Source organism: Athene noctua, unplaced genomic scaffold (assembly GCF_965140245.1).
Source record: "Athene noctua unplaced genomic scaffold, bAthNoc1.hap1.1 HAP1_HAP1_scaffold_36, whole genome shotgun sequence".
In the NCBI taxonomy this organism is placed as follows: domain Eukaryota; kingdom Metazoa; phylum Chordata; class Aves; order Strigiformes; family Strigidae; genus Athene; species Athene noctua.
Genome location: NW_027437538.1, coordinates 873,467 through 1,013,537, shown reverse-complemented (window position 1 = coordinate 1,013,537; position 140,071 = coordinate 873,467). Strand labels below are relative to the sequence as shown.

The 140,071-nt window shown below is 54.3% G+C and overlaps 6 protein-coding genes and 2 pseudogenes across 6 annotated transcripts; 3 read left to right on the top strand and 5 right to left on the bottom strand.

Moving 5' to 3' along the window:
• Positions 1-12,950: 12,950 nt before the first annotated feature.
• LOC141974224 (olfactory receptor 14A16-like) lies at positions 12,951-14,047 on the bottom strand (annotated as a pseudogene).
• A 28,771-nt stretch (positions 14,048-42,818) lies between these two features.
• Positions 42,819-43,775, top strand: LOC141974257 (olfactory receptor 14J1-like). Its single transcript, XM_074933586.1, has one exon. It carries the CDS (start codon positions 42,819-42,821, stop codon positions 43,773-43,775), a length of 957 nt encoding a protein of 318 aa, XP_074789687.1.
• A 7,709-nt stretch (positions 43,776-51,484) lies between these two features.
• On the bottom strand, positions 51,485-52,420 carry LOC141974223 (olfactory receptor 14J1-like). Its single transcript, XM_074933561.1, has one exon. It carries the CDS (start codon positions 52,418-52,420, stop codon positions 51,485-51,487), a length of 936 nt encoding a protein of 311 aa, XP_074789662.1.
• A 10,575-nt stretch (positions 52,421-62,995) lies between these two features.
• LOC141974222 (olfactory receptor 14A16-like) lies at positions 62,996-63,973 on the bottom strand. The gene has a single exon (XM_074933560.1). It carries the CDS (start codon positions 63,971-63,973, stop codon positions 62,996-62,998), a length of 978 nt encoding a protein of 325 aa, XP_074789661.1.
• Positions 63,974-66,729: 2,756 nt separating this feature from the next.
• LOC141974221 (olfactory receptor 14A16-like) lies at positions 66,730-67,778 on the top strand (annotated as a pseudogene).
• A 21,327-nt stretch (positions 67,779-89,105) lies between these two features.
• On the top strand, positions 89,106-89,717 carry LOC141974220 (olfactory receptor 14J1-like). Its single transcript, XM_074933559.1, has one exon. The coding sequence runs from the start codon at positions 89,106-89,108 to the stop codon at positions 89,715-89,717; it is 612 nt and encodes a 203-aa protein (XP_074789660.1).
• A 3,130-nt stretch (positions 89,718-92,847) lies between these two features.
• LOC141974188 (olfactory receptor 14A16-like) lies at positions 92,848-93,771 on the bottom strand. The gene has a single exon (XM_074933526.1). The coding sequence runs from the start codon at positions 93,769-93,771 to the stop codon at positions 92,848-92,850; it is 924 nt and encodes a 307-aa protein (XP_074789627.1).
• A 23,586-nt stretch (positions 93,772-117,357) lies between these two features.
• On the bottom strand, positions 117,358-121,476 carry LOC141974219 (olfactory receptor 14A16-like). The gene is made up of 3 exons (XM_074933558.1): positions 120,559-121,476; positions 117,589-117,641; positions 117,358-117,445 (listed from the first exon to the last, which is right to left on the bottom strand). Exons 1-3 carry the CDS (start codon positions 121,474-121,476, stop codon positions 117,358-117,360), a joined length of 1,059 nt encoding a protein of 352 aa, XP_074789659.1.
• Between the last annotated feature and the right edge of the window lie 18,595 nt (positions 121,477-140,071).

Below are 140,071 nucleotides of genomic sequence, written 5' to 3'. Positions count from 1 at the left end.
GCACTCTCTGACTGACATCGATGCAGAGCATCTCCTCGGGAGATCTCCTGGACAGTCCCTTGGGGTCCAACACAGTCCGGACAACCTTTGTCCTCACCCCCAGTCCCAGCATTTCTCTCCTCAGCCGCCTGGGACTCGCATCATCTCTCCTTACATCAGATTTCTCCTCTGATCTCTGCAGCGGGAGGTTACAGCTCCTTTGCACAATCTCCCCCCTGCTGTCCTTGGAGAAACGCCTGCACACGGGCGCAGAAGGATTTCTGCTGTTTGTAAGCAAGGAAAAGTCAAACATCATCAAGGTTCATACAAAATAAAATACATTTCTCTCCTATAAGTTAAGTATAATCTCCAATGAGGTTGCCTTTCTACAAGGGGTAATTTTATGAGAAATATTTTCGGTGTGCAGATAGAAAAATGTAGAGATTAACATACTGGAGGAGTTGGCCAAGGAGACAATTAGTCTGCGGAAAGAGAGGCAAGATTTTAACCACCTGAAGTTGAAAGCAGCAGCTCGCGAGCTGAGAGGAATCTGAATGAACAAAAGTCAGGGGAGGAGAAAACTAAAGAATAATAGAAAAGGCCCTTTTTCTGGAGAGTTTGCATCTGAAAGTTGGCTTCAGAAATGGTCATTCTATCGGGACAGGTGAAAATACACGAAAGATTAAAGAGATTTGATACACCTTGTAAGAGCAGAGAGGTGCAATGAAGTTACAGGAGAAGATCAGTATTTCTGTGGAATATCCCTCTGAAAAGGTCCCAGTACTGGGAGACATCTCTTGTGGGTGAGGACAAGCCAATGTTGCCCCCACCTTTGAAGGAGGCCAGAAGTGCCCCCCAGCACCCACTGGCTGCACAAGGTCACTGTGGTGAGGAGTGACCCTTGCAATGAGTCCTCTGGGGTGACATTCCCGGGCACCCAAAAGAGCAGATTGTGTCCAAACGCCGTCGGCATGGACCTCCCAAGGGGACATCATGGCTCCCCAGCCGGATTGCCTTCATGGGGAAGCGGCTGCGTTGGGACGTGAGGGGAGACAGTGGGTGTCATGTACCTCCAACTCAGCAAGACATTGGACACGGTCTCCCTCAATATTCTCGTACCCAAGTCAGGCCGTTACAGCCGGGCTGGGTCGGCAACGAGATGGGTAAAACACCCGTTGGAGGATCAGGCTCAGAGAGCTGTGGGGAAGGGGTCACCCCTACCTGGAGGTCAGTGGGAGATACCGGGGCGTTGTGGGGCAGCACAGGGGACACTTCTGGGACCTGGACAGTTTAACAACTGTGCCCATGACCCAGAGGAGGCAACTCTTCTCTCAGGAACACGATAAAGATGTCGTGAAGCTGTGCAGGGAGAACATGAGGAGAGGCAAAGCACAGCTAGAGCTCAACTTGGCCGCAGCTGTTAAGGATAACAAAAATGTTTCTATAAATTCGTTCACAGCAAAAGGAGGATGAGGGAAAATCTCCCTCCTTTGCTGGATGCAGAGGGAAACCTGGTAACTAAGGCTGAGGGAAAGGCTGAGGTGCTCAAGGCCTACTTGGCCTCAGCGTGTAGCAGTGGAAGTGGCTGTTCCCTGGACCCCCAGCCCCAGGAGCCGGGAGATGGGCAGGGGAAGCAGGCTGAGGGCAGCGCAGGGGAAGAGGAGGTGGTCAGAGACCTGCTGCACCGCTTGGATGCACACAAGGCTGTGGGAGCGGGTGGGTTACGCCCAAGGGTGCTGAGGGAGCTGGCAGATGTGCTCGCCAAGGCACTGTGCATGCTTTACCTGGAGTCATGGCTGACTGGGGAGGGCCCATTGGACTGGAGGGTGGCACATGGGACACCCATCTACAGGAGAGGCAGGAAGGAGGATCCAGGGAACTATAGACCTGTCCGTGTGACCTGGGTGCCAGGGAAGGTGATGGAGCAGGTCACCTCGGGTGCCATTACAAGTCATCTAATGGACAGGCAGGGGATCAGGCCCAGTCAGCGGGGTTATGAAAGGCAGGTCCTGCCTGACAGACCTGATCTCCTTCTATGACAGGGCGACCTGCTGATTGGATGAGGGACAGGCTGTGGGTGCTGTTTACCTTGACTTTAGCAAGGCCTTTGACACCGTTTCCCACAGCATTCTTGTCCTGGTTCAGCTGGGATAGAGTCAAGTTTTTCCCCAGCAGAGAGCAAGGGGGAAGGGATCTCCAGCCGGGTTATTCATAAAATATGAATAGTCAGGTCCAGGGGAGGAGACTATTTACTTTCTCTTCTGGTTTTGGATTTTGCCATACAGGCGGCGGGCTTGCTCCTTGACCATTTTGCGGTATTTCTCTGTATATCTTTTGTCTTGTTCACTGTTATTGCTGTTTCTTGTTGTTATCATTGCCACCGCTACTAATCAGATTGTTTGATCACACTGTTGTATGAAATTTTCTTCTTATTTTAGCCGGAGTCTGTGCTTAACTTTCCAGCCCGACCGGCAGAGGGTGGGGGAAGGGCAACAGCAACGTGCTCTCCGACCCCGGCAGGGGTTAAACCTTACACATTTACAATTGGCGCCAACGTGGGGCAGTCCCTGACCAGAGTGTGATAGAGCAATCTGTTGGGTGTCATCTTTCTGTTTGTATTCGTGTTTAGTTGATAAGAAAATGTTTGCAATGCTGGCCCACTTGCTTGCGTGGCGGGGCTGGATTAATCCTTCTATCCAGTGTATGATCCCAGTGGTGGCGTTTGTTATCGGTGGGAAATGTATCCAGGGTCTCATGTTGTTATAGGGGCTATCGAACACTTCTGCTGCCTTTGTATCGCTGTGTGTGGGGCGGGCCGGTACCTGTTTGCTGCCTGGGCTTTTGTTAGGGGTCTCACCCCCTCTATGGGTGAGCCAGGGGAAGAGATCCTCTCGGCTCTGGGGAGTTTCAGTTATCCTCGGAGCCTGCAGGCCAGAGTGATTGTGGCACAATGCCTTCTGAATGCCTGCCTGATTTCGGTTTTGGCCATGCGGCACTTCTCTAACAATAGCCGTGCCCGGAAACCTGCCCGAGGTCAGACAGCAGTGAGTGGCAAGGGGTGTGGGAGAAGATGGGCAAAGGCCTGAGTCGGTGGCACCCCCAATGCTTTGGAACTTCACTCCTGAGCAAATGCAGAGCCCTGAGAAGCTGATGGAGTGCTTAGAAAGGGTGTGTTACCAAGCGGGCAAAACCCAGGAGACACAACTCGCTGCAATGTGTTGGGGACTTGCCCATGCCCAACGTGTCCTCTTTAATACCACCCGCTGCCCTCAAGGGGAGGAAAAGGCCACACAAACAATATCTGAAGCGGGGGCACAGGCAGAGCCAGTCTCAGTCGCCTCCACCAGCACAGCGACTGAGCCAGAGAGCCAGCCAGTGCCGGGATCAGTCGCCCCGATACAGAAAACAAAATAGACCAGAAAGTCTGTTGGCAGAGTGAGGGATGAGGATGAGCCAGGCCCATCAGGGGAACAGGAGGATGGGCCAGAGGTGACTGTCCGATCTCTGTCCCCGACTGAGCTGCGAGATATGCAGAGAGATTTTGGCAGCCTGGGAGGCGAGCAGATTTGCACCTGGCTGCTCCGATGCTGGGACAATGGAGCCAGTGCTTTGGAGATGGAGGGGAGAGAGGCCAGGCAGCTGGGATCTTTGGCCAAGGACGCTGGCATTGATAGGGAAATAGGGAAACAGGCTCAAACCCTCAGCCTTTGGAGGCGACGCCTGCTCAGTGTAAGGGAGAGGCACCCCTACAAGGGTGATCTCCTATGTCAGCTAGGCAAACGGACCAGCATTGAGAAAGGCATCCAGAACCTCAGGGAGCTGGCTGTGTTTGAGATGATCTATGGTGATCTGAATGATGAGCAGGCACCCATGGACCCAGATCAGGCCCCTTGCACACACCTGATGTGGCGACAGTTCCTGAAGAGCGCACCAGAAGCGCACTCGAAAGCATTGGCAATAGTGTCCTGGTGGACAGACACCCAGACTCTGACAGTGGATGGAGTGGTTGGCCAGCTCCGGCAATATGAGGGAAATCTCCCTTCATCTCAGCATTCCCTGGTCTCAGCTGTGGAGGAACTGTCTCAGAGGGTCCAGAAAATGGAAGAGGACATGTCCTAAGTTCCACCTGCACGGGCTGATGTCTCAGCCATTAGAAGTAAATGTTTCCTCACCCAAGAGAAAAGCAGCAGAAGGTACACACCACGAGGCACCCTGTGGTTTTTCCTCCGCGACCATGGAGAAAACATGAGGAGGTGGGATGGACAGCCCACTGCTGCCCTGGCTGCACGAGTAGAGCAGCTGAAAGGGAAGACCATCACCAAAGGGGAGTCCTCCAAGAGGAGCGCAGCTCCAGTGTCCAGTCAGAAATCCCCCAGGCAGAACAGAATGGTGAACGTTATGTCTGACCCTCTTGAGGGGACCAGTGAATCATTCTTGCAAGAAGTGAGTGATGCTGAGCAGGATTAGAGGGGCCCTGCCTCCAGCCAGGTGGAGGAAAGGGATAATGGGATTTACTGGACAGTGTGGATCTGATGGCCTGGCACGTCAGACCCACAAGAGTATAAGGCTTTGGTGGGCACTGGCGCTCAGTGCACCCTGATGCCATCGAGCTACAGTGGGGTTGAATCCATCTGCATCTCCGGAGTGACAGGGGGATCCCAGCAGCTGACCCTACTGGAAGCTGCAGTGAGCCTGACTGGGAGGGACTGGCATAAGCACCCCACTGTGACTGGCCCAGACGCCCCGTGCATCCTGGGCATAGACTACCTCAGGAGAGGGCACTTCAGAGACCCAAAAGGGTACCGGTGGGCTTTTGGTGTGGCTGCCCTGGAGGAGGTGGAACAGTTGTCCACCTTACCCGGCCTCTCAGAGGATCCCTCAGTGGTGGGGCGGCTTAAGGGTGAGGAGCAGCGAGTGCCGATTGCTACCAGGACGGTGCACCGGCGGCAGTACCGCACCGACCGAGATTCCCTGGTCCCCATCCATCAGCTGATCCGCCAACTAGAAAGCCAGAAGGTGATCAGCAAAACTCACTCACCCTTCCACAGCCCTATATGGCCGGTGAGAAAGGCCAATGGCGAATGGAGGCTGACTGTGGACTACCGTGGCCTGAATGAAGTTACGCCAGCGATGAGTGCTGCAGTGCCGGACATGCTGGAGCTCCAGTATGAACTGGAGTCGAAGGCAGCCAAGTGGTACACCTGACCGTCTGAGGGTGGGGGAGGGGCAACGGCAACGTGGTCTCCGGACCTGGAAGGGCTTAAACCACAACATAAGCCCATCTCCTTTGTGGAAAGTGGCCTTGAGAACTGGTAAAATGGACTTAAAATGCAGCAGAGGAGTGTAGTTTATCTTTTATTGAATATTGTATTATATATTTATTCTGCTGATTTAGCTTTCTGGCAATTAAACATCCTTCTGTGTCTGCGTGCAGCTGTGTGCAAGTACCAAGTACAGCAGGTGGGAGTTGGTGGGAAAGGTCTGAAAGATGCAGCTTCAGACTGTCATGGAGAAAGCTCAGCTTTGAACAGAGGTGCTGGAATTCCCAGGGGGCTGATGAGAGAAATGTGGGGTTGGAGGCAGGGACAAAGATTGCCCCCAGAGTGTCTGACATGGAGGGTCTTGGCTTCCCTCCATGTTCAGCCTCTATCAGCAGATGCTCAGGACCAATATCCAGTGGAGTTTGCTGATGTCACTTCATGGGTGAGCACAAATACAAGGAGCAGTGGAAAGAGAAGAAATTGTTCCTTACTGACATTTAGGACTGAAAGCTTTTCCCTTTGCCTGCACGGCTGAAACCTCTCACATTCCCCCCGTCAGAAGGGAGGAATGAAGTTCTGCCAGAGACTTGGCTTGTCAGGGGGATTTGCGTGTTCATGAGCCCTCTGGTGCCAAGTTCCTGAACTGCAGGTGCAGCAGAGGGATTGGAGTGGCCTCTAGAGAAGGGCAAGTCAGCAGCAAAGCTCCAAGGCTGTGAGGGTGTCAGTGATGCCCAGCGAGGGCCATCACTGGAGAGGCCGGGCAGGGAATGAGGAGACAAGGTTCCTGTCCCTGGGGCTGGGGAAGCAGGAAGGCAGAGGCTCTGCTCACAGGCTGCCAATCCAATGTTGAGGGGCCCTGAAAGGCCTTGATGGGTTTCATCCCCAGGAGGGTCCAGCCCTGAGCCCATCCCCTGGGAACGGGGATCCTTTCCCTCCTGGGATGCTCAGGGCTCTTCCTGGGGCAGGGAGAGGCAGGGGGTGATGCCGAGGCAGGACAGCGGTCGGATCCCCCCAGGCTCTGTGGAGGGTGGGCAGGAGGCAGCAAAGTGCTGTGCCTGTAGGAACTGGTGTCCTCTCAGGGTCCTCAGGGGAAGCGACAGCAGCCATAGTCGAGAGGACAAGGATTTCAGTTCTGTTGGGGGGTGCCAGCCTCAGCCAAGGGCCCATCCCCACCACAGGCTGTCCCACACTTTCCTCTGCCTCTGCCTGTTTCTCTGCAGATTTTCACCACACCCCTGCTGCCCCACCTCACTCTGACCCCAGGCTGTCCCAGCACTTACTGATGACTCTCTGTCCTCACTGTCTTCAAACACAAAACTGTCACTGTCTGTGCTCTGACAAGGGCTGTGAGATCCCCAAAACCTGTGCAGCAGGTGATGAACTGATCACACACCCCATCCCCTGCCCCCCTGCGCCGCTGCGAGGGAGGAGGGAGAGAAATCAGGAGCAAAGCTGAGCCTGGGGAGAAAGCAGGGGAGGGGGAAGGGGCTTTTACATGTGATAAAACCTCTCAGTGTCCCAGTGTGGGGTTTAACTTTTGTTGTTAGTGTTGGAATTAAATGGATGGGATTTTTGTTCCCCTAACCTGTCTGTCTTTTGCTCATGGCCATAAGGGGTGAATCATCCCTCCCTGTCCCGATCTTGATGTCTGAGCTCTTTGTTGTGTTTTTTCCTTCCCACTCCGGAGAGGGGAGGGGTCACTGAAAGGCCGAGCTGGCCAGGGCTGTGAAGACTGGCTGCCATGACCCTGAAATAGCAGGGCCCCAGTTCAGGAGGGGAGGCAGGAAGCAGACTGGAAGACACCAGACGCCAGAATTCAGAGGAGCAGCCTTTGGCCTGTTCTGGGCAGTTTCCGTGGGGATCTCATGGTCAGCAGCGCTGAAGGGAAGCCCAGCTCACTGCAACTGGTCTGCAAGAGCATCTTCCCAGCTTGGCAATGGTCTGTAGCAAAACTCAGTGGAAACTGGAAAGTGAGGTCAAGGGCATGAGAACAAAGGTGTTGTCTGCTTCAGGAAGAGTTAACAAAGTAGCAGAGAGAATGTGGGAGCTCTGCTCCATGTAGTAAGGGTCTGTGGAGAAAGGTCTGAGACACTCTGTCCTCTTCTCCTCAGCCTTCCCCAGCAAGGTCTGCCCGGCCTTTGTGCCTCGAGGCAGGACTCTGGAGCAGAACAGTCAGGGGGCGGTGAAAACTAGATCAGAGGCTACTTGATGAACCTCAACCCTTCCAGTCCACAAGCGCAGAGGGGCTGCATCGCAGGGTGCTGAGAGAGCAGGATGATGTCACAGAGAGGCCACTCCCCATCATCTCTGAAAGGTTTTGGAGACTGGGGAAATAACGGGAGTTTATTGATATCACATGATCTGTAACCAGAACAGAAGGGAAATGGAAAAAGAATAAATGATTTCTCACTGTTCCTGAGAACTGAAACTTTTCCACCTTGACTGTGCTCCTGAAACCTCTGAGATTAAGCCCCTAAGAAGAGAGGAGTTAAGGGAAGTGCTGCCCACTGCCTTGGCTTGTCAGGGCATTTTGTCTGTTCCTGAGCCCTCTAGTGCCAAATTCCTGAACTGCAGATCCTGAAAGAAGAACCAACAAGGCTCTGGAGCACTAAAAGTCAGCAGCAACCCCCGTGTGTCTGAGGGTATTACCGTGCCCCACCGAGGCCATCGCTGAAGAGACTCTGGAGGGAACCACCAGAAGAGGGGACCACCCCTGGGGGCAGGGGGAGAAGGAAATCAGAGGTGATGGAACCAGGCAGAAAAGGAACGTGGAGGTGGCTGTGAAGGGATCCTAGAGTAGAGTGACAGAAGAGTTTGGGCTGGAAAAGACCTTTAAATGCCATCTAATCCAAGCCCCTGCAATGAGCAGGGACACCTTCAACTAGATCACGTGGCTCAAAGCCCCACCCAAAGCGACCTTGAATGTTCCCAGGGACGGGGCCTCTACCACCGCTCTGGGCAGCCTGTTCCAGGGTTTCTCCAGTGCCACTGTAAAAGTGTTCTTCCTTTTATCTCCCTGAATCTGCCCTCTTTTAGGTGAGAACCATTACACTGTGTCCTTTCACAAAAGTCTCCCCCCATCTCACTTTGAAGCCCCCTCTCAGCGCTGAAAGGCAGCAGCAAGGTCTCCTTGGAGCCTTCTCTTCTCCAGGCTGAAGAATCCCTCTGAATATTTTTGTGGCCCTCCTTTGGAGCCACTCCAAGAGTTCCATGTCCCTGCCGTGCTGAGAACCCGAGCTGGACGCAGCACTCCGGGGGCTCTCAGCACAGCAGAGCGGCACCATCCCCTCCCTCGAGCTGCCGCCACACTTCATTTGATGCAGTCCAGGACACGGTTGGCTTCCTGGGCTCGGAGTGCACATTGTCATCTCAGGGTCAACTTTTCCTGCACCAGCACCCCCAAGTCCTTTTCTGCAGGACTGCTCCCAGCACCTTCATCCTCCAGCCTGTGCTGATACTGGGATTTGCCTTGACCCAGATGCAGGACCTTGCACTTGGCCTTGTTGCATTTCAGGAGGTTCGAAAGGCCCCACGTAGGACCTGCCAAGTAACCCCGACTCAATGACTTCAGTGGGACACAAAAGCTACAGAGGATATCTCTACAGTTACATCTGCTCCCTCCATGGTCACGGGGAGTGTGGGTGCTCTCCCGGTCATCATCAAGGGAAGAGCTGTGGTGGAAGGAAAGGCACCGTCACCCATCCTGGAGGGGACCTCGGGAGGTCTGTAGGCCAAGCACAAGCCCTGTCAGTGGAGACAGGAGAAACGAGGTTTGGGCTGTTTGTGTGCGGGGCTGTGGGAGTGGGAACCCTTGGCCTCTCCAGACACGTGTCCAGGAGTGATCTCTGCAGGAGCTGATCTCAGACTCTCCACCTGTCCAGGAGCTGCCCGGGGATCCCTCATCCCTCCAGGACCTGCCCTCCACCACCACAAAGGTCTCTCTCCAGCACAGTCACGGAACCACTGAGGCTGGCAGGCAGCCAGCTCCCACCTTCTCTCTGCTGCCTCTTCCTGCTTCATTGTTACCAGGACCTTCTCCCTCACCTGTACCAGTCTCCTCCCAGGCTGCTTGACTTCCTGCATTTCTGGGTGGACTGGAGCTCAGAGAGGAGACTGAGTCGCGGAAAAAAGACTCCACAACTCGAATAGAGTCACACAGCAGGGATGTTTACTGCAGTGCCGGGGTGCAAGGGGATCTCTCCACAAAGCTTGCTCACCCCCCGCACATTTTACCAAAACCTGATCGAGTGTGGATTTCCATATTCATTGGGTTCCATCACACAAACATCATGTGCAGGAGTGAGGCTGGGTTAGCTCTAGAGGCTGCTGTCAGCACTTGATGTCATCTTGGCACCTGCCCATTGCCTCCTGGGGGTGTCTCCGGGGGGCTTTGGGAGGAAGGCTCGGAGTCTTTCTCACCCTGTTTTTGCCCGGAGCATGCACAGATTCTCTTGGCCAATTCCTTGAATAACAAGAGTGTTTTTCAGACAGTTTACTTTCTATCTTAAGTAAGAGAACCAATAGAATTTCTACCATTTGTACATGGCTATCTTCACTCATTAGCAAAATTCCAAATAGACAGAACCACCTGTTACTCAAGGAGAAAAGTTTAATATTTTGCTGAACATTGTAATCCTTTAGAGATTTTCACAGTGAACTGCTTTGTGTTGATGAACACAGCAGTCCTTGGTAAAATTCCACAGGACAGTCTGGGCAAGCAGGATTATTAGCAATACTAAAAAAATATTACAACTTTCTATAAGTAAGTTAATAAGTTGCTAAACACTTTTCTATAAGTAAGTAAGTAAATAAACCTGAAAACAAGCAATCATTTCTCTGCATCAAGACCCGTGACCATCAACAGCTCTCCACTCTTCTCTTCAGTGCAGCATCCCACGGGATTCTTCCAAACAGGTTCCTCAGCAGGCCAGAGCCCGCTCTCATGAAGCCTGTTCTTCAGCTCTCAGCTGACTCCTCCTCCATCCCCCGGCAGAGCTCCATGCCTTCCTGCTGCTCTCTCCCATAAAGGGTAACTTCCCCTCCGGGTCCAGCCCCATGGCCTTATCAGTAGCAAAGCCCCAGGACCCCACAGTTTCTCTAGGAGGGAGCATTTGTAGTGCCCTGCAACTCCTCATGCTCTTCCCTTGTGAAAGACACCCCAATCGAGATGAGCCAAATGCCCACAACTATTAAAAGGTGACCAATTGGAGCTTCAGTCCGTGGGGACCTTGAGAAACTCTGGGATTGGGAAAATGGAAGTAAATTGAAGCTTTACAAGGAAAAGTGGCCAATCCTGGATCAGCAGGGAGCAGGGGGTGGATAGTCCCATAGCTGAGGGCAGGCTGGGACCTGCCGGGCTGAGCAGCGGCTCTGAGGAGAAGGGCCTGGGCACTGTGAGGGATTCCCTACGAGCCAGGAGAGGATGGACACGATGAACAAGGGCAGCTGCCTGCGGGGCTGCATTGGGAGGAGCGTGGGCCACCCAGACACCCTGGGTTACCATCCCCCTCCACTCAGCACTGGTGTGGCCCCACACACATGGGTGAGTCCCAGGCAGTGGGTCCCCATTCTGGAGAAGTGGGGGGGACCTGGGGAGTGTTGAGTGAAGCTCTGCCAAGGTGGGGTTTGGGGCCCAGCGCCAATTCTTCTTCAGCCCAGGCAGCACCAACCTGGCTATGAGAACACGATGGGAGACCATGTCACAGGCCTTGCACAATCCCATGTGCACAACACGCCCTGCTTTGCCCGGTCTGTTGTGGGTCAGCAATCCCTTCCTTGGCCTTCAGCTACCTGGACACGGCTGAAGGAGGACGTAGCCTACGACCTTCCCAGGGATGGAGGGAAGTTGACAAGCCTATAACTCTCCCCTATAATTCTCCCAGTTCTCATTCCTGCCCTTCTTGAAGATGGGTTTGCCCTCGGCCTTCTCCATGGACCACAGAACCTCTCTGATTGCTCTGGCCCTTCTGAGGGCTCAGCCCAGAATCACCGGCGAGGGTGACGGAGCCAACAGGAGCACTTGCCATGAGCCTGTCCAAGGCAGCGGAGATGAGTCTCACTGGGAGAGTGGGGGTTGTTCCTGGGTCACACACACAAGTGTCCGGGCTCTGTCAGGTGCCCACATCTCAGCTGGCCCCATGCCCTCACCTTACACACAGGGGGTTCAGAGACACGAGTCCTTCCCTTGCACACGCAGAGGCAGTGCATTGCCGGAGTCGTCGTGTCTCTCTGGGCTCCTGCTGCCACGGCCAGAGGCTGGGAGGCCCCTCAGCCCTGTGCTGATCACCCTGCTCTGCACTCGTGGGAGATGCCCCACGGCATGAGGAATGGACTCGGGGACCTCGGTTCAAGGAAACACCTCCCAGGGCTGCAGCCAGGGGGTTGCCCAGGGGACGTTACTGTCAACGTGAAGTGACCTCATGACCCTGTTTGTCCCACACACCTTCACAGCACCCCCAGGAATAGCTGATGGCATTTGTGCTCTCTCACCTCACACACATGATGTGCATGTTTACATCTCCTCCATAAAATGCAACATGAACTTCTGACCTACTCATTTGGTGTCCCTCTGTGGAGGGACAAAGACCCTCTATGATCTAGGGTGAGAGGCCAGAGCTGGAAATGGTGTTTGGGAGGGGCTGGAGCGTGATGATTTCCCTGGGTCAGGGTCATGGTTTAATCCCAGCCAGCATCTGAGCCCCACACAGCCACTCACTCACTCCTCTGTGCTGCATGGGAGAGTGAATCAGAAGTGTAATACTGAGAAAACTAGTGGCTTGAGATAAAGACACTTTAATAGGTAAAGTAAAAGTCACACACACTGGCAAAATGAAAACATGGAATTCATTCCCTACTTCCCATTTGCGGGCAGGTCTTCAGCCATCTCCAGAACATCAGGGCTTCATCACATGTAACTGTGACTTGGGAAGAGAAATATCATAACTTTGAATGTCCCCATGTTAATCCTTCTTCCCCCAGCTTTATATAACGGAGTAAGCCCTGCTCAGCAATAACGAAATCAGCCCTGCGTTACCAGCACTGTTCATGGCACAAACCAAACCCCAGCCCCATAGCAGCTCCCAGCAAGAAAAGGAACTCTCTCCCAGCCAGAGCAGCACAGGCAGCTGCCCCAGTGTGTCCAGTGAGCGCAGACACAGAGCAGAGCCTGCTCCTTCAGGTCTCTCCCAGGAGGCCTGGCTGTGCGAGGACACTGCTGCCAACCCCCACCCTGCAAATCACACTGTTCACCTCTTCGCTGGGGTTTTCCTCTGCGGGCCACTTCCTTGGGCGTGTTCTTGAGATCAGGTTTGGGAGAAGAGCTCAGCCTTCAGGCACTGCCCTGAGCAGATCCTCTTTCATGAGGGAACCGCTCTTCGGGAGGCCGGCTCTGTCACACAAGTGCCCAGTGCCTGTCCCTGCCTGCGGTCACAGGGCTGTCACACAGCAGGGGTGTGACCAAGCTGCCCGAGCACTCAGGCCTCACACCAAACCGAAGGGATCAGAAAGAGAGTGTGGAAGGGAAGAGAGAACATCTCTGGAGGACCAAGTGCTCCCTGGCAGGGCTGCCATGCTGGGACTCTCTTCCCCTCCACCTCTGCACACAGGAATTTTTCGTGCAAGTCCTTAAAGTCTTACAGGAAAAATCTCAGAAAAAAGAAAAAGTCACTGCATGCCCTTTATTTTTTTAAATCACACAGAGATCATGGACACTCATTTATCCAGCCACTATGTCAGAAAAGAAAAGCAGACAGTGACTTAGAAGGGGAGTGGAAACCTCTTTATAAGTATAATACCACTGTCAACAACAGAAAATGAACAATATATCCTGTGCCTGTACAAAGTTAAACCTACTGTGCAGCAGCAGATGAGCAGTTTCTTCCTTCAAAATAACATCTGGCTATCAGTTTCCTCAGGGCATCCTTTATCTCCTGGTTCCTCATGCTGTAGATGAGGGGGTTCACTACTGGAGGCACCACCGAGTACAGAAATGACACCACCAGGTCCAGGGATGGGGAGGAGATGGAGGGCGGCTTCAGGTGGGCAAAAAATGAAGTGCCAACAACCAGTGAGACCACGGCCAGGTGAGGGAGGCACGTGGAAAAGGCTTTGTGCCGTCCCTGCTCAGAGGGGATCCTCAGCACGGCCCTGAAGATCTGCACATAGGACACCACAATGAACACAAAACACCCAAAAGCCAAACAGGCACTGACCATGATAAGCCCAACTTCCCTGAGGTAGGAGTGTGAGCAGGAGAGCTTGAGGATCTGGGGGATTTCACAGAAGAACTGGTCCAGGGTGTTGACCTGGCAGAGAGGCAGTGAAAATGTGTTGGCCGTGTGCAGGAGAGAATTGAGGAACCCAGTGCCCCAGGCAGCTGCTGCCATGTGGACACAAGCTCTGCTGCCCAGGAGGGTCCCGTAGTGCAGGGGTTTGCAGATGGCAACGCAGCGGTCGTAGGACATGACTGTAATAAGGAAATACTCTGCTGAGAGCAAGAATAGAAACATAAAGAGCTGTGCAGCACACCCCGAGTAGGAGATGTGCCTGTTGTGCCAGAGGGAGTTGGCCATGGCTTTGGGGAGAGTGGTGGAGATGGAGCCCAGGTCGAGGAGGGAGAGGTTGAGGAGGAAGAAGTACATGGGGGTGTGCAGGCGGTGGTCACAGGCGATGGCGGTGATGATGAGGCCGTTGCCCAGGAGGGCAGCCAGGGAGATGCCCAGGAAGAGCCAGAAGTGCAGGAGCTGCAGCTCCCGTCTGTCTGCGAATGCCAGGAGGAGGAACTCGGTGATGGAGCTGCCGTTGGACATTTGCTCCCTCACGGCACGAGGGCCTGTTCACAGAGGAAAAAGCATCAATCAGTCGGGACAGATTTCTCATTTCTCTCCATCCAGTTCCTCACGGGGCTGCTGGAGAACACAGAGCTGCCCGGGGAGAGCTGTGCCCTTCTGGAGGACAGGCTGCAGCCCAGCAGGACCCCACTGGGAAAGAGTCCAGTGCCCTAAAGATGGGGTGTCCTGAGGGGGGAACTGGCTCCTTTGTGTCCCCCGGAGCCTGCAGATGGCGAGGGCACTCGGACGTTTCACTCCCAGGGAAACATCTGCATGGCAGTGCCCACAGGTCTTGCTCCCAGCTGAACCCCCGCCCATCCCCGAACGTCCGGTGATCCCAACGCGGGGAGCAGAGGCCCACGGGGAAATGTGGGGAAATGCCCCAGTGCTGCTGGGAGGAGGCAGCACAGGGACAGCGGGTGGGGCTCTGCTGGCTGGGAGAGGAGACCAGGGGGCTCCTCTGGAGTGGGTGTCTGCACTGCAGGGGATGGCAGGGGGTGCCTGAATTCCTGCCCCCAAGGTGTTTCCAGCAGCAGCTCCCTCTGACTCCCTGCCCATGTCTCTGGTGCCTGGAGCTGTCCCAGCCAGGAGCTGCTTCTCTGTCCCCACGTCTCCTCCCTGTCAGTGCTCACAGCCCCCATCCCACCCGCTGGGTGCTCAGCTCTGCCCTGCAGACCCCTCCTGGCAGCAGGGCCCTGCCCAGGGGCAGCTCTGCCTCTGCAGGGGCTCAGGAGACAATTAAAGATGTGCTAATGAAACAGCTGCCTTAGCACTTTCTCTAGAAAGGAGGAATAAAATGCCACCTCCCCCTGCCCACCCAGCAAAACAAGAGTTCACTTACCATGTTACCTGCTGGGAAGATTTCTCCTGCAGTGAGCTCTCAGCACCCTGCCAGTGCCGTCTGCCTCTGCCCTCTCTGTGCCCGGCTCCTCTGCCCTCGGTGCCTGCAGGCAGTGCCCTCAGCCCTGCTGCGCTTTTCAGAGGAGCTGCTCCTGGGCAGAGCTGGCTCTCTGCAGCACTGACCACTTGCCCTCAGCTCCCTCCAGCCCAGCAGCCCGGCCCAGCATCACAGCAGAATGCAAGCCCAAGGCATTTTAATGACTCCTTGAGGAGGGTTGGTCTGAGTCCATGGACCTCAGACAGTGATTGGATGATGAAGGTGCCAGTCAGGAAGTCAAAGCCAGAGGCCAACTGCAAAGTTTCTTGGAGTGTTAATGGCTCCCAGTGAGGACCGTTCCTGACAAACCTCCTGCGGGGCTGGTTACAGCAGAAAACTCCCGGCAGAGATGACAGGGAAACAAAGGCCCTGTCAGTGTGGAACAGATTCTGAGCAAACCTGGGTGTGTTACATGGAGCAAAGGGCCACGCCCTGACCCCCAGCCCCTGGGAAGTCAGATGCTGTTCCTCAGGGCTCTTCCTGGGGCAGGGTGATGTGGGGATGGGCAATGCCAAGGGCAGGACTATGGTCCAACCCCTGCCAGGCTCTCGGCTGGGGAAGGGGAGGCCATGAGACCCAGTGCTGGAAGGGGAAGGGGCTTCCTCATGGCCACCAGTGGCAGAGACACCAGCCAGAGCCAAGGGCAGAGAGAGCTCAGCTCTGCTGGGGGATGCTCAGACTTTGCTCACCCCTCTGTCGTCTCCACCACAGGCTGTCCCACCGTGTCCCACACCTGCACCTCTTTCTCTGCCGGCTGGAGACGTCCACCCAGCTACCACACCCTGCTCTCCCCTGAGCATCTCCCTTCCTTTCCTGAGATCTCTGCGTCCTCCCTGCCTGCTCCTTGACACACAAAGCCTGGGGCTGCTCCAGTCTCCCTCGGGGTGACCTGTTCCACCACAGCACTGCCCTTCCAGGGACATTGCTCTCTGCCCAGTCTGTTCCTCCCCAGCTCCACTTGATGCATTAGTTCTTTCTCATGGTGTATCTTTCAACAAAGACAATCTCCATTATCTTTGAAGTCACCCCTCAGCCACTCTCAGGCTACTCCTATGGTGCCTGGAGCCTCCACACCGCTGGGCCAAAAACTCCACGTCTCACCCCAACCGCACACAGTTTATGTGCACTAAGTCCTGAGCCCCACCTTGTCAGACCTTCACTCAACACTATTCAGGTCGCCCTTACTTCTCCAAAATGGGGAGACTGCACTGTCTCTGGCTGAGCTGGAATTGGTTTCCCCTACAGCAGCCCTCACGGTGCTGTGGTTTATGCTGGGAGCTGCAGGGTGTTGGCAGCACCCTGGTGTGGTGGCTGCTGCTGAGCAGGGCTTACACAGCACCAAGGCTCCTTCCGACATTTCCCCCAGTGGGACGGGGTGGGCAAGATCTTGGGAGGGGACACAGCCAGGACAGCTGACCCGAACCGACCAAAGGGATATTCCAGACCATGTGACGTCTGCTCAGTGTAAAGCTGGGAGAAAGGAGGAAGGGGGTGGGGTCACCCTTGGTCCTCCGAGGCAACCACTACGCGTATTGGAGCCCTGCTTCCTGAGAAGGCCCGACATCGCCTGTCCATGGGAAATAGAGAAGAAATCTGTTTGATTTGCTTCCACGCACAGAACTTTACTTTGTTTTGCTTAGATTAAAACTGCTTTTTTTCTTTTTTTCCACAATTATTGGTTTATATTATTTCCTTTCCCCTCTTTGACCTCTTGAGAAAACAAGGGGATAAAAGGGGGGGAAGTGATAGAGTGACTTGGTGGATACCTGGCGTTTAGCCAAAGTCAAACCATCACAGTTTATTTTGGTGCCCAACGTGGGGGAGACACAACCTGTAACACACCCATCTGTGTGGGCCACAGCAGTGCTGAGTCACTAACACAAGTGACAACAAATGCAATGCACTGCCTGCAGCCTGGGAACTCAGGGTAAGTCTTGGGCAAGACCCATAGGTTCTACTGGGAAGGCCCCGGTTCCTGTGGGGGCACCACGGGTCATGTTACCAGTTCCAGCAGATTCCTGGGGATGACCCACAGCTGAAGAGGCCATTGGGAACCTGAGAACCTTGGCCCAGCTATTAGCAGGCACAGGAGCATCCGTGAGCACTCCTGGGTCATCTGGGGTAAACTCAGGCTGAAGAACTCCAGGAGAAGTGTCTCCAAGTGGCCGTGACAGAGCCCATCACCTTGACCCACTCTGGGAAAATGTCACCTTCCAGGAAGGGAAATTCCAGGCAGTCATGTGACCAGGCCCATCAGTCAATCTGCAATGTAAGGGAAAGGAATATTTCTGATGCTGTGGATGCAGACGGCAACAAGCATTGGACTGTGCCTCAGAATATTCCTGGGAATCTCATCAAGCTGGTCCCTGCGCTGAGGCAAACACTGTGAGCAGAGTGAAGGGCAGGGAGCGCTGGCCGAACCCCCAGCAGGATGTAGATCTCTGGGTAGGAGCTGTCTGCCTTGTGCCGTGACCAGTGCAGGTGACACTGGAGTCAAAGCCCCAGCCCAGCCCCCACAGAGGGGAGGCCACGGCCACAACTGCAGATCGGTTTGGGGCAGCTCTGCAGTGACAGCTGGAAACACCAAGTGCATCTTGGTAGCAGCAGATCCTTTCAGTGCACGGACAGAAGCCCCCTGGCCAGAGCAAGGTGGCGGCCACCACTGCACATCTCCTGCTGGACGCTGCTCTGTCTTGCTGGGGTCTGCTCCACAGCGCCGAGTCTGATCCCAGCACCCACTTTGTGGCAGTAATTCTGCATGAGCACTGCAAAGCCTGAAGGCGACACGTCCCCCCCGGCTCTGCCCAGGCGTGGGGCAGGGAGAGGGAAAGGCCAGCGAAGGGCTGGGTGTGGCTGTTGAACGTGGGGTCCAGCAGCCATGAGGGGTCAAGGGAGTGGATGGGGAGAGACGGGCAAAGGCGCCACAAATTGTGATGCTGATTGTGACTCCATGACAGCCACAGGGTCCTGATTGGCCAGCAGCTGGCCCCAGCAATCTGGGGACAAGACATGGGTTCTGAATGCGGAGGAACCTCTGTTATTCACAGAATCACAGAATCACTGAGGTTGGAAAAGCCCCTTGGGATCATCGAGTCCAACCATCAGCCCGACTCTGCAAATTTCTCCCCTAACCCACACCCCCCTATATTTCATCTAAACCTCCCTTAAACCCCCCCAGGGATGGGGACTCCCCCCCTCCGCGGGCAGACTATTCCACCCTCTGACCACTCTTTCTGCAAAATATTTTCTCCTCCTGCCCAGCCTGACCGTCCCCTGTGGCAGTTTCCAGCCGTTCCCTCTTGTCCTGTCCCTGATCCCCTGGGAGCAGAGCCCAGCCCCAGCCTCTCTGCAATGTCCTGTCAGGAGCTGCAGAGAGGGATGAGGGCTCCCCTCAGCCTCCTCCTCCTCACACTGAACACTCCCAGCTCCTTCCCTGGCTCCTCACAGGATTGATTCTCCAGGCCCTTCCCCAGCCTCGTTGCCCTCCTCTGCCCTCGCTCCAGCCCCTCCAGATCTCTCTGGGATTGAGGTGCCCAAACCTGGACACAACCCTCCAGGTGTGGCCTCCCCAGTGCAGAGCACAGGGGGACTGTCACCTCCCTGGTCCTGCTGGTCACACTAGTGCTGACACAAGCCAGGATGCCGCTGGCTTACTTGGCCCCCCGGGCACACTACTGGCCCCTGTTCAGCTGCTTGTCAGTGAGAACCCCCAGAGCCTTCTCTTAGGCTGCAAACCAAACCAGGGCGTTATCATCCCCTTGACTCAGCGCTGGGGAGGCCACCTCTAGACTGGTGTGACTGGGGGAGAGGCTCCCTGTCCTGGAGGAATGGAGAGGAAAGGGAGAAGCTCCAAAGGAGATGTGCCAGGGTGGGCTTTGGGGCCTTTGTGGAGAGGCTGAAGGACCGGGGCTGCTTGAGCCTGGTGAGGTGGAGGCTCAGGGCACTACAGCAGTCGCCTGCACCTGCTGGGAGGAGAGTTTCTGAGATAACGGAGCTTTTCTTGGTAGTGGGAAGAGAAGGAAACCTCAACAAAGTGCAGACTGGGAGGTTCAGATGGGAGTTGAGGAAAAAGAAATCTCAATCAGGAGGTGATATTGTGGTGTAAGAGGTCGCCCAGAGGGAGTGTGGATCAGCCTGTGGCTCTGTGTTTCAAGGAACAGGCAGTGAGTGTGGAGAGACATCAGTGAAGGGGTGGGAATGCCGGGAGGAGAGCGAGGGAGGAAAGGGAGATGGATGTCACCAGCCTGGAGGGAAAAAGGCGCCCGAAGGGCCCAGCAGAAGCAAACCTGCAGCAGAGATGGCTGAGGGCTCTGCCAGGGCTGAAAGGCCACACGAGACAGAGCTCTTGGCCCCCTTGGTCATGGCAGTTGCCCTGCCATGGGGGCCTACCGGGATAAACCTGATGTTGAGGCTCTGGACTGTGTTTTCCTCCTCACCCCTTCCTGGAGAGGCCAGGAGGGGTTGTGCAGTTTCCTACACTTGGCATTGCTCCCCCTCACAGCCCCTGCCCCCAGGAAGAGCCCTGAGCCACACACGAGGGGCAGCATCTCCTTCCCAGGGCCTGAGGGTCAGGGCTTGGCCTTTGTGCTCCATCACCAACCCAAGGGTTTCACAGCAGGACAGCCCTGCACGGGGCCTTTGCCTGCCTGCAATCACAGCCTCCAATTCTCTGCTCTAACGAGTCCCTGCAGAGGCTTTGTCAGTCCTGGCCCTCCGTGGGGCCAATCAGGGCTTCAGGGCACGGGGAGCTTTGCTGCTGACTTGGACTTGTTGAGTCCTTTGCTCAGTCTCCTCTCAGGGCCTGAGCATCATGGACATGGGGCCAAATACACCACGGGGCTCATTAAAATACACAAAGCCCTAACGAGCTCGTTCTCTTCCTTTAGATTTCTTCAAGTCTTCAGGACTTGTGCAGCTAATTGGAGTCATTTCCTGGTGTAGTTAAGGAGGAACATTTCAAAGTGCCCCTAATACAAATCAATCTGTATTTTAAAGAGCACATTATTTAATTTACACTTTAGAGAAGAGGCGATAGCAGCACTCTCTGACTGACATCGATGCAGAGCATCTCCTCGGGAGATCTCCTGGACAGTCCCTTGGGGTCCAACACAGTCCGGACAACCTTTGTCCTCACCCCCAGTCCCAGCATTTCTCTCCTCAGCCGCCTGGGACTCGCATCATCTCTCCTTACATCAGATTTCTCCTCTGATCTCTGCAGCGGGAGGTTACAGCTCCTTTGCACAATCTCCCCCCTGCTGTCCTTGGAGAAACGCCTGCACACGGGCGCAGAAGGATTTCTGCTGTTTGTAAGCAAGGAAAAGTCAAACATCATCAAGGTTCATACAAAATAAAATACATTTCTCTCCTATAAGTTAAGTATAATCTCCAATGAGGTTGCCTTTCTACAAGGGGTAATTTTATGAGAAATATTTTCGGTGTGCAGATAGAAAAATGTAGAGATTAACATACTGGAGGAGTTGGCCAAGGAGACAATTAGTCTGCGGAAAGAGAGGCAAGATTTTAACCACCTGAAGTTGAAAGCAGCAGCTCGCGAGCTGAGAGGAATCTGAATGAACAAAAGTCAGGGGAGGAGAAAACTAAAGAATAATAGAAAAGGCCCTTTTTCTGGAGAGTTTGCATCTGAAAGTTGGCTTCAGAAATGGTCATTCTATCGGGACAGGTGAAAATACACGAAAGATTAAAGAGATTTGATACACCTTGTAAGAGCAGAGAGGTGCAATGAAGTTACAGGAGAAGATCAGTATTTCTGTGGAATATCCCTCTGAAAAGGTCCCAGTACTGGGAGACATCTCTTGTGGGTGAGGACAAGCCAATGTTGCCCCCACCTTTGAAGGAGGCCAGAAGTGCCCCCCAGCACCCACTGGCTGCACAAGGTCACTGTGGTGAGGAGTGACCCTTGCAATGAGTCCTCTGGGGTGACATTCCCGGGCACCCAAAAGAGCAGATTGTGTCCAAACGCCGTCGGCATGGACCTCCCAAGGGGACATCATGGCTCCCCAGCCGGATTGCCTTCATGGGGAAGCGGCTGCGTTGGGACGTGAGGGGAGACAGTGGGTGTCATGTACCTCCAACTCAGCAAGACATTGGACACGGTCTCCCTCAATATTCTCGTACCCAAGTCAGGCCGTTACAGCCGGGCTGGGTCGGCAACGAGATGGGTAAAACACCCGTTGGAGGATCAGGCTCAGAGAGCTGTGGGGAAGGGGTCACCCCTACCTGGAGGTCAGTGGGAGATACCGGGGCGTTGTGGGGCAGCACAGGGGACACTTCTGGGACCTGGACAGTTTAACAACTGTGCCCATGACCCAGAGGAGGCAACTCTTCTCTCAGGAACACGATAAAGATGTCGTGAAGCTGTGCAGGGAGAACATGAGGAGAGGCAAAGCACAGCTAGAGCTCAACTTGGCAGCAGCTGTTTAGGATAACAAAAATGTTTCTATAAATTCGTTCACAGCAAAAGGAGGATGAGGGAAAATCTCCCTCCTTTGCTGGATGCAGAGGGAAACCTGGTAACTAAGGCTGAGGGAAAGGCTGAGGTGCTCAAGGCCTACTTGGCCTCAGCGTGTAGCAGTGGAAGTGGCTGTTCCCTGGACCCCCAGCCCCAGGAGCCGGGAGATGGGCAGGGGAAGCAGGCTGAGGGCAGCGCAGGGGAAGAGGAGGTGGTCAGAGACCTGCTGCACCGCTTGGATGCACACAAGGCTGTGGGAGCGGGTGGGTTACGCCCAAGGGTGCTGAGGGAGCTGGCAGATGTGCTCGCCAAGGCACTGTGCATGCTTTACCTGGAGTCATGGCTGACTGGGGAGGGCCCATTGGACTGGAGGGTGGCACATGGGACACCCATCTACAGGAGAGGCAGGAAGGAGGATCCAGGGAACTATAGACCTGTCCGTGTGACCTGGGTGCCAGGGAAGGTGATGGAGCAGGTCACCTCGGGTGCCATTACAAGTCATCTAATGGACAGGCAGGGGATCAGGCCCAGTCAGCGGGGTTATGAAAGGCAGGTCCTGCCTGACAGACCTGATCTCCTTCTATGACAGGGCGACCTGCTGATTGGATGAGGGACAGGCTGTGGGTGCTGTTTACCTTGACTTTAGCAAGGCCTTTGACACCGTTTCCCACAGCATTCTTGTCCTGGTTCAGCTGGGATAGAGTCAAGTTTTTCCCCAGCAGAGAGCAAGGGGGAAGGGATCTCCAGCCGGGTTATTCATAAAATATGAATAGTCAGGTCCAGGGGAGGAGACTATTTACTTTCTCTTCTGGTTTTGGATTTTGCCATACAGGCGGCGGGCTTGCTCCTTGACCATTTTGCGGTATTTCTCTGTATATCTTTTGTCTTGTTCACTGTTATTGCTGTTTCTTGTTGTTATCATTGCCACCGCTACTAATCAGATTGTTTGATCACACTGTTGTATGAAATTTTCTTCTTATTTTAGCCGGAGTCTGTGCTTAACTTTCCAGCCCGACCGGCAGAGGGTGGGGGAAGGGCAACAGCAACGTGCTCTCCGACCCCGGCAGGGGTTAAACCTTACACATTTACAATTGGCGCCAACGTGGGGCAGTCCCTGACCAGAGTGTGATAGAGCAATCTGTTGGGTGTCATCTTTCTGTTTGTATTCGTGTTTAGTTGATAAGAAAATGTTTGCAATGCTGGCCCACTTGCTTGCGTGGCGGGGCTGGATTAATCCTTCTATCCAGTGTATGATCCCAGTGGTGGCGTTTGTTATCGGTGGGAAATGTATCCAGGGTCTCATGTTGTTATAGGGGCTATCGAACACTTCTGCTGCCTTTGTATCGCTGTGTGTGGGGCGGGCCGGTACCTGTTTGCTGCCTGGGCTTTTGTTAGGGGTCTCACCCCCTCTATGGGTGAGCCAGGGGAAGAGATCCTCTCGGCTCTGGGGAGTTTCAGTTATCCTCGGAGCCTGCAGGCCAGAGTGATTGTGGCACAATGCCTTCTGAATGCCTGCCTGATTTCGGTTTTGGCCATGCGGCACTTCTCTAACAATAGCCGTGCCCGGAAACCTGCCCGAGGTCAGACAGCAGTGAGTGGCAAGGGGTGTGGGAGAAGATGGGCAAAGGCCTGAGTCGGTGGCACCCCCAATGCTTTGGAACTTCACTCCTGAGCAAATGCAGAGCCCTGAGAAGCTGATGGAGTGCTTAGAAAGGGTGTGTTACCAAGCGGGCAAAACCCAGGAGACACAACTCGCTGCAATGTGTTGGGGACTTGCCCATGCCCAACGTGTCCTCTTTAATACCACCCGCTGCCCTCAAGGGGAGGAAAAGGCCACACAAACAATATCTGAAGCGGGGGCACAGGCAGAGCCAGTCTCAGTCGCCTCCACCAGCACAGCGACTGAGCCAGAGAGCCAGCCAGTGCCGGGATCAGTCGCCCCGATACAGAAAACAAAATAGACCAGAAAGTCTGTTGGCAGAGTGAGGGATGAGGATGAGCCAGGCCCATCAGGGGAACAGGAGGATGGGCCAGAGGTGACTGTCCGATCTCTGTCCCCGACTGAGCTGCGAGATATGCAGAGAGATTTTGGCAGCCTGGGAGGCGAGCAGATTTGCACCTGGCTGCTCCGATGCTGGGACAATGGAGCCAGTGCTTTGGAGATGGAGGGGAGAGAGGCCAGGCAGCTGGGATCTTTGGCCAAGGACGCTGGCATTGATAGGGAAATAGGGAAACAGGCTCAAACCCTCAGCCTTTGGAGGCGACGCCTGCTCAGTGTAAGGGAGAGGCACCCCTACAAGGGTGATCTCCTATGTCAGCTAGGCAAACGGACCAGCACTGAGAAAGGCATCCAGAACCTCAGGGAGCTGGCTGTGTTTGAGATGATCTATGGTGATCTGAATGATGAGCAGGCACCCATGGACCCAGATCAGGCCCCTTGCACACACCTGATGTGGCGACAGTTCCTGAAGAGCGCACCAGAAGCGCACTCGAAAGCATTGGCAATAGTGTCCTGGTGGACAGACACCCAGACTCTGACAGTGGATGGAGTGGTTGGCCAGCTCCGGCAATATGAGGGAAATCTCCCTTCATCTCAGCATTCCCTGGTCTCAGCTGTGGAGGAACTGTCTCAGAGGGTCCAGAAAATGGAAGAGGACATGTCCTACGTTCGACCTGCACGGGCTGATGTCTCAGCCATTAGAAGTAAATGTTTCCTCACCCAAGAGAAAAGCAGCAGAAGGTACACACCACGAGGCACCCTGTGGTTTTTCCTCCGCGACCATGGAGAAAACATGAGGAGGTGGGATGGACAGCCCACTGCTGCCCTGGCTGCACGAGTAGAGCAGCTGAAAGGGAAGACCATCACCAAAGGGGAGTCCTCCAAGAGGAGCGCAGCTCCAGTGTCCAGTCAGAAATCCCCCAGGCAGAACAGAATGGTGAACGTTATGTCTGACCCTCTTGAGGGGACCAGTGAATCATTCTTGCAAGAAGTGAGTGATGCTGAGCAGGATTAGAGGGGCCCTGCCTCCAGCCAGGTGGAGGAAAGGGATAATGGGATTTACTGGACAGTGTGGATCCGATGGCCTGGCACGTCAGACCCACAAGAGTATAAGGCTTTGGTGGGCACTGGCGCTCAGTGCACCCTGATGCCATCGAGCTACAGTGGGGTTGAATCCATCTGCATCTCCGGAGTGACAGGGGGATCCCAGCAGCTGACCCTACTGGAAGCTGCAGTGAGCCTGACTGGGAGGGACTGGCATAAGCACCCCACTGTGACTGGCCCAGACGCCCCGTGCATCCTGGGCATAGACTACCTCAGGAGAGGGCACTTCAGAGACCCAAAAGGGTACCGGTGGGCTTTTGGTGTGGCTGCCCTGGAGGAGGTGGAACAGTTGTCCACCTTACCCGGCCTCTCAGAGGATCCCTCAGTGGTGGGGCGGCTTAAGGGTGAGGAGCAGCGAGTGCCGATTGCTACCAGGACGGTGCACCGGCGGCAGTACCGCACCGACCGAGATTCCCTGGTCCCCATCCATCAGCTGATCCGCCAACTAGAAAGCCAGAAGGTGATCAGCAAAACTCACTCACCCTTCCACAGCCCTATATGGCCGGTGAGAAAGGCCAATGGCGAATGGAGGCTAACTGTGGACTACCGTGGCCTGAATGAAGTTACGCCAGCGATGAGTGCTGCAGTGCCGGACATGCTGGAGCTCCAGTATGAACTGGAGTCGAAGGCAGCCAAGTGGTACACCTGACCGTCTGAGGGTGGGGGAGGGGCAACGGCAACGTGGTCTCCGGACCTGGAAGGGCTTAAACCACAACATAAGCCCATCTCCTTTGTGGAAAGTGGCCTTGAGAACTGGTAAAATGGACTTAAAATGCAGCAGAGGAGTGTAGTTTATCTTTTATTGAATATTGTATTATATATTTATTCTGCTGATTTAGCTTTCTGGCAATTAAACATCCTTCTGTGTCTGCGTGCAGCTGTGTGCAAGTACCAAGTACAGCAGGTGGGAGTTGGTGGGAAAGGTCTGAAAGATGCAGCTTCAGACTGTCATGGAGAAAGCTCAGCTTTGAACAGAGGTGCTGGAATTCCCAGGGGGCTGATGAGAGAAATGTGGGGTTGGAGGCAGGGACAAAGATTGCCCCCAGAGTGTCTGACATGGAGGGTCTTGGCTTCCCTCCATGTTCAGCCTCTATCAGCAGATGCTCAGGACCAATATCCAGTGGAGTTTGCTGATGTCACTTCATGGGTGAGCACAAATACAAGGAGCAGTGGAAAGAGAAGAAATTGTTCCTTACTGACATTTAGGACTGAAAGCTTTTCCCTTTGCCTGCACGGCTGAAACCTCTCACATTCCCCCCGTCAGAAGGGAGGAATGAAGTTCTGCCAGAGACTTGGCTTGTCAGGGGGATTTGCGTGTTCATGAGCCCTCTGGTGCCAAGTTCCTGAACTGCAGGTGCAGCAGAGGGATTGGAGTGGCCTCTAGAGAAGGGCAAGTCAGCAGCAAAGCTCCAAGGCTGTGAGGGTGTCAGTGATGCCCAGCGAGGGCCATCACTGGAGAGGCCGGGCAGGGAATGAGGAGACAAGGTTCCTGTCCCTGGGGCTGGGGAAGCAGGAAGGCAGAGGCTCTGCTCACAGGCTGCCAATCCAATGTTGAGGGGCCCTGAAAGGCCTTGATGGGTTTCATCCCCAGGAGGGTCCAGCCCTGAGCCCATCCCCTGGGAACGGGGATCCTTTCCCTCCTGGGATGCTCAGGGCTCTTCCTGGGGCAGGGAGAGGCAGGGGGTGATGCCGAGGCAGGACAGCGGTCGGATCCCCCCAGGCTCTGTGGAGGGTGGGCAGGAGGCAGCAAAGTGCTGTGCCTGTAGGAACTGGTGTCCTCTCAGGGTCCTCAGGGGAAGCGACAGCAGCCATAGTCGAGAGGACAAGGATTTCAGTTCTGTTGGGGGGTGCCAGCCTCAGCCAAGGGCCCATCCCCACCACAGGCTGTCCCACACTTTCCTCTGCCTCTGCCTGTTTCTCTGCAGATTTTCACCCCACCCCTGCTGCCCCACCTCACTCTGACCCCAGGCTGTCCCAGCACTTACTGATGACTCTCTGTCCTCACTGTCTTCAAACACAAAACTGTCATTGTCTGTGCTCTGACAAGGGCTGTGAGATCCCCAAAACCTGTGCAGCAGGTGATGAACTGATCACACACCCCATCCCCTGCCCCCCTGCGCCGCTGCGAGGGAGGAGGGAGAGAAATCAGGAGCAAAGCTGAGCCTGGGGAGAAAGCAGGGGAGGGGGAAGGGGCTTTTACATGTGATAAAACCTCTCAGTGTCCCAGTGTGGGGTTTAACTTTTGTTGTTAGTGTTGGAATTAAATGGATGGGATTTTTGTTCCCCTAACCTGTCTGTCTTTTGCTCATGGCCATAAGGGGTGAATCATCCCTCCCTGTCCCGATCTTGATGTCTGAGCTCTTTGTTGTGTTTTTTCCTTCCCACTCCGGAGAGGGGAGGGGTCACTGAAAGGCCGAGCTGGCCAGGGCTGTGAAGACTGGCTGCCATGACCCTGAAATAGCAGGGCCCCAGTTCAGGAGGGGAGGGAGGAAGCAGACTGGAAGACACCAGACGCCAGAATTCAGAGGAGCAGCCTTTGGCCTGTTCTGGGCAGTTTCCGTGGGGATCTCATGGTCAGCAGCGCTGAAGGGAAGCCCAGCTCACTGCAACTGGTCTGCAAGAGCATCTTCCCAGCTTGGCAATGGTCTGTAGCAAAACTCAGTGGAAACTGGAAAGTGAGGTCAAGGGCATGAGAACAAAGGTGTTGTCTGCTTCAGGAAGAGTTAACAAAGTAGCAGAGAGAATGTGGGAGCTCTGCTCCATGTAGTAAGGGTCTGTGGAGAAAGGTCTGAGACACTCTGTCCTCTTCTCCTCAGCCTTCCCCAGCAAGGTCTGCCCGGCCTTTGTGCCTCGAGGCAGGACTCTGGAGCAGAACAGTCAGGGGGCGGTGAAAACTAGATCAGAGGCTACTTGATGAACCTCAACCCTTCCAGTCCACAAGCGCAGAGGGGCTGCATCGCAGGGTGCTGAGAGAGCAGGATGATGTCACAGAGAGGCCACTCCCCATCATCTCTGAAAGGTTTTGGAGACTGGGGAAATAACGGGAGTTTATTGATATCACATGATCTGTAACCAGAACAGAAGGGAAATGGAAAAAGAATAAATGATTTCTCACTGTTCCTGAGAACTGAAACTTTTCCACCTTGACTGTGCTCCTGAAACCTCTGAGATTAAGCCCCTAAGAAGAGAGGAGTTAAGGGAAGTGCTGCCCACTGCCTTGGCTTGTCAGGGCATTTTGTCTGTTCCTGAGCCCTCTAGTGCCAAATTCCTGAACTGCAGATCCTGAAAGAAGAACCAACAAGGCTCTGGAGCACTAAAAGTCAGCAGCAACCCCCGTGTGTCTGAGGGTATTACCGTGCCCCACCGAGGCCATCGCTGAAGAGACTCTGGAGGGAACCACCAGAAGAGGGGACCACCCCTGGGGGCAGGGGGAGAAGGAAATCAGAGGTGATGGAACCAGGCAGAAAAGGAACGTGGAGGTGGCTGTGAAGGGATCCTAGAGTAGAGTGACAGAAGAGTTTGGGCTGGAAAAGACCTTTAAATGCCATCTAATCCAAGCCCCTGCAATGAGCAGGGACACCTTCAACTAGATCACGTGGCTCAAAGCCCCACCCAAAGCGACCTTGAATGTTCCCAGGGACGGGGCCTCTACCACCGCTCTGGGCAGCCTGTTCCAGGGTTTCTCCAGTGCCACTGTAAAAGTGTTCTTCCTTTTATCTCCCTGAATCTGCCCTCTTTTAGTCGAGAACCATTACACTGTGTCCTTTCACAAAAGTCTCCCCCCATCTCACTTTGAAGCCCCCTCTCAGCGCTGAAAGGCAGCAGCAAGGTCTCCTTGGAGCCTTCTCTTCTCCAGGCTGAAGAATCCCTCTGAATATTTTTGTGGCCCTCCTTTGGAGCCACTCCAAGAGTTCCATGTCCCTGCCGTGCTGAGAACCCGAGCTGGACGCAGCACTCCGGGGGCTCTCAGCACAGCAGAGCGGCACCATCCCCTCCCTCGAGCTGCCGCCACACTTCATTTGATGCAGTCCAGGACACGGTTGGCTTCCTGGGCTCGGAGTGCACATTGTCATCTCAGGGTCAACTTTTCCTGCACCAGCACCCCCAAGTCCTTTTCTGCAGGACTGCTCCCAGCACCTTCATCCTCCAGCCTGTGCTGATACTGGGATTTGCCTTGACCCAGATGCAGGACCTTGCACTTGGCCTTGTTGCATTTCAGGAGGTTCGAAAGGCCCCACGTAGGACCTGCCAAGTAACCCCGACTCAATGACTTCAGTGGGACACAAAAGCTACAGAGGATATCTCTACAGTTACATCTGCTCCCTCCATGGTCACGGGGAGTGTGGGTGCTCTCCCGGTCATCATCAAGGGAAGAGCTGTGGTGGAAGGAAAGGCACCGTCACCCATCCTGGAGGGGACCTCGGGAGGTCTGTAGGCCAAGCACAAGCCCTGTCAGTGGAGACAGGAGAAACGAGGTTTGGGCTGTTTGTGTGCGGGGCTGTGGGAGTGGGAACCCTTGGCCTCTCCAGACACGTGTCCAGGAGTGATCTCTGCAGGAGCTGATCTCAGACTCTCCACCTGTCCAGGAGCTGCCCGGGGATCCCTCATCCCTCCAGGACCTGCCCTCCACCACCACAAAGGTCTCTCTCCAGCACAGTCACGGAACCACTGAGGCTGGCAGGCAGCCAGCTCCCACCTTCTCTCTGCTGCCTCTTCCTGCTTCATTGTTACCAGGACCTTCTCCCTCACCTGTACCAGTCTCCTCCCAGGCTGCTTGACTTCCTGCATTTCTGGGTGGACTGGAGCTCAGAGAGGAGACTGAGTCGCGGAAAAAAGACTCCACAACTCGAATAGAGTCACACAGCAGGGATGTTTACTGCAGTGCCGGGGTGCAAGGGGATCTCTCCACAAAGCTTGCTCACCCCCCGCACATTTTACCAAAACCTGATCGAGTGTGGATTTCCATATTCATTGGGTTCCATCACACAAACATCATGTGCAGGAGTGAGGCTGGGTTAGCTCTAGAGGCTGCTGTCAGCACTTGATGTCATCTTGGCACCTGCCCATTGCCTCCTGGGGGTGTCTCCGGGGGGCTTTGGGAGGAAGGCTCGGAGTCTTTCTCACCCTGTTTTTGCCCGGAGCATGCACAGATTCTCTTGGCCAATTCCTTGAATAACAAGAGTGTTTTTCAGACAGTTTACTTTCTATCTTAAGTAAGAGAACCAATAGAATTTCTACCATTTGTACATGGCTATCTTCACTCATTAGCAAAATTCCAAATAGACAGAACCACCTGTTACTCAAGGAGAAAAGTTTAATATTTTGCTGAACATTGTAATCCTTTAGAGATTTTCACAGTGAACTGCTTTGTGTTGATGAACACAGCAGTCCTTGGTAAAATTCCACAGGACAGTCTGGGCAAGCAGGATTATTAGCAATACTAAAAAAATATTACAACTTTCTATAAGTAAGTTAATAAGTTGCTAAACACTTTTCTATAAGTAAGTAAGTAAATAAACCTGAAAACAAGCAATCATTTCTCTGCATCAAGACCCGTGACCATCAACAGCTCTCCACTCTTCTCTTCAGTGCAGCATCCCACGGGATTCTTCCAAACAGGTTCCTCAGCAGGCCAGAGCCCGCTCTCATGAAGCCTGTTCTTCAGCTCTCAGCTGACTCCTCCTCCATCCCCTGGCAGAGCTCCATGCCTTCCTGCTGCTCTCTCCCATAAAGGGTAACTTCCCCTCCGGGTCCAGCCCCATGGCCTTATCAGTAGCAAAGCCCCAGGACCCCACAGTTTCTCTAGGAGGGAGCATTTGTAGTGCCCTGCAACTCCTCATGCTCTTCCCTTGTGAAAGACACCCCAATCGAGATGAGCCAAATGCCCACAACTATTAAAAGGTGACCAATTGGAGCTTCAGTCCGTGGGGACCTTGAGAAACTCTGGGATTGGGAAAATGGAAGTAAATTGAAGCTTTACAAGGAAAAGTGGCCAATCCTGGATCAGCAGGGAGCAGGGGGTGGATAGTCCCATAGCTGAGGGCAGGCTGGGACCTGCCGGGCTGAGCAGCGGCTCTGAGGAGAAGGGCCTGGGCACTGTGAGGGATTCCCTACGAGCCAGGAGAGGATGGACACGATGAACAAGGGCAGCTGCCTGCGGGGCTGCATTGGGAGGAGCGTGGGCCACCCAGACACCCTGGGTTACCATCCCCCTCCACTCAGCACTGGTGTGGCCCCACACACATGGGTGAGTCCCAGGCAGTGGGTCCCCATTCTGGAGAAGTGGGGGGGACCTGGGGAGTGTTGAGTGAAGCTCTGCCAAGGTGGGGTTTGGGGCCCAGCGCCAATTCTTCTTCAGCCCAGGCAGCACCAACCTGGCTATGAGAACACGATGGGAGACCATGTCACAGGCCTTGCACAATCCCATGTGCACAACACGCCCTGCTTTGCCCGGTCTGTTGTGGGTCAGCAATCCCTTCCTTGGCCTTCAGCTACCTGGACACGGCTGAAGGAGGACGTAGCCTACGACCTTCCCAGGGATGGAGGGAAGTTGACAAGCCTATAACTCTCCCCTATAATTCTCCCAGTTCTCATTCCTGCCCTTCTTGAAGATGGGTTTGCCCTCGGCCTTCTCCATGGACCACAGAACCTCTCTGATTGCTCTGGCCCTTCTGAGGGCTCAGCCCAGAATCACCGGCGAGGGTGACGGAGCCAACAGGAGCACTTGCCATGAGCCTGTCCAAGGCAGAGGAGATGAGTCTCACTGGGAGAGTGGGGGTTGTTCCTGGGTCACACACACAAGTGTCCGGGCTCTGTCAGGTGCCCACATCTCAGCTGGCCCCATGCCCTCACCTTACACACAGGGGGTTCAGAGACACGAGTCCTTCCCTTGCACACGCAGAGGCAGTGCATTGCCGGAGTCGTCGTGTCTCTCTGGGCTCCTGCTGCCACGGCCAGAGGCTGGGAGGCCCCTCAGCCCTGTGCTGATCACCCTGCTCTGCACTCGTGGGAGATGCCCCACGACATGAGGAATGGACTCGGGGACCTCGGTTCAAGGAAACACCTCCCAGGGCTGCAGCCAGGGGGTTGCCCAGGGGACGTTACTGTGGATGTGAAGTGACCTCATGACCCTGTTTGTCCCACACACCTTCACAGCACCCCCAGGAATAGCTGATGGCAGTTGTGCTCTCTCACCTCACACACATGATGTGCATGTTTACATCTCCTCCATAAAATGCAAACATGAACTTCTGACCTACTCATTTGGTGTCCCTCTGTGGAGGGACAAAGACCCTCTATGATCAAGGTTGAGAGGCCAGTGCTGGAAATGGTGTTTGGGAGGGGCTGGAGCGTGATGATTTCCTTGGGTCAGGGTCATGGTTTAACCCCAGCCAGCATCTGAGCCCCACACAGCCACTCACTCACTGCCCTGGGTGCGATGAGGGAGTGAAGCACAAGGGTAAAAGTAAGAAAACTCACAACTTGAGATACAGACTAATTTGTAGGTAAAGCAAAAGCCACACGTGTAAGCAGAGGAAAACATGGAATTTAATCACTTCCCATTGCCAGGCAGGTCTTCCGCCATCTCCAGGATATCAGGGCTCCATCACAATTAATGGTAAATTGGGAAGACAAACGTCATAGCTTTGAATGTCCCCATGTTCGTCCTTCTCCCCCAGCTTTATATAACGGAGCATGATGTCATAAGGTACAAAATACCCCGTTGGTCAGTCGGGGTCAGCTGTCCCAGCCGTGTCCCCTCCCAGCTCCTTGTGCACCCCCAGCTGCTCGCTGGTGGGGTGGGGTGAGGAGCAGGAATGTCCCTGACCCTGTGTAAGCCCTGCTCAGCAATAACGAAATCAGCCCTGCGTTACCAGCACTGTTCATGGCACAAACCAAACCCCAGCCCCATAGCAGCTCCCAGCAAGAAAAGGAACTCTCTCCCAGCCAGAGCAGCACAGGCAGCTGCCCCAGTGTGTCCAGTGAGCGCAGACACAGAGCAGAGCCTGCTCCTTCAGGTCTCTCCCAGGAGGCCTGGCTGTGCGAGGACACTGCTGCCAGCCCCCACCCTGCAAATCACACTGTTCACCTCTTCGCTGGGGTTTTCCTCTGCGGGCCACTTCCTTGGGCGTGTTCTTGAGATCAGGTTTGGGAGAAGAGCTCAGCCTTCAGGCACTGCCCTGAGCAGATCCTCTTTCATGAGGGAACCGCTCTTCGGGAGGCCGGCTCTGTCACACCAGTGCCCAGTGCCTGTCCCTGCCTGCGGTCACAGGGCTGTCACACAGCAGGAGTTGTCTGGGCATCCCTTCTTAGCCAAAGGAGACAAAGGAGTTGTCTCCACTGAGGTGTCTGGAGATCCTTTTCCTGGTGGCCAGGGAATGCTCCAGAAGGGCTCCCATAGGTCCTGGGTCAGCCTTCCAAGCACCCTGTGGGTACTTCAGCTCCCCCAGGGCATGTCAGAGAGCAACAGCTGATGGATGTGGGCAAAGGAACTACTGAGAATCACGGAATCATCGAGGTTGGAAAAGACATTGAAGATGGTCTAGACAACCATTAACCTCACGCTGACAGTTCCCCGCTGCACCATATACCTAAGAGTTATATCAACGTGACACTTCAGCCCCTCCAGGGATGGGGACTCCCCCCTGCCCTGGGCAGCACATTCCAATGCCCAACAGCCCCTTCAGCAAAGAAATCCTTACTAATATCGTGTCTAACCCTTCCCTGGCGCAACTTGAGGCCATTTCCTCTTGTCCTGTCGCTTACTACTAGGTTAAAGAGGCTCAAACACAGGTCTCTGCGCCCTCCTTTCAGGTAGCTGTAGAGGGCCAGGAGGTCTATCCCTCAGCCTCCTCTTCTCCAGACTGAACCCCCCCAGTTCCCCCAGCCGCTCCCCATCAGACCTGTGCTCCAGACCCTGCCCCAGCTCCGTTGCCCTTCTCTGGACATGTTTGAGTCATTCAATGGCCTTTTTGGGGTGAGGGGCTAAAAACTGAACCCAAGAATCAAGGGGCGGCCTCACCGCTTATTGAAACTCCCCCAGTTGCGCTCAGCCCATGGTTCCAGCCTGGCCAGGTCTCTCTGCAGAGCCTCCCCACCCTCGAGCAGATCAACACCCCCACCCAACTGGGTGTCATCTGCAAACTGACTGAGGGGGCCCTCGATCCCCTCGTCCAGAGCATCAACAAAGTTGTTAAACTGGATCGAGTGGATCTGGACTGGCAGCATAAAGGTGAATTTCTGGCTCGCTGGGCCCTTGACTCCTCAGGCCAGCAGGGCTGAGATGGAACATCGAGACGGGCTCGTGACTGAGGGGTGGACACCGTGAATGTGCTACGATCAAGCAACCCATCGGTTAAAGCCCCTTTGGTACAGAGGATGATGGTTAAAATATAAATATGGGGAGGCCTGGCAGGTGGATTATATCCCACTCCCACAAACTCGGCACGACAAAGCCCCCGTAGTGCTCCCTGGGATTATGTTGGGGAAGACCGTCGGGGTTACTCCTCCATGGGGTAAAGTTAAACCCGTGCGTGGGCTTACTTTTGCCCAAGGCCCTGGGTGCACTTGGTGGGGGAGCCAGAAGGATGGAGAGGGCCGATGTGTGCCTCGATGGAGCTGGTTTTAGGTGAGAACAGCCAAAGAACCGCAGTGTCAGACACCCCTGGTATTGCCCACAGTGCCTTGCAGCATCCCCGGGCCACAGCCAAAGCCTCCTGCTCGCACCGAGTGAGCCGACTCCGCCTCATTCCTCAGATTCCGGACAGATGGAACCCGAAGTTACGGACTAAATGACCTCAGCAAACATTGTGGAAGGACGGAGCAGAGACCGAGGGAACGATACCTGATTGGAATTTGGAACGTGCAGGCTTCCGGAAACCCACATCACCCCCAAAAATCCTGTGTCTCCTGTCTGTAGTCGCTGCTAATTTATTAAACCACGACAACGTCCACCTTGACACTCCAGGCCACCATCATCCACTGTCAATCCCGACTCTCCATCAGACTGTGGCCCCGTGGGGCTCTTAAAGGGGCAGCGCATCCCTGCTGGTGACCCCATGGCTAAACGACAGGTAGCCACAAAGCTGCTTTATCACTTGCCCCGCCACCCCCCCCACCCCCCACCCCCCCGCACCTTTCCCCTTTGTTTTTCTCAACAGGGCAAAAACGGGAAAGAAAATAAGATAAACCAACCCTTGGGCGTAAAACAAAAGGAGTTTGAAACAAAGCAAAGCAAAAGTCCACATGTGGAAGAAAAAAAAAAAAACCAAACCCCACAGAAAGGAGTTTAATTCTCTACTTGCCACGGAGAGGCGCTGTCGTGCCTTCCCAGGGAGCAGGGCTACCACATGCGGAGGGGTTGCCTAGGAGGACCAAGTGTGACCCCACCCCCTTCCTCCTTTCTCCCAGCTTTATACTGAGCAGATGTCACGTGGTCTGGAATATCCCTTTGGTCAGTTGGGGTCAGCAACAAAGGCCAACGATGGCCAACAAAGGCCAACGATAGTCAACAAAACCCAACAAAGGCCAAGGATGACCAAGGATGGCCAAGGATGGCCAACAAAGGCCAACCAAGGCCAAGGATGGCCAAAAAAACCAACGATGGCCAATAAAGGCCAACAATGGCCAATAAGGACCAATGATAGCCAACAAAATCCAGCAATGACTAATGATTGCCAACAAAGGCCAGCAATGGCCAACGATGGTCAACAAAGGCCAGTGATTGCCAACAAAGGCCAGCAATGGTCAACAAAGGCCGACAAATACCAGCAATGTGAAAGGATAGCCAACAAAGGCCAACAATTGCCAACAAAGGCCAAAAAAGACCAATGATGACCAACGATGGGCAACAATGTCTAACAAAGGCCAACAACGGCTAACAATGGCCAAAAAAGGCCAGCAATGACCAATGATGGCCAACAAAGGTCAACAAAAGCCAACAAAGACCAGCAATGGCCAAGAAAGGCCAACAAAGTCTGCGCTGGATCACGTGGCCCATTACTGGATCATGTTTTCTTACCGTCCACCGGCACGGCCAAGGCCTTGTCCCCAGAGCTGCTCCCCAGCCAGGCAGCGCCCTTCTCCCGCCACAGCAGGGTGTCCGTCTGTCCCAGGTGCAAGACGTCACCTTTGTCCTTCTTCTGTCTCATGAGGTTCCTCACAGGACGGTCCCGTTGCCTGGCAGGGTTCATCTGAACGGCGCCCCCAGGGCTCAGGAATTGTCGTCTCTAGTGTCAGTGACAAGCACGGCCACAGCTGCCACCTCTGGGTCATGGGAGCACCCAGAAGGGTCCCCTGTGCTGCCACAACGCCCCAGTATGTCCCAGTGACCTCCAGGTATTCCCTCCACCACAGCTCTCTCAGCCTCCAACGGGTGTTTTACCCATCTCGTTGCCACCCCAGCCCGGCTGTAACGGCCTAAATTAGGTACGAGAATATTGAGGGAGACCGTGTCCAGTGGTCTTGTTGACTTGGAGTCAGGTGACCCCCACCGTTCTCCTCCCACCTACCAAGGCGGCCACTTCCCCATGAAGGCAATCAGGTTGGGGAGCCATGATGTCCCCTTGGGGGGTCTGTTTGGGCACTGTCTGTTCTTCTGGGTGCCCGGGAATGTCACCCGAGAGGGCTCATTGGAAGGGCCACTCCTCACCTCGTGCACCCAGTGGGTGCTGGGGGGCAATTCTGGCCTCTTTCAAATGTGGGTGCGACATTGGCTTGTCCTCACCCACCAGAGACCTCCCCCAAACCCGTAATCTTTAAAAGAGAATATTAAAAAAAAAAAATAAATAGCTCTTTCCCAGTAAATTCATTGCCACTTCTGGGAATCGCTGTGTAAAATTAATATTTCATTTCTTTTCACCTGTCCCAATAGAACGTACCATTCCTGAAGACACATATTTCCAATGCAATCTCACTAGGAAAAAAAAAAAAAAAAGGTTTTCCCCACAATTCTTTTGTATTCTTTCTCATCCTTTCGGTACGTTTGGATTCCTCTCAGCTCGCGAGCTGCAGCTTTCAACTTCAGGTGGTTAAAATCTTGCCTCTCTCTCAGCAGACTAATTGTCTCCTTGGCCAACTCCTCCAGTATGTTTACCTCTACCTTTTTCTATCTGCACACCGAAAATATTTCTCATAAAATTACCCCTTGTAGAAAGGCAACCTCATTGGAGATTATACTTAACTTATAGGAGAGAAATGTATTTTATTTTGTATGAACCTTGATGATGTTTGACTTTTCCTTGGTTACAAACAGCAGAAATCCTTCTGCGCCCGTGTGCAGGCGGTTCTCCAAGGACAGCAGGGGGGAGATTGTGCAAAGGAGCTGTAACCTCCCGCTGCAGAGATCAGAGGAGAAATCTGATGTAAGGAGAGATGATGCGAGTCCCAGGCGGCTGAGGAGAGAAATGCTGGGACTGGGGGTGAGGACAAAGGTTGTCCGGACTGTGTTGGACCCCAAGGGACTGTCCAGGAGATCTCCCGAGGAGATGCTCTGCATCGATGTCAGTCAGAGAGTGCTGCTATCGCCTCTTCTCTAAAGTGTAAATTAAATAATGTGCTCTTTAAAATACAGATTGATTTGTATTAGGGGCACTTTGAAATGTTCCTCCTTAACTACACCAGGAAATGACTCCAATTAGCTGCACAAGTCCTGAAGACTTGAAGAAATCTAAAGGAAGAGAACGAGCTCGTTAGGGCTTTGTGTATTTTAATGAGCCCCGTGGTGTATTTGGCCCCATGTCCATGATGCTCAGGCCCTGAGAGGAGACTGAGCAAAGGACTCAACAAGTCCAAGTCAGCAGCAAAGCTCCCCGTGCCCTGAAGCCCTGATTGGCCCCACGGAGGGCCAGGACTGACAAAGCCTCTGCAGGGACTCGTTAGAGCAGAGAATTGGAGGCTGTGATTGCAGGCAGGCAAAGGCCCCGTGCAGGGCTGTCCTGCTGTGAAACCCTTGGGTTGGTGATGGAGCACAAAGGCCAAGCCCTGACCCTCAGGCCCTGGGAAGGAGATGCTGCCCCTCGTGTGTGGCTCAGGGCTCTTCCTGGGGGCAGGGGCTGTGAGGGGGAGCAATGCCAAGTGTAGGAAACTGCACAACCCCTCCTGGCCTCTCCAGGAAGGGGTGAGGAGGAAAACACAGTCCAGAGCCTCAACATCAGGTTTATCCCGGTAGGCCCCCATGGCAGGGCAACTGCCATGACCAAGGGGGCCAAGAGCTCTGTCTCGTGTGGCCTTTCAGCCCTGGCAGAGCCCTCAGCCATCTCTGCTGCAGGTTTGCTTCTGCTGGGCCCTTCGGGCGCCTTTTTCCCTCCAGGCTGGTGACATCCATCTCCCTTTCCTCCCTCGCTCTCCTCCCGGCATTCCCACCCCTTCACTGATGTCTCTCCACACTCACTGCCTGTTCCTTGAAACACAGAGCCACAGGCTGACCCACACTCCCTCTGGGCGACCTCTTACACCACAATACCACCTCCTGATTGAGATTTCTTTTTCCTCAACTCCCATCTGAACTTCCCAGTCTGCACTTTGTTGAGGTTTCCTTCTCTTCCCACTACCAAGAAAAGCTCCGTTATCTCAGAAACTCTCCTCCCAGCAGGTGCAGGCGACTGCTGTAGTGCCCTGAGCCTCCACCTCACCAGGCTCAAGCAGCCCCGGTCCTTCAGCCTCTCCACAAAGGCCCCAAAGCCCACCCTGGCACATCTCCTTTGGAGCTTCTGCCTTTCCTCTCCATCCCTCCAGGACAGGGAGCCTCTCCCCCAGTCACACCAGTCTAGAGGTGGCCTCCCCAGCGCTGAGTCAAGGGGATGATAACGCCCTGGTTTGGTTTGCAGCCTAAGAGAAGGGTCTGGGGGTTCTCACTGACAAGCAGCTGAACAGGAGCCAGCAGTGTGCCCGGGGGGCCAAGAAAGCCAGCGGCATCCTGGCTTGTATCAGCACTAGTGTGACCAGCAGGAGCAGGGAGGTGACAGTCCCCCTGTGCTCTGCACTGGTGAGGCCACACCTGGAGGGTTGTGTCCAGGTTTGGGCACCTCAATCCCAGAGAGATCTCGAGGGGCTGGAGCGAGGGCAGAGGAGGGCAACGAGGTTGGGGAAGGGCCTGGAGAATCAATCCTGTGAGGAGCCAGGGAAGGAGCTGGGAGTGTTCAGTGTGAGGAGGAGGAGGCTGAGGGGAGCCCTCATCCCTCTCTGCAGCTCCTGACAGGACAGTGCAGAGAGGCTGGGGCTGGGCTCTGCTCCCAGGGGATCAGCGACAGGACAAGAGGGAACGGCTGGAAACTGCCACAGGGGAGGGTCAGGCTGGGCAGGAGGAGAAAATATTTCCCAGCAAGAGTGGACAGAGAGTGGAACAGGCTGCCCAGGGAGAGGGGGGAGTCCCCATCCCTGGATGTGTTTAAGGGTGGTTTAGATGAAATATAGGGGGGTGTGGGTTAGGGGAGAAATTTGTAGAGTCGGGCTGATGGTTGGACTCAGTGATCCCAAGGGGCTTTTCCAACCTCAGTGATTCTGTGATTCTGTGAATAACAGAGGTTCCTCCAGATTCAGAACCCATGTCTTGTCCCCAGATTGCTGGGGCCAGCTGCTGGCCAATCAGGACCCTGTGGCTGTCATGGAGTCACAATCAGCATCACAATTTGTGGCGCCTTTGCCCGTCTCTCCCCATGCACGCCCTTGACCCCTCATGGCTGCTGGACCCCACGTTCAACAGCCACACCCAGCCCTTCGCTGGCCTTTCCCTCTCCCTGCCCCACGCCTGGGCAGAGCCGGGGGGGACGTGTCGCCTTCAGGCTTTGCAGTGCTCATGCAGAATTACTGCCACAAAGTGGGTGCTGGGATCAGACTCGGCGCTGTGGAGCAGACCCCAGCAAGACAGAGCAGCGTCCAGCAGGAGATGTGCAGTGGTGGCCGCCACCTTGCTCTGGCCAGGGGGCTTCTGTCCGTGCACTGAAAGGATCTGCTGCTACCAAGATGCACTTGGTGTTTCCAGCTGTCACTGCAGAGCTGCCCCAAACCGATCTGCAGTTGTGGCCGTGGCCTCCCCTCTGTGGGGGCTGGGCTGGGGCTTTGACTCCAGTGTCACCTGCACTGGTCACGGCACAAGGCAGACAGCTCCTACCCAGAGATCTACATCCTGCTGGGGGTTCGGCCAGCGCTCCCTGCCCTTCACTCTGCTCACAGTGTTTGCCTCAGCGCAGGGACCAGCTTGATGAGATTCCCAGGAATATTCTGAGGCACAGTCCAATGCTTGTTGCCGTCTGCATCCACAGCATCAGAAATATTCCTTTCCCTTACATTGCAGATTGACTGATGGGCCTGGTCACATGACTGCCTGGAATTTCCCTTCCTGGAAGGTGACATTTTCCCAGAGTGGGTCAAGGTGATGGGCTCTGTCACGGCCACTTGGAGACACTTCTCCTGGAGTTCTTCAGCCTGAGTTTACCCCAGATGACCCAGGAGTGCTCACGGATGCTCCTGTGCCTGCTAATAGCTGGGCCAAGGTTCTCAGGTTCCCAATGGCCTCTTCAGCTGTGGGTCATCCCCAGGAATCTGCTGGAACTGGTAACATGACCCGTGGTGCCCCCACAGGAACCGGGGCCTTCCCAGTAGAACCTATGGGTCTTGCCCAAGACTTACCCTGAGTTCCCAGGCTGCAGGCAGTGCATTGCATTTGTTGTCACTTGTGTTAGTGACTCAGCACTGCTGTGGCCCACACAGATGGGTGTGTTACAGGTTGTGTCTCCCCAACGTTGGGCGCCCAAATAGACTGTGATGGTTTGACTTTGGCTAAACGCCAGGTATCCACCAAGTCACTCTATCACTTCCCCCTCTTTTCCCCTTGTTTTCTCAACAGAGCAAAGAGGGGAAAGGAAATATTATAAACCAATAATTGTGGATAAAAAGAAAAAAAAGCAGTTTTAATCTAAGCAAAACAAAGCAAAGGTCTGTGCGTGGAAGCAAATCAAAAAGATTTATTCTAAACTTCCCATGGACAAACGATGTGGGGCCTTCTCAGGATCAGGGCTCCCATACGCGTAGTGGTTGCCTCGGAGGACCAAGGGTGACCCCACCCCCTTCCTCCTTTCTCCCAGCTTTACACTGAGCAGATGTCACATGGTCTGGAATATCCCTTTGGTCGTTCGGGTCAGCTGTCCTGGCTGTGTCCCCTCCCAAGATCTTGCCCACCCCGTCCCACTGGGGGAAATGTCGGAAGGAGCCTTGGTGCTGTGTAAGCCCTGCTCAGCAGCAGCCACAACACCAGGGTGCTGCCAACACCCTGCAGCTCCCAGCATAAACCACAGCACCGTGAGGGCTGCTGTAGGGGAAACCAATTCCAGCTCAGCCAGAGCCAGTGCAGTCTCCCCACTTTGGAGAAGTAAGGGCGACCTGAATAGTGTTGAGTGAAGGTCTGACAAGGTGGGGCTCAGGACTTAGTGCACATAAACTGTGTCAGGTGGGGGAGAGACGTGGAGTTTTTGGCCCAGTGGTGTGGAGGCTCCAGGCACCATAGGAGTAGCCTGAGAGTGACAGAGGGGGGATTACAGAGATAATGGAGATTGTCTTTGTTGAAAGATACACCATGAGAAAGAACTAATGCATCAAGTGGAGCTGGGGAGGAACAGACTGGGCAGAGAGCAATGTCCCTGGAAGGGCAGTGCTGTGGTGGAACAGGTCACCCCGAGGGAGACTGGAGCAGCCCCAGGCTTTGTATGTCAAGGAGCAGGCAGGGAGGACGCAGAGATCTCAGGAAAGGAAGGGAGATGCTCAGGGGAGAGCAGGGTGTGGTAGCTGGGTGGACGTCTCCAGCCGGCAGAGAAAGAGGTGCAGGTGTGGGACACGGTGGGACAGCCTGTGGTGGAGACGACAGAGGGGTGAGCAAAGTCTGAGCATCCCCCAGCAGAGCTGAGCTCTCTCTGCCCTTGGCTCTGGCTGGTGTCTCTGCCACTGGTGGCCATGAGGAAGCCCCTTCCCCTTCCAGCACTGGGTCTCCTGGCCTCCCCTTCCCCAGCCGAGAGCCTGGCAGGGGTTGGACCATAGTCCTGCCCTTGGCATTGCCCATCCCCACATCACCCTGCCCCGGGAAGAGCCCTGAGCAATGGCTGAGGGACAGGACCTGAGTTCCCCGGTTCTGGGGGTGAGGCCATGGCCCTTTGACTTTACGTAACACACCCAGGTTTGCTCAGAATCTGTTCCACACTGACAGGGCCTTTGTTTACCGATATTCTCTGCCTCGAGTTTTCTTGTCTAATTAGACAATGGGGAGGCTTTGTCAGTAACGGTCCTCACTGGGAGCCATTAACACTCCAAGAAACTTTGCAGTTGGCCTCTGGCTTTGACTTTCTGACTGGCACCTTCATCATCCAATCGCTGTCTGAGGTCCATGGACTCAGACCAACCCTCCTCAAGGAGTCATTAAAATGCCTTGGGCTTGCATTCTGCTGTGATGCTGGGCCGGGCTGCTGGGCTGGAGGGAGCTGAGGGCAAGTGGTCAGCGCTGCAGAGAGCCAGCTCTGCCCAGGAGCAGCTCCTCTGCAAAGCGCAGCAGGGCTGAGGGCACTGCCTGCAGGCACCGAGGGCAGAGGAGCCGGGCACAGAGAGGGCAGAGGCAGACGGCACTGGCAGGGTGCTGAGAGCTCACTGCAGGAGAAATCTTCCCAGCCCCTGACACCGTCAGTCTGTGGGTGCGGGGCAGGGCAGCTGCAGGTGGCGGAGGGATGTGGTGAGGCCGGCACAGCCCCAGGAATCTCCCTGGTGTCTGGAGGAGGAGGCCGTGCTCCCGAGCAGGGCTTCCCTGCTGCGCTGCCAGAGGGACAGGCCATGGCTCTGCCTTCTCCCGGGGACGGCTGCAGGGGGTGCAGGCGCGGGTGCAGCCGGGGGTGCCCAGGGTTGTCCTTCCGAGCAGGGTCCCTGCACCCCCGGGGCTGTGTGCTGGGGCAGGGACTCTGCCGCCGGCCAGGGTCAGCACTCAGCCTGCCCGGGGAGCTGCCCACGGCGCCGGGGGGAGCAGCTGTGGGGGGCAGGAGAGACCCTGGCAGGGCAGGGTCCTGCTGCTGTGGAGAGGGTGCTGCCTGGGGCAGGGCTGCTCCCAGCCCCACATCACCCCCAGGACAGTTCCACGGGTACATCATAATGGGAGTGTTAAAGGAGGGATTAGTCAAAACTTAAGGAGTATCTTTTGTTCAGAGAAATCTACCCTAAATTCTCACTTGTTTTTCCAACACATAGAGGTCCCCATGTCCAGTAGAAACAAATGACTAACGGCAGCTCCATCACCGAGTTCCTCCTCCTGGCATTCGCAGACAGACGGGAGCTGCAGCTCCTGCACTTCTGGCTCTTCCTGGGCATCTCCCTGGCTGCCCTCCTGGGCAACGGCCTCATCATCACCGCCATCGCCTGTGACCACCGCCTGCACACCCCCATGTACTTCTTCCTCCTCAACCTCTCCCTCCTCGACCTGGGCTCCATCTCCACCACTCTCCCCAAAGCCATGGCCAACTCCCTCTGGGACAACAGGCACATCTCCTACTTGGGGTGTGCTGCACAGACCTTTTTTTTCTTTTTCTTTGCTACAGCAGAGTTTTCTCTCCTCACCGTCATGTCCTACGACCGCTACGTTGCCATCTGCAAACCCCTGCACTACGGGACCCTCCTGGGCAGCAGAGCTTGTGTCCACATGGCAGCAGCTGCCTGGGGCACTGGGTTCCTCAATTCTCTCCTGCACACGGCCAACACATTTTCACTACCACTCTGCCAGGGCAACACCCTGGACCAGTTCTTCTGTGAAATCCCCCAGATCCTCAAGCTCTCCTGCTCACACTCCTACCTCAGGGAAGTTGGGCTTATCATGGTCAGTGCCTGTTTGGCTTTTGGGTGTTTTGTGTTCATTGTGGTGTCCTATGTGCAGATCTTCAGGGCCGTGCTGAGGATCCCCTCTGAGCAGGGACGGCACAAAGCCTTTTCCACGTGCCTCCCTCACCTGGCCGTGGTCTCCGTGTTAATCAGCACGGCTCTATTTGCCTACCTGAAGCCGCCCTCCATCTCCTCCCCATCCCTGGACCTGGTGGTGTCATTTCTGTACTCGATGGTGCCTCCAGCAGTGAACCCCCTCATCTACAGCATGAGGAACAAGGAGATCAAGGATTCCATGAGGAATCTGATAACTAGATGTTATGCTGAAGCAATGAACTGCTTATCTTCTTCATATTAATTACAATATAATTCTGTACAGTTCCAATCTCTGAATTTTCTGGGTTATTTTGTTGGATTTTTCTTTTAATGTTTTTTTCTTCCCCTTTTGAATTCAGTCTGCTTTTCTCACCAACTGGCTGCATGAATGAGGATCCATGATCTCTGTGTGTTGCAACAAAATAAAGGGCCTCCAGCTACTTTTCTTATACTGAGATACTTTCTTTAAGTTTTTAAGGACATGCACGTAAAATTCCTGTGTGCAGCGGTGGAGGGGAAGAGAGTCCCAGCATGGCAGCCCTGCCAGGGAGCACTTGGTCCTCTAGAGATGTTCTCTCTTCCCTTCCACACTCTCTTTCTGATCCCTTCGGTTTGGTGTGAGGCCTGAGTGCTCGGGCAGCTTGGTCACACCCCTGCTGTGTGACAGCCCTGTGACCGCAGGCAGGGACAGGCACTGGGCACTTGTGTGACAGAGCCGGCCTCCCGAAGAGCGGTTCCCTCATGAAAGAGGATCTGCTCAGGGCAGTGCCTGAAGGCTGAGCTCTTCTCCCAAACCTGATCTCAAGAACACGCCCAAGGAAGTGGCCCGCAGAGGAAAACCCCAGCGAAGAGGTGAACAGTGTGATTTGCAGGGTGGGGGCTGGCAGCAGTGTCCTCGCACAGCCAGGCCTCCTGGGAGAGACCTGAAGGAGCAGGCTCTGCTCTGTGTCTGCGCTCACTGGACACACTGGGGCAGCTGCCTGTGCTGCTCTGGCTGGGAGAGAGTTCCTTTTCTTGCTGGGAGCTGCTATGGGGCTGGGGTTTGGTTTGTGCCATGAACAGTGCTGGTAACGCAGGGCTGATTTCGTTATTGCTGAGCAGGGCTTACACAGGGTCAGGGACATTCCTGCTCCTCACCCCACCCCACCAGCGAGCAGCTGGGGGTGCACAAGGAGCTGGGAGGGGACACGGCTGGGACTGCTGACCCCGACTGACCAACGGGGTATTTTGTACCTTAGGACATCATGCTCCGTTATATAAAGCTGGGGGAGAAGGACGAACATGGGGACATTCAGAGTCATGGAGTTCGTTTTCCCACGTCACTGTTATGTGTGATGGAGCCCTGATGTCCTGGAGATGGATGAAGCTCTGCCTGGAAATGGGAAGAAGTGAAGGAATTCCATGTTTCCCTTTGCTTACCTGTGTGTTTTTTTCTGTACCTATTAAACTGTCTTTATCTCAACCTGCAAGTTTTCTCCCTTTTACACTTCTGATTCACTCCCCCATTGCACCCAGCGGAGTGAGTGTGTGACTGTGTTGGGCCCAGATGCTGGATGGGTTCAAACCATGACATTGACCCAGGGCAAACATGATGCTGTAGCCCCTCAGAACCACCAGTTGCAGCACTGGCCTCTCACTTCAGCTCGGAGAGGGTCTTTGTCCCTCCACAGAGGGACACCAAATGAGTAGGTCAGAAGTTCATGTTTGCATTTTATGGAGGAGATGTAAACATGCACATCATGTGTGTGAGGTGAGAGAGCACAACTGCCATCAGCTATTCCTGGGGGTGCTGTGAAGGTGTGTGGGACAAACAGGGTCATGAGGTCACTTCACGTCGACAGTAACGTCCCCTGGGCAACCCCCTGGCTGCAGCCCTGGGAGGTGTTTCCTTGAACCGAGGTCCCCGAGTCCATTCCTCATGCCGTGGGGCATCTCCCACGAGTGCAGAGCAGGGTGATCAGCACAGGGCTGAGGGGCCTCCCAGCCTCTGGCCGTGGCAGCAGGAGCCCAGAGAGACACGACGACTCCGGCAATGCACTGCCTCTGCGTGTGCAAGGGAAGGACTCGTGTCTCTGAACCCCCTGTGTGTAAGGTGAGGGCATGGGGCCAGCTGAGATGTGGGCACCTGACAGAGCCCGGACACTTGTGTGTGTGACCCAGGAACAACCCCCACTCTCCCAGTGAGACTCATCTCCGCTGCCTTGGACAGGCTCATGGCAAGTGCTCCTGTTGGCTCCGTCACCCTCGCCGGTGATTCTGGGCTGAGCCCTCAGAAGGGCCAGAGCAATCAGAGAGGTTCTGGGGTCCATGGAGAAGGCCGAGGGCAAACCCATCTCCAAGAAGGGCAGGAATGAGAACTGGGAGAATTATAGGGGAGAGTTATAGGCTTGTCAGCTTCCCTCCATCCCTGGGAAGGTCGTAGGCTACGTCCTCCTTCAGCCGTGTCCAGGTAGCTGAAGGCCAAGGAAGGGATTGCTGACCCACAACAGACTGGGGAAAGCAGGGCGTGTTGTGCACATGGGATTGTGCAAGGCCTGTGACATGGTCTCCCATCGTGTTCTCATAGCCAGGTTGGTGCTGCCTGGACTGAAGAAGTGGACGTTAGGGTGGGTGGGATGTTGGCTGGGTGATCAACCTTAAATGCCATCAGGGGTACAAAGTCCTGCGTGCAGCCGGTCACTAGTGGCATCCCTCAGTGACCAGCTCCTGGGCCAACACAGTGAACATCTTTCCTGTCCCCCTCTACGATGGGACAGAGCGCACATCAGCTCCTTTGTGGGTGATGCGAAGCTGGAGAGAGGCCTTGAACAACCTCACCTGGTTCAACTTGCCTTCAACTTGAGAGCTGGACAAGAGGTTTTTCAGGGCTCTCTTCACCCCTGAGTTACTCTTTGATTCTATGGATCTTTCCCTTGACAAGGTTTCTGATGACAGAATAGCCTGAGGGAGAAGAGAAAATATCCAGAAAAAAAGAGGAGCTATGAAATGTGTCAACACAACTACAGCGGTTCCTGTGTTTTTCCACTCAGACTGTTAGTAACAAATATATTTGATAGAAGTGGTGAAACAATCAGAGTTTGCTCTGGTCAGGTCCTGGGCCATGAGGAGGGGGTGGATGCGCACGGTATTATGAGTCAGTTGTGTCTCAGACAGTCTCAGTCCAGCAGGAAGCGTGTGGCTGTGAAGGGACCGTGAGGTCAGTTCTGTCTCTGGGGTGAGAGGCCAGCAGCAGGTACCCGGCTGGGAAAGTGCCTCTGCCAAAGCCCCCGCAGGCCTCACCCAGGAGAAGGGCTGGGCCGTGGGCTGTCGTGTCCATTCCACCTGAGCACACGTGGGACAGCAGCAGGCCCAGGGCTTGGGCACGTCCCTCCCAGAAGCTGGAAGGCCACAGCGGCCCCGTGGTTGAGAAGGTCCTGGTGGGGTTCCTGCTCTCTGGTCAGGGGAAAGGCCACAGGAAGCCTTTGGGTTGGGTTCCCTGCTGGGAGGGCGGTTTCGGAGGCCGTAGAGCTTTCCCTGGAGTGGGCAACATCAGTGAAGGTCGGGAAATGGTGGGGTGGGAGCAAGGCGGGGCAGGGAGATGGGTGCTGCAGCCTGCGGGGAGAGAGGGGCAGGGGTGGGACAGGGCAGAACAGCCCGCGGTGGGATGGCAAAGGGCGCTGGCAAGGCTGGGAGGGGCCCACAGAGCCCAGGTCTTTGTCCCCTCGTGTCACGGGTGAGTGGTGTAGATCACCGAGAGTATCACGGGGAAAGGTGTCTGAAAAAGTGATTTTAATGTGACTTTGTGAGAGTGTGACTTGATGAAATTTGATGGCAGCTTTCACTCGAGTACTGTCACGTCCCGCTCAGACGAGGGGACAAGTGACTCAGAGTCACAAATCCGCAAGGGAGCAGACAATATGTCTTAAATTCCAAACATTAATTAACTCCCCACAATGTGCTAATTGAACACACGATAATTGGCTAAGGATATCGCAAGTTGTGGCGAGCAATACAATCTGCCTGGCATTGCTTAATGGAAAAGGGAAAGAGGGAGACAGAGGGACTGGGGGAATACAGATCACCGGTCTGGGTCCCTGCGCTGATCCCGCCGGCGAGGGTTCCAGGAGGCGGCATCAGTCTCCTTCGCTTCACTGCTCTCTCCAGGGCCCCCCACTTTCTTCCCCCTTCCTTGATTTATACCCACATTCCTTGGGTCCGTCCCCTAGGCCGACCCACACACCTACGTACCCCATGTCTGGGGAGGGGTCAGGTGTTCCACGGGATGATGTAATTAGCATGGTCATGTCAGCCCTCATTAGCATATTGAGGGTGTTAACTTTAATATGCATTTCGTGGATAATGAAGCAAAGGTCACTCCCCGGACACATGGCCCTTGCAATGTGCCCAGGTGCCCCAGAGCAGGGCCGTCCTGTCTCCACAGGGCTCCCTCCCCCAGCTGCACCTGGTGTGATTGGGGCAGCCTCATCACCCTCGACCTCCACAACATCCACCCGGGGACTCGCTTTTGTCTTAGGAGTGTTTGAGGCATTTCTTCGGTCAGCCCCAACTTTTGCTTTCTCGGGCTGTTTGTTAGTTTCTCGCAGGCCTGGTTTCTCACCCCTCACAGAACCCAATCCCAAACGCCCCTGCACTGCTCAGGATGGGGGAGAGGGGCCTGGAGTGAGGGAGTGAAGCTGAGCCTGGGGAGGGAGGAGGAAAGGTGTTGGTTTAATGTTTGTTTGTGGGGGTTTTTATTATTATTATTATTATTATTATTAGGAGCTGAGTTCATAATTAAATATCAGTTTCAATTGACAATAAATTCAGTTGTTTTCCTCCAAGTCCTGCCTTGCCCACATTGGGAACGGGGAAGAGATTTCCCTGTCCTTGTCCCCACCCAGCAGCTTTCTCACCCCCATTCTTCCTATTTTCTCCCCCATCCCGCTGGGGTGGGAGAGGCCGTGAGCGAGCAGCTGGGTGGCAGTTGGGTGATCAGCCACGGGTAACCCACCACAGCAAGAAGATGCCTCGGCTGGTGGGTGAGGGGAGAGCAGGGAAGGGGTTTCACCTCCGCAGTAACAATTCTTGTCACGCTGCATCCCGTCACAGCCCGATAGGCGTGAGGGAGGGGGGCTGGAAACAGGGTGAATGGCCGGATCCAGAAGGCCGTGGCCAAGAGCACAAAGTGCCCGTGGGAGCAGGGCACCAGTGGTGACCCCCAGGGGCCAGTCCTGAGTCCAGTCCTGTTTAACTGGTGGGTTTGCCGATGGCAATGGGAAGGGATGGGATGCAGATGGGAAGCTCGAGGGAGCTCGTGACTTCAGGCTGTGACTCTGGGAGTGACTATGGACAGAGTCTGGGGCAGGGGGGGCTGTGGGGGTTCTTGGGGTCTCTGCTTGACCAAAAATGTGTTTTCTTCTGTTCTAAGCCCATCTCCACTGTGGAAAGTGGCTTTCAGAAGTGATAAAAAGGACTTAATAGCCAGAAGAGGAATGTATGTTATTTTTGATTGAACCATGCCTTCTGCTGATTTAGCTTTCTGGCAATTAAACATCCTTCTGTGTCTGCGTGCAGCTGTGTGCAAGTACCAAGTACAGCAGGTGGGAGTTGGTGGGAAAGGTCTGAAAGATGCAGCTTCAGACTGTCATGGAGAAAGCTCAGCTTTGAACAGAGGTGCTGGCAGTCCCAGGGGGCTGATGAGAGAAATGTGGGGTTGGAGGCAGGGACAAAGATTGCCCCCAGAGTGTCTGACATGGAGGGTCTTGGCTTCCCTCCATGTTCAGCCTCTATCAGCAGATGCTCAGGACCAATATCCAGTGGAGTTTGCTGATGTCACTGCATGGGTGAGCAGAAATACAAGGAGCAGTGGAAAGAGAAGAAATTGTTTCTTATTGCCATGTAGGACTGAAAGCTTTTCCCTTTGCCTGCACGGCTGAAACCTCTCACATTACCCCCGTCAGAAGGGAGGAATGAAGTTCTGCCAGAGACTTGGCTTGTCAGGGGGATTTGCGTGTTCATGAGCCCTCTGGTGCCAAGTTCCTGAACTGCAGGTGCAGCAGAGGGATTGGAGTGGCCTCTAGAGAAGGGCAAGTCAGCAGCAAAGCTCCAAGGCTGTGAGGGTGTCAGTGATGCCCAGCGAGGGCCATCACTGGAGAGGCCGGGCAGGGAATGAGGAGACAAGGTTCCTGTCCCTGGGGCTGGGGAAGCAGGAAGGCAGAGGCTCTGCTCACAGGCTGCCAATCCAATGTTGAGGGGCCCTGAAAGGCCTTGATGGGTTTCATCCCCAGGAGGGTCCAGCCCTGAGCCCATCCCCTGGGAACGGGGATCCTTTCCCTCCTGGGATGCTCAGGGCTCTTCCTGGGGCAGGGAGAGGCAGGGGGTGATGCCGAGGCAGGACAGCGGTCGGATCCCCCCAGGCTCTGTGGAGGGTGGGCAGGAGGCAGCAAAGTGCTGTGCCTGTAGGAACTGGTGTCCTCTCAGGGTCCTCAGGGGAAGCGACAGCAGCCATAGTCGAGAGGACAAGGATTTCAGTTCTGTTGGGGGGTGCCAGCCTCAGCCAAGGGCCCATCCCCACCACAGGCTGTCCCACACTTTCCTCTGCCTCTGCCTGTTTCTCTGCAGATTTTCACCCCACCCCTGCTGCCCCACCTCACTCTGACCCCAGGCTGTCCCAGCACTTACTGATGACTCTCTGTCCTCACTGTCTTCAAACACAAAACTGTCATTGTCTGTGCTCTGACAAGGGCTGTGAGATCCCCAGAACCTGTGCAGCTCCTTCCATAGGCCTGATAATGCTCCTCAGGAGCCTAAAGATGTCCCAGCCCCCAGCCTCCCTTGGATCCTCTATTTATCCCCATGTCCCAGCACTGAACTGCACAGCCTCCTGCTTCTGCTGCCTCCAGATCAGAACTCGACATATTTCACTTCAGCAGTAAACACTCCGACCCCCCATGTCCTTCCTGCCTGTTACACACACACTGTCACACCCCCACCTCTCTCTCCCTGCACTCTCACGTGTCCCACAAACCCTTCTGCTTCCCCTGCAGCCATGGGACCTCAGAGCTGGATTTTTCTGCATCCTCCAGGCTCATGGATGTTTCCTGAGTTCTGTTCAGGTGTGGGAGTGAAGGAAGAAATGAGAGGTGTCTCAGCCTCCTCATCAGCCCCAGGGCTGAGGCCAGCCATGGCATGAGGAGATGGAGGCCGGTGTCTCCCTGTGTCCCTGCTCCTGTCTCCAAGGCATCCTTATTGTCCACTCCCAGCAAGCCCCTCTGTGCCAGCCCCTCCCAGAAAAAGGCTCCTCAGGCTTCTCCAGCTTCCCCTGCCGTAGAGAAACTTCCCCGAGCTGCTGCATTAGAAATAAATTAATCGTGATGGTTTATTTCCCCTGGCAGCACAGTGCTGATCCTCTGCTTATCTTGTGGAATGTTCCAGCCCCTAGAAATCTTTTCCGCAGTGAGATATTTCCATGCTGACCTGACCTGTCACTCCTACACCCTGTCCCCATGCTCTCACAGGGCTGGTGGTGCTGCTCTGCAGAGCGAGTGGGCTGTGGGGCCTGAAAGCCATGGGGTGACAGTCCCAGGCACATCCCTGGGATCATTCTCCATCTTCGGGGGAACTCAGCACCCACGGGGGAAGGCTCAGCCCAGGACCTTTCCCTAACACATCGCCCCATGCCCTCCTTCCATGGACAACCCAAGGCCCTTGTGGGGACAATTTCTTCAGCCTGCCCTCAGCTTTGGAAGAAGAGCCCAACCTGCAGACATTGAGGAAATCCCCTTTTATTACAGAGGTGCCACATGGGAGCCCAGCTGTACCATCGTGCCAGACACACGGGAACAGAGCTCTGGGTCAGACAGGCTGGGTCATGCCTCTGGGGAAGTGGAGTGGGTGCAGACAGGGACAAACATGGTTATCAGAGTAATATTCCCAAAGTGCAGGAGGTGGCCATAATAAATGTGAAATCACTTCTGAAGAGACACGGGCAGGTTAATGGTGCTGAGAAACAGCTGATTGAATCATCTTCTTCAGTGTCTGTTTTAACTCCTGGTTCCTCATGCTGTAGATGAGGGGGTTCACTGCTGGAGGCACCACCGAGTACAGAAATGACACCACCAGGTCCAGGGATGGGGAGGAGATGGAGGGCGGCTTCAGGTGGGCAAATATGCCAGTGCTGATAAAGAGGGAGACCACGGCCAGGTGAGGGAGGCACGTGGAAAAGGCTTTGTGCCGTCCCTGCTCAGAGGGGATCCTCAGCACGGCCCTGAAGATCTGCACATAGGACACCACAATGAACACAAAACACCCAAAAGCCAAACAGGCACTGACCACAAGAAGCCCAACTTCCCTGAGGTAGGAGTGTGAGCAGGAGAGCTTGAGGATCTGGGGGATTTCACAGAAGAACTGGTCCAGGGTGTTGCCTTGACAGAGTGGCAGTGAAAATGTGTTGGCCGTGTGCAGGAGAGAATTGAGGAACCCAGTGCCCCAGGCAGCTGCTGCCATGTGGACACAAGCTCTGCTGCCCAGGAGGGTCCCGTAGTGCAGGGGTTTGCAGATGGCAACGTAGCGGTCGTAGGACATGACGGTGAGGAGAGAAAACTCTGCTGAGATAAAAAAGAGAAAGAAAAGTACTTGGCAAGCACACCCCAAGTAGGAGATGTGCCTGTTGTGCCAGAGGGAGTTGGCCATGGCTTTGGGGAGAGTGGTGGAGAGGGAGCCCAGGTCGAGGAGGGAGAGGTTGAGGAGGAAGAAGTACATGGGGGTGTGCAGGCGGTGGTCACAGGCGATGGCGGTGATGATGAGGCCGTTGCCCAGGAGGGCAGCCAGGGAGATGCCCAGGAAGAGCCAGAAGTGCAGGAGCTGCAGCTCCCGTCTGTCTGCGAATGCCAGGAGGAGGAACTCGGTGATGGAGCTGCCGTTGGACATTTGCTCCCTCACGGCACGAGGGCCTGTTCACAGAGGAAAAAGCATCAATCAGTCGGGACAGATTTCTCATTTCTCTCCATCCAGTTCCTCACGGGGCTGCTGGAGAACACAGAGCTGCCCGGGGAGAGCTGTGCCCTTCTGGAGGACAGGCTGCAGCCCAGCAGGACCCCACTGGGAAAGAGTCCAGTGCCCTAAAGATGGGGTGTCCTGAGGGGGGAACTGGCTCCTTTGTATCCCCCGGAGCCTGCAGATGGCGAGGGCACTCGGACATTTCACTCCCAGGGAAACATCTGCATGGCAGTGCCCACAGGTCTTGCTCCCAGCTGAACCCCCGCCCATCCCCGAACGTCCGGTGATCCCAACGCGGGGAGCAGAGGCCCACGGGGAAATGTGGGGAAATGCCCCAGTGCTGCTGGGAGGAGGCAGCACAGGGACAGCGGGTGGGGCTCTGCTGGCTGGGAGAGGAGACCAGGGGGCTCCTCTGGAGTGGGTGTCTGCACTGCAGGGGATGGCAGGGGGTGCCTGAATTCCTGCCCCCAAGGTGTTTCCAGCAGCAGCTCCCTCTGACTCCCTGCCCATGTCTCTGGTGCCTGGAGCTGTCCCAGCCAGGAGCTGCTTCTCTGTCCCCACGTCTCCTCCCTGTCAGTGCTCACAGCCCCCATCCCACCCGCTGGGTGCTCAGCTCTGCCCTGCAGACCCCTCCTGGCAGCAGGGCCCTGCCCAGGGGCAGCTCTGCCTCTGCAGGGGCTCAGGAGACAATTAAAGATGTGCTAATGAAACAGCTGCCTTAGCACTTTCTCTAGAAAGGAGGAATAAAATGCCACCTCCCCCTGCCCACCCAGCAAAACAAGAGTTCACTTACCATGTTACCTGCTGGGAAGATTTCTCCTGCAGTGAGCTCTCAGCACCCTGCCAGTGCCGTCTGCCTCTGCCCTCTCTGTGCCCGGCTCCTCTGCCCTCGGTGCCTGCAGGCAGTGCCCTCAGCCCTGCTGCGCTTTGCAGAGGAGCTGCTCCTGGGCAGAGCTGGCTCTCTGCAGCGCTGACCACTTGCCCTCAGCTCCCTCCAGCCCAGCAGCCCGGCCCAGCATCACAGCAGAATGCAAGCCCAAGGCATTTTAATGACTCCTTGAGGAGGGTTGGTCTGAGTCCATGGACCTCAGACAGTGATTGGATGATGAAGGTGCCAGTCAGGAAGTCAAAGCCAGAGGCCAACTGCAAAGTTTCTTGGAGTGTTAATGGCTCCCAGTGAGGACCTTAACTGACAAAGCCTCCCCATTGTCTAATTAGACAAAAAAACTCGAGGCAGAGTGTATCGGTAAACAAAGGCCCTGTCAGTGTGGAACAGATTCTGAACAAACGTGGGTGTGTTACGGAAAGTCAAAGGGCCATGGCCTGACCCCCAGAACCAGGGAAGTCAGGTCCTGTCCCTCACCCATTGCTCAGGGCTCTTCCTGGGGCAGGGTGATGTGGGGATGGGCAATGCCAAGGGCAGGACTATGGTCCAACCCCTGCCAGGCTCTCGGCTGGGGAAGGGGAGGCCATGAGACCCAGTGCTGGAAGGGGAAGGGGCTTCCTCATGGCCACCAGTGGCAGAGACACCAGCCAGAGCCAAGGGCAGAGAGAGCTCAGCTCTGCTGGGGGATGCTCAGACTTTGCTCACCCCTCTGTCGTCTCCACCACAGGCTGTCCCACCGTGTCCCACACCTGCACCTCTTTCTCTGCCAGCTGGAGACGTCCACCCAGCTCCCACACCCTGCTCTCCCCTGAGCATCTCCCTTCCTTTCCGGAGATCTCTGCGTCCTCCCTGCCTGCTCCTTGACACACAAAGCCTGGGACTGCTCCAGTCTCCCTCGGGGTGACCTGTTCCACCACAGCACTGCCCTTCCAGGGACATTGCTCTCTGCCCAGTCTGTTCCTCCCCTGGTGTACTTTTCGGCATTAGTGTTTCTCATGCTCTTTCTTACTTCAGTGAAAATCTCCATCATCCCTGAATTCCCCCCTCAGTCACTCTCAGGCTGCTCCTATGGTGCCTGGAGCCTCCACACCACTGTGCCAAAGAACTCCAGGTCCCTCAGGCACCCCACACAGTCCATGGGCACTGGTTCCCAAACCCCACCTTGGCAGAGCTTCACTCAACACTCTCCAGGTCCCCCCCACTTCTCCAGAATGGGGACCCACTCCCTGGGACTCACCCATGTGTGTGGGGCCACACCAGTGCTGAGTGGAGGGGGATGGTAACCCAGGGTGTCTGGGTGGCCCACGCTCCTCCCAATGCAGCCCCGTAGGCAGCTGCCCTTGTTCATCGTGTCCATCCTCTCCTGGCTCGTAGGGAATCCCTCACAGTGCCCAGGCCCTTCTCCTCAGAGCCGCTGCTCAGCCCGGCAGGTCCCAGCCTGCCCTCAGCTATGGGGCAGTCACCCCCCATCCAACAATGAGGTACGTCTCGTTACTTCTCCCTGTAATATTTCAAGTGGCTTCCATTTTGCCATACCCAGAGATTCCCAAGTTCCTCACACACTGAAGCTCCATTTGGTCAGCTTTTCATGTTTGCGTGCAGCTGGCTTGACTGGGGTTTCTCTCCCAACAGAGAAACATGAGTTTTATGACACTGTCAATCCCTTCTCCTGCAGAAACCGTGAGTCTTCAGGGTCTGGTACTGATGAGGCTGTGGGGATGGACCCAGGAGGGAAATTGTCCTTCCTGGGCGAGAGCAGCAGGAATGTGTGGAGCTCTGCCTGGGCATGGAGGATGAGTCAGCTGAGAGCTGAAGGCTCCTGGGCAACACTGTGGTGGGTGGATGTCTGGTACAGACCCCCCGGTGAGGAAGAGGCAGTAGATGAAGCCTTCATTCTACTGGAAGAAGCCCTGGTCCTCATGTCAGTCCTGACCTATCCCAATATTTGCTGAAGGGACAACACAGCAAAGTGAAAGTGATCCAGGAGGTTTTTGGAATTACTTGACAACATCATCCCAACAAGGGTGACGGAGGAGCCAGTGAGGGGAGGTGTCCTGCAGGAAATCAGACTTAGAAACAAGGGAGAGCTGGTCGGGGATGGAACAGTCAAGGGAGACAAAGGAGAGTTGACGCTCCTGAGAGGAGGGAAGAAGGCAAAGAGCAGGACGTCAGGAGAGCAGGCTCTAGCCTGTTGAAATATCTCGTGGGCTGTGACCCTGCAGAGAAGAGGGGAGAGCTGTTTGATGGTCAAGAGTCCCGTCTTCAGGCGGCACAAAAGTCCATCCCTACAGGCAGGAAGTGAAGCAACATGGCAGGAGGCTGGTGTGGATGAGGAAGAAAGTCCTGACAAAAATGAAGCAGGAAGAGGCAGCAGAGAGAAGGTGGGAGCTGGCTGCCTGCCAGCCTCAGTGGTTCCGTGACTGTGCTGGAGAGAGACCTTTGTGGTGGTGGAGGGCAGGTCCTGGAGGGATGAGGGATCCCCGGGCAGCTCCTGGACAGGTGGAGAGTCTGAGATCAGCTCCTGCAGAGATCACTCCTGGACACGTGTCTGGAGAGGCCAAGGGTTCCCACTCCCACAGCCCCGCACACAAACAGCCCAAACCTCGTTTCTCCTGTCTCCACTGACAGGGCTTGTGCTTGGCCTACAGACCTCCCGAGGTCCCCTCCAGGATGGGTGACGGTGCATTTCCTTCCACCACAGCTCTTCCCTTGATGATGACCGGGAGAGCACCCACACTCCCCGTGACCATGGAGGGAGCAGATGTAACTGTAGAGATATCCTCTGTAGCTTTTGTGTCCCACTGAAGTCATTGAGTCGGGGTTACTTGGCAGGTCCTACGTGGGGCCTTTCGAACCTCCTGAAATGCAACAAGGCCAAGTGCAAGGTCCCGCATCTGGGTCAAGGCAAATCCCAGTATCAGCACAGGCTGGAGGATGAAGGTGCTGGGAGCAGTCCTGCAGAAAAGGACTTGGGGGTGCTGGTGCAGGAAAAGTTGACCCTGGGATGGCAATGTGCACTCCGAGCCCAGGAAGCCAACCGTGTCCTGGACTGCATCAAATGAAGTGTGGCGGCAGCTCGAGGGAGGGGATGGTGCCGCTCTGCTGTGCTGAGAGCCCCCGGAGTGCTGCGTCCAGCTCGGGTTCTCAGCACGGCAGGGACATGGAACTCTTGGAGTGGCTCCAAAGGAGGGCCACAAAAATATTCAGAGGGATTCTTCAGCCTGGAGAAGAGAAGGCTCCAAGGAGACCTTGCTGCTGCCTTTCAGCGCTGAGAGGGGGCTTCAAAGTGAGATGGGGGGAGACTTTTGTGAAAGGACACAGTGTAATGGTTCTCGACTAAAAGAGGGCAGATTCAGGGAGATAAAAGGAAGAACACTTTTACAGTGGCACTGGAGAAACCCTGGAACAGGCTGCCCAGAGCGGTGGTAGAGGCCCCGTCCCTGGGAACATTCAAGGTCGCTTTGGACGGGGCTTTGAGCCACGTGATCTAGTTGAAGGTGTCCCTGCTCATTGCAGGGGCTTGGATTAGATGGCATTTAAAGGTGTTTTCCAGCCCAAACTCTTCTGTCACTCTACTCTAGGATCCCTTCACAGCCACCTCCACGTTCCTTTTCTGCCTGGTTCCATCACCTCTGATTTCCTTCTCCCCCTGCCCCCAGGGGTGGTCCCCTCTTCTGGTGGTTCCCTCCAGAGTCTCTTCAGCGATGGCCTCGGTGGGGCACGGTAATACCCTCAGACACACGGGGGTTTGCTGCTGACTTTTAGTGCTCCAGAGCCTTGTTGGTTCTTCTTTCAGGATCTGCAGTTCAGGAATTTGGCACTAGAGGGCTCAGGAACAGACAAAATGCCCTGACAAGCCAAGGCAGTGGGCAGCACTTCCCTTAACTCCTCTCTTCTTAGGTGCTTCATCTCAGAGGTTTCAGGAGCACAGTCAACGTGAACAAGTTTCAGTTCTCAGGAACAGTAAGAAATCATTTATTCTTTTTCCATTTCCCTTCTGTTCTGGTTACAGATCATGTGATATCAATAAACTCCCGTTATTTCCCCAGTCTCCAAAACCTTTCAGAGATGATGGGGAGTGGCCTCTCTGTGACATCATCCTGCTCTCTCAGCACCCTGGGATGCAGCCCCTCTGCGCTTGTGGACTGGAAGGGTTGAGGTTCATCAAGTAGCCTCTGATCTAGTTTTCACCGCCCCCTGACTGTTCTGCTCCAGAGTCCTGCCTCGAGGCACAAAGGCCGGGCAGACCTTGCTGGGGAAGGCTGAGGAGAAGAGGACAGAGTGTCTCAGACCTTTCTCCACAGACCCTTACTACATGGAGCAGAGCTCCCACATGCTCTCTGCTACTTTGTTAACTCTTCCTGAAGCAGACAACACCTTTGTTCTCATGCCCTTGACCTCACTTTCCAGTTTCCACTGAGTTTTGCTACAGACCATTGCCAAGCTGGGAAGATGCTCTTGCAGACCAGTTGCAGTGAGCTGGGCTTCCCTTCAGCGCTGCTGACCATGAGATCCCCACGGAAACTGCCCAGAACAGGCCAAAGGCTGCTCCTCTGCATTCTGGCGTCTGGTGTCTTCCAATCTGCTTCCTCCCTCCCCTCCTGAACTGGGGCCCTGCTGTTTCAGGGTCATGGCAGCCAGTCTTCACAGCCCTGGCCAGCTCGGCCTTTCAGTGACCCCTCCCCTCTCCGGAGTGGGAAGGAAAAAACACAACAAAGAGCTCAGACATCAAGATCGGGACAGGGAGGGATGATTCACCCCTTATGGCCATGAGCAAAAGACAGACAGGTTAGGGGAACAAAAAACCCATCCATTTAATTCCAACACTAACAACAAAAGTTAAACCCCAGACTGGGACACTGAGAGGTTTTACCACATGTAAAAGCCCCTTCCCCCTCCCCTGCTTTCTTCCCAGGCTCAGCTTTGCTCCTGATTTCTCTCCCTCCTCCCCCGCAGCGGCGCAGGGGGGCAGGGGATGGGGTGTGTGATCAGTTCATCACCTGCTGCACAGGTTCTGGGGATCTCACAGCCCTTGTCAGAGCACAGACAATGACAGTTTTGTGTTTGAAGACAGTGAGGACAGAGAGTCATCAGTAAGTGCTGGGACAGCCTGGGGTCAGAGTGAGGTGGGGCAGCAGGGGTGGGGTGAAAATCTGCAGAGAAACAGGCAGAGGCAGAGGAAAGTGTGGGACAGCCTGTGGTGGGGATGGGCCCTTGGCTGAGGCTGGCACCCCCCAACAGAACTGAAATCCTCGTCCTCTCGACTATGGCTGCTGTCGCTTCCCCTGAGGACCCTGAGAGGACACCAGTTCCTACAGGCACAGCACTTTGCTGCCTCCTGCCCACCCTCCACAGAGCCTGGGGGGATCCGACCGCTGTCCTGCCTCGGCATCACCCCCTGCCTCTCCCTGCCCCAGGAAGAGCCCTGAGCATCCCAGGAGGGAAAGGATCCCCGTTCCCAGGGGATGGGCTCAGGGCTGGACCCTCCTGGGGATGAAACCCATCAAGGCCTTTCAGGGCCCCTCAACATTGGATTGGCAGCCTGTGAGCAGAGCCTCTGCCTTCCTGCTTCCCCAGCCCCAGGGACAGGAACCTTGTCTCCTCATTCCCTGCCCGGCCTCTCCAGTGATGGCCCTCGCTGGGCATCACTGACACCCTCACAGCCTTGGAGCTTTGCTGCTGACTTGCCCTTCTCTAGAGGCCACTCCAACCCCTCTGCTGCTCCTGCAGTTCAGGAACTTGGCACCAGAGGGCTCATGAACACGCAAATCCCCCTGACAAGCCAAGTCTCTGGCAGAACTTCATTCCTCCCTTCTGACAGGGTGAATGTGAGAGGTTTCAGCCGTGCAGGCAAAGTGAAAAGCTTTCAGTCCTACATGGCAATAAGAAACAATTTCTTCTCTTTACACTCCTCATTGTATTTCTGCTCACTCATTAAGTGACGTCATCAAACTCCACTGGATATTGGTCCTGAGCATCTGCTGATAGAGGCTGAACATGGAGGGAAGCCAAGACCCTCCATGTCAGACACTCTGGGGGCAATCTTTGTCCCTGCCTCCAACCCCACATTTCTCTCATCAGCCCCCTGGCACTTCCAGCACCTCTGTTCAAAGCTGAGCTTTCTCCATGACAGTCTGAAGCTGCATCTTTCAGACCTTTCCCACCAACTCCCACCTGCTGTACTTGGTACTTGCACACAGCTGCACGCAGACACAGAAGGATGTTTAATTGCCAGAAAGCTAAATCAGCAGAAGGCATGGTTCAATCAAAAATAAAATACACTCCTCTGATGCATATTAAGTCCATTTTACCACTTCTGAAGGCCACTTTCCACAGCGGAGATGGCCTTACATTAAAGGATATCAGATATTTTGTCAATCAGAGACCCCAAGAACCCCCACAGCCCCCCCTGCCCCAGACTCTGTCCATAGTCACTCCCAGAGTCACAGCCTGAAGTCACGAGCTCCCTCGAGCTTCCCATCTGCATCCCATCCCTTCCCATTGCCATCGGCAAACCCACCAGTTAAACAGGACTGGACTCAGGACTGGCCCCTGGGGGTCACCACTGGTGCCCTGCTCCCACGGGCACTTTGTGCTCTTGGCCACGGCCTTCTGGATCCGGCCATTCACCCTGTTTCCAGCCCCCCTCCCTCATTAACACATAACAACTCCCTTATTCCAGGTAAGATCAATTGTTCGATATGTACTGAAAAGAACGGGAGAAGCAGGACCCAGGTACCACAGACTGACTCTGTCCCCTCACTATCAGCCCCTCTCTCCATGCCAGCACAAAAGTCCTGGCCAGGTGAAAGCAGAGCTTGCCCTGGATTGGTGCCTGTGGGCAGACGTTTCTCTTTTTCATGGATTCCTCCCTACAGGCACAGAGATGCTCCCATGCTCTTCTCCAGTGACATCCCTGCTCCCCAGATGTCCTGTCCCCAGGTGAGAGTGTCCGCGCTGGCCTGAGCAGCCTTTCCTGGCTTCCTGCCCATACTCCGTGCAGCCCCCAAGCTGGCAGAGCTGCTCTGCAGAGCAAGGGGACTGTGGTGCTCTCAGGACACGGGGGGACCCTGCACTGGCCACGCTGTTGGGGGTGGGCAGCAGAGCCAGGCAGACGGGCTTCACTGCTGCTGAGGCCATTTCCATCTTCCCTGGATGGCTCAAGGGCCGAGGACGGGAATGGGCAGGACCATGGGGTGTCTTGGATGGCACAAAGGGCAAGGGAGGGCTGCTCCCAATCCAGCCCGTGGGCTTTCCAAGAGGCTGTCCTGAACACATCTCCAGTCATGTGTCTCTTTTCCTGCTGACTCCTCAGAGCCTCTCCTGGCACTGCAAGGCCTTTGTTCGCCCATGGTGTGCTCAGGGTCACCTCTTCCTCCAGGACAATCCAACTTGGGTAGTCACCCAATTGATGAGGTGCCACTCACTGCCCACCAGACTCACACACTGTTCTGGAGATCCCCTGAGCTCTCCCGGCAGCTCCCGATTCCTCTCCAGGGTGGCTTCTGCCACCAGCCCCACTGCAGGTGGGACAGGGCCAGGCAGGTAAATCCAAGAGCAGTCGCTGCCTGCATGGACATGCGTAAGGAGAATGGGAGGTCTTGGTCCCTAACAGATCCACCTGGGACATGGTGGTGCTGGCCTAGAGACCAGCTCTGACACCACAGCGCCCATGGCCTGCTCCTGCCTGCAGCCATAGGGGTACCACTGCGGACATGATGAGACTGTTCAGAGCTACACAAGAACTTGAAAGTGACACAGATGCAAGGGCACAGGGGGACAGTGTGGAAGTGAGGAGAGCCCAGCCCCGAAAAGGCCACGTCCTGCTGCTGTCCTTGGCCGGGGCTCCAGGGCAGCAGCAGCCCCAGCTCACAGGCAGCCTTGAGGAACACTGGGGCTGCTCCTCCATGGGGCAGCTGGGCCCTCGGCTCCTGAATCCCTTCTGCCTGCTGGGGCTGGGCCCCCAGCTCCAAAGGAGACCTAAGAGATGGGAGTAGAGGCTAATGATTACTTTCTGACCTTCCCATTCTTCCAGACGGTCCGGGTCTCTCTGTGAAGGAGCTCTGCCTTCTGACATGTCCACCTCACCCCTCCATGTGGTTTTGTCAGAAAACATTGTGAGGGTGATTTCACGCCTGTCACCCAGGTAATTTAAGAAGATGTTGAACAGCGTCGGGCCCAGTATCATTTCCTGGAGGATCCAACACGTTACAGGCTTCAGGCTGAGTAGAAAGCACTGGTCAGCACCCTCTGAGTGCAGCCTGGTAGCCACTTTCCTACCCACCTCACAGAGCAGCCCTCCCCTCTGTATCGTGTCCATTTGCCCAGGAGAAGGCTGTAGGAAGCAGTGTTGAATGCTCTGCTGAAGTGCAGGTGAACAACATCCACTGCTCTCCTCATGTTGACAGAAGATGTTCCTCAGTGGAAGGTGATCGGGTTACATTGGCATGATTCGTCCTTGGTAAATCTGTGCTGGATTGTCTCAGTCACCTCCTGCATTTGATTTGTGATAGCTGAAAGGTTCCCCAGCTCAGTCTCCCAGACACCTTCACTGCCCCTTCTCCCCACGGCCACGCTGCACTGGAAGCTCCCCCAGCACCCGACCCCTGCCCAGACCCAGCCGTGTCCCATGCTGGGCTTTGCAGACACCCTTGTTCCAGGGTCTGCCGGGGTCTGGGCCAGCAGAGAGGCCGGGCAGGGCTGGCCATTCCCCCATCCAGGCCCTGAGAGCAGCCGGAGGATGGAGACGGTCTCACAGAAAGTCTCCCCATAGCCCTGGGGTGAGCAGCCAGTGCTGGAAATGGCCCATGAGGGAGGCGGGGGGGTGATGAAGGCCCTGGGCCACCTTCCTGGTCTGTCCGTGCCACCAAGGGCACAGAGCGGCCCCTTCCCTCCTGCACCTCCATGTCTTCGATCCCTTCCACAAGCCCTGGCTCTGCACCACAAATGTCCTGGTGTGAGTCCTCACCCTGCGAGGTCACACCGTGCCAGTTATATGCTCCTGGTTTTATATCCCCAGTAATTTCCAGCCCAGCCCAGCTCCCGCCAAGCTCTCCCACCTCCCCTGCTCACTCTCCAACTCTCTCCCCGGCACAGCCCAGTCTGAGTTAGTCCCAAGGCAGTGCCCACTGCAGGGTGCTCTGGGCACTCACCCCACAGCCGCAGCCCCTCTGAAGGGCACAGCAGCTCCTCGGGGGCAGGGAGGGGTCAGCCCCAGAGATGGGAGGCACCCATGGCACAAGGAGAAGGAGGTCGGGGCAACTTGCATCTCCTGCTCTCCTCTCCAGCAGTTCCTGAGGGGTCTGCAGCCCCTCTGTGCCATCCCCTCTCTCCAGCCCAGCACAAGAGCCCTGAGCTGGTGCAGCCAGAAAGGCGTTCTCATTCCCTGTTTCTTCCTGCCCGGGTAAGGATGGGTGTAAGACTAAGAAGTCCTGGGTGCATTTATTTTGCTTAAGTTCAGAGTGGCTGGCTCCTGCTTTAAAAAGTGATGAGCAGTAACACAAGATGGGTGGATACTGATGTAGGAGGGGAAGAATAATGGAACTTCTTTGTAGGGCAGATGTTCACAAATGGAAAAAAGAATAAATAATATCTAAAGAAGGAAAACTGTGCTTGGCCTGTCATGACATGCACTGTGAGTCATTTGAATAGAAAGGTGGACAGTCTACAGCTGCTGAAAGACGTCCAACCAGTTTCCTCAGGGCATCCTTGATCTCCCTGTTCCTCAAGCTGTAGATGAGGGGGTTCAAAGTTGGAGAAACCACTGAGTACAGAAATGACACCACCAGGTCCAGGGTTGGGGAGGAGAGGGAGGGGGGCTTCAGGTAGGCAAACATGACAGTGCTGATAAAGAGGGAGACCACGGCCAGGTGAGGGAGGCACGTGGAAAAGGCTTTGTGCCGTCCCTGCTCAGAGGGGATCCTCAGCACGGCCCTGAAGATCTGCACATAGGACACCACAATGAACACAAAACATACAAGGTCAAAACAGATACTAATAATGATTAGCCCAGCTTCCCTGAAGTAGTCTGATTCTGAGCAGGAGAGCTTGAGGATCTGGGGAACTTCACAAAAGGACTGGTTCACAGCATTGCCTTGGCACAATGGCAGTGAAAATGTGTTGGCCGTGTGCAGGAGAGAATTGAGGAACCCAGTGCCCCAGGCAGCTGCTGCCATGTGGACACAAGCTCTGCTGCCCAGGAGGGTCCCGTAGTGCAGGGGTTTGCAGATGGCAACGTAGCGGTCGTAGGACATGACTGTGAGAAGGAAATACTCTCCCACCATCAGGAATAGAACAAAAAAGAGCTGTGCAGCACACCCCCAGTAGGAGATGTGCCTGTTGTGCCAGAGGGAGTTGGCCATGGCTTTGGGGAGAGTGGTGGAGATGGAGCCCAGGTCGAGGAGGGAGAGGTTGAGGAGGAAGAAGTACATGGGGGTGTGCAGGCGGTGGTCACAGGCGATGGCGGTGATGATGAGGCCGTTGCCCAGGAGGGTAGCCAGGGAGATGCCCAGGAAGAGCCAGAAGTGCAGGAGCTGCAGCTCCCGTCTGTCTGCGAATGCCAGGAGGAGGAACTCGGTGATGGAGCTGCCGTTGGACATTTGCTGCCGCTGGACATGGAGGACTGTCAAAGGAGGAAACAACAGTGACAGTTTAGGGGTAACTCTTCTGATCAGTGTTGTTTCCCAATGCCCCTCTCCCTACTGCACCCATGCTCCCATTTTTCATTATGTAGGGAAGTTTCTTCAGTTCTGGGGCTGACCCTGCGCTTGGTGCACATACACATAATGCGCTGTGAGCAGCAGGACCTCTGCCCACAGGCTGCCCAGGAGTTAGAGCTGCTCTGCGGCAGCGGGTTCATGTAAGTGCTGGGGGCAGGAGCCAGAGCTGGTGTGCGATGTGGTTATATGTGACTGTCTGTAATGCAACAGGGCCTGTCAGCATCTGCAGTGATAAGGAACGAGGATGGCAGAAGGCAGTCAGAGACCTTTGGGTTTTTGAGGCTCCCCTATTTCACCTGGGGAGTGTCCTTGGAATTCAGAATCCCTCAGGACTTCTGCTGCACCCAGGGAGAAGAGAGAAAAGCCTCTGCCTGTAGAGGATGATCTGCAGGTTAATGGAGAGTAAGGGAGCTTCTCTGTCCCTCCGACTTGTTCTGAGCTGCCGTGCTCAAGCATGAGAACTCCTATTCCATTGCTCCACCCAAATTCCACAAAAGCAGGAAAGAGAAATCACAAAATTCAGAAAGCATCTTATATATTGAGTCAGCCCTGCCTTGATATTCCACCTATAAAATACCCTTCGAACTGTCCTGGGGGTGATGTGGGGCTGTGAGCAGCCCTGCCCCAGGCAGCACCCTCTCCACAGCAGCAGGACCCTGCCCTGCCGGGGTCTCTCCTGCCCCCCACAGCTGCTCCCCCCGGCGCCGTGGGCAGCTCCCCGGGCAGGCTGAGTGCTGTGATTTTGTCCTGGCTGTCGGGCTCTCTGGGGGTGGCAGTTCCAGCTGCAGTCACACTCTGATCTTGTGGGCCCTTTCACAGCTGTGTCCGTGGGAACAAGTGTCCCAGCTTCCCTCGCACCTCTGGAGATGTGGTCAATGCAATCTCCGGGGCTGGGGGATTTCTTGCAGAAAAAGACTCCACAACTCGAGGAGAGTTACACAGCAGGGATGTTTACTCTGGAGCTGGGGTGCAAGGGGATCTCTCCACAAAGCTTGCACACCCACCGCACATTTTACCAGAAACTTAGAGAGTGTGGATAGACTTAGAGATATTTTATAGAAGTTGTATGTCTACATCTATAGATACAGCATTTTTTTACCAATGCCTTATAGATATGTGGATATTGGGTCCCATCACACAAACATCCCTGTGCAGGAGTGAGGCTGGGTTAGCTCTAGAGGCTGCTCTCAGCCCCCGATGTTCTCTTTGCACCTGCCCATTGCCTCCTGGGGGCGTCTCCGGGGGTGTTTTGGAGGAAGACTCGTAGTCTTTCTCACCTTGTGCTTTTCCTCTTGGCCAATTTCTGGAACAACAAGAGGGGTTTCAGCCTGTTTACCCATTCTATCTTATCTAAACCTACCAGTGGATCCATTCCTACCATCCATACGTGGCTATCTTATTCATTACCAAGACTAAACTAGTTGGAGCACATCTGCTTTCCAAGGACATGTTTCTTGGTTGTGCTGAACACTGCAGGTCTTGGTAGGTTTCCACAGAAAACTCTTTGTTTTGCTGAACACAGCAGTCCTTGGTCAAATTCCACGGAACAGTCTGGGCAAGCAGGACTATTAATCAGTATTAGCAATATTCCAGTATACTATAAGTAATACTACAAGTTGCTGTAAGTGAATAAGGTGGAAAGCAGTTTGCTGTAAGTAAATCAGTCTCAAAGCAAGTAATTTCTCTGTATCAGCGGTATGAGCTACCTCTTGCTTACTGAGGCACCACCGTTAGGACCTTGGCTCTCCCCTTGAGGTGTCCTTCCCAGCTGTGAGCTGCCCGCAAGGATGCAAACCTATCTCAGAGCACCTCTGGTTTATCCTAAAGCCCCCGAGAAGTGCAGAGATCCTGGGACTGAGGAAATGCTGTGGGGCTGGTGAAATGAGCCGTGGGTGTGTGTCCTGGGCTGCAAGTGGGATGCTGAGCCCTTGAGCAAGAGTGAGACACGGAGTGCTCTGCAGTGGATCCCTCTGCCCTTAGCAGCGCCTGGTGTCGTTCCAGAGATACCCGGGAGGCGATCGCCCTCCACCTCAGGAAGGTGCCAGCACAGGGCAGCTGGGAACAGGCTCGGCCAGCGGCCTTCACTCTTCACTGGGCCACAGGGCATGCTGTTGCTGCTCCAGTCTCACAGCCATTGGCTCTGAGAGCAGCAGAAATGCTCAGGATTTCTGATTTCATAGAACACTCCAAGGAGCAAAAGTAAAAAAGGAGGTAGGAGAAAAAGTTTGTCTAGAATAATTTTCCACCACCCATATTCCTTAGAACATGGAGTGCAGATTCAGACAAACCCCTCTGAATGAGGAGGGATTTCATCTGACTAATTCTGAATATCACACCTAGTCCCTCCTCCCCCTGCCACTTTCCCACGTACCCAGTGCAGTGGGGCAGGGCTGCCGTCTCAAGAAGCATGGGCAGAGGCCCTGCCCGTCACAGCCTGACATCACGGCATTAGCTGCAGAAAATGAAGCCCAAGTCCGGAGGGTGAATGAAGGGTCCCCCAGAGGCATAAAAAGAGTTGTGTGGGGGGTAGGGGGAGGGTCAATAACGAAACAACACAGGTTTTGCTCAGAGAAATCCCTTCACACTTGGCACTGGCTTTTCTTGCTGTAACAGTCCACCAGATCCAGAGGGAGCAAATGTCCAACGGCAGCTCCACCACCGAGTTCCTCCTCCTGGCATTCGCAGACAGACGGGAGCTGCAGCTCCTGCACTTCTGGCTCTTCCTGGGCATCTCCCTGGCTGCCCTCCTGGGCAACGGCCTCATCATCACCGCCATCGCCTGTGACCACCGCCTGCACACCCCCATGTACTTCTTCCTCCTCAACCTCTCCCTCCTCGACCTGGGCTCCATCTCCACCACTCTCCCCAAAGCCATGGCCAACTCCCTCTGGCACAACAGGCACATCTCCTACTCGGGGTGTGCTGCACAGCTCTTTATGTTTCTATTCTTGCTCTCAGCAGAGTATTTCCTTATTACAGTCATGTCCTACGACCGCTACGTTGCCATCTGCAAACCCCTGCACTACGGGACCCTCCTGGGCAGCAGAGCTTGTGTCCACATGGCAGCAGCTGCCTGGGGCACTGGGTTCCTCAATTCTCTCCTGCACACGGCCAACACATTTTCACTGCCTCTGTGCCAAGGCAACACCCTGGACCAGTTCTTCTGTGAAATCCCCCAGATCCTCAAGCTCTCCTGCTCACACTCCTACCTCAGGGAAGTTGGGCTTATCATGGTCAGTGCCTGTTTGGCTTTTGGGTGTTTTGTGTTCATTGTGGTGTCCTATGTGCAGATCTTCAGGGCCGTGCTGAGGATCCCCTCTGAGCAGGGACGGCACAAAGCCTTTTCCACGTGCCTCCCTCACCTGGCCGTGGTCTCCCTCTTTGTCAGTACTGGCATGTTTGCCGACCTGAAGCCGCCCTCCCTCTCCTCCCCATCCCTGGACCTGGTGGTGTCATTTCTGTACTCGGTCGTGCCTCCAGCAGTGAACCCCCTCATCTACAGCTTGAGGAACCAGGAGATCAAGGATGCCCTGAGGAAACTGATAACCAGATGTTATTTTGAAGGAAGAAACTGCTCATCTGCTGCTGCAGAGGTTTAACTTTGTACAGGCCCAGGATATCATGTACATTTTCTGTAGTTGATGGTTGTATTATACTTACAAAGAAGTTTCCACTCCCCTTCTAATTCACTGCCTGCTTTTCTTTTCTGATCGAGTGGCTGGATAAATGAGGAGCCATGATCTGTGTGTGTTTTAAAAAAACAAAGGGCATGCATTGACTTTTTTTTCTTCTGAGATTTTTCCTGTAAGATTTTAAGGACCTGCACGAAAAATCCTGTGTGCAGATGTGGAGGGGAAGAGAGTCCCAGCATGGCAGCCCTGCCAGGGAGCACTTGGTCCTCCAGAGATGTTCTCTCTTCCCTTCCACACTCTCTTTCTGATCCCTTCGGTTTGGTGTGAGGCCTGAGTGCCCTGGCAGCTTGGTCACACTCCTGCTGTGTGACAGCCCTGTGACCGCAGGCAGGGACAGGCACTGGGCACTTGTGTGACAGAGCCGGCCTCCCGAAGAGCGGTTCCCTCATGAAAGAGGATCTGCTCAGGGCAGTGCCTGAAGGCTGAGCTCTTCTCCCAAACCTGATCTCAAGAACACGCCCAAGGAAGTGGCCCGCAGAGGAAAACCCCAGCGAAGAGGTGAACAGTGTGATTTGCAGGGTGGGGGCTGGCAGCAGTGTCCTCGCACAGCCAGGCCTCCTGGGAGAGACCTGAAGGAGCAGGCTCTGCTCTGTGTCTGCGCTCACTGGACACACTGGGGCAGCTGCCTGTGCTGCTCTGGCTGGGAGAGAGTTCCTTTTCTTGCTGGGAGCTGCTATGGGGCTGGGGTTTGGTTTGTGCCATGAACAGTGCTGGTAACGCAGGGCTGATTTCGTTATTGCTGAGCAGGGCTTACACAGGGTCAGGGACATTCCTGCTCCTCACCCCACCCCACCAGCGAGCAGCTGGGGGTGCACAAGGAGCTGGGAGGGGACACGGCTGGGACAGCTGACCCCGACTGACCAACGGGGTATTTTGTACCTTATGACATCATGCTCAGTTATATAAAGCTGGGGGAGAAGGACAAACATGGGGACATTCAGAGTTATGGAGTTCGTCTTCCCACGTCACTGTTATGTGTGACGGAGCCCTGATATTCTGGCAGAAGACCTGACTGGCAATGGGAAGTGATTGAATTCCATGTTTTCCTCTGCTTACACGTGTGGCTTTTGCTTTACCTATAAAATAGTCTGTATCTCAACTTGTGAGTTTTCTTACTTTTACCCTTGTGCTTCACTCCCTCATCGCACCCAGGGCAGTGAGTGAGTGGCTGTGTGGGGCTCAGATGCTGGCTGGGGTTAAACCATGACCCTGACCCAGGGAAATCATCACGCTCTAGCCCCTCCCAAACACCATTTCCATCACTGGCCTCTCACACTAGATCATAGAGGGTCTTTGTCCCTCCACAGAGGGACACCAAAGGAGTAGGTCAGAAGTTCATGTTTGCATTTTATGGAGGAGATGTAAACATGCACATCATGTGTGTGAGGTGAGAGAGCACCAATGCCATCAGCTATTCCTGGGGGTGCTGTGAAGGTGTGTGGCACAAACAGGGTCATGAGGTCACTTCACATTGACAGTAACGTCCCCTGGGCAACCCCCTGGCTGCAGCCCTGGGAGGTGTTTCCTTGAACCGAGGTCCCCGAGTCCATTCCTCATGCCGTGGGGCATCTCCCACGAGTGCAGAGCAGGGTGATCAGCACAGGGCTGAGGGGCCTCCCAGCCTCTGGCCGTGGCAGCAGGAGCCCAGAGAGACACGACGACTCCGGCAATGCACTGCCTCTGCGTGTGCAAGGGAAGGACTCGTGTCTCTGAACCCCCTGTGTGTAAGGTGAGGGCATGGGGCCAGCTGAGATGTGGGCACCTGACAGAGCCCGGACACTTGTGTGTGTGACCCAGGAACAACCCCCACTCTCCCAGTGAGACTCATCTCCGCTGCCTTGGACAGGCTCATGGCAAGTGCTCCTGTTGGCTCCGTCACCCTCGCCGGTGATTCTGGGCTGAGCCCTCAGAAGGGCCAGAGCAATCAGAGAGGTTCTGGGGTCCATGGAGAAGGCCGAGGGCAAACCCATCTCCAAGAAGGGCAGGAATGAGAACTGGGAGAAGTATAGGGGGAGAGTTATAGGCTTGTCAGCTTCCCTCCATCCCTGGGAAGGTCGTAGGCTACGTCCTCCTTCAGCCGTGTCCAGGTAGCTGAAGGCCAAGGAAGGGATTGCTGACCCACAACAGACCGGGGAAAGCAGGGCGTGTTGTGCACATGGGATTGTGCAAGGCCTGTGACATGGTCTCCCATCGTGTTCTCATAGCCAGGTTGGTGCTGCCTGGGCTGAAGAAGAATTGGCACTGGGCCACAAAACCCACCTTGGCAGAGCTTCACTCAACACTCTCCAGGTCCCCCCCACTTCTCCAGAATGGGGACCCACTCCCTGGGACTCACCCATGTGTGTGGGGCCACACCAGTGCTGAGTGGAGGGGGATGGTAACCCAGGGTGTCTGGGTGTCCCACGCTCCTCCCAATGCAGCCCCGCAGGCAGCTGCCCTTGTTCATCGTGTCCATCCTCTCCTGGCTCGTAGGGAATCCCTCACAGTGCCCAGGCCCTTCTCCTCAGAGCCGCTGCTCAGCCCGGCAGGTCCCAGCCTGCCCTCAGCTATGGGACTATCCACCCCCTGCTCCGTGCTGATCCAGGATTGGCCACTTTTCCTTGTAAAGCTTCAATTTACTTCCATTTTCCCAATCCCAGAGTTTCTCAAGGTCCCCACGGTCTGAAGCTCCAATTGGTCACCTTTTAATAGTTGTGGGCATTTGGCTCATCTCGATTGGGGTGTCTTTCACAAGGGAAGAGCATGAGGAGTTGCAGGGCACTACAAATGCTCCCTCCTAGAGAAACTGTGGGGTCCTGGGGCTTTGCTACTGATAAGGCCATGGGGCTGGACCCGGAGGGGAAGTTACCCTTTATGGGAGAGAGCAGCAGGAAGGCATGGAGCTCTGCCGGGGGATGGAGGAGGAGTCAGCTGAGAGCTGAAGAACAGGCTTCATGAGAGCGGGCTCTGGCCTGCTGAGGAACCTGTTTGGAAGAATCCCGTGGGATGCTGCACTGAAGAGAAGAGTGGAGAACTGTTGATGGTCACGGGTCTTGATGCAGAGAAATGATTGCTTGTTTTCAGGTTTATTTACTTACTTACTTATAGAAAAGTGTTTAGCAACTTATTAACTTACTTATAGAAAGTTGTAATATTTTTTTAGTATTGCTAATAATCCTGCTTGCCCAGACTGTCCTGTGGAATTTTACCAAGGACTGCTGTGTTCATCAACACAAAGCAGTTCACTGTGAAAATCTCCCAAGGATTACAATGTTCAGCAAAATATTAAACTTTTCTCCTTGAGTAACAGGTGGTTCTGTCTAGTTGGAATTTTGCTAATGAGTGAAGATAGCCATGTACAAATGGTAGAAATTCTATTGGTTCTCTTACTTAAGATAGAAAGTAAACTGTCTGAAAAACACTCTTGTTATTCAAGGAATTGGCCAAGAGAATCTGTGCATGCTCCGGGCAAAAACAGGGTGAGAAAGACTCCGAGCCTTCCTCCCAAAGCCCCCCGGAGACACCCCCAGGAGGCAATGGGCAGGTGCAAAGATGACATCAAGTGCTGACAGCAGCCTCTAGAGCTAACCCAGCCTCACTCCTGCACATGATGTTTGTGTGATGGAACCCAATGAATATGGAAATCCACACTCGATCAGGTTTTGGTAAAATGTGCGGGGGGTGTGCAAGCTTTGTGGAGAGATCCCCTTGCACCCCGGCACCACAGTAAACATCCCTGCTGTGTAACTCTACTCGAGTTATGGAGTCTTTTTTCCGCAAATCAGTCTCCTCTCTGAGCTCCAGTCCACCCAGAAATGCAGGAAGTCAAGCAGCCTGGGAGGAGACTGGTACAGGTGAGGGAGAAGGTCCTGGTAACAATGAAGCAGGAAGAGGCAGCAGAGAGAAGGTGGGAGCTGGCTGCCTGCCAGCCTCAGTGGTTCCGTGACTGTGCTGGAGAGAGACCTTTGTGGTGGTGGAGGGCAGGTCCTGGAGGGATGAGGGATCCCCGGGCAGCTCCTGGACAGGTGGAGAGTCTGAGATCAGCTCCTGCAGAGATCACTCCTGGACACGTGTCTGGAGAGGCCAAGGGTTCCCACTCCCACAGCCCCGCACACAAACAGCCCAAACCTCGTTTCTCCTGTCGCCACTGACAGGGCTTGTGCTTAGCCTACAGACCTCCCGAGGTCCCCTCCAGGATGGGTGACGGTGCATTTCCTTCCACCACAGCTCTTCCCTTGATGATGACCGGGAGAGCACCCACACTCCCCGTGACCATGGAGGGAGCAGATGTAACTGTAGAGATATCCTCTGTAGCTTTTGTGTCCCACTGAAGTCATTGAGTCAGGGTTACTTGGCAGGTCCTACGTGGGGCCTTTCGAACCTCCTGAAATGCAACAAGGCCAAGTGCAAGGTCCTGCATCTGGGTCAAGGCAAATCCCAGCATCAGCACAGGCTGGAGGATGAAGGTGCTGGGAGCAGTCCTGCAGAAAAGGACTTGGGGGTGCTGGTGCAGGAAAAGTTGACCCTGAGATGGCAATGTGCACTCCGAGCCCAGGAAGCCAACCGTGTCCTGGACTGCATCAAATGAAGTGTGGCGGCAGCTCGAGGGAGGGGATGGTGCCGCTCTGCTGTGCTGAGAGCCCCCGGAGTGCTGCGTCCAGCTCGGGTTCTCAGCACGGCAGGGACATGGAACTCTTGGAGTGGCTCCAAAGGAGGGCCACAAAAATATTCAGAGGGATTCTTCAGCCTGGAGAAGAGAAGGCTCCAAGGAGACCTTGCTGCTGCCTTTCAGCGCTGAGAGGGGGCTTCAAAGTGAGATGGGGGGAGACTTTTGTGAAAGGACACAGTGTAATGGTTCTCGACTAAAAGAGGGCAGATTCAGGGAGATAAAAGGAAGAACACTTTTACAGTGGCACTGGAGAAACCCTGGAACAGGCTGCCCAGAGCGGTGGTAGAGGCCCCGTCCCTGGGAACATTCAAGGTCGCTTTGGACGGGGCTTTGAGCCACGTGATCTAGTTGAAGGTGTCCCTGCTCATTGCAGGGGCTTGGATTAGATGGCATTTAAAGGTCTTTTCCAGCCCAAACTCTTCTGTCACTCTACTCTAGGACCCCTTCACAGCCACCTCCACGTTCCTTTTCTGCCTGGTTCCATCACCTCTGATTTCCTTCTCCCCCCGCCCCCAGGGGTGGTCACCTCTTCTGGTGGTTCCCTCCAGAGTCTCTTCAGCGATGGCCTCGGTGGGGCACGGTAATACCCTCAGACACACGGGGGTTTGCTGCTGACTTTTAGTGCTCCAGAGCCTTGTTGGTTCTTCTTTCAGGATCTGCAGTTCAGGAATTTGGCACTAGAGGGCTCAGGAACAGACAAAATGCCCTGACAAGCCAAGGCAGTGGGCAGCACTTCCCTTAACTCCTCTCTTCTTAGGTGCTTAATCTCAGAGGTTTCAGGAGCACAGTCAAGGTGAACAAGTTTCAGTTCTCAGGAACAGTGAGAAATCATTTATTCTTTTTCCATTTCCCTTCTGTTCTGGTTACAGATCATGTGATATCAATAAACTCCCGTTATTTCCCCAGTCTCCAAAACCTTTCAGAGATGATGGGGAGTGGCCTCTCTGTGACATCATCCTGCTCTCTCAGCACCCTGGGATGCAGCCCCTCTGCGCTTGTGGACTGGAAGGGTTGAGGTTCATCAAGTAGCCTCTGATCTAGTTTTCACCGCCCCCTGACTGTTCTGCTCCAGAGTCCTGCCTCGAGGCACAAAGGCCGGGCAGACCTTGCTGGGGAAGGCTGAGGAGAAGAGGACAGAGTGTCTCAGACCTTTCTCCACAGACCCTTACTACATGGAGCAGAGCTCCCACATGCTCTCTGCTACTTTGTTAACTCTTCCTGAAGCAGACAACACCTTTGTTCTCATGCCCTTGACCTCACTTTCCAGTTTCCACTGAGTTTTGCTACAGACCATTGCCAAGCTGGGAAGATGCTCTTGCAGACCAGTTGCAGTGAGCTGGGCTTCCCTTCAGCGCTGCTGACCATGAGATCCCCACGGAAACTGCCCAGAACAGGCCAAAGGCTGCTCCTCTGCATTCTGGCATCTGGTGTCTTCCAATCTGCTTCCTCCCTCCCCTCCTGAACTGGGGCCCTGCTATTTCAGGGTCATGGCAGCCAGTCTTCACAGCCCTGGCCAGCTCGGCCTTTCAGTGACCCCTCCCCTCTCCGGAGTGGGAAGGAAAAAACACAACAAAGAGCTCAGACATCAAGATCGGGACAGGGAGGGATGATTCACCCCTTATGGCCATGAGCAAAAGACAGACAGGTTAGGGGAACAAAAAACCCATCCATTTAATTCCAACACTAACAACAAAAGTTAAACCCCAGACTGGGACACTGAGAGGTTTTACCACATGTAAAAGCCCCTTCCCCCTCCCCTGCTTTCTCCCCAGGCTCAGCTTTGCTCCTGATTTCTCTCCCTCCTCCCTCGCAGCGGCGCAGGGGGGCAGGGGATGGGGTGTGTGATCAGTTCATCACCTGCTGCACAGGTTTTGGGGATCTCACAGCCCTTGTCAGAGCACAGACAATGACAGTTTTGTGTTTGAAGACAGTGAGGACAGAGAGTCATCAGTAAGTGCTGGGACAGCCTGGGGTCAGAGTGAGGTGGGGCAGCAGGGGTGGGGTGAAAATCTGCAGAGAAACAGGCAGAGGCAGAGGAAAGTGTGGGACAGCCTGTGGTGGGGATGGGCCCTTGGCTGAGGCTGGCACCCCCCAACAGAACTGAAATCCTTGTCCTCTCGACTATGGCTGCTGTCGCTTCCCCTGAGGACCCTGAGAGGACACCAGTTCCTACAGGCACAGCACTTTGCTGCCTCCTCCCCACCCTCCACAGAGCCTGGGGGGATCCGACCGCTGTCCTGCCTCGGCATCACCCCCTGCCTCTCCCTGCCCCAGGAAGAGCCCTGAGCATCCCAGGAGGGAAAGGATCCCCGTTCCCAGGGGATGGGCTCAGGGCTGGACCCTCCTGGGGATGAAACCCATCAAGGCCTTTCAGGGCCCCTCAACATTGGATTGGCAGCCTGTGAGCAGAGCCTCTGCCTTCCTGCTTCCCCAGCCCCAGGGACAGGAACCTTGTCTCCTCATTCCCTGCCCGGCCTCTCCAGTGATGGCCCTCGCTGGGCATCACTGACACCCTCACAGCCTTGGAGCTTTGCTGCTGACTTGCCCTTCTCTAGAGGCCACTCCAATCCCTCTGCTGCACCTGCAGTTCAGGAACTTGGCACCAGAGGGCTCATGAACACGCAAATCCCCCTGACAAGCCAAGTCTCTGGCAGAACTTCATTCCTCCCTTCTGACGGGGTGAGTGTGAGAGGTTTCAGCCGTGCAGGCAAAGGGAAAAGCTTTCAGTCCTACATGGCAATAAGAAACAATTTCTTCTCTTTCCACTACTCCTTATTTATCAGCTCACCCATGAAGTGACATCAGCAAACTCCACTGGATATTGGTCCTGAGCATCTGCTGATAGAGGCTGAACATGGAGGGAAGCCAAGACCCTCCATGTCAGACACTCTGGGGGCAATCTTTGTCCCTGCCTCCAACCCCACATTTCTCTCATCAGCCCCCTGGCACTTCCAGCACCTCTGTTCAAACCTGAGCTTTCTCCATGACAGTCTGAAGCTGCATCTTTCAGACCTTTCCCACCAACTCCCACCTGCTGTACTTGGTACTTGCACACAGCTGCACGCAGACACAGAAGGATGTTTAATTGCCAGAAAGCTAAATCAGCAGAAGGCATGCTTCAATCAAAAATAAAATACACTCCTCTGATGCATATTAAGTCCATTTTTCCACTTCAACAGGCCACTTTCCACAGTGGAGATGGGCTTAGAACAGAGGAAAAGCCATTTTTTGTCAAGCAGAGACCCCAAGAACCCCCATAGCCCCCCCTGCCCCAGACTCTGTCCATAGTCACTCCCAGAGTCACAGCCTGAAGTCACGAGCTCCCTCGAGCTTCCCATCTGCATCCCATCCCTTCCCATTGCCATCGGCAAACCCACCAGTTAAACAGGACTGGACTCAGGACTGGCCCCTGGGGGTCACCACTGGTGCCCTGCTCCCACGGGCACTTTGTGCTCTTGGCCACGGCCTTCTGGATCCGGCCATTCACCCTGTTTCCAGCCCCCCTCCCTCACGCCTATCGGGCTGTGACGGGATGCAGCGTGACAAGAATTGTTACTGCGGAGGTGAAACCCCTTCCCTGCTCTCCCCTCACCCACCAGCCGAGGCATCTTCTTGCTGTGGTGGGTTACCCGTGGCTGATCACCCAACTGCCACCCAGCTGCTCGCTCACGGCCTCTCCCACCCCAGCGGGATGGGGGAGAAAATAGGAAGAATGGGGGTGAGAAAGCTGCTGGGTGGGGACAAGGACAGGGAGATCAGTTCCCAGTTCCCATTGCAGGCAAGACTTGACTTGGGGGAATGTGACTCCATTTGTTGTCAGTTAAAACAGAGATTTAATTATGAACTGAGGTGATGAGTGGGTTCAGTTTTGGGCCCCTCACCCCAAAAAGGCCATTGAATGACTCGAGCATGGCCAGAGAAGGGCAACGGAGCTGTGGCAGGGTTGAAATGCTGGGGTTTCAACCCCAAACCCCAAATTAAGGTTGACATAGTGGTGATTCCCACAGCCCTTCCCAAAGGGGGGGTAAGTTTGCCTTTAGGATTCCCTCCAGGGTGGGGCCGGCCTGGCAGACAGAGCCATGGGGTAAATGAGCCCCATGGGTCCTGCATTAATTAAACAAAGGTCAGGTGTCCCACTTAGGGATAAAAGCTGGGACCCTTTGCAGGCAGGGGCAGTGTCTTTCTCTGCGGGTGCAACGTGCCGAGTTCCCTGTTGGGGAAGGCCCTCTTTTCTCCCTGGGACTGGGCTCCAGTCAGGTCTGGCTTTTGTAAATGTGGGCTCTGTAGAGATTCAGCGTGTGGTGAGATGGGGAGTCTAAACAACCTTAGATTGATGGTGCAAGACTGGGGAACTTTCACCAAGACAAAAGGAGGCGTAAGGGGCTGTGTGCAAAGACATACCAGGTGCTGATAACGCTGCTAGGCGACTATCTCCTAGACCAAAGAGAAGCCTCCTCTGGTCCTTGAAGTTGTGGGTGTCAGCAACAGATTACCCCAAACACCAGCACAAACTGGCCTGGCGGTTTGTCCAGGGCCCAGGGAAACAACTGAGGCTGCGCAGAGCAACAGGGTGAAAAGTTCATCAGTGAGGAAGAAGAGGTACTTCATCTTTACGACCCCTGCCCGGAACTTGAAGAGCTCATCGCGCAGGCGCAAGGGGAGGAGACCTGATTACCATGAGAAGCGAGGGGAGGCGGGGGTAGACTCTGTATATGTACAGGCGTTCTATGAATATGCACTATTCTGTAACGTATCAGCAGGACGGGAGCTGCAAACGATGCGGGTGCTTGTGGTGGAGCGATCCCCCATGTGCCTGGCGCTGAATAAACATACCCACTTTATAATTCCACGGTTGTAGAGTCTTATCTCCGCAAGACAGGAGGAGGTGGAGAGTGCTGAGGGGAGGTCTGCAAAGATGGGGTTCGGGGTCTCAACACATGGCCTGTGTGCAGAGGCGGAGGGACGTGGGCATCTTGGGGCCAATGGCAGGGAGGTTCCGGGCAGTAAAGGATGAGCCTGAGAGTGCTTGAAGGGTGTTCAGAGGCGATGGAGCATTTCTGTGTGGTGGGAAACAGCATGAGAAAGACATAAGTGACCCAAGGGAAGCTGGAGAGGTTCAGAACGGGCATGAAGTTACAGAAGTGTCACCCCAAGGGCAGTGTTGTGCAGCACCCAGACACCGAGAGGGATTCTGGGCCAGCCCATAGCTTTGTGTTTCAAGGAAGAGCCAGGGAGGATGGAGAGATATTCAGTGCTGGTGCGGCCTCGCCCTGAGTCCTGTGTGCGGTGCTGGGCCCCCAACTGGAGAAGGATGGGAAGGTCCTGGAATGCGCCCAGAGGAGGGTGACAGAGCTGGTGACAGGGCTGGAGGGAATGTCACCTGGGGCCGAGCTGAGGTGTCGGGGTTTGTCTGGTCTTGAGAAGAGGAGGCTGAGGGGTGACCCCATCGCTCTCTGCAGCTTCCTGAGGAGGGGACATGGAGTGGGAGGTGCTGCTCTCTTCTCCCCGGGATCAGTGACAGGAGGTGTAGGAACGGCTCAAAGCTGTGGCAGGGGAGGTTTAGACTGGACATGGGGAAGGATTTGTTTTAGCGAGATGGAGGAGAAAACCTGGCAGAGGCTTCCTAGAGAGGGGGTCGCTGTCCCAGGCCGGTCAGTGTTTGAGGGGCATTTGGACAATGCCCTTAACAACAGCTTTAACTTGGTCAGCCCTCACCTGGTCAGGTGGGCGAGTCGATGAGCACTGTAGGTCCCTTCCAGCTGCAACAGTCTCCTCGATTCGTTCCTCTCCCGTATCAGGAAGGGCAGGGACACGCTGAGGTGAGCGCGAGGTGGGGAAGCAAGGACGATGCTGAGAGCCTGCAGGGAAAGAGCTGCGGGTGTGGGACACTGAGCACAGCCTGTGGGAAAGGCGGTTGGAGGCTCTGGCATGGCGGAGAGCCCCCAGCAGGGCCAAGGACTTTTCCCCTCTGCCTGTGGTTGCTGCCTCTGCAGCTGAGGCCCCCCCGGACACACCTCAGCCTCAAGGCACCGGGAGCTTCTCCTGACATCAGACTTCTCCAGCCCCGCTGCAGCTGGAGGTTACAGCTCCTCTGCACCAGCTCCCGCTGGCTTCCCTCAGAGCCCCGCATCTCCTGCCCTAAAGTCACAGGGAAGGGCTGTAGCTACATCCCAGCCTGGTCCTGAAATATTTGTGTCTTTCAAAATCATAACTAAAAACAAAAAATATGTTCACGAAATACCGCTAAGACTTGTACATCAAAACAAAGCAAAGCTAAACTAAAAGAATATTAATGCAAAAAATTTGATAGTGAGCTTACAAATATATTAAAAAAATATTTGCTTTACATCTTTTCTCATCTTTATTTCATTATTTATTGATAATTTCTAAGCATTTCTATCATACTCAGGCCTGCAGCACAGAGACAGATATTTCCATGCCTTGCAGAGGTCCCAGCACACTAAAGCCCTCCCCACCCAGCAGCACCCTTGCCACCCCTCACCCCTTGCCCCAAGAGAGTCCCCACTGAGGCGGCAGCTCTCTCCCCTGCTACGGGGAAGCTGGGTGAGCACCTGCAGCGAAACCCCCTGGGTTGGGGTGGCCAGATTTGCACTTGTCTCAACACATCTGTGTGACGGTGTCTGCTCAAAGGGGTCTCTGCATCATCCAGGAACACTCCCTTTTTAGTGCCTTCGGGGTGAATGAAGAGGGAGTGCTTTTTAGGTGAAGAAAGGGAGGAGACTGTTCTCCCCAACATCAGACACCTCCGGGCCGATGTCCGTGTCAAATCAAGTTGTCTGGGCTTCCCTTCTTAGCCAAAGGAGACAAAGGAGTTGTCTCCACTGAGGTGTCTGGAGATCCTTTTCCTGGTGGCCAGGGAATGCTCCAGAAGGGCTCCCATAGGTCCTGGGTCACCCTTCCAAGCACCCTGTGGGTACTTCAGCTCCCCCAGGGCATGTCAGAGAGCAACAGCTGATGGATGTGGGCAAAGGAACTACTGAGAATCACGGAATCATCGAGGTTGGGAAAGACACTGAAGATGGTCTAGACAACCATTAACCTCACGCTGACAGTTCCCCGCTGCACCATATACCTAAGAGTTATGTCAACGTGACTCTGCAACCCCTCCAGGGATGGGGACTCCCCCCCTGCCCTGGGCAGCGCATTCCAACGCCCAACAGCCCCTTCTGCACAGAAATCCTTACTAATATCGTGTCTAACCCTTCCGTGGCGCAACTTGAGGCCATTTCCTCTTGTCCTGTCGCTTACTACCAGGTTAAAGAGGCTCAAACTCAGGTCTCTGCACCCTCCTGTCAGGTAGCTGTAGAGGGCCAGGAGGTCTCCCCTCAGCCTCCTCTTCTCCAGACGGAACCCCCCCAGTTCCCCCAGCCGCTCCCCAGCAGACCTGTGCTCCAGACCCTGCCCCAGCTCCTGGGCGTAGGTCTCCTCTGGCCACGCTCGAGTCAGTCAATGGCCTTTTTGGGGTGAGGAGCTAAAAACTGAACCCAAGAATCAAGGGGCGGCCCCACCACTCAGTGAAACTCCCCGAGTTGGGCTCAGCCCATGGATCCAGCCTGGCCAGGTCTCTCTGCAGAGCCTCCCCACCCTCAAGAGATCAACACCCCCACCCAACTGGGTGTCATCTGCGAACTGACTGAGGGGGCACTCGATCCCCTCGTCCAGAGCATCAATAAAGTTGTTAAACTGGATCGAGTGGATCTGGACTGGCAGCATAAAGGTGAATTTCTGGCTCGCTGGGCCCTTGACTCCTCAGGCCAGCAGGGCTGAGATGGAACATCGAGACGGGCTCGTGACTGAGGGGTGGACACCATGAATGTGCTACGATCAAGCAACCAATCGGTTAAAGCCCCTTTGGTACAGAGGATGATGGTTAAAATATAAATATGGGGAGGCCTGGCAGGTGGATTATATCCCACTCCCACAAACTCGGCACGACAAAGCCCCCGTAGTGCTCCCTGGGATTATGTTGGGGAAGACCGTCGGGGTTACTCCTCCATCGGGTAAAGTTAAACCCGTGCGTGGGCTTACTTTTGCCCAAGGCCCGGGGTGCACTTGGTGGGGGAGCCAGAAGGATGGAGAGGGCCGATGTGTGCCTCGATGGGAGCTGGTTTTAGGTGAGAACAGCCAAAGAACCGCAGTGTCACACACCCCTGGTATTGCCCACAGTGCCTTGCAGCATCCCCGGGCCACAGCCAAAGCCTCCTGCTCGCACCGAGTGAGCCGACTCCGCCTCATTCCTCAGATTCCGGACAGATGGAACCCCAAGTTACGGACTAAATGACCTCAGCAAACATTGTGGAAGGACGGAGCAGAGACCGAGGGAACGATACCTGATTGGAATTTGGAACGTGCAGGCTTCCGGAAACCCACATCACCCCCAAAAATCCCGTGTCTCCTGTCTGTAGTCGCTGCTAATTTATTAAACCACGACAACGTCCACCTTGACACTCCAGGCCACCACCATCCACTGTCAATCCCGACTCTCCATCAGACTTTGGCCCCGTGGGTCTCTTAAAGGGGCAGCGCATCCATGCTGGTGACCCCATGGCTAAACGCAGGTAGTCACCAAGTTGCTTTATCACTTGCCCCAGAAGCCCCCCCTTTCCCCCTTGTTTTTCTCAACAGGGCAAAAATGGGAATGAAAATAAGATAAACCAACCCTTGGGGGTAAAACAAAAGGAGTTTGAAACAAAACAAAGCAAAAGTCCACACGTGGAAGCAAAAAAAACCTTAACCCAAACAGACAATTCAGAAAACAGATTTATTCTCTACTTGCCACGGAGAGGCGCTGTCGTGCCTTCTCAGGGAACAGGGCTACCACACACCAAGTGGTTGCCTCGGAGGACCAAGGGTGACCCCACCCCCTTCCTCCTTTCTCCCAGCTTTATACTGTACAGATGTCACGTGGTCTGGAATAAACCTTTGGTCAGCTGGGGTCAGCAATAAAGGCCAACGATGGCCAGCAAAGGGCAACTATGGTCAACAAAAGCCAACTAAGGCCAACGATGGCCAACTTGGCCAACAAAGGCCAACCAAGGCCAAGGATGGCCAAAAAAACCCAATGATGGCCAATAAAGGCCAACGATGGCCAATAACTTCCAATGATGGTCAACAAAAGCTAGCAATGGCTAACGATGGCTAACAAAGGCCAGCAAAGGCCAACAATGGCCAACAAAGGTCAACAAAGGCCAACAATGGCCAACAAAGGCCAACAACGGCCAGCAATGTCCAAGGATGGCCAACAAAGGCCAACAATTGCCAAAAAAGGCAAAAAAAGACCAATGATGGCCAACGATGGACAACAAAGGACAACAAAGTCCGCGCTGGATCACGTGGCCCATTACTGGATCATGTTTTCTTACCGTCCCCCGGCACGGCCAAGGCCTTGTCCCCAGAGCTGCTCCCCAGCCAGGCAGCGCCCTTCTCCCGCCACAGCAGGCTGTCCGTCTGTCCCAGGTGCAAGACGTCACCTTTGTCCTTCTTCTGTCTCATGAGGTTCCTCACAGGATGGTCCCGTTGCCTGGCAGGGTTCATCTGAACGGCGCCCCCAGGGCTCAGGAATTGTCATCTCTAGTGTCAGTGACAAGCACGGCCACAGCTGCCCCCTCTGGGTCATGGGTGCACCCAGAAGGGTCCCCTGTGCTGCCACAACGCCCCAGTATGTCCCAGTGACCTCCAGGTGTTCCCTCCACCACAGCTCTCTCAGCCTCCAACGGGTGTTTTACCCATCTCGTTGCCACCCCAGCCCGGCTGTAACGGCCTAATTTAGGTACGAGAATATTGAGGGAGACCGTGTCCAATGGTCTGGTTGACTTGGAGTCAGGTGACACCCACAGTTCTCCTCCCACCTACCAAGGCGGCCACTTCCCCATGAAGGCAATCAGGTTGGGGAGCCATGATGTCCCCTTGGGGGGTCTGTTTGGGCACTGTCTGTTCTTCTGGGTGACCGGGAATGTCACCCGAGAGGGCTCATTGGAAGGGCCACTCCTCACCTCGTGCACCCAGTGGGTGCTGGGGGGCAATTCTGGGCTCTTTCAAATGTGGGTGCGACGTTGGCTTGTCCTCACCCACCAGAGACCTCCCCCAACACCGTGATTTTTAAAAGGGAATATTAAAAAAAAAAAAAGAAAAAATTGCTTTTTCCTTGAAACTTCATTGCCACTTCTGGGCAACGCTGTGTCACATCAAGTTTTCATTTCTTTTCACCTGTCCCAATAGAACGAACCATTCCTGAAGACACATTTTTCCAATGCAAACTAACTAAAGGAAAAAAAAAGGCTTTCCCCACAATTCTTTTGTATTCTTTCTCATCCTTTCGGTACGTTCGGATTCCTCTCAGCTCGTGAGCTGCTGCTTTGAACTTCAGGTGGTTAAAATCTTGCCTCTCTTTCCGCAGACTAATTGTCTCCTTGGCCAACTCCTCCAGTATGTTTATCTCTACCTTTTTCTATCTGCCAACCAAAAATATTTCTCATAAAATTACCCCTTGTAGAAAGGCAACCTCATTGGAGATTATACTTAACTTATAGGAGAGAAATGTATTTTATTTTGTATGAACCTTGATGATGTTTGACTTTTCCTTGCCTGCAAACAGCAGAAATCCTTCTGCGCCCGTGTGCAGGCGGTTCTCCAAGGACAGCAGGGGGGAGATTGTGCAAAGGAGCTGTAACCTCCCGCTGCAGAGATCAGAGGAGAAATCTGATGTAAGGAGAGATGATGCGAGTCCCAGGCGGTTGAGGAGAGAAATGCTGGGACTGGGGGTGAGGACAAAGGTTGTCCGGACTGTGTTGGACCCCAAGGGACTGTCCAGGAGATCTCCCGAGGAGATGCTCTGCATCGATGTCAGTCAGAGAGTGCTGCTATCGCCTCTTCTCTAAAGTGTAAATTAAATAATGTGCTCTTTAAAATACAGATTGATTTGTATTAGGGGCACTTTGAAATCTTCCTCCTTAACTACACCAGGAAAAGACTCCAATTAGCTGCACAAGTCCTGAAGACTTGAAGAAATCTAAAGGAAGAGAACGAGCTCGTTAGGGCTTTGTGTATTTTAATGAGCCCCGTGGTGTATTTGGCCCCATGCCCATGATGCTCAGGCCCTGAGAGGAGACTAAGCAAAGGCCTCAACAAGTCCAAGTCAGCAGCAAAGCTCCCCGTGCCCTGAAGCCCTGATTGGCCCCACGGAGGGCCAGGACTGACAAAGCCTCTGCAGGGACTCGTTAGAGCAGAGAATTGGAGGCTGTGATTGCAGGCAGGCAAAGGCCCCGTGCAGGGCTGTCCTGCTGTGAAACCCTTGGGTTGGTGATGGAGCACAAAGGCCAAGCCCTGACCCTCAGGCCCTGGGAAGGAGATGCTGCCCCTCGTGTGTGGCTCAGGGCTCTTCCTGGGGGCAGGGGCTGTGAGGGGGAGCAATGCCAAGTGTAGGAAACTGCACAACCCCTCCCGCCTTCCCCAAGCAATGGCGAAGAAGACATGAAGTGCAGAGCCTCCCAGTCAAGTTTCTCCTGTGAGGCCTCAGTGGCAGAGGCAACTGCCATAGCCCAGGGGAGAAAGACCTTGGTCCTGTTGGGCCTTTTCGCCGTGCCAGAGCCCTTGGCCATCTCGCCTGCCGGCTGTCCTACACTGGCCCGTGCCGGCACCTCTTTCCCTCCAGGCTGCAGACACCCATCTTGCTTTCCCACCCAGCTCCTACCTCAGCATTTCCACACCTTCACTGATGTCTCTCCACCCTCACCGGCTGTTCCTTGAGAGACAAACCATGGGCTGATCCTGACTCCCTTGATGGGATCTCTTGCACCACAGTGCTACCATCTGAGTGACATTGCCTCTCCTTCAAATGCAGTCTGAGACTTCCAAGATGCACTTTGTTGAGATTTCGTTCTCTTCCGACTACCGAGATATGCTCCATCACTCGGAAACCCCCCTTCAAGCAGCTGCAGGCTGTTTGTACAGTGCCCTGAGGCTGCACCTCACCAGGCTCAAGCAGCCCAGGTTTCTCAGCCTCTCCACCAAGTCCCCACACCCCGTCCTGGCAGCTCTGCTCTGGAGCCTCTCCAGTTCCTCCCCATTCCTTCAGCACAGGGAGCCCCACCCCAGACACCCCAGTCATGATGTGGCCACCACAGTGCTGATGGGAACTGCCTTGTCTGAGCTGGCCACATGCCCCTAACGCAGCCCCATGGGCAGCTGGCCTTCCTCACGGGGACACGCCCCTCTGCCTTGGATGGCATCCCGAGGGATGCCCAGGCCCTTCTCCTCGGGGTCACTGCTCCGCCGGCCAGGTCCCAGCATGCCCCCAGCTCTGGGGTTGTTCTGTCCCCAAATGCAGGACTGGCCACTTGCCCTTGTAAAGCTTCAGGAGGTTTCTACTGACTGAAGCCCAGAGAGTTTCAGGGTCCCCCAGCAATGCAGCTGGCTCCAGGGCCAGCTGGTAATGTGCAGGTAGAGGAGAGCATTCCCCCAGGTGCAGTCAGGGATCACTGTCCACCTTCCCTTCAACCCAGGCTGGCTAGCAGAGGTCCATGGACTTCCAAGTCCCCGCGGAGTACCAGGGCCTAAACCTGTGTCCTTCCTCCAGCTGCCCAGAGGAGACTTCATCCTCCTGCTGTCCTTCATCAGGAGGTTGGCTGATCCTGAGCAGAAGACCCCTGTGCCCTGAAGAGTCCGTGATGCTCAGCACAGCAAACCTGAGCAGAGCCAGGCCTGGGCTGTGCCGGGCTGTGCTCCATGTACAGCTGGGCCTTCAGGCCCTGTTGGGCTGAGTGTATCCCTTGGGCATCAGTTCAACTTGATTGTAAGAGAGAAGAGTGCAGGAAGGTCCCACCTGCCCCTGGCCATCCCGCCATCGGCATGTCCTGACCTTTATACAAAAGCAGCAGCACATGCCCGTGGGAACATCCTCTGTTGGGGGCAGCAGGAGCAAGAAAACCCTTGTGAGAGCAGCACTGTAACTGGTAACACGGAAAGAGCTCACAGGGGCACAATGAGAGAACAGTTCCAGGGGTGGGATCTGCACAGCTCCCTGCACCAGCATCAAAACCATGTCCTTGTGCAAACCAGCACCCAAGCCTGCTGCTGGCCTGCCAGGGATTGCGGCAGGTGTGACCTCACAGCTGCCTTCACAGCCATGCACCTGCTGCTGGCCCACGAGATCCTGAGGCACAGCTGAGCTCATCCCAGCGCTCCACACCAGCTCCTCCTCGTGGCCCACGAGGGGATCAGATACAGGTCACCTCACGTTCCGCTTCCAAGGCCTTACGGCTGCTCTAGAACCCTGCAGGGCCTGTGCTGCCCCCAAGGGCCAGACAGACCAAGTCAGGGTTAGGATAGGGACTCAGGGGGACGGGGTCAGAGTGTGGGAACAAGGGCTTCCGAGGCTTAGGTGGTAAAACCCAGGCTGTTACTGGGGCACACTGGGATGCCCTGGAGTGTCATGGCCATGGGAGGGGAGGGTCTGAGGGCAGCAGAACTCATGGTGCCTGCCTTTTTCAGTTCCCCCTGTAGAGACACCACAAGACCTCCATGGTTGCTGGGATGTCCCCAGTACCAGCAAGGGATGGGAGAACCAAAGTGCCCTCCAGTTCCCCAGACTGGAGGCCCTCCAAGTCCACCCCACTAATTACCACCACGCCATAACCTGCTCTCACTTTGAGGAATGCCTCGGGAAGAAGAGCAAAGGGGTGCTCTGGACTGGATCTTGGTGGGCTGGGGGTGGGCACAGCTTTCCCCAGTCCCCACAGGCCCATGGCTTCCCCCTGGTCTGAGCAGGAAAATCCCTTCTGCCCTGCCCAGCCCCATTCCTCCAAGTGTCCCCGGGGATACCTGTCCATGCAAGGGCCAGGGGTGGGGACGGAGACACGGAGAGAGTGAGGAGTTCATGTCCTCCAAAGGGGAGGGGTGGAGGTGGGGGAGACCCAAAGACAGGGCACTGGGGGGAATTAGTGGACACCAGGGTACGGGGCTGGAGGGGTTGCCGGGACAGGACTGTGTCGAGTGCAAGTGAGGATGAAAGGAATTCAAGTGGAGGGACACGGAGACTGCAAGCAGAGTGGCTGTTGTAGACAGAAGGAAGAGGAGTGCAGAGGACAAACCCAATGGTATTGGAGAGTGTTTGGGAGTGGGGGGTCAAGGCAGGGGATCCGGGGACACTCCTGCAGGGGACAGGATGGACAGTGAAGGAGTGAGGGGAGAGAGGGAAGGAAAGGCCTCGGGAGGGATTCAAGGGAGGGGATTTGGGGACCCCAGAGAGGACATGAAAGAGATGCCAGGGATGAGATGTCTGAAGGGAGCAAACCAATGGGATAGGGAGGGATAAAAGGGGTGGAGGTGGGGGCATCGGGAAAAGAATTTTCCTTTGTATTAAGGTACAGCGTGAGAAAGGACTAACGCCACCAAGTGCAGCTGAGGATGCCCAGGCTGGCACAGAGCAATGTCCCTGGAAGGGCAGTGCTGTGGTGGAACAGGTCACCCCGAGGGAGACTGGAGCAGCCCCAGGCTTTGTGTGTCAAGGAGCAGGCAGGGAGGACGCAGAGATCTCAGGAAAGGAAGGGAGATGCTCAGGGGAGAGCAGGGTGTGGTAGCTGGGTGGACGTCTCCAGCCGGCAGAGAAAGAGGTGCAGGTGTGGGACACGGTGGGACAGCCTGTGGTGGAGACGACAGAGGGGTGAGCAAAGTCTGAGCATCCCCCAGCAGAGCTGAGCTCTCTCTGCCCTTGGCTCTGGCTGGTGTCTCTGCCACTGGTGGCCATGAGGAAGCCCCTTCCCCTTCCAGCACTGGGTCTCATGGCCTCCCCTTGCCCAGCCGAGAGCCTGGCAGGGGTTGGACCATAGTCCTGCCCTTGGCATTGCCCATCCCCACATCACCCTGCCCCAGGAAGAGCCCTGAGGAACAGCATCTGACTTCCCAGGGGCTGGGGGTCAGGGCGTGGCCCTTTGCTCCATGTAACACACCCAGGTTTGCTCAGAATCTGTTCCACACTGACAGGGCCTTTGTTTCCCTGTCATCTCTGCCGGGAGTTTTCTGCTGTAACCAGCCCCGCAGGAGGTTTGTCAGGAACGGTCCTCACTGGGAGCCATTAACACTCCAAGAAACTTTGCAGTTGGCCTCTGGCTTTGACTTCCTGACTGGCACCTTCATCATCCAATCACTGTCTGAGGTCCATGGACTCAGACCAACCCTCCTCAAGGAGTCATTAAAATGCCTTGGGCTTGCATTCTGCTGTGATGCTGGGCCGGGCTGCTGGGCTGGAGGGAGCTGAGGGCAAGTGGTCAGCGCTGCAGAGAGCCAGCTCTGCCCAGGAGCAGCTCCTCTGCAAAGCGCAGCAGGGCTGAGGGCACTGCCTGCAGGCACCGAGGGCAGAGGAGCCGGGCACAGAGAGGGCAGAGGCAGACGGCACTGGCAGGGTGCTGAGAGCTCACTGCAGGAGAAATCTTCCCAGCAGGTAACATGGTAAGTGAACTCTTGTTTTGCTGGGTGGGCAGGGGGAGGTGGCATTTTATTCCTCCTTTCTAGAGAAAGTGCTAAGGCAGCTGTTTCATTAGCACATCTTTAATTGTCTCCTGAGCCCCTGCAGAGGCAGAGCTGCCCCTGGGCAGGGCCCTGCTGCCAGGAGGGGTCTGCAGGGCAGAGCTGAGCACCCAGCGGGTGGGATGGGGGCTGTGAGCACTGACAGGGAGGAGACGTGGGGACAGAGAAGCAGCTCCTGGCTGGGACAGCTCCAGGCACCAGAGACATGGGCAGGGAGTCAGAGGGAGCTGCTGCTGGAAACACCTTGGGGGCAGGAATTCAGGCACCCCCTGCCATCCCCTGCAGTGCAGACACCCACTCCAGAGGAGCCCCCTGGTCTCCTCTCCCAGCCAGCAGAGCCCCACCCGCTGTCCCTGTGCTGCCTCCTCCCAGCAGCACTGGGGCATTTCCCCACATTTCCCCGTGGGCCTCTGCTCCCCGCGTTGGGATCACCGGACGTTCGGGGATGGGCGGGGGTTCAGCTGGGAGCAAGACCTGTGGGCACTGCCATGCAGATGTTTCCCTGGGAGTGAAATGTCCGAGTGCCCTCGCCATCTGCAGGCTCCGGGGGACACAAAGGAGCCAGTTCCCCCCTCAGGACACCCCATCTTTAGGGCACTGGACTCTTTCCCAGTGGGGTCCTGCTGGGCTGCAGCCTGTCCTCCAGAAGGGCACAGCTCTCCCCGGGCAGCTCTGTGTTCTCCAGCAGCCCCGTGAGGAACTGGATGGAGAGAAATGAGAAATCTGTCCCGACTGATTGATGCTTTTTCCTCTGTGAACAGGCCCTCGTGCCGTGAGGGAGCAAATGTCCAACGGCAGCTCCACCACCGAGTTCCTCCTCCTGGCATTCGCAGAGAGACGGGAGCTGCAGCTCCTGCACTTCTGGCTCTTCCTGGGCATCTCCCTGGCTGCCCTCCTGGGCAACGGCCTCATCATCACCGCCATCGCCTGTGACCACCGCCTGCACACCCCCATGTACTTCTTCCTCCTCAACCTCTCCCTCCTCGACCTGGGCTCCCTCTCCACCACTCTCCCCAAAGCCATGGCCAACTCCCTCTGGCACAACAGGCACATCTCCTTCTTGGGGTGTGCTTGCCAAGTACTTTTCTTTCTCTTTTTTATCTCAGCAGAGTTTTCTCCCCTCACCATCATGTCCTACGACCGCTACGTTGCCATCTGCAAACCCCTGCACTACGGGACCCTCCTGGGCAGCAGAGCTTGTGTCCACATGGCAGCAGCTGCCTGTGGCACTGGGTTCCTCAATTCTCTCCTGCACACGGCCAACACATTTTCACTGCCTCTCTGCCAGGGCAACACCCTGGACCAGTTCTTCTGTGAAATCCCCCAGATCCTCAAGCTCTCCTGCTCACACTCCTACCTCAGGGAAGTTGGGCTTATCATGGTCAGTGCCTGTTTAGTTTTTGGGTGTTTTGTGTTCATTGTGGTGTCCTATGTGCAGATCTTCAGGGCCGTGCTGAGGATCCCCTCTGAGCAGGGACGGCACAAAGCCTTTTCCACGTGCCTCCCTCACCTGGCCGTGGTCTCCCTGTTTGTTTGCACTTCATTTTTTGCCCACTTGAAGCCCCCCTCCATCTCCTCCCCATCCCTGGACCTGGTGGTGTCATTTCTGTACTCAGTGGTGCCTCCAGCAGTGAACCCCCTCATCTACAGCATGAGGAACCAGGAGATCAAGGATGCCCTGAGGAAACTGATAACTAGATGTTATTCTGATAAAATAAGCTGCTCATCTGCTGCTGCATAACAGTTATAACACATTACAGGTCCAGCCTGTCACGTGCATTTTCTTTTGTTGTTGTTGTTGTTGGTATTTTATTTGTAATGATGTTGTTATACCTCTTCTAATTCACTCTCTCCTTTACTGACTGAGTGGCTGAGTAAAATGAGGAGCTGTGCTTTCTCTTTGTATAAATAGAAGAAAGGGCCTACAGTGATTTATTTTTTTTCTGAGGTCCTTCCACCAAGATATATTTGGAGCTGCAGTAATAATTTCCGCGTGCAGAGGTGAAGGGGAAGAGAGTCCCAGCATGGCAGCCCTGCCAGGGAGCACTTGGTCCTCCAGAGATGTTCTCTCTTCCCTTCCACACTCTCTTTCTGATCCCTTCGGTTTGGTGTGAGGCCTGAGGGCTCGGGCAGCTTGGTCACACTCCTGCTGTGTGACAGCCCTGTGACCGCAGGCAGGGACAGGCACTGGGCACTGGTGTGACAGAGCCGGCCTCCCGAAGAGCGGTTCCCTCATGAAAGAGGATCTGCTCAGGGCAGTGCCTGAAGGCTGAGCTCTTCTCCCAAACCTGATCTCAAGAACACGCCCAAGGAAGTGGCCCGCAGAGGAAAACCCCAGCGAAGAGGTGAACAGTGTGATTTGCAGGGTGGGGGCTGGCAGCAGTGTCCTCGCACAGCCAGGCCTCCTGGGAGAGACCTGAAGGAGCAGGCTCTGCTCTGTGTCTGCGCTCACTGGACACACTGGGGCAGCTGCCTGTGCTGCTCTGGCTGGGAGAGAGTTCCTTTTCTTGCTGGGAGCTGCTATGGGGCTGGGGTTTGGTTTGTGCCATGAACAGTGCTGGTAACGCAGGGCTGATTTCGTTATTGCTGAGCAGGGCTTACACAGGGTCAGGGACATTCCTGCTCCTCACCCCACCCCACCAGCGAGCAGCTGGGGGTGCACAAGGAGCTGGGAGGGGACACGGCTGGGACAGCTGACCCCGACTGACCAACGGGGTATTTTGTACCTTATGACATCATGCTCAGTTATATAAAGCTGGGGGAGAAGGACGATGTAAGGAACTTTTTGGACATTTAGTATGTCTCAACATCGCTGTCTCCACGACAACCACCTCCTGACTCAACGTAAAGGAGCAAACACACAGTCCCCGAGGAAAACCACATCCGCCCTAGACGAGAACATCAGCAGTCATCTATCGAGCTGCGCCTACGTGCGCGAGCGCGTGAGCCGGGTGGAGGGGAAACCGCGGCGAGACAGATTGGCCCCTCGCCAGCACGACCACCATGGACACACAGGCATGCGTGCACGGAGGGCCACGGGGTGGCACCTACAACAACGAGCCCCGTGGAAATGGGCGGACAAACTGTGGGGATGGGGACTATAAAAAAGACAGACTGTGTACTCCTTTGTAAGAGGGAAACCAGCTAGAAGATGGGAACCAACAAGAAGAGGGGAACCAACTCGGAGCCAGGAACGTGGAGCATCATCGGACCGACAGAACATCGCCGGATCCCCAGTCGTGGTGGTGGTAATTAGTTGCGCCTCTACCGTGTTCTTGCTTAGGGGTTCCAACCTTTTCCTTTCTTTTCCTCTCTCTCCTATCGCTCTTATTAGTTGTTATAGAAATAAAGTTCATAAGGATATGCAGCATTTTAAGAACCCTCCCCTGATATCGGATCGGGACAGCCTACGAACTTCCCAGTGATGGAGGGAAGCTGACAAGCCTATAACTCTCCCCTATAATTCTCCCAGTTCTCATTCCTGCCCTTCTTGAAGATGGGTTTGCCCTCGGCCTTCTCCATGGACCCAGAACCTCTCTGATTGCTCTGGCCCTTCTGAGGGCTCAGCCCAGAATCACCGGCGAGGGTGACGGAGCCAACAGGAGCACTTGCCATGAGCCTGTCCAAGGCAGCGGAGATGAGTCTCACTGGGAGAGTGGGGGTTGTTCCTGGGTCACACACACAAGTGTCCGGGCTCTGTCAGGTGCCCACATCTCAGCTGGCCCCATGCCCTCACCTTACACACAGGGGGTTCAGAGACACGAGTCCTTCCCTTGCACACGCAGAGGCAGTGCATTGCCGGAGTCGTCGTGTCTCTCTGGGCTCCTGCTGCCACGGCCAGAGGCTGGGAGGCCCCTCAGCCCTGTGCTGATCACCCTGCTCTGCACTCGTGGGAGATGCCCCACGGCATGAGGAATGGACTCGGGGACCTCGGTTCAAGGAAACACCTCCCAGGGCTGCAGCCAGGGGGTTGCCCAGGGGACGTTACTGTCGACGTGAAGTGACCTCATGACCCTGTTTGTCCCACACACCTTCACAGCACCCCCAGGAATAGCTGATGGCAGTTGTGCTCTCTCACCTCACACACATGATGTGCATGTTTACATCTCCTCCATAAAATGCAAACATGAACTTCTGACCTACTCATTTGGTGTCCCTCTGTGGAGGGACAAAGACCCTCTCCGAGCTGAAGTGAGAGGCCAGTGCTGCAACTGGTGGTTCTGAGGGGCTACAGCATCATGTTTGCCCTGGGTCAATGTCATGGTTTGAACCCATCCAGCATCTGGGCGCAACACACTCACACACTCACTCCGCTGGGTGCAATGGGGGAGTGAATCAGAAGTGTAAAAGGGAGAAAACTTGTAGGTTGAGATAAAGGCAGTTTAATAGGTACAGAAAAACACACAGGTAAGTAAAGGAAAAGGTGGAATTCATTCACTTCTTCCCATTTCCAGGCAGAGCTTCAGCCATCTCCAGGACATCAGGGCTCCATCACACATAACAGTGACGTGGGAAAACGAACTCCATAACTCTGAATGTCCCCATGTTCGTCCTTCTCCCCCAGCTTTATATAACGGAGCATGATGTCATAAGGTACAAAATACCCCGTTGGTCAGTCGGGGTCAGCTGTCCCAGCCGTGTCCCCTCCCAGCTCCTTGTGCACCCCCAGCTGCTCGCTGGTGGGGTGGGGTGAGGAGCAGGAATGTCCCTGACCCTGTGTAAGCCCTGCTCAGCAATAACGAAATCAGCCCTGCGTTAACGCCTTTCAAATTATAATACCAACACCAACAACAGAATATAGACATGACACATTGGGCCTGTACAGAGTTCTATTAATACTACTGCGCTGTAGAACATGAGTCGTATATTGCTTAAAAATATCTAGTTATCATGCTATCCAGGGCATGTTTGAGATCCCTGTTCCTGAAGCTATATATGACAGGATTCACTAATGGAGGAATTACAGAGTACAGAAATGACACCACCAGGTCCAGGGTTGGGGCTGAGAAGGAGGAGGGCTTCACGTGGGCAAACAGACCAGTGCTGACAAATAGGGAGACCACGGCCAGGTGAGGGAGGCACGTGGAAAAGGCTTTATGCCGTCCCTGCTCAGAGGGGATCCTCAGCACGGCCCTGAAGATCTGCACATAGGACACCACAATGAACACAAAACATCCAAACACTAAACAAGCACTTGCAAGAAGAATCCCAACTTCCCTGAGGTAGGAGTGTGAGCAGGAGAGCTTGAGGATCTGGGGGATTTCACAGAAGAACTGGTCCAGGGTGTTGCCATGGCAGAGAGGCAGTGAAAATGTGTTGGCCGTGTGCAGGAGAGAATAAAGGAACCCAGTGCCCCAGGCAGCTGCTGCCATGTGGACACAAGCTCTGCTGCCCAGGAGGGTCCCGTAGTGCAGGGGTTTGCAGATGGCAACGTAGCGGTCGTAGGACATGATGGTGAGGAGAGAAAACTCTGCTGAGATAAAGAAGGCAAACATAAAGAGCTGTGCAGCACACCCCAAGTAGGAGATGTGCCTGTTGTGCCAGAGGGAGTTGGCCATGGCTTTGGGGAGAGTGGTGGAGAGGGAGCCCAGGTCGAGGAGGGAGAGGTTGAGGAGGAAGAAGTACATGGGGGTGTGCAGGCGGTGGTCACAGGCGATGGCGGTGATGATGAGGCCGTTGCCCAGGAGGGCAGCCAGGGAGATGCCCAGGAAGAGCCAGAAGTGCAGGAGCTGCAGCTCCCGTCTGTCTGCGAATGCCAGGAGGAGGAACTCGGTGATGGAGCTGCCGTTGCACATTTGCTCCCTCACGGCACGAGGGCCTGTTCACAGAGGAAAAAGCATCAATCAGTCGGGACAGATTTCTCATTCCTCTCCATCCAGTTCCTCACGGGGCTGCTGGAGAACACAGAGCTGCCCGGGGAGAGCTGTGCCCTTCTGGAGGACAGGCTGCAGCCCAGCAGGACCCCACTGGGAAAGAGTCCAGTGCCCTAAAGATGGGGTGTCCTGAGGGGGGAACTGGCTCCTTTGTGTCCCCCGGAGCCTGCAGATGGCGAGGGCACTCGGACATTTCACTCCCAGGGAAACATCTGCATGGCAGTGCCCACAGGTCTTGCTCCCAGCTGAACCCCCGCCCATCCCCGAACGTCCGGTGATCCCAACGCGGGGAGCAGAGGCCCACGGGGAAATGTGGGGAAATGCCCCAGTGCTGCTGGGAGGAGGCAGCACAGGGACAGCGGGTGGGGCTCTGCTGGCTGGGAGAGGAGACCAGGGGGCTCCTCTGGAGTGGGTGTCTGCACTGCAGGGGATGGCAGGGGGTGCCTGAATTCCTGCCCCCAAGGTGTTTCCAGCAGCAGCTCCCTCTGACTCCCTGCCCATGTCTCTGGTGCCTGGAGCTGTCCCAGCCAGGAGCTGCTTCTCTGTCCCCACGTCTCCTCCCTGTCAGTGCTCACAGCCCCCATCCCACCCGCTGGGTGCTCAGCTCTGCCCTGCAGACCCCTCCTGGCAGCAGGGCCCTGCCCAGGGGCAGCTCTGCCTCTGCAGGGGCTCAGGAGACAATTAAAGATGTGCTAATGAAACAGCTGCCTTAGCACTTTCTCTAGAAAGGAGGAATAAAATGCCACCTCCCCCTGCCCACCCAGCAAAACAAGAGTTCACTTACCATGATACCTGCTGGGAAGATTTCTCCTGCAGTGAGCTCTCAGCACCCTGCCAGTGCCGTCTGCCTCTGCCCTCTCTGTGCCCGGCTCCTCTGCCCTCGGTGCCTGCAGGCAGTGCCCTCAGCCCTGCTGCGCTTTTCAGAGGAGCTGCTCCTGGGCAGAGCTGGCTCTCTGCAGCGCTGACCACTTGCCCTCAGCTCCCTCCAGCCCAGCAGCCCGGCCCAGCATCACAGCAGAATGCAAGCCCAAGGCATTTTAATGACTCCTTGAGGAGGGTTGGTCTGAGTCCATGGACCTCAGACAGTGATTGGATGATGAAGGTGCCAGTCAGGAAGTCAAAGCCAGAGGCCAACTGCAAAGTTTCTTGGAGTGTTAATGGCTCCCAGTGAGGACCGTTCCTGACAAACCTCCTGCGGGGCTGGTTACAGCAGAAAACTCCCGGCAGAGATGACAGGGAAACAAAGGCCCTGTCAGTGTGGAACAGATTCTGAGCAAACCTGGGTGTGTTACATGGAGCAAAGGGCCACGCCCTGACCCCCAGCCCCTGGGAAGTCAGATGCTGTTCCTCAGGGCTCTTCCTGGGGCAGGGTGATGTGGGGATGGGCAATGCCAAGGGCAGGACTATGGTCCAACCCCTGCCAGGCTCTCGGCTGGGCAAGGGGAGGCCATGAGACCCAGTGCTGGAAGGGGAAGGGGCTTCCTCATGGCCACCAGTGGCAGAGACACCAGCCAGAGCCAAGGGCAGAGAGAGCTCAGCTCTGCTGGGGGATGCTCAGACTTTGCTCACCCCTCTGTCGTCTCCACCACAGGCTGTCCCACCGTGTCCCACACCTGCACCTCTTTCTCTGCAGGCTGGAGACGTCCACCCAGCTACCACACCCTGCTCTCCCCTGAGCATCTCCCTTCCTTTCCTGAGATCTCTGCCTCCTCCCTGCCTGCTCCTTGACACACAAAGCCTGGGGCTGCTCCAGTCTCCCTCGGGGTGACCTGTTCCACCACAGCACTGCCCTTCCAGGGACATTGCTCTGTGCCCAGTCTGAGCCTCCCCTGCTGTACTTTTCGGCATTAGTGTTTCTCATGCTCTTTCTTACTTCAATGAAAATCTCCATCATCTCTATAATCCCCCCTCAGCCACTCTCAGGCTAATCCTATGGTGCCTGGAGCTTCCACACCACTCGGCCAAAAACTGCACTTCTCTCCCCCATGGCACACAGTTTATGTGCACTAAGCCCTGAGCCCCACCTTGTCAGACCTTCACTCAACACTATTCAGGTCGCCCTTACTTCTCCAAAATGGGGAGACTGCACTGGGTCTGGCTGAGCTGGAATTGGTTTCCCCTACAGCAGCCCTCACGGTGCTGTGGTTTATGCTGGGAGCTGCAGGGTGTTGGCAGCACCCTGGTGTTGTGGCTGCTGCTGAGCAGTGCTTACACAGCACCAAGGCTCCTTCCGACATTTCCCCCAGTGGGACAGGGTGGGCAAGATCTTGGGAGGGGACACAGCCAGGACAGCTGACCCAAACGACCAAAGGGACATTCCAGACCATGTGACGTCTGCTCAGTGTAAAGCTGGGAGAAAGGAGGAAGGGGGTGGGGTCACCCTTGGTCCTCCGAGGCAACCACTCCGCGTATGGGAGCCCTGATCCTGAGAAGGCCCCACATCGCCTCTCCATGGGAAGTAGAGAATAAATCTGGGTTTTTTTCTTCCGTGCACAGACCTTTGCTTCGTTTGGTTTATATTAAAGCTGCTTTTTTGTTTTTACCACAAGGGTTTGTTTATCTTATTTCCTTTCTGCGGCTGGCGGAGGAAGCAAGCAGCCGATTCAATGTGAATGATAGAGCAAGCTTCAACTTTATTGAAAGAAATCACACCTTATATAAGCACTCTACAATAATCATGCATACTACTCACAAATCTGTTGGGTACATGTAACAGGCTACATTATAATGTCCCAGCCCCCTGTGGCATCTCAGACATGTCACAACATCTTCCCTCTTCTGAACCTGTTATTTTCTCCCAGGGCCGTTCTTTTATCATATACAAGGTCATAATGTACCTCAGTTTCTCTCTTTGTTAACATATCAGTCCTTTGTTAGCATAACTGTACCCTGGGTTTTACCCTTTTTTTACCTCAGATGGCTGCAATCAGCTCCTGCAGAGACCCATGGCCTTGCTCTGCAAGCTATTTTCCAACACCTTTCCCCTATTTGCCCTGTTGAGAAATCAAGGGGAAAAGGGTGTGTGGGTGTGTGTGTGTGTGAATTGATAGAGCAACTTGGTGGATATTTGGCATTTAGCAAAGTCAAACCATCACAGTCTATTTGGGCGCCCAACGTGGGGGAGACACAACCTGTAACACACCCATCTGTGTGGGCCACAGCAGTGCTGAGTCACTAACACAAGTGACAACAAATGCAATGCACTGCCTGCAGCCTGGGAACTCAGGGTAAGTCTTGGGCAAGACCCATAGGTTCTACTGGGAAGGCCCCGGTTCCTGTGGGGGCACCACGGGTCATGTTACCAGTTCCAGCAGATTCCTGGGGATGACCCACAGCTGAAGAGGCCATTGGGAACCTGAGAACCTTGGCCCAGCTATTAGCAGGCACAGGAGCATCCGTGAGCACTCCTGGGTCATCTGGGGTAAACTCAGGCTGAAGAACTCCAGGAGAAGTGTCTCCAAGTGGCCGTGACAGAGCCCATCACCTTGACCCACTCTGGGAAAATGTCACCTTCCAGGAAGGGAAATTCCAGGCAGTCATGTGACCAGGCCCATCAATCAACCTGCAATGTAAGGGAAAGGAATATTTCTGATGCTGTGGATGCAGACGGCAACAAGCATTGGACTGTGCCTCAGAATATTCCTGGGAATCTCATCAAGCTGGTCCCTGCGCTGAGGCAAACACTGTGAGCAGAGTGAAGGGCAGGGAGCGCTGGCCTAACCCCCAGCAGGATGTAGATCTCTGGGTAGGAGCTGTCTGCCTTGTGCCGTGACCAGTGCAGGTGACACTGGAGTCAAAGCCCCAGCCCAGCCCCCACAGAGGGGAGGCCACGGCCACAACTGCAGATCGGTTTGGGGCAGCTCTGCAGTGACAGCTGGAAACACCAAGTGCATCTTGGTAGCAGCAGATCCTTTCAGTGCACGGACAGAAGCCCCCTGGCCAGAGCAAGGTGGCGGCCACCACTGCACATCTCCTGCTGGACGCTGCTCTGTCTTGCTGGGCTCTGCTCCACAGCGCCGAGTCTGATCCCAGCACCGACTTTGTGGCAGTAGTTTGCATGAGCACTGCAAAGCCTGAAGGCGACACGTCCCCCCCGGCTCTGCCCAGGCGTGGGGCAGGGAGAGGGAAAGGCCAGCGAAGGGCTGGGTGTGGCTGTTGAACGTGGGGTCCAGCAGCCATGAGGGGTCAAGGGAGTGGATGGGGAGAGACGGGCAAAGGCGCCACAAATTGTGATGCTGATTGTGACTCCATGACAGCCACAGGGTCCTGATTGGCCAGCAGCTGGCCCCAGCAATCTGGGGACAAGACATGGGTTCTGAATCTGGAGGAACCTCTGTTATTCACAGAATCACAGAATCACTGAGGTTGGAAAAGACCCTTGGGATCATCGAGTCCAACCATCAGCCCGACTCTACAAGTTCTCCTCTACACCGTATCCCTCAAGGTCTCATCTAAACCACCCTTAAACACATCCAGGGATGGGGACTCCACCCCCTCCCCGGGCAGACTATTCCACCCTCTGACAACTCTTTCTGCAAAATATTTTCTCCTCCTGCCCAGCCTGACCCTCCCCTGTGGCAGTTTCCAGCCGTTCCCTCTTGTCCTGTCCCTGATCCCCTGGGAGCAGAGCCCAGCCCCAGCCTCTCTGCAATGTCCTGTCAGGAGCTGCAGAGAGGGATGAGGGCTCCCCTCAGCCTCCTCCTCCTCACACTGAACACTCCCAGCTCCTTCCCTGGCTCCTCACAGGATTGATTCTCCAGCCCTTCCCCAGCCTTGTTGCCCTCCTCTGCCCTCGCTCCAGCCCCTCCAGATCTCTCTGGGATTGAGGTGCCCAAACCTGGACACAACCCTCCAGGTGTGGCCTCCCCAGGGCAGAGCACAGGGGGACTGTCACCTCCCTGCTCCTGCTGGTCACACTAGTGCTGATACAAGCCAGGATGCCGCTGGCTTTCTTGGTCCCCGGGCACACTGCTGGCTCCTGTTCAGCTGCTTGTCAGTGAGAACCCCCAGAGCCTTCTCTTAGGCTGCAAACCAAACCAGGGCGTTATCATCCCCTTGACTCAGCGCTGGGGAGGCCACCTCTAGACTGGTGTGACTGGGGGAGAGGCTCCCTGTCCTGGAGGAATGGAGAGGAAAGGGAGAAGCTCCAAAGGAGATGTGCCAGGGTGGGTTTGGGGCCTTTGTGGAGAGGCTGAAGGACCGGGGCTGCTTGAGCCTGGTGAGGTGGAGGCTCAGGGCACTACGGCAGTCGTCTGCACCTGCTGGGAGGAGAGTTTCTGAGATAACGGAGCTTTTCTTGGTAGTGGGAACAGAAGGAAACCTCAACAAAGTGCAGCTTGGAAGGTTCAGATGGGAGTTGAGGGAAAAGAAATCTCAATCAGGAGGTGGTATTGTGGTGTAAGAGGTCGCCCAGAGGGAGTGTGGGTCAGCCTGTGGCTCTGTGTTTCAAGGAACAGGCAGTGAGTGTGGAGAGACATCAGTGAAGGGGTGGGAATGCCGGGAGGAGAGCGAGGGAGGAAAGGGAGATGGATGTCACCAGCCTGGAGAGAAAAAGGCGCCTGAAGGGCCCAGCAGAAGCAAACCTGCAGCAGAGATGGCTGAGGGCTCTGCCAGGGCTGAAAGGCCACACGAGACAGAGCTCTTGGCCCCCTTGGTCATGGCAGTTGCCCTGCCATGGGGGCCTACCGGGATAAACCTGATGTTGAGGCTCTGGACTGTGTTTTCCTCCTCGCCCCTTCCTGGAGAGGCCAGGAGGGGTTGTGCAGTTTCCTACACTTGGCATTGCTCCCCCTCACAGCCCCTGCCCCCAGGAAGAGCCCTGAGCCACACACGAGGGGCAGCATCTCCTTCCCAGGGCCTGAGGGTCAGGGCTTGGCCTTTGTGCTCCATCACCAACCCAAGGGTTTCACAGCAGGACAGCCCTGCACGGGGCCTTTGCCTGCCTGCAATCACAGCCTCCAATTCTCTGCTCTAACGAGTCCCTGCAGAGGCTTTGTCAGTCCTGGCCCTCCGTGGGGCCAATCAGGGCTTCAGGGCACGGGGAGCTTTGCTGCTGACTTGGACTTGTTGAGTCCTTTGCTCAGTCTCCTCTCAGGGCCTGAGCATCATGGACATGGGGCCAAATACACCACGGGGCTCATTAAAATACACAAAGCCCTAACGAGCTCGTTCTCTTCCTTTAGATTTCTTCAAGTCTTCAGGACTTGTGCAGCTAATTGGAGTCATTTCCTGGTGTAGTTAAGGAGGAACATTTCAAAGTGCCCCTAATACAAATCAATCTGTATTTTAAAGAGCACATTATTTAATTTACACTTTAGAGAAGAGGCGATAGCAGCACTCTCTGACTGACATCGATGCAGAGCATCTCCTCGGGAGATCTCCTGGACAGTCCCTTGGGGTCCAACACAGTCCGGACAACCTTTGTCCTCACCCCCAGTCCCAGCATTTCTCTCCTCAGCCGCCTGGGACTCGCATCATCTCTCCTTACATCAGATTTCTCCTCTGATCTCTGCAGCGGGAGGTTACAGCTCCTTTGCACAATCTCCCCCCTGTTGTCCTTGGAGAACCGCCTGCACACGGGCGCAGAAGGATTTCTGCTGTTTGCAGGCAAGGAAAAGTCAAACATCATCAAGGTTCATACAAAATAAAATACATTTCTCTCCTATAAGTTAAGTATAATCTCCAATGAGGTTGCCTTTCTACAAGGGGTAATTTTATGAGAAATATTTTCGGTTGGCAGAAAGAAAAATGTAGAGATAAACATACTGGACGAGTTGTCCAAGGAGACAATTATTCTGCTGAAAGAGAGGCAAGATTTTAACCACCTGAAGTTCAAAGCAGGAGCTCACAAGCTGGGATGAATCTGAACGAACTGTAAGGATGAGAAAGAATTAAAAAGAATTGTGGGGAAAGCATTTTTTTTTGTTTTCTTTAGTTAGTTTGCATTGGAAAAATTTGTCTTTGGGCATGGTTCGTTCTGTTGGGACAGGTGAAAAGAAATGAAAACTTGATTTGACACAGCATTGCCCAGAAGTGACAATGAAGTTACAGGGGAAGAGCAATTTTTTTTTTTTTTTAATATTCCCTTTCAAAAATCACGGGGTTGGGGTTGGTCTCTGGTGGGTGAGGACAAGCCAATGTCGCACCCACATTTGAAAGAGGCCAGAATTGCCCCCCCAGCACCCACTGCGTGCACGAGGTGAGGAGTGGCCATTCCCATGAGCCCTCTCGGGTGACATTCCCGGGCACCCAGAAGAACAGACAGTGCCCAAACAGACCCCCCAAGGGGACATCATGGCTCCCCAACCTGATTGCCTTCATGGGGAAGTGGCCGCCTTGGTAGGTGGGAGGAGAACGGTGGGGGTCACCTGACTCCAAGTCAACCAGATCATTGGACACGGTCTCCCTCAATATTCTCGTACCTAAATTAGGCCGTTACAGCCGGGCTGGGGTGGCAACGAGATGGGTAAAACACCCGTTGGAAGCTGAGAGAGCTGTGGTGGAGGGAACACCTGGAGGTCACTGGGACATACTGGGGCGTTGTGGCAGCACAGGGGACCCTTCTGGGTGCACCCATGACCCAGAGGTGGCAGCTGTGGCCGTGCTTGTCACTGACACTAGAGACGACAATTCCTGAGCCCTGGGGGCGCCGTTCAGATGAACCCTGCCAGGCAACGGGACCATCCTGTGAGGAACCTCATGAGACAGAAGAAGGACAAAGGTGACGTCTTGCACCTGGGACAGACGGACACCCTGCTGTGGTGGGAGAAGCGCGCTGCCTGGCTGGGGAGCAGCTCTGGGGACAAGGCCTTGGCCGTGCCTGGGGACGGTAAGAAAACATGATCCAGTAATGGGCCACGTGATCCAGCGCGGACTTCGTTGGTGTTTATTGACCATTGTTACCATTGTTGGCCTTTGTTGGCCATTACTGGTCTTTGTTGGCTTTTCTTGACCTTTGGTGGCCATCATTGGTCATTGTTGGCCTTTGTTGTCATTTCTTGGCATTTGCTGTACTTTGTTGGCCGTTGTTGGCCACTGTTGACCATCATTGGTCTTTTTTGTCCTTTGTTGGCAATTGTTGGCCAATGTTGGCCATCCTTGGACATTGCTGGCCTTTGTTGGATTTTTTTGGCTTTTTTTGGCTTTTGCTGTACTTTGTTGCCCATTGTTGGCCAACCATGGATATTGCTGGCCTTTGTTGGCCTTTGTTGGCATTTGCTGGCCTTTGTTGACCTTTGTTGGCCATTGTTGGCCATTGCTTGCATTTCTTGGCTATTGTTGGTCATCGTTGGCATTTGTTGACAATTGTTGGCCTTTTTTGACCATCGTTGGCCATTGCTGGCCTTTGTTGGCCATCATTGGTCGTTATTGGCAATCGTTGGCATTTATTGGCCATCGTTGTGTTTTTTTGGCCATCTTTGGCCTTGGTTGGCCTTTGTTGGCCATCGTTGGCCATCGTTGGCCTTTGTTGCTGACCCCAACTCACCTAAGGGATATTCCAGACCACGTGACATCTGCTCAGTATAAAGCTGGGAGAAAGGAGGAAGGGGGTGGGGTCACTCTTGGTCCTCCAAAGCAACCCCTCCGCGTGTGGTAGCCCTGCTCCCTGAGAAGGCACCACAGCGCCTCTCCGTGGCAAGTAGAGAATTAATCTCTTTTCTGTGGGGTTTGTTCTTTCTTTTTTTTCTTCCACGTGTGAACTTTTGCTTTGCTTTGTTTCAAACTCCTTTTGTTTTACCCCCAAGGGTTGGTTTTTCTTATTTTCTTTCCCTTTTTTGCCCTGTTGAGAAAATCAAGGGGGAAAGGTTGGGGGGGGGGTGGGGGGCAAGTGATAAAGCAGCTTTGTGGCTACCTGTCGTTTAGCCATGGGGTCACCATAAGGGATGCGCTGCCCCTTTAAGAGCCCCACGGGGCCAAAGTCAGATGGAGAGTCGGGATTGACAGTGGATGGTGGTGGCCTGGAGTGTCAAGGTGGACGTTGTCGTGGTTTAATAAATTATCAGCGTCTACAGAAAGGAGACACGGGATTTCTCTAACAATAGCCGTGCCCGGAAACCTGCCCGAGGTCAGACAGTAGTGAGTGGCAAGGGGTGTGGGAGAAGATGGGCAAAGGCCTGAGTCGGTGGCACCCCCAATGCTTTGGAACTTCACTCCTGAGCAAATGCAGAGCCCTGAGAAGCTGATGGAGTGCTTAGAAAGGGTGTGTTACCAAACGGGCAAAACCCAGGAGACACAACTCGCTGCAATGTGTTGGGGACTTGCCCATGCCTACCGTGTCCTCTTTAATACCACCTGCTGCCCTCAAGGGGAGGAAAAGGCCACACAAACAATATCTGAACCGGGGGGACAGGCAGAGCCAGTCTCAGTCGCCTCCACCAGCACACAGACTGGGCCAGAGAGCCAGGCAGTGCCGGGATCAGTCGCCCCGATACAGAAAACAAAATAGACCAGAAAGTCTGCTGGCAGAGTGAGGGATGAGGATGAGCCAGGCCCATCAGGGGAACAGGAGGAAGGGCCAGAGGTGACTGTCCGATCTCTGTCCCTGACTGAGCTGTGAGATATGCGGAGAGATTTTGGCAGCCTGGGAGGCGAGCAGATTTACACCTGGCTGCTCCGATGCTGGGACAATGGAGCCGGTGCTTTGGAGATGGAGGGGAGAGAGGCCAGGCAGCTGGGGTCTTTGGCCAAGGACGCTGGCATTGACAGGGAAATAGGGAAACAGGCTCAAACCCTCAGCCTTTGGAGGCGACACCTGCTCAGTGTAAGGGAGAGGCACCCCTACAAGGATGATCTCCTATGTCAGCTAGGCAAACGGACCAGCACTGAGAAAGGCATCCAGAACCTCAGGGAGCTGGCTGTGTTTGAGGTGATCTATGGTGATCTGAATGATGAGCAGTCACCCATGGACCCAGATCAGGCCCCTTGCACACACCTGATGTGGAGAAAGTTCCGGAAGAGCGCACCAGAAGCGCACTCGAAAGCATTGGCAATAGTGTCCTGGTGGACAGACACCCAGACTCTGACAGTGGATGGAGTGGTTGGCCAGCTCCGGCAATATGAGGGAAATCTCCCTTCATCTCAGCATTCCCTGGTCTCAGCTGTGGAGGAACTGTCTCAGAGGGTCCAGAAAGTGGAAGAGGACATGTCCTACATTCCACCTGCACGGGTTGATATCTCAGCCATTAGAAGTAAACGTTTCCCCACCCAAGAGAAAAGCAGCAGAAGGTACACACCACGAGGCACCCTGTGGTTTTTCCTCCGCGACCATGCAGAAAACATGAGGAGGTGGGATGGACAGCCCACTGCTGCCCTGGCTGCACGAGTAGAGCAGCTGAAAGGGAAGACCATCACCAAAGGGGAGTCCTCCAAGAGGAGCGCAGCTCAGGTGTCCAGTCAGAAATGCCCCAGGCAGAACAGAATGGTGAACGTTATGTCTGACCCTCTTGAGGGGACCAGTAAATCATTCTTACAAGAAATGAGTGACGCTGAGCAGGATTGGAGGGGCCCTGCCTCCAGCCAGGTGGAGGAAAGGGATAATGGGATTTACTGGACAGTGTGGATCCGATGGCCTGGCACGTCAGACCCACAAGAGTATAAGGCTTTGGTGGGCACTGGCGCTCAGTGCACCCTGATGCCATCGAGCTACAGTGGGGTTGAATCCATCTGCATCTCCAGAGTGACAGGGGGATCCCAGCAGCTGACCCTACTGGAAGCCGCAGGGAGCCTGACTGGGAGGGACTGGCATAAGCACCCCACTGTGACTGGCCCAGACGCCCCGTGCATCCTGGGCACAGACTACCTCAGGAGAGGGCACTTCAGAGACCCAAAAGGGTACCGGTGGGCTTTTGGTGTGGCTGCCCTGGAGGAGGTGGAACAGTTGTCCACCTTACCCGGCCTCTCAGAGGATCCCTCAGTGGTGGGGCGGCTTAAGGGTGAGGAGCAGCGAGTGCCAATTGCTACCAGGACGGTGCACCGGAGGCAGTACCGCACCGACCGAGATTCCCTGGTCCCCATCCGTCAGCTGATCCGCCAACTAGAAAGCCAGAAGGTGATCAGCAAAACTCACTCACCCTTCCACAGCCCTATATGGCCGGTGAGAAAGGCCAATGGCGAATGGAGGCTGACTGTGGACTACCGTGGCCTGAATGAAGTTACGCCAGCGATGAGTGCTGCAGTGCCGGATATGCTGGAGCTCCAGTATGAACTGGAGTCGAAGGCAGCCAAGTGGTACACCTGACCATCTGAGGGTCGGGGAGGGGCAACGGCAACGTGGTCTCCGGTCCTGGAAGGGCTTAAACCACAACATAAGCACATCTCCTTTGTGGAAAGTGGCCTTGAGAAGTGGTAAAATGGACTTAAAATGCAGCAGAGGAGTGTAGTTTATCTTTTATTGAATATTGTATTTTATTTTTATTCTGTTGATTTAGCTTTCTGGCAATTAAACATCCTTCTGTGTCTGCATGCAGCTGTGTGCAAGTACCAAGTACAGCAGGTGGGAGTTGGTGGGAAAGGTCTGAAAGATGCAGCTTCAGACTGTCATGGAGAAAGCTCAGGTTTGAACAGAGGTTCTGGAAGTGCCAGGGAATGATGAGAGAAATGTGGGGTTGGAGGCAGGGACAAAGATTGCCCCCAGAGTGTCTGACATGGAGGGTCTTGGCTTCCCTCCATGTTCAGCCTCTATCAGCAGATGCTCAGGACCAATATCCAGTGGAGTTTGCTGATGTCACTTCATGAGTGAGCAGATAAATAAGGAGTAGTGCAAAGAGAAGAAATTATTTCTTATTGCCATGTAGGACTGAAAAATCTTCACCTTGCCTGCACGGCTGAAACCTCTCACATTCCCCCCGTCAGAAGGGAGGAATGAAGTTGTGCCAGAGACTTGGCTTGTCAGGGGGATTTGCGTGTTCATGAGCCCTCTGGTGCCAAGTTCCTGAACTGCAGGTGCAGCAGAGGGGTTGGAGTGGCCTCTAGAGAAGGGCAAGTCAGCAGCAAAGCTCCAAGGCTGTGAGGGTGTCAGTGATGCCCAGCGAGGGCCATCACTGGAGAGGCCGGGCAGGGAATGAGGAGACAAGGTTCCTGTCCCTGGGGCTGGGGAAGCAGGAAGGCAGAGGCTCTGCTCACAGGCTGCCAATCCAATGTTGAGGGGCCCTGAAAGGCCTTGATGGGTTTCATCCCCAGGAGGGTCCAGCCCTGAGCCCATCCCCTGGGAACGGGGATCCTTTCCCTCCTGGGATGCTCAGGGCTCTTCCTGGGGCAGGGAGAGGCAGGGGGTGATGCCGAGGCAGGACAGCGGTCGGATCCCCCCAGGCTCTGTGGAGGGTGGGGAGGAGGCAGCAAAGTGCTGTGCCTGTAGGAACTGGTGTCCTCTCAGGGTCCTCAGGGGAAGCGACAGCAGCCATAGTCGAGAGGACAAGGATTTCAGTTCTGTTGGGGGGTGCCAGCCTCAGCCAAGGGCCCATCCCCACCACAGGCTGTCCCACACTTTCCTCTGCCTCTGCCTGTTTCTCTGCAGATTTTCACCCCACCCCTGCTGCCCCACCTCGCTCTGACCCCATCAGTCTTCTGTCCTCTCAGAATTACTGATGACTCTCTATCTTCACTATTTCCTCAAACACAAAATGATTTCTTACTGTTCCTGAGAACTGAAACTTGTTCACGTTGACTGTGCTCCTGAAACCTCTGAGATGAAGCACCTAAGAAGAGAGGAGTTAAGGGAAGTGCTGCCCACAGCCTTGGCTTGTCAGGGCATTTTGTCTGTTCCTGAGCCCTCTAGTGCCAAATTCCTGAACTGCAGATCCTGAAAGAAGAACCAACAAGGCTCTGGAGCACTAAAAGTCAGCAGCAACCCCCGTGTGTCTGAGGGTATTACCGTGCCCCACCGAGGCCATCGCTGAAGAGACTCTGGAGGGAACCACCAGAAGAGGTGACCGCCCCTGGGGGCGGGGGGAGGAGGAAATCAGAGGTGATGGAACCAGGCAGAAAAGGAACGTGGAGGTGGCTGTGAAGGGATCCTAGAGTAGAGTGACAGAAGAGTTTGGGCTGGAAAAGACCTTTAAATGCCATCTAATCCAAGCCCCTGCAATGAGCAGGGACACCTTCAACTAGATCACGTGGCTCAAAGCCCCGTCCAAAGCGACCTTGAATGTTCCCAGGGACGGGGCCTCTACCACCGCTCTGGGCAGCCTGTTCCAGGGTTTCTCCAGTGCCACTGTAAAAGTGTTCTTCCTTTTATCTCCCTGAATCTGCCCTCTTTTAGGCGAGAACCATTACACTGTGTCCTTTCACAAAAGTCTCCCCCCATCTCTACTTTGAAGCCCCCTCTCAGCGCTGAAAGGCAGCAGCAAGGTCTCCTTGGAGCCTTCTCTTCTCCAGGCTGAAGAATCCCTCTGAATATTTTTGTGGCCCTCCTTTGGAGCCACTCCAAGAGTTCCATGTCCCTGCCGTGCTGAGAACCCGAGCTGGACGCAGCACTCCGGGGGCTCTCAGCACAGCAGAGCGGCACCATCCCCTCCCTCGAGCTGCCGCCACACTTCATTTGATGCAGTCCAGGACACGGTTGGCTTCCTGGGCTCGGAGTGCACATTGTCATCTCAGGGTCAACTTTTCCTGCACCAGCACCCCCAAGTCCTTTTCTGCAGGACTGCTCCCAGCACCTTCATCCTCCAGCCTGTGCTGATACTGGGATTTGCCTTGACCCAGATGCAGGACCTTGCACTTGGCCTTGTTGCATTTCAGGAGGTTCGAAAGGCCCCACGTAGGACCTGCCAAGTAACCCTGACTCAATGACTTCAGTGGGACACAAAAGCTACAGAGGATATCTCTACAGTTACATCTGCTCCCTCCATGGTCACGGGGAGTGTGGGTGCTCTCCCGGTCATCATCAAGGGAAGAGCTGTGGTGGAAGGAAAGGCACCGTCACCCATCCTGGAGGGGACCTCGGGAGGTCTGTAGGCCAAGCACAAGCCCTGTCAGTGGAGACAGGAGAAACGAGGTTTGGGCTGTTTGTGTGCGGGGCTGTGGGAGTGGGAACCCTTGGCCTCTCCAGACACGTGTCCAGGAGTGATCTCTGCAGGAGCTGATCTCAGACTCTCCACCTGTCCAGGAGCTGCCCGGGGATCCCTCATCCCTCCAGGACCTGCCCTCCACCACCACAAAGGTCTCTCTCCAGCACAGTCACGGAACCACTGAGGCTGGCAGGCAGCCAGCTCCCACCTTCTCTCTGCTGCCTCTTCCTGCTTCATTGTTACCAGGACCTTCTCCCTCACCTGTACCAGTCTCCTCCCAGGCTGCTTGACTTCCTGCATTTCTGGGTGGACTGGAGCTCAGAGAGGAGACTGAGTCGCGGAAAAAAGACTCCACAACTCGAATAGAGTCACACAGCAGGGATGTTTACTGCAGTGCCGGGGTGCAAGGGGATCTCTCCACAAAGCTTGCTCACCCCCCGCACATTTTACCAAAACCTGATCGAGTGTGGATTTCCATATTCATTGGGTTCCATCACACAAACATCATGTGCAGGAGTGTGATGGTTTGACTCTGGCTAAATGCCAGGTATCCACCAAGTCGCTCTATCACTTCCCCCCCCCCCCCCCCCTTCCCTTTGTTTTCTCAACAGGGTAAAGAGGGGAAAGAAGATAAACTAACCCTTGTGGGTGAAACAAAAGCACTTTTAATATAAGCAAAGCAAAGCAAAAGTCCGCGCGGAAGCAAAAGCAAACAGATTTATTCTCTACTTCCCATGAAGAGGCGATGTGGGGCCTTCTCAGGAAGCAGGGCTCCAATACGCGTAGTAGTTGCCTCGGAGGACCAAGGGTGACCCCACCCCCTTCCTCCTTTCTCCCAGCTTTTATACTGAGCAGACGTCACATGGTCTGGAATATCCCTTTGGTCGGTTTGGGTCAGCTGTCCTGGCTGTGTCCCCTCCCAAGATCTTGCCCACCCCGTCCCACTGGGGGAAATGTCGGAAGGAGCCTTGGTGCTGTGTAAGCCCTGCTCAGCAGCAGCCACAACACCAGGGTGCTGCCAACACCCTGCAGCTCCCAGCATAAACCACAGCACCGTGAGGGCTGCTGTAGGGGAAACCAATTCCAGCTCAGCCAGACCCAGTGCAGTCTCCACCCCTTATTCCATACCATTTACGTTATGCCCATTTCCCACATAACATTCATTTATCCATTCCATCAGCTTTCTTCACTTCTTCAGATGTTCGGTGACTTGGCTTCCATCTGCCAAGACAGATGCTCAGGACAGAAGTATGCTTGACCGTTGGACTCCAGCACCGGCTGGGTTTGGGTCGTCATTGCACGTGTCTGGTTCACTCTTCATCGTTCCTACTTCCTCCATCACTTCCTGCAACATACAACTCATCCCACAGATTACTTTCCCCCCGAGGTTAAATGTCCTTGAGGCACACACTGAGTAGTCCCACCCTCCCGCATTACCCACCAAGTACATCCAGGTCCCTGAACAAAGACAATCCCACGAGTGGGCTTGCCTTTTCCCGAGGGAGGAGCAATCCGCACTGCCTTCCCCAGCCACCTCCCTGTGTGTGCTACGGGGACCTTATCTCCTCCCACAGTATGAAGGGGGTTTGTTTGGGAAGGCCCAGGACGGTTAACAGATCCTCTGGTGTTAATTAGCCAAGTGGCTTCTGCTAAATTTATATCCCAATGCTTCCATCCCCCATTGTCCAATGCTCTCAACAGAGTCTTCAACAGTCCATTATATCTTTCAATCTTTCCAGACGCTTGTGGGTAATAAGGGATGTGATACACCCACTCAATGCCGTGTTTCTTTGCCCAGGAGTTTATAAGATTATTTTGAAAATGGGTCCCGTTGTCTGACTCGATTCTTTCAGGAGGACCATGTCGCCATAAAATTTGCCTTTCAAGACCCAAGATGGTATTTCGGGCAGTGCCATGATTTACAGGGTATGTTTCTAGCCAACCCGTAGTTGCTTCTACCATGGTGAGTATGTAGCGCTTGCCTTGGCGTGTTCGTGGCAGTGGTCCAATAGAGTCAATCTGCCAGGCCTCACCGTATTGAAAACTCAGCCATCGCCCTCTGTTCCAGGGAGACTTTACTCGTGTGGCTCGCTTGATTGCAGCACATGTTTCACATTCGTGAGTGACCTGTGAGATGGCCTCCATGGTCAGGTCCACCCCTCGATCACGAGCCCATCTGTACGTTGCATCTCTGCCAAGATGCCCTGATGTTTCATGGGCCCATCGAGCTACAAACAGCTCACCCTTACGCTCCCAGTCCAGGTCCAGCCGAGCTACTTCAATTTTGGCAGCTTTGTCTGCTTGCTCATTGTTTTGATGTTCTCCAGTGGCACGCCTTTTGGGCACATGAGCATCTACATGACGTACCTTTAGAGCCACGTTTTCCACTCGGGCAGCGATGTCCTGCCACAATGCAGCAGCCCAGATGGGTTTACCTCTGCGCTGCCAATTGGTCTTCTTCCACTCCTGTAGCCACCCCCACAGGGCGTTAGCCACCATCCAGGAGTCCGTGTAGAGATATAATACTGGCCACTTTTCCCGTTCAGCAATCTTTAGGGCAAGTTGGATCGCTTTTACTTCTGCGAACTGACTTGACTCTCCTTCTCCTTCAGTGGCCTCAACGACTTGTCTTGTGGGACTCCACACAGCAGCTTTCCACTTCCGATGGCTTCCTACCACACGACAGGATCCATCAGTAAAGAGAGCATAACGCCTCTCATCTTCTGGTAACTCGTTATATGGCGGTGCCTCTTGGGCACGAGCCACCTCCTCAGGCCGCACTCCAAAATCTCTACCTTCTGGCCAGTCCATGATCTCTTCCAGGATCCCTGGATGGTTGGGTTTCCCCAGTCGAGCCCGTTGCGTGATTAACGCGACCCATTTACTCCAGGTAGCACTGGTTGCATGGTGTGTGGAAGGGATGTTTCCTTTGAACATCCAATGTAATACAGGCAGCCGTGGTGCCAAGAGGAGCTGTGCTTCTGTACCAACAACTTCTGAAGCAGCTCGAATCCCCTCATATGCTGCCAGTATCTCCTTTTCAGTCGGAGTGTAGTGGGCTTCTGATCCTCGATACCCCCGGCTCCAAAATCCTAATGGTCGACCTCGAGTTTCACCTGGTATCTTCTGCCAGAGGCTCCATGTGAGTCCGTGCTCCCCAGTTGATGTGTAAAGTATATTTTGCACAGCTGGTCCTGTCCGAACAGGCCCAAGAGCTACCGCCCGAGCGATCTCCTGTTTGATGTGCTCAAAGGCTTGTTGCTGCTCAGGACCCCACTGAAAATTGTTCTTCTTTCGGGTCACTTGATAGAGAGGGCTCACAAGCTGACTGTAACCTGGAATATGCATCCTCCAAAATCCCACAAGTCCTAGGAAAGCTTGTGTTTCCTTCTTGTTGGTCGGTGGAGACATACTTGCTATCTTGTTGACAACATCCAATGGCACATGCCGGCGTCCATCTTGCCATTTTATTCCCAAGAACTGAATTTCTCGTGCTGGTCCCTTGACCTTGCTTTTCTTTATGGCAAACCCAGCTCTCAGAAGAATCTCAATTACTCTTTGTCCTTTCTTGAACACTTCTTCTGCCTCATTGCCCCACACAATGATGTCATCAATGTATTGTAGATGTTCAGGGGCATCACCCTTTTCCAGTGCAGTTTGAATGAGTCCATGACAAATAGTGGGGCTGTGCTTCCACCCCTGGGGCAGTCGATTCCAGGTATACTGGACACCCCTCCACGTGAAAGCAAACTGTGGCCTGCACTCTTCTGCCAGAGGAATTGAAAAGAATGCATTGGCAATGTCGATTGTGGCGTACCACTTGGCTGCCTTTGACTCCAGTTCATACTGGAGCTCTAACATATCTGGTACAGCAGCACTCAGTGGTGGCGTCACTTCATTCAGGCCACGATAGTCTACTGTTAACCTCCACCCTCCGTCAGACTTTCGCACTGGCCATATTGGGCTATTAAAAGGCGAATGTGTCTTACTGATGACACCTTGGTTCTCCAGTTGACGAATCAATTCTTGGATGGGAGCCAGAGAGTCTCGGTCTGTACGATACTGCCGTCGGTGCACGGTCCTCATAGCAATTGGCACCTGTTGTTCTTCAACTTGCAACAGTCCCACAACAAAAGGATCTTCTGAGAGGCCAGGCAGATTAGACAACTGTTTTACCTTTTCTGTATTCACACTGGCCACACCAAAAGCCCATCGGTATCCTTTTGGGTCTTTGAAGTATCCCCTCTTGAGATAGTCAATGCCCAAGATGCAAGGGGCTTCTGGGCCAGTTACAATGGGCTGTTTTTCCCACTTGTCCCCAGTCAAGCTAACCTCGGCCTCCAATACTGATAGTTCTTGACAGCCCCCTGTCACTCCTGAGATCCAGATAGGTTCTGCCCCTCTATAACTTGACGGCATTAGTGTACATTGTGCCGCGGTGTCAATTAAAGCCTGGTACTTCTGTGGATTTGATGTGCCAGGCCATCGAATCCACACTGTCCAATACACCCGATCATCCCTTTCCTCCTCCTGGCTGGAGGCAGGGGCCCTCTATTCCCGGTCTTGGTCGGAGTACTCACTGTCTGACTCTTGCCGTGCCAGGCCGGAGGTTCCTTCTTCAGGATCAAGGGAGGTGATCTCAGTCTTTCTGTATCTGGGAGATCGCTGGTTACTTCCTTGTGGTTTTACACCAGCTACATTAACAACCTGCTTGGATGTCTTCTTGTTGGCAGGGGTCTTTCCTCGCAATTCATGTACACGTGCTTCCAACTTAAAGGTGGGTTGACCATCCCACTTCCTCATGTCCTCCCCCTGGTCGCGCAGGAAGAACCAGAGTTCGCCACGTGTCATGCGCCTTGGCTTTCCTTTCCCCCTGACTGGGACAGAAGAGAAATGATTTCTTGGGGAGCTCCTAACATCCAGGGCACTCGCCCGTAGAGATGAGGAGGTACCAAGACTCTCTTCAAAGTTCTGAAGCCAGGAAGAGACTGCCTCCACAGCTGGCGTACATCTTAGTCCTTCTCCTGCATCCATTCCTGGGTAGTACATCGCGGCCAAGCCGGCAGAATACGAGGATGGCGCACCTTTAATCACCTTCCTCCACATGGCCCGTGTGCATGGGACATCCTCTGGATTTTTAGGGGCTTCATCATTATCTGGATCACCATAGATGACTTCCATCACTGCTAATTCTCTCAGGTACTGGACACCTTCATCTGCAGTAGCCCACTTCCCTGGGGTGTGGTCCATAAGATCTTCCTTAAAAGGATACCTTGCTTTAACACTTGAAAGGAGCCGTCTCCACAGACTGCAAATTGCTGTCTCTTTTCCAATTCCCCTTTCAATTCCTCGATTTCTAGCAAGGGAACCCAGCTGTTGGGCTTCCTTCCCTTCCAGCTGTTGAGCATCTGCCCCGTTATCCCAGCATCGCAGCAGCCAGGCAGCGATCCGCTCACCCGGCTGGCGGCAGTAGTCTTTCCGCAGATCTCGCAGTTCTGATGACGTCAGGGACCGGGTAGTTTCTGCCTCCTGTTTCAGTTCTGTTATTCCCTCTTCTGATGCCTTTGCTGAAGGACCAGCTTCTTCCTCCTCTTTCTCCTCCCTTATTAATCGAGGGTATGGGCCTGTTGTTCTCCTTGTCCATTGTTTCTTTTTTACTACTGGGGCAATCTCTGTTGTTGTTATTGTTTGAGTTCCCATGCCAACCACAGCCCTTTGAGAGTGCTGAACTGCGGCTCGGTAAGCACAGGCCAGGCCCCAGTAAAGTGCAAGAAGTTGCTGATTCTCATTGGGATAGGCAAGACACCCCTCTGTCAGGTGATGTGTCAGTTTTGTGGGGTTGCTTGCCTGTTCAGGGGTGAGATCCCAGGCTACAGGAGGTGATAACCGTCCTAGGAATTTGCCCAACTCCTTCCACTCTCCCTGCCACCCAGGAACAGGCCGCCTCAGAGCATATTTTGGCACCGATTCACTCAAAATTTGTGTTCTCTTACACCAAGAGCATACCGAGCTCCACACAACCCACAACAGGCGAACAGCATTAATAAAGAGTATCAATGAACTAACATAAGGATGGCTAAGTACCTCGGGAGCCTGCAAAATAAAACCGCTCATGATGTTCCCGATTCCTTGCAGCATGTTCCCGAGCTTAACAAAATAAAGATAAGCAGCGCAATAAACAAGCCCGTGACCAGCACAAGAGCTTGTTGCTTAATAACTACTATAGCTACAGCACATTTAATATAAAACTGCCGTTGTTTTGCCCCACGTTGGGCGCCAGAATAGACTGTGATGGTTTGACTCTGGCTAAATGCCAGGTATCCACCAAGTCGCTCTATCACTTCCCCCCCCCACCCCCCCCTTCCCTTTGTTTTCTCAACAGGGTAAAGAGGGGAAAGAAGATAAACTAACCCTTGTGGGTGAAACAAAAGCAGTTTTAATATAAGCAAAGCAAAGCAAAAGTCCGCGCGTGGAAGCAAAAGCAAACAGATTTATTCTCTACTTCCCATGAAGAGGCGATGTGGGGCCTTCTCAGGAGCAGGGCTCCAATACGCGTAGTAGTTGCCTCGGAGGACCAAGGGTGACCCCACCCCCTTCCTCCTTTCTCCCAGCTTTACACCGAGCAGATGTCACATGGTCTGGAATATCCCTTTGGTCGGTTTGGGTCAGCTGTCCTGGCTGTGTCCCCTCCCAAGATCTTGCCCACCCCGTCCCACTGGGGGAAATGTCGGAAGGAGCCTTGGTGCTGTGTAAGCCCTGCTCAGCAGCAGCCACCACCCCAGGGTGCTGCCACCACCCTGCAGCTCCCAGCATAAACCACAGCACCGTGAGGGCTGCTATAGGGGAAAACCGATTCCAGTTCAGCCAGACCCAATACAATATTATTTATTCTTTTTTCCATTTGTGAACATCTGGCCTACAAAGAAGTTCCATTATTCTTCACCTCCTACATCAGTATCCACCCATCTTGTGTTACTGCTCATCACTTTTTAAAGCAGGAGCCAGCCACTCTGAACTTAAGCAAAATAAATGCACCCAGGACTTCTTAGTCTTACACCCATCCTTACCCAGGCAGGAAGAAACAGGGAATGAGAACGCCTTTCTGGCTGCACCAGCTCAGGGCTCTTGTGCTGGGCTGGAGAGAGGGGATGGCACAGAGGGGCTGCAGACCCCTCAGGAACTGCTGGAGAGGAGAGCAGGAGACGCAAGTTGCCCCTGACCTGCTTCTCCTTGTGCCATGGGTGCCTCCCATCTCTGGGGCTGACCCCTCCCTGCCCCCGAGGAGCTGCTGTGCCCTTCAGAGGGGCTGCGGCTGTGGGGTGAGTGCCCAGAGCACCCTGCAGTGGGCACTGCCTTGGGACTAACTCAGACTGGGCTGTGCCGGGGAGAGAGTTGGAGAGTGAGCAGGGGAGGTGGGAGAGCTTGGCGGGAGCTGGGCTGGGCTGGAAATTACTGGGGATATAAAACCAGGAGCATATAACTGGCACGGTGTGACCTCGCAGGGTGAGGACTCACACCAGGACATTTGCGGTGCAGAGCCAGGGCTTGTGGAAGGGATCGAAGACATGGAGGTGCAGGAAGGAAGGGGCTGCTCTGTGCCCTTGGTGGCACGGACAGACCAGGAAGGTGGCCCAGGGCCTTCATCACCCCCCAACCTCCCTCATGGGCCATTTCCAGCACTGGCTGCTCACCCCAGGGCTATGGGGAGACTTTCTGTGAGACCGTCTCCATCCTCCGGCTGCTCTCAGGGCCTGGATGGGGGAATGGCCAGCCCTGCCCGGCCTCTCTGCTGGCCCAGACCCCGGCAGACCCTGGAACAAGGGTGTCTGCAAAGCCCAGCATGGGACACGGCTGGGTCTGGGCAGGGGTCGGGTGCTGGGGGAGCTTCCAGTGCAGCGTGGCCGTGGGGAGAAGGGGCAGTGAAGGTGTCTGGGAGACTGAGCTGGGGAACCTTTCAGCTATCACAAATCAAATGCAGGAGGTGACTGAGACAATCCAGCACAGATTTACCAAGGACGAATCATGCCAATGTAACCCGATCACCTTCCACTGAGGAACATCTTCTGTCAACATGAGGAGAGCAGTGGATGTTGTTCACCTGCACTTCAGCAGAGCATTCAACACTGCTTCCTACAGCCTTCTCCTGGGCAAATGGACACGATACAGAGGGGAGGGCTGCTCTGTGAGGTGGGTAGGAAAGTGGCTACCAGGCTGCACTCAGAGGGTGCTGACCAGTGCTTTCTACTCAGCCTGAAGCCTGTAACGTGTTGGATCCTCCAGGAAATGATACTGGGCCCGACGCTGTTCAACATCTTCTTAAATTACCTGGGTGACAGGCGTGAAATCACCCTCACAATGTTTTCTGACAAAACCACATGGAGGGGTGAGGTGGACATGTCAGAAGGCAGAGCTCCTTCACAGAGAGACCCGGACCGTCTGGAAGAATGGGAAGGTCAGAAAGTAATCATTAGCCTCTACTCCCATCTCTTAGGTCTCCTTTGGAGCTGGGGGCCCAGCCCCAGCAGGCAGAAGGGATTCAGGAGCCGAGGGCCCAGCTGCCCCATGGAGGAGCAGCCCCAGTGTTCCTCAAGGCTGCCTGTGAGCTGGGGCTGCTGCTGCCCTGGAGCCCCGGCCAAGGACAGCAGCAGGACGTGGCCTTTTCGGGGCTGGGCTCTCCTCACTTCCACACTGTCCCCCTGTGCCCTTGCATCTGTGTCACTTCCAAGTTCTTGTGTAGCTCTGAACAGTCTCATCATGTCCGCAGTGGTACCCCTATAGCTGCAGGCAGGAGCAGGCCATGGGTGCTGTGGTGTCAGAGCTGGTCTCTAGGCCAGCACCACCATGTCCCAGGTGGATCTGTTAGGGACCAAGACCTCCCATTCTCCTTACGCATGTCCATGCAGGCAGCGACTGCTCTTGGATTTACCTGCCTGGCCCTGTCCCACCTGCAGTGGGGCTGGTGGCAGAAGCCACCCTGGAGAGGAATCGGGAGCTGCCGGGAGAGCTCAGGGGATCTCCAGAACAGTGTGTGAGTCTGGTGGGCAGTGAGTGGCACCTCATCAATTGGGTGACTACCCAAGTTGGATTGTCCTGGAGGAAGAGGTGACCCTGAGCACACCATGGGCGAACAAAGGCCTTGCAGTGCCAGGAGAGGCTGTGAGGAGTCAGCAGGAAAAGAGACACATGACTGGAGAGGTGTTCAGGACAGCCTCTCGGAAAGCCCACGGGCTGGATTGGGAGCAGCCCTCCCTTGCCCTTTGTGCCATCGGAGACACCCCATGGTCCTGCCCAGTCCCGTCCTCGGCCCTTGAGCCATCCAGGGAAGATGGAAATGGCCTCAGCAGCAGTGAAGCCCGTCTGCCTGGCTCTGCTGCCCACCCCCAACAGCGTGGCCAGTGCAGGGTCCCCCCGTGTCCTGAGAGCACCACAGTCCCCTTGCTCTGCAGAGCAGCTCTGCCAGCTTGGGGGCTGCACGGAGTATGGGCAGGAAGCCAGGAAAGGCTGCTCAGGCCAGCGCGGACACTCTCACCTGGGGACAGGATCTCTGGGGAGCAGGGATGTCACTGGAGAAGAGCATGGGAGCATCTCTGTGCCTGCAGGGAGGAATCCATGAAAAAGAGAAACGTCTGCCCACAGGCACCAATCCAGGGCAAGCTCTGCTTTCACCTGGCCAGGACTTTTACGCTGGCATGGAGAGAGGGGCTGATAGTGAGGGGACAGAGTCAGTCTGTGGTACCTGGGTCCTGCTTCTCCCGTTCTTTTCAGTACATATCGAACAATTGATCTTACCTGGAATAAGGGAGTTGTTATGTGTTAATGAGGGAGGGGGGCTGGAAACAGGGTGAATGGCCGGATCCAGAAGGCCGTGGCCAAGAGCACAAAGTGCCCGTGGGAGCAGGGCACCAGTGGTGACCCCCAGGGGCCAGTCCTGAGTCCAGTCCTGTTTAACTGGTGGGTTTGCCGAAGGCAATGGGAAGGGATGGGATGCAGATGGGAAGCTCGAGGGAGCTCGTGACTTCAGGCTGTGACTCTGGGAGTGACTATGGACACAGTCTGGGGCAGGGGGGGCTGTGGGGGTTCTTGGGGTCTCTGCTTGACAAAACATCTGATATCCTTTAATGTAAGGCCATCTCCGCTGTGGAAAGTGGCCTTCAGAAGTGGTAAAATGGACTTAATATGCATCAGAGGAGTGTATTTTATTTTTGATTGAAGCATGCCTTCTGCTGATTTAGCTTTCTGGCAATTAAACCTCCTTCTGTGTCTGCGTGCAGCTGTGTGCAAGTACCAAGTACAGCAGGTGGGAGTTGGTGGGAAAGGTCTGAAAGATGCAGCTTCAGACTGTCATGGAGAAAGCTCAGCTTCGAACAGAGGTGCTGGAAGTGCCAGGGGGCTGATGAGAGAAATGTGGGGTTGGAGGCAGGGACAAAGATTGCCCCCAGAGTGTCTGACATGGAGGGTCTTGCCTTCCCTCCATGTTCAGCCTCTATCAGCAGATGCTCAGGACCAATATCCAGTGGAGTTTGCTGATGTCTCTTCGTGTGAGAGCAGATAAATAAGGAGCAGTGCAAAGATAAGAAATTATTTCCTATTGCCATGTAGGACTGAAAGCTTTTCCCTTTGCCTGCACGGCTGAAACCTCTCACATTCCCCCGTCAGAAGGGAGGAATGAAGTTCTGCCAGAGACTTGGCTTGTCAGGGGGATTTGCGTGTTCATGAGCCCTCTGGTGCCAAGTTCCTGAACTGCAGGTGCAGCAGAGGGGTTGGAGTGGCCTCTAGAGAAGGGCAAGTCAGCAGCAAAGCTCCAAGGCTGTGAGGGTGTCAGTGATGCCCAGCGAGGGCCATCACTGGAGAGGCCGGGCAGGGAATGAGGAGACAAGGTTCCTGTCCCTGGGGCTGGGGAAGCAGGAAGGCAGAGGCTCTGCTCACAGGCTGCCAATCCAATGTTGAGGGGCCCTGAAAGGCCTTGATGGGTTTCATCCCCAGGAGGGTCCAGCCCTGAGCCCATCCCCTGGGAACGGGGATCCTTTCCCTCCTGGGATGCTCAGGGCTCTTCCTGGGGCAGGGAGAGGCAGGGGGTGATGCCGAGGCAGGACAGCGGTCGGATCCCCCCAGGCTCTGTGGAGGGTGGGCAGGAGGCAGCAAAGTGCTGTGCCTGTAGGAACTGGTGTCCTCTCAGGGTCCTCAGGGGAAGCGACAGCAGCCATAGTCGAGAGGACAAGGATTTCAGTTCTGTTGGGGGGTGCCAGCCTCAGCCAAGGGCCCATCCCCACCACAGGCTGTCCCACACTTTCCTCTGCCTCTGCCTGTTTCTCTGCAGATTTTCACCCCACCCCTGCTGCCCCACATCACTCTGACCCCAGGTTGTCCCAGCACTTACTGATGACTCTCTGTCCTCACTGTCTTCAAACACAAAACTGTCATTGTCTGTGCTCTGACAAGGGCTGTGAGATCCCCAGAACCTGTGCAGTTCCTTCCATAGTCCTGATAATGCTCCTCAGGAGCCTAAAGATGTCCCAGCCCCCAGCCTCCCTTGGATCCTCTATTTATCCCCATGTCCCAGCACTGAACTGCACAGCCTCCTGCTTCTCCTGCCTCCAGATCAAAACTCAACCTATTTCACTGCAGCAGCAAACACTCCAACCCTCCATGTCCTTCCTGCCTGTTACACACACACTGTCACACCCCCACCTCTCTCTCCCTGCACTCCCACGTGTCCCACAAACCCTTCTGCTTCCCCTGCAGCCATGGGACCTCAGAGCTGGATTTTTCTGCATCCTCCAGGCTCATGGATGTTTCCTGAGTTCTGTTCAGGTGTGGGAGTGAAGGAAGAAATGAGAGGTGTCTCAGCCTCCCCATCAGCCCCAGGGCTGAGGCCAGCCATGGCATGAGGAGATGGAGGCCAGTGTCTCCCTGTGTCCCTGCTCCTGTCTCCAAGGCATCCTTATTGTCCACTCCCAGCAAGCCCCTCTGTACCAGCCCCTCCCAGAAAAAGGCTCCTCAGGCTTCACCAGCTTCCCCTGCCGTAGAGAAACTTCCCCGAGCTGCTGCATTAGAAATAAATTTATCGTGATGGTTTATTTCCCCTGGCAGCACATTGCTGATCCTCTGCTTTTCTTGGGGAATGTTCCAGCCCCTAGAAATCTTTTCAGCAGTGAGATATTTCCATGCTGACCTGACCTGTCACACCTACACCCTGTCCCCATGCTCTCACAGGGCTGGTGGTGCTGCTCTGCAGAGCGAGTGGGCTGTGGGGCATGAAAGCCATGGGGTGACAGTCCCAGGCACATCCCTGGGATCATTCTCCATCTTCGGGGGAACTCAGCACCCACGGGGGAATGCTCAGCCCAGGATCATTCCCTAACACATCGCCCCATGCTCTCCTTCCATGGACAACTCAAGCCCCTTGTGGGGACAATTTCTTCAGCCTGACCTGAGCATTGGAAGAAGAGCCCAACCTGCAGACATTGAGGAAATCCCCTTTTATTACAGAGGTGCCACATGGGAGCCCAGCTGTACCATCGTGCCAGACACACGGGAACAGAGCTCTGGGTCAGACAGGCTGGGTCATGCCTCTGGGGAAGTGGAGTGGGTGCAGACAAGGACAAACATGGTTATCACAGATAAAATGCCCGAATGCAGGAGGTTCCCTGAATGAATGTGAAATCACTTCTGAAGAGACACGGGCAGGTTAATGGTGCTGAGAAACAGCTGATTGAATCAGCTTCTTCAGTGTCTGTTTAAGCTCCTGGTTCCTCATGCTGTAGATGAGGGGGTTCACTGCTGGAGGCACCACCGAGTACAGAAATGACACCACCAGGTCCAGGGATGGGGAGGAGATGGAGGGCGGCTTCAGGTTGGCAAATGTGCCAGTGCTGATAAAGAGGGAGACCACGGCCAGGTGAGGGAGGCACGTGGAAAAGGCTTTGTGCCGTCCCTGCTCAGAGGGGATCCTCAGCACGGCCCTGAAGATCTGCACATAGGACACCACAATGAACACAAAACACCCAAAAACTAAACAGGCACTGACCATGATAAGCCCAACTTCCCTGAGGTAGGAGTGTGAGCAGGAGAGCTTGAGGATGTGGGGGATTTCACAGAAGAACTGGTCCAGGGTGTTGCCATGGCAGAGAGGCAGTGAAAATGTGTTGGCCGTGTGCAGGAGAGAATTGAGGAACCCAGTGCCCCAGGCAGCTGCTGCCATGTGGACACAAGCTCTGCTGCCCAGGAGGGTCCCGTAGTGCAGGGGTTTGCAGATGGCAACGTAGCGGTCGTAGGACATGATGGTGAGGAGAGAAAACTCTGCTGAGATGAAGAAGGCAAACATAAAGAGCTGTGCAGCACATCCCAAGTAGGAGATGTGCCTGTTGTGCCAGAGGGAGTTGGCCATGGCTTTGGGGAGAGTGGTGGAGATGGAGCCCAGGTCGAGGAGGGAGAGGTTGAGGAGGAAGAAGTACATGGGGGTGTGCAGGCGGTGGTCACAGGCGATGGCGGTGATGATGAGGCCGTTGCCCAGGAGGGCAGCCAGGGAGATGCCCAGGAAGAGCCAGAAGTGCAGGAGCTGCAGCTCCCGTCTGTCTGCGAATGCCAGGAGGAGGAACTCGGTGATGGAGCTGCCGTTGGACATTTGCTCCCTCACGGCACGAGGGCCTGTTCACAGAGGAAAAAGCATCAATCAGTCGGGACAGATTTCTCATTTCTCTCCATCCAGTTCCTCACGGGGCTGCTGGAGAACACAGAGCTGCCCGGGGAGAGCTGTGCCCTTCTGGAGGACAGGCTGCAGCCCAGCAGGACCCCACTGGGAAAGAGTCCAGTGCCCTAAAGATGGGGTGTCCTGAGGGGGGAACTGGCTCCTTTGTGTCCCCCGGAGCCTGCAGATGGCGAGGGCACTCGGACATTTCACTCCCAGGGAAACATCTGCATGGCAGTGCCCACAGGTCTTGCTCCCAGCTGAACCCCCGCCCATCCCCGAACGTCCGGTGATCCCAACGCGGGGAGCAGAGGCCCACGGGGAAATGTGGGGAAATGCCCCAGTGCTGCTGGGAGGAGGCAGCACAGGGACAGCGGGTGGGGCTCTGCTGGCTGGGAGAGGAGACCAGGGGGCTCCTCTGGAGTGGGTGTCTGCACTGCAGGGGATGGCAGGGGGTGCCTGAATTCCTGCCCCCAAGGTGTTTCCAGCAGCAGCTCCCTCTGACTCCCTGCCCATGTCTCTGGTGCCTGGAGCTGTCCCAGCCAGGAGCTGCTTCTCTGTCCCCACGTCTCCTCCCTGTCAGTGCTCACAGCCCCCATCCCACCCGCTGGGTGCTCAGCTCTGCCCTGCAGACCCCTCCTGGCAGCAGGGCCCTGCCCAGGGGCAGCTCTGCCTCTGCAGGGGCTCAGGAGACAATTAAAGATGTGCTAATGAAACAGCTGCCTTAGCACTTTCTCTAGAAAGGAGGAATAAAATGCCACCTCCCCCTGCCCACCCAGCAAAACAAGAGTTCACTTACCATGTTACCTGCTGGGAAGATTTCTCCTGCAGTGAGCTCTCAGCACCCTGCCAGTGCCGTCTGCCTCTGCCCTCTCTGTGCCCGGCTCCTCTGCCCTCGGTGCCTGCAGGCAGTGCCCTCAGCCCTGCTGCGCTTTGCAGAGGAGCTGCTCCTGGGCAGAGCTGGCTCTCTGCAGCGCTGACCACTTGCCCTCAGCTCCCTCCAGCATCACAGCATAGGATCACCCCTGGGCAATTTAATGACCCCTCGCGTGGCTTTTGTACCAAGTCCATGAACTCAGACAGGGATTGGACGATGAAGTTGCCTGTCAAGAAGTCCAAGTCAGATGCAAACTCCAAAGATTCTTACATTGTTAATGGGTCCCAGTGAGGACCGTTACTGACAAAGCCTCCCCATTGTCTAATTAGACAAGAAAACTTCAGGCAGAGAATATCGGTAAACAAAGGCCATGTCAGGTTGGAACAAATATCGATCAAACGTGGGTCTGTTATGTAAGGTCGAAGGGCCATGGCCTGACCCCCAGGCCCTGGGAAATCAGGTCCTGTCCCTCACACATTGCTCAGGGCTCTTCCCGGGGCAGGGTGATGTGGGGATGGGCAATGCCAAGGGCAGGACTATGGTCCAACCCCTGCCAGGCTCTCGGCTGGGCAAGGGGAGGCCATGAGACCCAGTGCTGGAAGGGGAAGGGGCTTCCTCATGGCCACCAGTGGCAGAGACACCAGCCAGAGCCAAGGGCAGAGAGAGCTCAGCTCTGCTGGGGGATGCTCAGACTTTGCTCACCCCTCTGTCGTCTCCACCACAGGCTGTCCCACCGTGTCCCACACCTGCACCTCTTTCTCTGCCGGCTGGAGACGTCCACCCAGCTCCCACACCCTGCTCTCCCCTGAGCATCTCCCTTCCTTTCCTGAGATCTCTGCGTCCTCCCTGCCTGCTCCTTGACACACAAAGCCTGGGGCTGCTCCAGTCTCCCTCGGGGTGACCTGTTCCACCACAGCACTGCCCTTCCAGGGACATTGCTCTCTGCCCAGCCTGGGCCTCCTCAGCTGCACTTGGTGGCGTTAGTCCTTTCTCACGCTGTACCTTAATACAAAGGAAAATTCTTTTCCCGATGCCCCCATCTCCACCCCTTTTATCCCTCCTTATCCCATTGGTTTGCTCCCTTCAGACATCTCATCCCTGGCATCTCTTTCGTGTCCTCTCTGGGGTCCCCAAATCCCCTCCCTTGAATCCCTCCCGAGGCCTTTCCTTCCCTCTCTCCCCTCACTCCTTCACTGTCCATCCTGTCCCCTGCAGGAGTGTCCCCGGATCCCCTGCCTTGATCCCCCACTCCCAAACACTCTCCAATCCCATTGGGTTTGTCCTCTGCACTCCTCTTCCTTCTGTCCCCAACAGCCACTCTGCTTGCAGTCTCCGTGTCCCTCCACTTGAATTCCTTTCATCCTCACTTGCACTCGACACAGTCCTGTCCCGGCAACCCCTCCAGCCCCGTACCCTGGTGTCCACTAATTCCCCCCAGTGCCCTGTCTTTGGGTCTCCCCCACCTCCACCCCTCCCCTTTGGAGGACATGAATTCCTCACTCTCTCCGTGTCTCCGTCCCCACCCCTGGCCCTTGCATGGACAGGTATCCCCGGGGACACTTGGAGGAATGGGGCTGGGCAGGGCAGAAGGGATTTTCCTGCTCAGACCAGGGGAAGCCATGGGCCTGTGGGGACTGGGGAAAGCTGTGCCCACCCCCAGCCCACCAAGATCCAGTCCAGAGCACCCCTTTGCTCTTCTTCCCGAGGCATTCCTCAAAGCGAGAGCAGGTTATGGCGTGGTGGTAATTAGTGGGGTGGACTTGGAGGGCCTCCAGTCTGGGGAACTGGAGGGCACTTTGGTTCTCCCATCCCTTGCTGGTACTGGGGACATCCCAGCAACCATGGAGGTCTTGTGGTGTCTCTACAGGGGAACTGAAAAAGGCAGGCACCATGAGTTCTGCTGCCCTCAGACCCTCCCCTCCCATGGCCATGACACTCCAGGGCATCCCAGTGTGCCCCAGTAACAGCCTGGGTTTTACCACCTAACCCTCGGAAGCCCTTGTTCCCACACTCTGACCCCGTCCCCCTGAGTCCCTATCCTAACCCTGACTTGGTCTGTCTGGCCCTTGGGGGCAGCACAGGCCCTGCAGGGTTCTAGAGCAGCCGTAAGGCCTTGGAAGCGGAACGTGAGGTGACCTGTATCTGATCCCCTCGTGGGCCACGAGGAGGAGCTGGTGTGGAGCGCTGGGATGAGCTCAGCTGTGCCTCAGGATCTCGTGGGCCAGCAGCAGGTGCATGGCTGTGAAGGCAGCTGTGAGGTCACACCTGCCGCAATCCCTGGCAGGCCAGCAGCAGGCTTGGGTGCTGGTTTGCACAAGGACATGGTTTTGATCCCGGTGCAGGGAGCTGTGCAGATCCCACCCCTGGAACTGTTCTCTCATTGTGCCCCTGTGAGCTCTTTCCGTGTTACCAGTTACAGTGCTGCTCTCACAAGGGTTTTCTTGCTCCTGCTGCCCCCAACAGAGGATGTTCCCACGGGCGTGTGCTGCTGCTTTTGTATAAAGGTCAGGACATGCCGATGGCGGGATGGCCAGGGGCAGGTGGGACCTTCCTGCACTCTTCTGTCTTACAATCAAGTTGAACTGACGCCCAAGGGATACACTCAGCCCAACAGGGCCTGAAGGCCCAGCTGTACATGGAGCACAGCCCGGCACAGCCCAGGCCTGGCTCTGCTCAGGTTTGCTGCTCTGAGTATCACGGACTCTTCAGGGCACAGGGGTCTTCTGCTCAGGATCAGCCAACCTCCTGATGAAGGACAGCAGGAGGATGAAGTCTCCTCTAGACAGCTGGAGGAAGGACACAGGTTTAGGCCCTGGTACTCCGCGGGGACTTGGAAGTCCATGGACCTCTGCTAGCCAGCCTGGGTTGAAGGGAAGGTGGACAGTGATCCCTGACTGCACCTGGGGGAATGCTCTCCTCTACCTGCACATTCCCAGCTGGCCCTGGAGCCAGCTGCATTGCTGGGGGACCCTGAAACTCTCTGGGCTTCAGTCAGTAGAAACCTCCTGAAGCTTTACAAGGGCAAGTGGCCAGTCCTGCATTTGGGGACAGAACAACCCCAGAGCTGGGGGCACGCTGGGACCTGACCGGCGGAGCAGTGACCCCGAGGAGAAGGGCCTGGGCATCCCTCGGGATGCCATCCAAGGCAGAGGGGCCTGTCCCCGTGAGGAAGGCCAGCTGCCCATGGGGCTGCGTTAGGGGCATGTGGCCAGCTCAGACAAGGCAGTTCCCATCAGCACTGTGGTGGCCACATCATGACTGGGGTGTCTGGGGTGGGGCTCCCTGTGCTGAAGGAATGGGGAGGAACTGGAGAGGCTCCAGAGCAGAGCTGCCAGGACGGGGTGTGGGGACTTGGTGGAGAGGCTGAGAAACCTGGGCTGCTTGAGCCTGGTGAGGTGCAGCCTCAGGGCACTGTACAAACAGCCTGCAGCTGCTTGAAGGGGGGTTTCCGAGTGATGGAGCATTTCTCGGTAGTCGGAAGAGAAGGAAATCTCAACAAAGTGCATCTTGGAAGGTTCAGACTGCATTTGAAGGAGAGGCAATGTCACTCAGATGGTAGCAGTGTGGTGCAAGAGATCCCGTCGAGGGAGTCAGGATCAGCCCATGGTTTCTCTCTCAAGGAACAGCCGGTGAGGGTGGAGAGACATCAGTGAAGGTGTGGAAATGCTGAGGTAGGAGCTGGGTGGGAAAGCAAGATGGGTGTCTGCAGCCTGGAGGGAAAGAGGTGCCGGCACGGGCCAGTGTAGGACAGCCGGCAGGCGAGATGGCCAAGGGCTCTGGCACGGCGAAAAGGCCCAACAGGACCAAGGTCTTTCTCCCCTGGGCTATGGCAGTTGCCTCTGCCACTGAGGCCTCACAGGAGAAACTTATTGGGAGGCTCTGCACTTCATTTCTTCTTCGCCATTGCTTGGGGAAGGCGGGAGGGGTTGTGCAGTTTCCTACACTTGGCATTGCTCCCCCTCACAGCCCCTGCCCCCAGGAAGAGCCCTGAGCCACACACGAGGGGCAGCATCTCCTTCCCAGGGCCTGAGGGTCAGGGCTTGGCCTTTGTGCTCCATCACCAACCCAAGGGTTTCACAGCAGGACAGCCCTGCACGGGGCCTTTGCCTGCCTGCAATCACAGCCTCCAATTCTCTGCTCTAACGAGTCCCTGCAGAGGCTTTGTCAGTCCTGGCCCTCCGTGGGGCCAATCAGGGCTTCAGGGCACGGGGAGCTTTGCTGCTGACTTGGACTTGTTGAGTCCTTTGCTCAGTCTCCTCTCAGGGCCTGAGCATCATGGACATGGGGCCAAATACACCACGGGGCTCATTAAAATACACAAAGCCCTAACGAGCTCGTTCTCTTCCTTTAGATTTCTTCAAGTCTTCAGGACTTGTGCAGCTAATTGGAGTCATTTCCTGGTGTAGTTAAGGAGGAACATTTCAAAGTGCCCCTAATACAAATCAATCTGTATTTTAAAGAGCACATTATTTAATTTACACTTTAGAGAAGAGGCGATAGCAGCACTCTCTGACTGACATCGATGCAGAGCATCTCCTCGGGAGATCTCCTGGACAGTCCCTTGGGGTCCAACACAGTCCGGACAACCTTTGTCCTCACCCCCAGTCCCAGCATTTCTCTCCTCAGCCGCCTGGGACTCGCATCATCTCTCCTTACATCAGATTTCTCCTCTGATCTCTGCAGCGGGAGGTTACAGCTCCTTTGCACAATCTCCCCCCTGCTGTCCTTGGAGAACCGCCTGCACACGGGCGCAGAAGGATTTCTGCTGTTTGCAAGCAAGGAAAAGTCAAACATCATCAAGGTTCATACAAAATAAAATACATTTCTCTCCTATAAGTTAAGTATAATCTCCAATGAGGTTGCCTTTCTACAAGGGGTAATTTTATGAGAAATATTTTCGGTTGGCAGATAGAAAAAGGTAGAGATAAACATACTGGAGGAGTTGGCCAAGGAGACAATTAGTCTGCTGAGAGAGAGGCAAGATTTTAACCACCTGAAGTTCAAAGCAGCAGCTCGCGAGCTGAGAGGAATCTGAACGTATCGAAAGGATGGGAAAGAAAACAAAAGAACTGTAGGGAAAGCCCTTTTTTTTTTTTTTTTTTTTTTTTTTTTTCTAGAGCGTTCGCATTGGAAAAATGTGTCTTCAAGAATGGTTCGTTCTATTGGGACAGGTGAAAAGAAATGAAAACTTAATTTGACACAGTGTTGCCCAGAAGTGACAATGAAGTTACAGGGGAAGAGCAATTTATTTTATTTTTTTTTAATATTCCCTTTTAAAGATCACGGGGTTGAGGGAGGTCTCTGGTGGGTGAGGACAAGCCAATGTCGCACCCACATTTGAAAGAGCCCAGAATTGCCCCCCCAGCACCCACTGGGTGCACAAGGTGAGGAGTGGCCCTTCCAATGAGCCCTCTCGGGTGACATTCCCGGGCACCCAGAAGAACAGACAGTGCCCAAACAGACCCCCCAAGGGGACATCATGGCTCCCCAACCTGATTGCCTTCATGGGGAAGTGGCCGCCTTGGTAGGTGGGAGGAGAACGGTGGGTGTCACCTGACTCCAAGTCAACAAGACCATTGGACACGGTCTCCCTCAATATTCTCGTACCTAAATTAGGCCGTTACAGCCGGGCTGGGGTGGCAACGAGATGGGTAAAACACCCGTTGGAGGCTGAGAGAGCTGTGGTGGAGGGAACACCTGGAGGTCACTGGGACATACTGGGGCGTTGTGGCAGCACAGGGGACCCTTCTGGGTGCACCCATGACCCAGAGGGGGCAGCTGTGGCCGTGCTTGTCACTGACACTAGAGACGACAATTCCTGAGCCCTGGGGGCGCCGTTCAGATGAACCCTGCCAGGCAACGGGACCGTCCTGTGAGGAACATCATGAGGCAGAAGAAGGACAAAGGTGACGTCTTGCACCTGGGACAGACGGACACCCTGCTGTGGCGGGAGAAGGGCGCTGCCTGGCTGGGGAGCAGCTCTGGGGACAAGGCCTTGGCCGTGCCGGGGGACGGTAAGAAAACATGATCCAGTAATGGGCCACGTGATCCAGCGTGGACTTTGTTGGCCATCATTGGCCCTTGCTGGACTTTGTTGGCCTTTGTTGGCCTTTGTTTATGTTTATTGGCCATTGTTGGTCATTGTTGGCCATCATTGGTGGTTTTTTGTCCTTTGTTGGCAATTGTTGTCCTTTGTTGACCTTTTTTGTCCATTGTTGGCCATTGCTGACCATGATTGGTCTTTTTTGGCCTTTGTTGGCCATCCTTTGACATTGATGGCCTGTGATGGCCTTTTTTGGCCATTTTTGCCCTTTGTTGAACTTTGTTGGCCCTTGTTGGCCATTGCTGGCCTTTGATCGTCTTCATTGGCCATCGTTGGAATTTGTTAGCAATCGTTGGCCTTTGTTGGCCATTCCTGGCCTTACTTGGCCTTTGCTGGCAATCATTAGCCATTGCTGGACTTTGTTGGCCATCATTGGTCGTTATTGTCCATCTTTGGCCTTTATTGGACATTGTTGGGTTTTTTTGGCCATCCATGGCCTTTGTTGGCCATCGTTGGACATCGTTGGTCTTTGTTGAACGTCATTGGTCTTTGTTGGCTTTTGTTGACCATCGTTGGCCTTTTTTGGCTTTTGTTTGCCATCGTTGGCCTTTTTTGGCTTTTGTTTGCCATCGTTGGCCTTTGTTGCTGACCCCAACTGACCTAAGGGATATTCCAGACCACGTGACATCTGCTCAGTATAAAGCTTGGAGAAAGGAGGAAGGGGGTGGGGTCACCCTTCGTCCTCCGATTCAACCCCTCCATGTGTGGTAGCCCTGTTCCCTGAGAAGGCACGACAGCACCTCCCCATGGCAAGTAGAGAATAAATCAGTTTTCTATGTTGTTTGGGTTTTTTTTTTTGCTTCAACGTGTGGACTTTTGCTTTGCTTCATTTAAAACTCCTTTTGTTTTACCCCCAAGGGTTGGTTTATTTAATTTTCTTTCCCGTTTTTGCCCTGTTGAGAAAAACAAGGGGGAAGGGGGGGGGGGGGGGCAAGTGATAAAGCAACTTGGTGGCTACCTGGAGTTTAGCCATGGGGTCACCAGCAGGGATGCACTGCCCCTTTAAGAGCACCACGGGGCCAAAGTCTGATGGAGAGTCGGGATTGACAGTGGATGGTGGTGGCCTGGAGTGTCAAGGTGGACGTTTTCGTGGTTTAATAAATTAGCAGCGACTACAGACAGGAGACACGGGATTTTTGGGGGTGATGTGGGTTTCCGGAAGCCTGCACGTTCCAAATTCCAATCAGGTATCGTTCCCTCGGTCTCTGCTCCGTCCTTCCACAATGTTTGCTGAGGTCATTTAGTCCGTAACTTCGGGTTCCATCTGTCTGGAATCTGAGGAATGAGGCGGAGTCGGCTCACTCGGTGCGAGCAGGAGGCTTTGGCTGTGGCCCGGGGATGCTGCAAGGCACTGTGGGCAATACCAGGGGTGTCTGACACTGCGGTTCTTTGGCTGTTCTCACCTAAAACCAGCTCCCATCGAGGCACACATCGGCCCTCTCCATCCTTCTGGCTCCCCCACCAAGTGCACCCAGGGCCTTGGGCAAAAGTAAGCCCACGCACGGGTTTAACTTTACCCCATGGAGGAGTAACCCCGACGGTCTTCCCCAACATAATCCCAGGGAGCACTACGGGGGCTTTGTCGTGCCGAGTTTGTGGGAGTGGGATATAATCCACCTGCCAGGCCTCCCCATATTTATAATTTAACCATCATCCTCTGTACCAAAGGGGCTTTAACCGATTGGTTGCTTGATCGTAGCACATTCATGGTGTCCACCCCTCAGTCACGAGCCCGTCTCGATGTTCCATCTCAGCCCTGCTGGCCTGAGGAGTCAAGGGCCCAGCGAGCCAGAAATTCACCTTTATGCTGCCAGTCCAGATCCACTCGATCCAGTTTAACAACTTTATTGATGCTCTGGACGAGGGGATCGAGTGCCCCCTCAGTCAGTTTGCAGATGACACCCAGTTGGGTGGGGGTGTTGATCGCTCGAGGGTGGGGAGGCTCTGCAGAGAGACCTGGCCAGGCTGGAGCCATGGGCTGAGCCCAACTCGGGGAGTTTCACTAAGTGGTGAGGCCGCCCCTTGATTCTTGGGTTCAGTTTTTAGCCCCTCACCCCAAAAAGGCCATTGAATGACTCAAGCGTGTCCAGAGAAGGGCAACGGAGCTGGGGCAGGGTCTGGAGCACAGGTCTGCTGGGGAGCGGCTGGGGCAACTGGGGGGGTGCAGTCTGGAGAAGAGGAGGCTGAGGGGAGACATCCTGGCCCTCTACAGATACCTGAAAGGAGGGTGCAGAGACCTGGGTTTGAGCCTCTTTAACCTAGTAGTAAGCTGTTGGACAATGGCTTGCAGAGCAAGGCCATGGGTCTGTGCAGGAGCTGATTGCAGCCATCTGAGGTAAACAGGGTACAGTTATGCTAACAAAGGACTGTTATGTTAACAGAGAGAGAAACTGAGGTCCAGATTGGCCTTGATGGTAAACAACCTTGGGAAAAAAGGCGGGCCAGAAGAGGGAAGATGTTGTGACATATCTGAAATGCCACAAGGGGCTGGGATATTATAATGTAGCCTGTTACATGTATCCAATAGATTTGTGAGTAGTGTGCATGCTTATTGTAGAGTGCTTATATAAGGGGTGATTTCTTTCAATAAAGCTGAAGCTTGCTCTATCATTCACATTGAATCGGCCGCTTGCTTCCTCAGCCCGCCGCAAGTGGCGCACCCAACAGGGTTACCGGATCCCTGCTTTTCCACCGAACGGAACGGGGGAAGCGGCGGACGGACTCGGAGCAGGAAGGCGACAAGATCGTAAGACTGACAAAGAGCAGCAGATGCGTGCCATCTCCAAAGCGCCAGGATCGTAAGACTGACATCGGGGCAGCAGATCGAAAGTCTTGCTTCAGGAGACTTTTCACTCCGAGAAGGGCTGCCCCGGAAAGGCCGCGGTAGGGACTTACCTAGGAACGGCCAAGGAATAAGGAATTAAGAAATTAACTACACTGGTCTTTGGCTACTTGATCAGATATTAAAGAAGGTCGTCAAGCCACATGATCCAGGAATTTAAGGAATTAAGGAATTTGAGGAATTAAGGAATTAAGGAATTTGAGGAATTTGAGGAATTTTCGCCCAGGCAGGAATATTACACGTGAGGTAGCCCCAAGATTTTTGCTTTTTAGCAAAGCGGGGAGTAAGTCTAATAAAAAACTTAGCCGCGCTGATTGGTCTGGGCAAGGCTAAGGGACACTTCAAAGAGCCAAATTTATTGTTTGAAGAATCAGAATGGTGTGATAATCTTTTAGACCCTGATGCTGTAAATCCTGAAAAAGAATCTGGCCTCTGTCCTCCCTTAACTGAGAATGATCCGTAGGTAAAAGTGAGGCGAAAGAACCTTGGCGCAAGGGAATATGGACATGGCAAGAGAGATTCTTACTCCTGTGAACTATGAGCCGGGACATCAGCCACGTTGGGGAGGACGGCATTTTTCTGTTGTTAACGATTTAGAGAAAAGCATTAATAAGAACGGGCTGCAAAACCTCCGACTACACCAGCTGTACTGGAGGCGATGGCTCAGGGATAGCGATTGGGTCATCGGTGCGGCGGTTGGTTCGGGCTCAGTGTTCTCAGTGTTCCAGGTGAAATACTCCTCTAGCAGGAGGCAGTCATTCTGTGTTGGTTGTTGTTTGGAATTTAGGTGCACACTCTGCGGGGAGAGTGCACCTCTGAACCATCTGCCTAAGGGAAATATTGTCAAAAGGTCATCTGCAACCTGGCAGGGGTTGTTTGTTTTACCAGGGGTCGTAGATGCTGGTTATGAAGAGGAAAATCAATATTATGGTCTGTACCCCTGTGTTCTGTAACAAAAGGGTCGAAAATTGTTCAGCTTGTTAATTTTACTGCGGCTCCCCCTAATATTATGCCAAGAAGCCGCAATGACTCAGGATTTGGATCAGCAGGCACCCCTTAAATATTTTTGGATTTAAACATGACACAAGGTTGACTTCTGGTAAAATGTACTCTCGTTAAAGCTAAAAAATCTGTCGAGCTGACAGGGATTTTAGATACTGGTGCAGATGTGACCATAATATCTGTGAGCAGATTGGCTGTTAGCCCTGGTACCTCAAATGCTGTTCAGGGTTGGTGTCATGCTGTAACAATTCAAAGCAAGGATCTCATTCATGTGAGGGGCCCAGAAAATTGGGTAACAAATATTCACCCATTTATATTGGAAACCCCTATTGCATTCTGGGGTCATGACTGTATGACTCGATGGGGAACTCAAATTGGGTCAAATTTGTCTTAATCACCACTGTAGCACAACCCCCCCTGAAACCCCCCTGACACTCACCTTGTGAACCGAATCACCTGTGTGTATTGTCCTGCAACAACTTAAAACTGATATTAAGACTTTAAAAGATTTACAGACACTGTTGGGAACCATAAATTGGACACAGCCGTCGTGGGCCTAACTCATGATGATCTGCATAGCTTGTTTGATATTTTGTGAAAAGATCCTTCACTGACATCACCCAAAGTACTTGCAGAGAAAGCAAAACAGGATCTTCACGGCATAGCTAACACCATCGCAGACAGACAAGCATCGCAATATACTGCATTCCCCCACGGCACAAGCCATCGTAGAAAGAGCACACCAAACCTTGAAAGCGCTTCTGCAAAAACAAACGGGGGGAGAGATCTTGGCTCCAGGGCAGCCATATGCTCTGCTGGTTCAGTGGGATGAAAAACACAGGCATTTTTTCCACCAGAACGCCAGGGCAATACAAAAACAATTTTCTTTATCAACTTGCCCTGAATACCAGACAGACTCCATCTCTTCAAACCTTTTAAACATTCCTGTCTCACAGGTGCCACCAATAGTGTGTCACTTCTCATCACAGATACCAGATCGACAAGAAGTCCAGAGCAAAGCTCAAGCGTTAACAAAACCCTAGACAGGGGTAACTGGGAAGGACCAGTTCCTTTAATAACCCGGGGAAGAGGTGATGCTGGTGTCTGCACAGGTCACAGTCCCTGGTGGTTACCGGCAAGGTGTGTGCAACCAACCTGAGGGTGAGAGGCAGCCAGCACTCATGATCCAGCTGTGGGTGCTGTGGGTGCCCCTGTGCCGACAGTTTGTGATCTCTTTGATCATTTCAGCAGAATGTCTGGGTAATGTTTGCTGCTGCAACAGAACAAACCACACTACAGTCACCAATTCTTTTAAGAGAAAATGCTAACAGTAATTGTAACTCCTTAATGAGATATCTAGGCTTACTAGTCACTTGTGCAAAATGTAGTTTAGATAAAATATAGTTATTAATAAGGATAAGATGCTGTAGGAATGTGTGTATTCAACTTCCTTTGTTTAGGAATATTAAGAATTAAGAGCTCAAGGGTTTAACCTTATTTAGAAACTCCCTTGGTTTCCCCCTGGAGTGCTGGCCAGGCTCCAGGTGGAACCCAACAGGAGGATGGAATCAGATGTTTCCGCTCAAAGAAAGTTGCCAGTTATTTTGGCCTGTTGATTTAGAGGCCGGACCTGCTTGCAGCGACGTTGGATGCCTCACCTACGGATGGACGCATCACGTAGGATCTCCAGTTTGTGAGGAAGGGCGCTCTGAATTCTCGCTGCATCCAGGGTTCCCCAGCAATTGCGGATCTGAATGTTAGTACCGTATTTTCCTTACTGTTAATTTTTGTACTATTTAGTCATATCCCTTAAATATGGATCGTGAAATTAGTCTACTCTTTTTAATTAGAACTATTCTAAGTATGCTGTGTTTTGAAGTTTGTCTAACCCTTAACTGATACAGCTCTCAAGCTTCCTACCCCTACCATGTTGCCTGCCATAAACCGCGAAGCCCCAAGCCAAAGATATGAATGGACAGTGCTTCCTCAAGGAATGAAAAATTCACCAACTTTGTGTCAGTTACATGCAGCATGGGCGTTGACACCGTTGCGTCAACAGTTCCCTGAGATGCTTATATATCATTACATGGATGATATTCTTTTTGCACACCCACATGAGATTTCTGATGAACTTGTTCAAAGTATAATCCAATCATTGGCCACAGAGAAATTGATTGTAGCACCAGAAAAGATTCAACGCTCAGCACCATGGAAATATCTTGGATGGATCATCACAGATACACAGATACGGCCACAAAAGATCCATCTGCGCACCACTATTAGAACCTTGAATGATGCTCAAAAATTACTAGGTGATATCCAATGGGTTCAAAATATTGTTGGAATCACTAACGATGATATTGCTCCACTTTTGTCATGGTTACAAGGTACCGATGCAGCAGAACCCCGTATATGTACAACAAAACAACAAGAGGCCTTGGATAACATAGCACAAAAAATTTCTTCTCATTGGAGCTCTCGCCGTCTGGAAGACACTGCAATTTCTGTTTATGTTGTCAATGTTGCAAACCAGCCTTTCAGTGTTTTATGTCGATGGATTAAAAAGAAAAAAGGGGAGTTGAGAGGGAAAGGTTTGCAAGATGGAGAGATGGTGATTTTAGAATGGGTTTTCTTACAGACGCAACCAAAAATCTCAGTATTGACACGGTCAGAAGCTCTTGGGCTTTTCAAAATTGGCCACAGGAACCTTTAAATGTTGTATCTGATTCTCTTTATGTTGTAGGAATTGTGCAGAGAATAGCTGATGCGCTTTTAAAAAGAACGAAAAATGTCAGGTTAAACCAACTATTTCAGAGCTGCGACACATTCTGAATCAGAGAAATCAGCCTTACTGTATCATTCATATCCGTAGCCGTTTATGGGATGTAGGTTTAGGAGAAGAGCCGCCCGTTGTTATCCATCATGCTACTATAAAATCTGGGAGACCACAATCTTTTCCTCAGTTTTTTGTAAATTATAAACATCCTCGAACAGGACAATGGGAAGGACCATCCCCTGTTTTATTTCATGGCAGAGGTTACATGTGTGTTTCCACAGGGGAAGGACCTCTCTGGGTGCCGAGTCGGTTCACTCGCCCTGCACATCATCAGGAGGCGAACGAATCACCTGTAAACGAACAGAAGGAGGCAGACGAGGAAAATCAAGACACAGGTGTCACCTGAAATACGGGTGGTAAAACAGACAGCAGTGACCTTTTGAGGATTCCAACAAATGGACTTGTGCAGTGAGATATAAATGAACTCAATAACTTGCTGTGTTTGCCAAACGTGCAAACCGTGGGCTTTGGTATATTGTAAATCTGTGATGAAAAATTTTGGGTAAGATCTGGGTTTTGTAATCAAGGATGTCAAAGCTGTAGGTCTGCAGCACCTCGCACTGCACAAGATCTTTTGTATATATTGTCCATTACTCATGAAAATAGAGTAGAAAAATTAGCTACAGCTTGTTTGGACTTGATTGATCAGCTTCAACAGCAGGCGTCAGATGTCGAATTAATCAGCACTGAATGTGCTAGAGACTTGTTAGTGCCTTATATTTGGACAGTTTCTGATTCAGAATGGGAAAAAACTAAAGCAAATTGTGCAAAAAGATTTGCATGGAAGCGTAAAACTAGAAGGAGAAAACGCCGTTAGGCTGTCATGATGTGGTTAACATTAATGTGGATTTTAGTAAATGTGTCAACACTGGTAATATCAGATTTGACAAAAATTGATGTCAGAACAAATATGTGGGTTACATGGGCGAATCAAACTGGCCAAGATTCATTTTGTTTGAGCCTTGCTTCTGCTACTGACCCTTTTAGGACATGTTGAATTGGATATCCCTATTTTGACCTTAAGGATTTTGATGGTACGATTCTCAACTTTGCTCAGGCTCAGAATGTTTTTCATGATGTCATAGGGAATTGCATGACCCTCTATAACCGTACACAAACATGTCATGGTCTGTCTTGGCCTTTATTTCAAGGACGAATAATCAATAGTCTCAACATCAATGCCCTGAATCCAATACAAGAATTAGAATTAAAAGGATCCCTTATGGCTCATGAAAGTGAAAACACAGGAGGAATGCCATGGGGATGTTTTTACTTTGCAACATTTTATACTCATTTACACTCCTTAAACATCAGTCCGGTCAGACTTCAGCCAGGCTCGACATATAGTCGTTTACCCTGCGCTACTGGTGTTTCTTCTCCCTGGCCTGGTTTACATCTCTTCGGTAATTATTGTGGAAGCATGGAGGCTTCTGTATTTTTAGGTTCACGATTACCAGAAAAAGGAATATGGAATAACGGTAGTGCTAAAATGTTGCCCAAGGGGTATTTTTTGATTTGTGGAGATGGAGCCTGGGGAGGCATCCCAGGATAGGCCTTTGGAGGACCTTGTTACACAGGGAAACTTACATTGTTTGCACCCAGTCAGCATGATCTCACACAAGGTAGAAGGAAAGCACGATCTCTAGGAATCCTGACTGAACACTGCAAGGACAGTGTGGAGCTAATGAGCAGAACTCAGTTATTTTTTGCCTCTTTGTTAGCGCCAGGTATTGCTTCCACAAATGCTTTAGTTAACTTAGAAAAATTGGCTTGTTGGAGTGTAAAGCAATTTAATCTAACCTCAGAGATCATTTCAGCTTTACTAACCGATGTAGATAGTGTCAGGCATGCCGTGCTACAAAATAGAGCAGCAGTTGATTTCTTACTGTTGGCACAAGGACATGGTTGTGAAGATTTTGATGGAATGTGTTGTATGAATCTGTCTGATAATTCCGAATCCATTCACAAGGCACTTGGCCTGATGAAACAGAATATACAGCACATCCAGCAGCATCGCTCCGGATTGGATAGTTGGCTTCAGACTCTTTTCGGAAAAGGGAATCTTCCCCTCTGGTTAGGTACCTTGTTGCAGGATTTGATTCGATTTTGCCTTTATATTGTGATTGCAATGTTTATAATAGGTATTAGCATCTCGTGTATCAAGCGATTCATCACTAAGGTGACAAGCCAAGTCCTGATTGTTCAAAAAGAAAAAGGGGGAGTTGTGGAGATGTTTTTGGAAGATAACGGCCACCTGGTCCTTGATACCGACATGAGTAACTCTCTGCTAGCTGCCCCTGTGTAAAGAACTCACTGTTCCATGTTCCTCTCTGGCTGCCACTGCACAGAGAGCTATTGTTTAGCAAATTCCTTACCTAGAGATATGGAGTGAAGTTGAAACATTGAGTAGGAGGTCCATAGGCTCGTGCTTCTTGCGTGTGCTTCTCGCGTTGTACCAATGAAATATGAGTTATATTGTGTGGACAGTAGCTTAGAACCAATCACAGCTTGTTTAGCTGTATGCGATCACGCCCCAATAGTATATAAGATGCTCTGTGCTTAATAAAATTGGATCAAGCTGGCAAACCATATTGGTGTTATTCTTGATACCCGGGCTGTATCCGTCGACACTGCACCTGCAGTTCAGGAACTTGGCACCAGAGGGCTCATGAACACGCAAATCCCCCTGACAAGCCAAGTCTCTGGCAGAACTTCATTCCTCCCTTCTGACGGGGGGAATGTGAGAGGTTTCAGCCGTGCAGGCAAAGGGAAAAGCTTTCAGTCCTACATATCAGTAAGAAACAATTTATTCTCTTTCCACTGGTCCTTATTTATCTGCTCACACACGAAGAGACATCAGCAAACTCCACTGGATATTGGTCCTGAGCATCTGCTGATAGAGGCTGAACATGGAGGGAAGGCAAGACCCTCCATGTCAGACACTCTGGGGGCAATCTTTGTCCCTGCCTCCAACCCCACATTTCTCTCATCAGCCCCCTGGCACTTCCAGCACCTCTGTTCAAAGCTGAGCTTTCTCCATGACAGTCTGAAGCTGCATCTTTCAGACCTTTCCCACCAACTCCCACCTGCTGTACTTGGTACTTGCACACAGCTGCACGCAGACACAGAAGGATGTTTAATTGCCAGAAAGCTAAATCAGCAGAAGGCATGGTTCAATCAAAAATAAAATACACTCCTCTGCTTTATATTAATATAATTTACCTCGTCTGATTCCAATTTCCACAGTGGAGATGGGCTTAGACCAAAAGAAAACATATTTTTGGTCAAGCAGAGACCCCAAGAACCCCCACAGCCCCCCCTGCCCCAGACTCTGTCCATAGTCACTCCCAGAGTCACAGCCTGAAGTCACGAGCTCCCTCGAGCTTCCCATCTGCATCCCATCCCTTCCCATTGCCATCGGCAAACCCACCAGTTAAACAGGACTGGACTCAGGACTGGCCCCTGGGGGTCACCACTGGTGCCCTGCTCCCACGGGCACTTTGTGCTCTTGGCCACGGCCTTCTGGATCCGGCCATTCACCCTGTTTCCAGCCCCCCTCCCTCACGCCTATCGGGCTGTGACGGGATGCAGCGTGACAAGAATTGTTACTGCGGAGGTGAAACCCCTTCCCTGCTCTCCCCTCACCCACCAGCCGAGGCATCTTCTTGCTGTGGTGGGTTACCCGTGGCTGATCACCCAACTGCCACCCAGCTGCTCGCTCACGGCCTCTCCCACCCCAGCGGGATGGGGGAGAAAATAGGAAGAATGGGGGTGAGAAAGCTGCTGGGTGGGGACAAGGACAGGAAAATCTCTTCCCCGTACCCAATGTGGGCAAGGCAGGGCTTGGAGGAAAACAACTGAATTTATTGTCAATTGAAACAGATATTTAATTATGAACTCAGCTCTAATAATAATAATAAAAAACCCCACAAACAAACATTAAACCAACACCTTTCCTCCTCCCTCCCCAGGCTCAGCTTCACTCCCTCACTCCAGGCCCCTCTCCCCCATCCTGAGCAGTGCAGGGGCGTTTGGGATTGGGTTCTGTGAGGGGTGAGAAACCAGGCCTGCGAGAAACTAACAAACAGCCTGAGAAAGCAAAAGTTGGGGCTGACCGAAGAAATGCCTCAAACACTCCTAAGACAAAAGCGAGTCCCCGGGTGGATGTTGTGGAGGTCGAGGGTGATGAGGCTGCCCCAATCACACCAGGTGCAGCTGGGGGAGGGAGCCCTGTGGAGACAGGGGGCACCTGGGCACATGGCAAGGGCCATGTGTCCGGGGAGTGACCTTTGCTTTATTATCCACGAAATGCATATTAAAGTTAACACCCTCAAGATGCTAATGAGGGCTGACATAACCATGCTAATTACATCATCCCGTGGAACACATGACCCCTCCCCAGACATGGGGTACGTAGGTGTGTGGGTCGACCTAGGGGACGGACACAAGTAACGTGGGTATAAATCAAGGAAAGGGGAAGAAAGTGGGGGGCCCTGGAGAGAGCAGTGAAGCGAAGGAGACTGATGCCGCCTCCTGGAACCCTCGCCGGCGGGATCAGCGCAGGGACCCAGACCGGTGATCTGTATTCCCCCAGTCCCTCTGTCTCCCTCTTTCCCTTTTCCAATAAGCAATGCCAGGCAGATTGTATTGCTCGCCACAACTTGCGATATCCTTAGCCAATTATCGTGTGTTCAATTAGCACATTGTGGGGAGTTAATTAATGTTTGGAATTTAAGACATGTTGTCTGCTCCCTTGCCGATTTGTGACTCTGTGTCACTTGTCCCCTCGTCTGAGCGGGACGTGACAGTACTCGAGTGAAAGCTGCCATCAAATTTCATCAAGTCACACTCTCACAAACTCCCATTAAAATC

Excerpts from the sequence above, each read along its gene's own strand:
- LOC141974222 (XM_074933560.1), bottom strand. The coding sequence starts at position 63,973 with ATGTCCAACGGCAGCTCCATCACCGAGTTCCTCCTCCTGGCATTCGCA.
- LOC141974223 (XM_074933561.1), bottom strand. The coding sequence starts at position 52,420 with ATGTCCAACGGCAGCTCCATCACCGAGTTCCTCCTCCTGGCATTCGCA.
- LOC141974219 (XM_074933558.1), bottom strand. The coding sequence starts at position 121,476 with ATGTCCAACGGCAGCTCCATCACCGAGTTCCTCCTCCTGGCATTCGCA. Across the intron at positions 117,642-120,558 it reads AGAAGCTGATTCAATCAGCT|GTAAGATCAATTGTTCGATA; the intron begins GTTTCTCAGCAC and ends CCCTTATTCCAG. Across the intron at positions 117,446-117,588 it reads ACGGGAGAAGCAGGACCCAG|GCACAGAGATGCTCCCATGC; the intron begins GTACCACAGACT and ends TCCTCCCTGCAG.
- LOC141974220 (XM_074933559.1), top strand. The coding sequence starts at position 89,106 with ATGTCCTACGACCGCTACGTTGCCATCTGCAAACCCCTGCACTACGGG.
- LOC141974188 (XM_074933526.1), bottom strand. The coding sequence starts at position 93,771 with ATGTGCAACGGCAGCTCCATCACCGAGTTCCTCCTCCTGGCATTCGCA.
- LOC141974257 (XM_074933586.1), top strand. The coding sequence starts at position 42,819 with ATGACTAACGGCAGCTCCATCACCGAGTTCCTCCTCCTGGCATTCGCA.